The sequence below is a fragment of the Chiloscyllium plagiosum genome, unplaced genomic scaffold (genome assembly GCF_037043375.1).
Source record: "Chiloscyllium plagiosum isolate Xiang-an unplaced genomic scaffold, Cpla_swu_hap1 HiC_scaffold_17, whole genome shotgun sequence".
In the NCBI taxonomy this organism is placed as follows: domain Eukaryota; kingdom Metazoa; phylum Chordata; class Chondrichthyes; order Orectolobiformes; family Hemiscylliidae; genus Chiloscyllium; species Chiloscyllium plagiosum.
The window spans coordinates 31,688,987-31,833,165 of NW_028270155.1; the positions used below are offsets into that span (position 1 = coordinate 31,688,987).

Sequence of the window (144,179 nt, forward strand, 5' to 3'; positions counted from 1 at the left end):
TTTATCTGAAAGAGTGAAGGAAATTTCAGCTTTTGTGATGCTGAATGGATTTTATCAATTTAAAGTCATGCCATCTGGAATGAAAAATATGCCAGCCACATTTCAAAGACTAACCAATAAAGTCATTTCTGGAATACCCATTTGTACATCAATGAGCTGGTGATATTTAGTCACATGTGGAAGGAATAATTAGAGCATCTATTAGAATTATTCAATTGATTTTGGGAAGCAGGCTTGGTGATAAACCTGGCTAAGTGTGAGTGTACATAACCCCAAGTTCCTGGGCCATATCATGGACATGGACAGATGGTCTCAGGATTTGAAAATAAAATGTTATTGGGGAGTTTTCCATACCAGTGATGAAGAGAGAAGTACGATTGCTAGGACTGAATGGTTTTTAATCGGAACTTCGTAATGAATTTTAGCAACACGGTTACTCCACTGACTTGTTGAAGAAGTGCAGAAACTTTCAATTGACAGAGGAATGGCAGAAAGTATTGATAGTCTGAAAGCCATGTTTACCATTACGCCAGTGTTAGACGGATCTAATTACTCAAAGCCACTCAAGGTGGCTATTGATGCGAGTGAATGTGGGTGTTTACTCTTGTGGGAAGATATAAAGACCTATTGGTGTATTTCTTGCAGAAAACTAATAATCACCAGCAGAAATATTCCACAATTGAGAAGGAGACCTTGAGTCTGACATTGGCAGTAATGTGTCTGAGATATATGCCGAACACGACCCCTTAATGTTTCTGGGAAAATTAAAGGTTAAAAATTTCAGACTGATTAGATGGAGATTACTGCAGCCATTCATTTTAAAAATGATACATTTGACAGGATAAGAGAAACGTAATCGCCAAAGTGTGGTCATGACTTAAGAAGGAAAACAGAGACTTTCAGTGGCGTAAAGAAATGGACTGAAATGGACTGTAGTAGTGAATGTTTGCATGCTTAGAGTCAACGTAATGTATATGTATGTATTGTGGTGTACTAATTTCATAAAACTAAAGGCTTTTAGCAATGCAGCCATCTTTGTATATTGATGATTTTTTTTTAAAGAAGGGAGGTGCGACAATCCTATGGTTTTTATTTTGTCCTTTTTTTTTAAAATGAAGAAAGCTAGAGACAGAGGTGTTGATAGTCTGCTTAAGCTAATAGATTAAACAGCTTGTGAGGGCTTGGTTGCTTTTTTTTAAATTTGGAACAATAAAAGCAGCCCGATTGGGAGGGATCAAGCTCCCACAGAAGTAGGATTTTTCGTTATAGTTTTTCAGTGGCAGGTATGGAAGAGGTCTTGAAGCTAAATGAGAAAGCTCTTATTCTTCTTTCTGTTACAGCTAAGAGCTGGGGTACTGTTCCTACAGCTAGAATTGCATGTGACACAATCTATTTTACTGAATTTGCCTTTGCCAAGGGTATGTTTATGAAATATTACTATATTGGAAGAGTTATTTAGTAGTTATATATTATTGTTAAGCATTGCAATACAGTTACAATTAAGCCAATTCTTTTATTTTCGTTCTGTCTGTTTTAATTATAGTGTCTGAATAAAGTATGTTTTCTTTCAAGCTGGCAGCTTGACCAATCAAATTGTGTCCAGAACACAACACCTTACACTTACCTTTAAAATAAGAAAAATGTAGGGTCTAGATTATCTTTGTAATGTATTTTGAAGGAGTTTGCTCTGGTCCATAACGCCAGCAAATGTGTGGAAGGCTCTACCTCAGATTTGTGGAAGCTAAATCATTAAGAACTTAAAAGGAAGTAAATATATTTTTGAAATATCAGAGTTAAGGGCAATGATGAACTGGCACATAAGAGAAGTTAAACTTGAGCAGATCAGACACTATCTTGTTGAATAGCTAAGCAAGCTTGAGGGGCAAATGGCCTATGCCTGCTCCTACTTTTGTGGGCGTAGTTTAAGGGTCTCATGAATATACAGTGACTAAAAATCTGGATACATGAATCCAAAAGGAGCCAATAGCAAGTCTTTCACTCAGGACTACTGATATTCCAGGGGCTGTTGCAGATGGAGTCCCTGGATTCATTCAAGACAGCATGGGATGATAAGAAAGTGGAAGACAGCGGTTTTCCAGGCTGCAGAACATGGCGATCAGCCTTTCCAGCTAATGTTCCCTCTTTCACCAATATTTCACACCATGTAGAGCATTATCCTTCCTCATAAATGTAGCAAAATATCTTATTTTCAAATCAAATGCAAGATCACTTTTGAATTTAATATTTCAACGAACTGGTATGTACAGACATTACACTTAAAGTTAAACCCAACCTTTCAAAGCAGCACCAAGTAAATAATACAAAACAGGATTATAAGTTGGCCTAAACCATCACAAGTTATAAAACACAGGCAAATCTATATTGGTGTAACCCCATGGGCAACTGAACAATAACAAGGAAGCCACAGGTGTTCAGTTATCTGAACTTCACCTTGTGCCAGAATGACAAGCTGAGTGAGCTACCAACTCATCATAAATCCATGGTTCATTCATTCCCAAGCTAAATGCATAATTATGTGTAGAATCTGAAAAACTGCAAATGTCTTTTTGATGTTTATGGTTAATTTCAGACAGACTTGTCAGGAGCTGGTAGTATCCACTTCTTCCTCGGGGGCCAACAGGAACTCCTGGATCTGTTCCCTCACTTGAGCTCTAAAATAAATCACATTTAATGGAAATGGTAATTTATATAATCTACTGCACCATGTGCTATGAGAGCTCCAAATTCAAATTGAGTTACGTATTTAAGTCAAATTACAGATTCACTATTTTGCATTCATGTAGGCAGGCACATTGTAATCTCGTAGATGACCACCAGTAAAGATAATGAATTGGTTGCAGATATTAATCCCTACTTTAACAACTATTAATTGGCATTCTAAAGTAAACTAAATCTCTCAACAATTAATTTCCTACACACATCTCCATGGGTGGTGGTTGATTCACGGTTTTATCTCAGAGACACAGTCATACAGCATGGAAATAGATCCTTCAGTCCAACCAGTCCACGCCAACCATGTTCCCAAAATAAACTATTCCCACCTGCCTGTGCTTGGTCAATATCTCTCCAAACCTTTCCTATTCATGAACTTATCCAAATGTCTTTTAAACAATGAAACTGTACCTGCATCCACCACTTTCTCTGGCAGTTCATTCCACAAGTGAACCACTGTGTGAAATTGTTGTCCCTCATTCTTTTTAAATCTTTCTCCTCTAACCTTGAAAATATGCCCCCTAGTTTTGAACTCCCCTACCCTAGGGAAAAGAACCTGGTCATTCATCTTATCTATGCCATCATGATTTTCTAAACCTCTATAAAGGACATCCTTCAACCTCATACCCTCCAATGAAAAATGTCCCAGCCTACTTTTGGATCTCAAACCCCCCATTCCCAGCAATATCCTGATAAATCTTTTCTGAATTAAGCTTAATATTATCCTTCCTATAACAGGGCAACCAAAACTCCACACAATAATACGAAGAGACCTCATCAACATCCTGTACATGACAGCCCAACTTCTATACTCAAAGGTCTGAGCAATAACTGCCTTCTTAGCCAACCTAATTTCAAAAAATTGTGCACCTGAACCCCCTAGGATTCTACAATACTACCCAGGGCCCTAATACTAATAGAATAAGTCCTGTCCTTGCTTGTATTACAAAAATGTAACACCTCATTTATCCAAATTAAACTTCATCCGCCACTCCTCAGCCCATTGACGAATGGATCAAGATCTCTCTGTAATCTTAGATAAGTTTCTTCAATGTCTACTATACCACCAATTTTGGGTCATCTGCAAACTTGTCTCCTTTATTCTCATCTAAATCATTTACAAAAATGGTAAACAAACGTGGATCCAGTTCTGATCACAGGCCTCCAGTCCAAGAATCAGCTCACTACCACCACCACCACCCGTCTCCTATCATAAAGCCAATTTTGTATCCAATTGGCAAGCTCACCCGAAATTCCATGTTATCTAACTAAACTAGTTAGACTACCATGCAGAACCTTGTCAAAGATTTCACAAATAAACAACGTCTACCACCTACCCTCATCAATTGTTTTGGTTCCTTCATTTTAAAAACTCAATGAAGTTTGCAAGACACTATTTTCCTCGCACAAAGCTATGTATTATAGAAACTTGGCTGAGGGAAGGACAGGACTGGTTACTCAATGTTCCAGGTTTTAGATGTCATAGGAAGGATAGAAAGAGAAGAGGGGATGGTATTTTTGGTTAAGGAAAACATTACTACTGTTATTAGAGAATAAATTTCTGAGGGGTCATCCAATGAAGATATATGGGTTGAAATTAGAAATAAGGAAGGGATGATCCCCTTGATGTTACTATATTATAGGCTCCCCCAATAGTTAGAGGGAAATTGAGAAGCAAATATGCAGAGGGATCTCAAATATATGTAAGAATAATAAGCTTGTAATAGTAAAGGATTTTAATTTTCCAAAATTGACTGAGACTACCATAGTGTTCAAGGTTTGGATGGTGAAGAATTTATTAAATTTGTTCAAGAAAATTTTCTTCAATACGTAAGTATTGAAATATTTCCTTAACCAACAGCAGCCTTTTTTCAGTTGTTCTTCCACTGAGCAATTTCATGTAGCAATTTATTTCTGTTTGGTCCTGGACAAAGCCACATTGCTGGATATTATCCCTTGACTTGGAAAGAACAAGGCTTATAATAGGAGAGCTGATTTTGACTTCATCATGGGGAAAGAAAATTGATATCCTCTCAACATTATAGTTGTTTGCAGCAAAGGGTTTACAGTTTCAAGAGCAATAAATACAATTTAGAGAGGAACTTAAACTTCACTAAAGAAAGTCGCATTTTGTTGATTGGCAGATTGCAATAGGCAAGGGAATCATTATACCAAACCATGCTTACAAAACTTAAATGTGCTCCATTAATCAGACAGCACTTGTAAATAATCTGGAGTGTGCAAAGAATTTAAGAAATAAAATTAAGATGCAAGGTTCAATCAACTTAAGATTGCCAGTCAGGTTGAGTGTGACACATTTGTGCATACTGGATGCTATATGTATTACAGAGGACCTTGTTCTTTGCAAACAGAAAGATCATGTACACACATCGCACCTACTTCAACAAAATAGGCAATAATCATTCTCTGGTTCATTTCACAGGGCAATGATTTGACCAGTCAGTCAATCTTCCTGGAGTAAATGCAAATAAAGCTTGGTAGTAAACAATCCGCTTTCATCTAATACACTTACCGCGGTTAGGGGTTATATAGGTTAGAGCCATTTTTCAATAATTAATCATTTTGACCATATTAAGCAATGAGAAATTAATTTATACTGTCATTCATTAACTACAATTAAGAATTCATGCATCACATGATGGACTCAGCTTATAACCTAACCTTATGTGGAACAGAGAATGCACTTATTTTTGTATCAGAGTAGCCTTTCCCATTGAATCAGCAAGGTAAACATCTTTTTACATTAAATTCTTATCAAATTCCTGACATTGTCAGAGGAAATTTGAAAAGATTTATTGTGGCTAGTTTTAATTCATGTTTTAGTTAGACAGAAAAGTAATCATTGCTAAATACATTATTTGAATTAGAATTAAGTTCTGTAATAGCATGACTAGTTTGTGACCACATTATCCTCTTCTGTCTTTACTTATTCAAAAACCTGTATCAACTGAATGTACCCACTGATTGTTACTATGCACTTATTTATTACATACTGCTAAGTTTCAAATACTGCCTAGTTTCTGATCTTCTGTATTAGTTTTATATTATACAGTTTTAAGGTTTACTATTTGTTAACCAAGATCATTCTTCCAAGTATCAAAGTTGCTAGTAAAATCACATTTCCCAGCAGATGGTCTCTCAAACAAATAGTCGTTGATGAAATGTTTGATTTAATGAAGAACTCTCAGCAATACATGAAGAGCTGAGAGCATTAATCATGAAGATATGAAAGCACATATACTGTCAGAACCCTTGCTGATTTTTTTATATTAAATCTTATCAATTTTGATTTGGAGTTATGAACTAGGAATTGTGAGCTAGAAGTGATTTGTGGACTTTGGGACAACTTGTGGCAAAAGGAAAAGAACAAACAAGCTAGGACTATAAGCTCATTGCATGCTCAGTCTTGAATAAAAGTATTCTAATAAACATTGATCCCAGGAAGTGCATTGTGTTTAAACAGATAGCAGAAGTTGATAATTAACATGGTCAGTACCTGGGAACTGATTCCAGCAAGTCTGGAAGAGACTCTATGTTCTAACAGATGGCAGGTCTTGAATGGTAATTGAGGCCTTGGGAAGAGACAATTAGTCAATTCTGGTTCTATTCGGATAGAAGTTCTTTTTAAAACTATGTTTCTTTGGAAGACAGTTTTGGCTGCTGTAAATGCTTGAAAGCTCCCTGCCTAATGTGATCCACCAGCTTCCGGAAGCTGAAAGAGTAGAAAGCTGAGGTAGAACTATTGCTGTCTTTGCCTGGGTGAACTGAGGTGACCCTGTCCAATGTTTTATAAAAGCGATCAAGGTGTCCACATTTCAGCACATTGTAAAAGCCTAATGAGTAATCTGACCAGTTTTAGTATTTTCTTTTATTCATCTCTTGTGCGTGGATGAAGACTGAAAACAAATGTTTTGGTTTAAAGCATAGACATTAATCAATTTACATTGCTGTTTGTTTTTTCCCTCTGCTAAGTTTATTGCGTATTTAATAAACTATTAAGTCTTTCATTTAAGATACAAAACAGGTGTCTAGAAAGAATTATTCGCAAAGTCTGGGATTGGTATTTGAAAGTCTGATGAAAACTAGTAGAGTAATTACTAGGAGTCTTCAACAATTTAATTGTACTGTGTTGCGAATAGAGGTAGAAAGGCTGATTTGGTTCAGCTGTCCCTCTGTGTCATGACAATACTCATTAATTCACAATAGGATGAAAGAAGGTAGTGTAAAATATTCCATTAACTTAGTGAGAAAGCATAAAAATGACAGAAACAAACCATGGTAAGTGGATGGTTTAATGAATAATTGACCTCTTAGGAAACCAAATCAGGGAAACAGAATTGATGTCACTAAGATGCCTAAAATAAAACAAAGAACTGGAGATGGTAAAGATCTGGAACAAAGTCAGAAGTTGCTGGAGGAACACGGCAGGTCTCGCAGTATCTGTGACAAGAAAGATGGCATTGAGTCCAGTGACCCTTCTCCTAAACTGTTCCAAAGAAGGGTTCCTGGGCTCAAAACATTAATGCTTTCTCTCCACAGGTGATGACAGACTTGATGTATCTCCAGCAATTTCTCTTCTGTTTCACTAAGATGAGTATTACTTTCTTTTAAACAATTAGGAATTGGGCATTTCGCCAAAGTCGGTATGAACTGTTCTAATAAATCAATTAGAATTCAGGATGCCTCTGATCATACACTGAGGGTAGTGGCTGGTAAGAGTTAACAAACCCTAGCTTTTTAATGGTCAAGTGTTCAGAAAGATGACAGAAGGAGAACGTCAGTCAAGAGACAGCACCCAGTCAGCTGAAAGCTGAGAACTAGTTTTCTATTGTGAATCAACTTCTTTTATTAGGTATAATTTATTTATTTGCTTTGATAAATTTAATAAATTCTGTGAAATATATTTGTGCCTGGAAATGATCTTGCAATCAATCACGACTAGTTAACCTTTAGATTAGCTGTCTCAACTCAAATCAATAAACATAATTGACATAGGCCTTACAGTGAAAGTTAAAGTAAACCCAAAGGATCTTACCAATCAGAATCCATTAGCCAATTAACTGGTACTCTTTTCTCATATTATAAAATGTTGTTCCCCATCACATTGGTTTTCTTGCAAATGCCTTGTCGGGTGCAAGATGAAAACCTTCAACAAATGTGTCTTTTTAATGTAATATTTAAGTTATATTTAAGTAAGGGCCTGTGCCCGAAACGTCGAATCTCCTGTTCCCTGGATGCTGCCTGACCTGCTGTGCTGTTCCAGCAATAAAGTTTCAACTTTGATCTCCAGCATCTGCAGACCTCACTTTCTCCTATTTAAGTTATATCCAACCAATGACTCATTTGAATTTTATTGAAAGAATTTCTTTTTATTATGTATCAGATGCAAGCCTATTTCTTTCAGGTTTTGTGAATGAAAGCCCTTATGGAACAACTTACCAGATAGGAGAGTGGCGAAAGACAAGAAGGTTTGAATTGGTTTTGTGATAAGGCAAAATGTAATGAGGTGTCAAATGCTTCCACGTAAGTAGATTTATTAGATGTCAAGAGGGTAGTAGAAACATTAACATTCACTTTGTTTATCCTCTATTACTTTCAGACTATGGACCAATGTAATTAAATCAACTCACTAATGTGATCTCCGCATTTCAGTATTCAATGCAGTTAATGCATGTAAAACAACACTCTAATCATAGAACATGACATTGCTTGCTTACGTCCATCCAAAATGAAGCAAAGGACATGGCAGTGCTTCGTAAATTATTTTTCAGTTTGACCCCATTTTAACTTATCACTGCCTCCTCAATGGATTTGGAATGGCCTAACAAATGTTGGGAGTGCACATCTCATAAGCCAATATATAAATAAAAGTCTTGGCAATTAACATGACCGTACCAATATCAGAATCAAAGTTGATAATGGGTATCATGCAGATTGCTGAACTGTAATTCTTCTATTGAAAATCATTTATTAAATAACCTAGACTGTGCTAAGAGTTACACTGGAAACCAATTTAAGATCATCAGTGGGTATCGTAGTCTGACAAGCAGTCTAAAACTTACATAAGAGGACCCTCTTTTATGTAGACAAAAAGAATTTGTACATACATTTCAACTTCATCATGAATAAAAATGGATCATGATAACTGTCAATCTCTGCTGCATTTCCATTGCAATGCCCTGACCAACAGAGTTTACTTGCCTGGTCTGAGGACTAAGCGTGACATTTAATTGTTCTTGCTGCATCTTCATTCCACTGATATTTCAAACAATCAACTCTCTCCTCTCATGATGTATAAATTGGTGTCCCTTTTTCAAGTTTGCTTGTTGCATTTTAGTCCCAATGAATGCAAGATGAAAAGCTTCAACTTCTCATTTTCTTTCAGCAATATTTAAGCTCTTCTATGTTGGAATTGTTTTAAAATTAGAGGTCACCCTATATGACTGAAATGACAAGATTATGTTTTCTCAGAGTTGTGCATTTTAGAAGACAGTGAAAGCAGGGTTATTGAATACTCTTAGGCAGAGTTAGATTGATTCTTATTTGACAATGGCTATTGGACGTAGTTATAATTATGGAATTCAGAACATAAACAGATCAGCTACAACCTTATTATAAAGTGGAGAAGGCTCGAGGGATCAATTGGCCTACTTCTGTTTTTATTTCACATGTCCGTAAAGCAAGTATATTGAAGGTTAATAAGAATAATATTACTACTAAAAAGGGCCAGATATATAATAATGTATTAAACATACCTTTTTAGAAGACTACCTAAATTTTGATTGACTTACAAAATTTTGAACTCAATTAATAATGTATTAATTACATGTTATCTAAACTGGTTTGGAAATAACTGTTCCAACATATGCTTGAGCATCTTAATTCAGTGTATGTACATTCACCTGCGTTTTCTGCGTTCTGCTTCAGAGAGGACATACTGAGGTAGTAGATCCAGCGATACCTGCAAAATTAACCATAAAACAAAAGTGATCACCTTTTTATTTAGAGCAAAAGTGGTTCGATGCAAGACAGACACTGAAGGTGTTGAGCCCTTCCAAACGAGAAGAAACATGAAACAATGTCCTTGCCACTTCAAAAATATAACAGCTAAGTTACAGACGGAAACATCACTTTCCTAACAACAACCCTCCCACTCCCCCCAGATTATTTTTATGCTTGCTTCTATAACTCTATATGTAGAAAAGTCAGTGTTACAGATTGCAGCTGATCACAATAAATATATGGCTCATTTTAAGATCTATGTTATTCAGTAAAAAGTAGTTGTTTTGTAACTACTGCTTGTCGAGTGGAGTTTCCACATCTCTGTTGATCTTACCTATTTAGCCAATACTGCAGGCAATCAATATAACAATAAGGTAAAAGTGTCAAGTACTTTGTCGACACAATGGACAATTGCTCTGTGCTATATATGGAGACAGTTATAAATGAATTGAGACTATGGCAACTGCATCTTTAAAAAACAAATTTATGTTGCAAGAAAAATTCCTTTTTCGGATACCAAACATCAGTCTACTGAAATTATATATTTGATTGTATATGCATTAGTTAAAAAGGACAATTTAGAGTTCAAGGTCTCTAATTTTAAGGAACAAGAAAGCATTGCTTGTAAAAATTACAGTAAAGAGAACAACATTTGGAGTTTACAATCTGACTCACCATATCTTTGACAGTCAGTCTACAACTGTAGCATAGCATTGAAAGGAGATCTGTGGTTCTATTACTAGTGAAACAATAAAATTTAATTTAAGGGTTACTTAGGTAATCTAATACTTCATGAAATTTACAGACACAGCAAGAAATTGAAAACTGACTTCAAATGAAGAATCCTACAATTCAAAACACTCTACTCCTCCCTTGACAATTTATGTATTCATCATAATAGTGATGTACAATATAATGCTAATTTTGTTACAGTTCATCTAAAATTCTAAACAAGGGCTGTGATTGTGGTGCAACTGTTAAAATACAGATTGGATCTATGGCACTTATTGAGTTCTCATTTTTTGTCATATTCATGCTTTGAAAATCAATGTAAACCAATAACAATGGTCATTTTGTGGTTACTGTCCACATCTAAGCAGCATTTACATAGTTCTGTTAGCAAACTCTTTGTCCACCATTTTGGCCTAGGGGTGCAACCATCCAGGAAGAAAATAAATACTACTAACAGAAGATTTCAGTAACAATTCAAATGATTAGTTTTGAGTAAGTGAGAAAACAAAGGTTGGAATACACAAATAGAACAGTTAGAGTCATAAGAGATGTACATGATGGAAACAGACCCTTCGGTCCAACTCGTCTATTCCGACCAGATATCCCAATTCAAACTAGTCCCATCTACCAGCACCCAGAATATCTCCCTCCAAACCCTTCCTATTCATATACTCATCCAGATCCCTTTTAAATGTTGTAATTGTACCAGCGTCCAAAACTTCCTGTGGTAGCTCATTCCATACATGTACCACCTTCTGCATGAACAGGTTGCCCCTTAGGTCTCTTTTATATCTTTCCCCTCTCACCCTGAACCTATGCCCTCTGGTTCTGGACCCCAGGGAAAAAACTTTGTCTATTTATCCTATCCATAACCCTCATGATTTTATAAACCTCTATAAGGTCACTCCTCAGCCTCCAACGCTCCAGGGAAAACAGCCCCAGCCTATTCAACCTCTCCCTATAGCTCAAATCCTCCAACCCTGACAAAATCATTGTAAATCTTTTCTGAACCCTTTTAAGTTTCACAACATCCTTCTGATAGGAGGGAGACCAGACTTGCACGCAATATTCCAGAATTAGCCCAACCAACATGACCTCCCAACTCCTGTACTCAATACTCTGACCAATAAAGGAAAGTATACCAAACACCTTCTTCACTATCATATCTACCTGCGACTCCACTTTCAAGGAGCTATGAACCTGCACTCCAAGATCTCTTTGTTCAGCAACATTCCCTAGGACCTTACCATTAAGTATATAAGTCCCGCTAAGATTTGCTTTCCCAAAATGCAGCACTTCACATTTATCTAAATTAAACTCTATCTGTCACTTCTCAGCCCATTGGCCCATCTGATCAAGATCCCATTGTATTACACCTCCAATTTTGGTGTAATCTGCAAACTTATTAACTATACCTCTTATGCTCACATCCAAGTCATTTATACAATGACGAAAAAGTCGTGGACCTAATGCTGATCCTTGTGGCACTCCACTGGTCACAGGCCTACAGTCTGAAATACAATCCTCCACCAACATCCTGTGTCTTCTACCATTCCGCCAGTTCTGTATCCAAATGGCTAGTTTTCCCTGTATTCCATGAGATCTAACCTTGCTAACCAGTCTCCCATGGGGAACCTTGTTGAATGCCTTACTGAAATCCATACAGATCACGTCTACTGGTCTGCCCTCACCAATCCTCTTTGTTACTTCTTCAAAACACTCAATCAAGTTTTCCCAAACAAGATTTTTTTAAAGATCAATTTAGATCAACATGAACTCTATTAGCACTTATACCTGTTTGGGTTCTGCTACGATGTTGGTAGTTTAAATTATGATGGTAGAAAACCCTATGTGCCGACTTACAATATGTTTGTGGATGTCCTGTAACGGTGCTCATGGCAATTCAGAGGCTAAACTGTTTTGCAAGAACATCTTGCAAAAGATATAGGCTCATCTTAAATAGAATAAAATGTCCCAAGGTGGTCTTTAGGAAATAAATCAGCAAATGACAGCATCAACAAAAAGAATATTAAGCTAAAGAACATTAGGATAGATAGAAGAACACTTGGTAAAATTTCAAGCTTTGAATTTTTAGCTAAAGGCAGGACAACAAATAATGGATTCAGGATGAACAAGAGACCAAAGAACACAATGTTCTTAAAGAGTTTTATTAAAGATAATAAAAAAATCAGGCAACGAGGACAAGTGGACACAAGGAAAAAACATTTAAATTTAAGGCTTTGATGGACAAAGAGCTAAAATAGATTAGGAAGTAGTGGTCATGATTGAACAGGATTTGGCACAGGCAGCAGAGCAATGGACGAGCTCAAGTTTATGAAACATGGAAGATTGATAGAACGCCAGCCTGGACAACACTAGAAATGGTCAAGGCTTGTGGTAGCAGGAGCAGTTCAGTAAATGGAACTAGACAGCTGTTATGAAAGTGATCTTGGTGACAAAGAGGAGAGGTAATTGGAAGCTCAGCTCAAATAGGACATGTGGATTGCAAAAAGTCCAGTTTTGTCCAGCTAGGGAACAGCTGAATCAGTGAATAGGGAACAGAGACTGTGGGAAGGACTGAAGAAAATAGCTTCAGTCTTCTCAATATCAAACAATGGAAATTTCTGCACATTCTGTACTGAACGATTCTTATCTCCATTCCTGCTATTAAGATTTACATTTATTTTAATAAACTATAAAGATCTAAAGAAACTTAAGGTAAATTGCAGCGTGGTTTCATTAGCTATCATACTTGCACAGGAACAAAATTCAAGAAGCAAAAGCAAGAAAGACTTTCACACTGATCCGATCTTTTCACTTGATGCTATAAGGTTCATAACTTGGTAAAAGTTATATATTGCTCTGCAGCTTTTCTTCCCAAAGTTATTGAATTATTTGTAACAACCTACCTGTCTGTTGAACAGAGTGCTTCAGAGTGCGCACCACAGCATTTCCCTTTCTCTTCGACTCCATCATCACCACAGCAGGATGGTTCAGTAACCTCTTTAACAAGCATCTGGTCAGGAGACTGCTTCAGCGATAGCTTTTCTGATATTAGGGTAGCATGAAATGCTGAAGCTTTCTCTTGAGAAAATAATAAATTCAATGACTTTTAAATAGCTAATTATGAAACTTACACCACCACATAAGTGATATTTCCTAACCTACACAAGTAAATTCAACAATTCATCCACCTTGTGCATTCCTTAATTTTGAACTCATTTGCGTGTGTTGGAAAATCACTAGAAACTTTCAACTCGAAAGGGGTCCAACCCTCTTTCCAGATTAGGAGAAAAGAATCAAATAAAGAAACATTAGGTAATACCTCATAATTGTTACAGTTAATATCTGTACAGAATCCACTGTCAGCATTCTATGACAGGTTATTAACAATGGTGTCATACCTACTTTAGTGTCCATAGCACAAAGACACAGCAGACATTTATCTATTTGCTCAGCACCACAGTTGAAGTCAGATGAAACTGTATTCAGCTTCTCACTGGTCCTAGAAAAAAAATTTGCTTTACTGAGATTATAAAAACTATTATGGCATATATACATCTTTCTTTGTTACCTATAATTTGACATGAATTAGTAATGAAGTATAAACTTTGCAAGGGAAACTCATACTTCAGCCATGTATTGGATTACCTTTTGAGCTCCCATTTAGCTATTGTATTTCTGATCTTAAGCACAGCGTTAAATCTTTGACATCAATGAGGGCTAAAGTCATCCAAGCATAAAAAATTAAACTGGGTGGAGTGTCCAGTCAACTCATCTTCATGCAATGGATAACTTCCAGCTGATGTTGGTACAGGCAGCTACAGATGTAGGCACACTCCTAAATTGAAGCTGTTCCAGCACTGCTACAATTCTGGCAGCTAATTAATATGGAAAATTGACCAGAGCTGATCTATCCAGAAAAAGCATGACAATTCAAGCCATCCAATTAATGCACTATCTACCTAAACTCAATCATTAACAAAGTGATGGAAAATGTAACTAACATGTTATCATCAAGTACAAATATTGATCAATAACCTGCCCACCAATGCTCAGTTTGCATTCTGACAGCAACATTCACTCCAGACTTCATTGCAACCGTGGCTCCAAACAAAGACAGGTCAGGCAGCATCAGAGGAGCAGGACAGTTGGCGTTTTGGGCATAAGGCCTTCATCAGGAATGAAGACAGGGAAGGTGGATGAGAAATAAATAGGGGGGTGGGGGTGAGGGTGAAGGCAGGTGGAAAGGCAATAGGTGGATGCAGATGGGGGGTAATTGTGATAGATCAGTGGGGAGAGTGGAGCAGATAGGTGGGAAGGAAGATGGATAGGTCAAGAGGGAGGTGCCGAGTTGGAGGGTTGGATCTGGAATGAGGTGGGGGTGGGATTGGAAATTAGTGAAGTCGATGTTGATACTGTGTGGTTGAAGTGTCCCAATGCGGAAGATGAGATATTCTTTCTCCAGTTGTTGGGTGACTTTGATTTGACAGTTGGGGTGGCTCAGGACTTGCATGTCTTTGGGAGAGTGGAGTTAGCGGTGAAGTGGTTGGCAGCAGAACAGTGGGATTGTTTGATGTGTGTCCCAAAGATGTTCTCTGAAAATGCTCTGTGAGTTGGCATCCTGTCTCCCCGATGCAGAGGAGACCACATTGAGAGCAACGGATTCAGATAGATAGGGTGTTTGGATGTGCAGGAAAATCTCTACCAGATCTGAAAAGATCCTTTGGGGCCTTGGATGGATGAGAGGGGGGGAAGTTGTGGGCACTTATCATCATTCCTTCTCTATCATGGGGTGAAAACTCTGGAACTCGCTCCTTAACAGTACTACTGTTGTACCTACATCACATGAACTGTAGCAGTGTGACAATCGCTTTGAAGGGAAATTAGGGATGCGATACAAATGTCAGCTTCACCAATGATGCCCACATCCCATTATCATATTTTAAAATATGCTGTGGGAGTGGGCTACATCTTTCTGATACAGTGTTGCGAAACCTTAGAACAACAACAAAAAAGGAAAATCTTGGAATGAAAGGAATAAGGATAGCATACTTCACAGGTAAAAACTTAGTGTGATTTTTAACATGCTTTCGAATTACCTATTTCCTTTTGTTCTACGTTTACACAATTTACTATATGGTCTCAGAAGTTTGGAAATACATTATAATTTACTACAGATATATTTATGCACATCAGAATGTAGCACAATTCTTACCTATAAACAGTGCTTACAGTGGATGGGAAATCACTTTGTAACTTGTTCACAAAACTCTCAGTCAGTCTATGGATGCTAGCTTTATCGTTGGCCTAGCAAAAAAATTGAGCAGATTTTGTCATGAGGATAAGACCTTAGAGAGAATAATCTTTTATTCAAACTCTTATTTTCCTATTAAACTCAACTGAACTATCCGGGCCATGATTCAAAATAATTCAAATGTAGACATAATGGCACAATTCTGAACAGCATGCTGGGACATGCTGAGTGTGTAATCAGTGCAGCATATGGACATTTGGGCTACAAAACAGATCTACTATGTGCAAAAGCAAGAAAGCAATACTGAACTTCATTAAATATCTGGTTAGTTTAAAACTAGCTCATTGCGTTCAGTATTGAACACTATTCTTTGTGAAATCCGAGTATCCTTGAGACAATGGAAGGGAGATTTACCAGTATGGCTCCAGGGTAGGGGATTAAAACCAAAAGGTTAGGTTGATCTCTAGGATGCAAAGATGACTGAGGCAAGATTTCATACAAGGTAATGTAAGATTTTGTAACAATTGGGCAAGATGATGAAAGGTTTAGATCAGAAGGCAAGAAAAAAACTCTTCCTTTTATCTGCTCATACAAAGACTATTTGACACAAATTTGAGGTTTTGAAAAAGAAATGAAGCTTGTTGTAAAGAACTTGTTAAATGCAGAAAAGGGTGATCATCTATAACTGCTTCCTAAAAGGATAATCAAAAGCTAGTGGAGAAAGCAGAAACAAGCAATTTCAAAAGGAAACCAAAAGCCACTTAGAGGTAGTAAACTTGCAAAGCTACAGGCGTAGAGTGGGGAAATGTAACAGCATGAATGGCCTCCTTCTGTGTCATAATGATAATATATCAATTTTCAGTAAAACTATGAGCAAAGAAGGTTGGTATGCAGCTATACGAAGGCAAATGGAATGTTGTCATTTATTAGGCAAAAGTGAGGACTGCAGATGCTGGAGATTAGAGTAAAATTAGAGTGGTGCTGGAAATGCACAGGAGGTCAGGCAGCATCCAAGGAACAGGAACAAGATTCATGATGAAGGGCTCCTGACCATAACGTCAATTTTTCTGTTTCTCGGATGCTGCCTGACCTGCTGTGAGTTTCCAGCACCACTCTAATTTTGACTGTTGTCATTTATTACAAGGTGAACATAAAAGTAGAAACAGGGAAGTTTTGCTACAGTTAAAAAGTATTGCAGACCACATCTGCAATACTGTGTAGAATTTTAATCTCTTTGTTTAAGAAAGGATATGAAAATATGAGAAGCTGTTCAGAGAAAGTTCACCCGAACGACACCTGGGATGGAGGGATCATCTTCTGATGACAGATTGAATTGTGTGGACCATTGAAGTCCATTGGAGTCAAGAGAAATTAAAAGTGATCTTATTGAAACTTACAGGATTCTGAGGATACTTGATATGCTAGATGTTGAAAGGACGCTTCTCCTTGTGGGGGAAGACTACAACTAGAGACACAATCTCAAAATAAGGCATTGCCAAAAGATTGAGGGTCTTTGAACTCTTCTTCAGAGAATGATGGAGGCAAGGACATTGAATATTGTCAAAACAATTTTTTGACTAATAAGAATTAAAAACATATGGAGAAGAGGCCACAATCAAATTGGCCATGATCTTATTAAACAGCAGGCTGGCTCAAAGGGGCAAAATTGCCAACTCTTGCTCCTTATTCACGTGCTCATAAATTAAAGGGTTTCAAATACTCAGTTTAAAACTTTCCCATTAATCTGATAATAGACGATTCCTTCTTATGACTAAGCAAATATTCGAAAATTTCAGTTATCAAATAACTTGCTAACTTGTATGGCAGCAAGTACTACTTGAGATTGAGGTATTACTTGTTATGTCATGAGGTAACCCTCCTGCTTAATTCAAACCAACAACACAGAAAAAATTTATCCCGTGCAGTAATCTGAAAATTTGAGAAGGCAAGAACTATTTAAAGTAAAAATTAATAACTTTATTCTTAAAGTATAACAGAGACTAATTAACGAACAACTATTTACAACTCCTTCCTCTAACATATCTTTACTTTCCCTTCTATAATAGTCCAATAAAGCCCCGATTAAGATTTACTGAAGAATTCAAATTTCAAAACCAGCCAGCTATTGAATCCTCTCTTTATCTTCCTCTGTAGATCTGCCCTCCAGGTCGGCGTTGATGCTTTTCTCTGTGCAAACTCCTTCTCTAGACAGGTACCTCACAGAGTTCTGCCTAGCAGCCTACATCTGTTGGTCTCTTGGTAATTCTCTCTCAACTATTCAAATTTTCCTGGTTTTATTCCCCCAAGCATCAGATTGTGTCAATATACTAAATTCAAATTTGATTGGAGTTTGTTTTTTTGTTAGGGTATAATTTAAACTGATTGGCCTAATTCAAATTTGTCTCTGTCTCCAGGCTACACCAACTGCTGGACCAAAAGCTTACATTATATCTTATTCAGAACACTTAGTTCTGCTAGCTTTTAACTTTCTTAAAGGTACAGTACACCCACATCTTCATAAAATATAGTATAAACAGTAATCACACCCCTCTGCTACTCTAACAAAGATGGCAACTCAATATTTCAAATAGATTTGTTAATAGAGTTAGCTACGATGGTGGGGTATTTAAACAGCAAAAATAAAATGTATGTTGTTAATAACATTAAGAAACTATTTGAAAATTATTTGAATATGAACATATTCCCTTGTCCTTAATTGTACTTGGTATCTTAAACTTTATGGTTAAATTATTCTGAAATTTCTTCTCTTGAATATCACAAAAAACCTACAATACCCTTATACATGGATATTTTGTACGTTTTGCTAAATTTTAAAAAGATAAAACAAACAGGATATTGATTGTACTTAACGGCTACAATCAACTCACCTTTGTATCTAAAGCTGGAGTGAAAATATTTGGAACATCAAAAAGTTTATTGTAGAAAGCAATTTCTTTAGATGAGTATTCCCTCATTGGCCGTACTATCATAATATCTCCATATCGATTATCTGAGAATCCCTATGTTCAGAAGAGAATAATATTTGGAAACAATTTCTTACACAATAGTTTAAAGGCTAATGTCCATATGTCAGTAAATATTTTGCTTAAGTATCAGTTACCATATACTGCTAAATTAATATAATTTCAACAGAAAGTTATGCTAGTACAATTTACCACACGGGTGCTTTAGTTGCTTTCATAGAACTGCAGCTCGGAAAAGAAATGTAATCTCAAAGTTTTGTTGGGTAATGTGTGAGACACTCTCATTTATATCCTCAATTAATGAATTAGACATCCATGGATAAATGGCACGACTTTTCATGAGCACTTCTCAAATCAATGTGTGCATTTGAGTCATTATCTATTTTTAAAGAATCTATTCATTATCAGGTTTATTTTTCACTCAGCACTTTCACAGCTGCTATATTACAACAAACAGCCCAGTAGCAGCAATGCAACAAAAATGATGTATCTGACATGTCAAGAAATAAAAGTAATCCACATACTGAGTAGTGTCTGGACAACTTCAAGACATACATCAAATATAGATTTAAAATAACATTTGTCATATTAAAGAGTTTCCCTATAGAGTCATAAAGCACAGCATCAGACACATTAGTCCAACTAGTCCATGCCAAACATAATCCCAAACTCAACGAGTTCCACCCTCTGCTCCTGGCCCATATCCCTCTAAGCCTTTCCTATTCACGTATCTATCCAAATGTCTACTAAAGCTGAAAAATGTGTTGCTGGAAAAGCGCAGCAGGTCAGGCAGCATCCAAGGAGCAGGAGAATTGACGTTTCGGGCATAAGCCCAAAGATTCCTGAAGAAGGGATTATGCCCGAAACGTCAAATCTCCTGCTCCTTGGATGCTGCCTGACCTGCTGCGCTTTTCCAGCAACACATTTTTCAGCTCTGATCTCCAGCATCTGCAGTCCTCACTTTCTCCTAAATGTCTACCAAAGTCATAGTTACCATTATAAATTCATAATATACAAGTTTTTCAACAGTGTTTTAAAATAAAACTTGGCATTGATTAATTAATCAAAATACTAATCTTTAAATATATACTTTAACATAAATTACTGTTGGCTTTACTCCTTACTGTATCAATAGCAAGGGAGGCTCCACGTCCTAATGAAATATTAGTCAGAAGTTTTACTGCCAGTCGGGTACAGCTGTCTCCCATCATTATTTTTGTGTAACCTTTGATCCTTGCAGTATACAAAAGCAGGTGATGTCTGTTGAAAAAGTTTGTTTAAGAGATGAAAAACCTACAAAGACCAGAAAAAAAACTACCTACATATAAAGTAGCTCGATCAAGATGAACCAATTTTAAAAGTATTCTTATGCAAATGTTGGACAGGAATACGATACTGGAATAAAGCTCACAGTACTGCACTTTAGTAACGGTACCGTTTGATTCTAAGTGCAGGCTGTACAAGCAAAGTAAACATTATAGTTAAACAGCACGGTGTGTATTGATTTTTATAGCCATTGAGCTTTAAATGTAAAACCAGAAAGAAACAGTTGAGTTCTATGTCACAAAAGGTTTCATATACTTTTTCCACACTATGGAAATTATTACACTGATGAAAGCATTTCATAGACCTCCTGACGCTTTGAAAGCTCTTTTTCTATTTTAGGTCACCTGTTAGGAATAATTGAACAAGATGCTAGAACGAGCAACTTAGGCCTTAAAAATGGATTGTCACTGTCTGAACAATTCTGTTCAAAAGTGCACTTGAAGAAAGGCTGAGCCATGAATGGATTTAGCTGAGCAGTGATGTACAAATGACTACTTAATGTATTAGTGCTCAACTGTCCAAATTCTCAAAGGCTGGTCACTTTAGCAGCATATCAGAGATTCTACACCCATGCTACAAATCTTACAGAACGGTCACCAACTTTCAGAAAGAACGGTACAGAGTTAAAAATGGTTATACAAATGGTTATAGAAAGGGTACAAAGGACTGTTACCAGGGTGTTACTATAAATGAGGAATTCAGCTCCAAGGATTAGTGAGAAAGGTTCTCCTGGGAACTGAGAAGGTTAAGAGGTGATCTGGCAGACAGAGAAAAGTTAATCCCTCTGGCAGTGGGTCAATAATCCAAGATCACAAATTTGAAATCACTGGCAAAGATCTAAAAGATGAGACTGTTTCCTCAGTTATAAGGATCTGGAACACTGTACCTGAAAAAATGGTGGAAGCTGTTTCCACAAATAACTTCGAAAGGGAGTTGGTCAGGTATCTGAGGTCATGTAATTTCTATGGCTGGACAAAAAGCAGCATAAAGAAACTAAGCATGATTGCTCTTTCAAACAACTATCAAAGGCAATGACCAGCTAATTGGGCATTTTCTATGCTGTAAGTGTCTATAATTCTATGAAAATCAGAGACAAAACATAAGTATCAAGTTGTCATTGAATAGAGACGAGCACTCATTTCAACTGATTTTATGAAGTATATTTTACTTCATGCTCCTGAAAAATAAGACATCAGCCAATTATTACTGAAATTTTGATTGCAGGTAGAGCATTATCCATCTTCAATGAAATAGGATAATAATGTCTGAAAATCAATGCAAGTACAGATACCAATTTTGGTGATTACTGTTACAAATTATGACCCAATTTTAAAGGCATAATATTAGGTCTACGAAGGAATATCAAAGATGTAGTTTTTACCGTAATGTTTGCAGCAACTCCTCTTTAGCGGTCAGTGTCTTTATTGAACTAAACAGTTCTTTTATTGCCTCAGTTTGTGTCAAGTTAAATGGCCACTTTCCACTGGTGGAAGCTTCTGTGAAGGTGTGCCCAATATTTTCTTTACTAAAAAGGTCACAAATATGGAGTTGAGCAAGTTTTGTTTGAACCTGTTCTTCTGTATCTGTGACATTCAACTGCTCCACAACTGTAGGTGTTTGTTCTATCTGAGTAAGTGACTCTCGCTGCTTTTGTAGGAAACCATCCACTGCCTCTTTGTAATTCTCACCATACTGACTTGCTGGGCCGGAAGAAACACTCTGCAGCATAGAATTAGGCAATTTGAATACCTATAGAACAAAGCAGTCAAGGTAAGAAATAAAAAATTTACATAAATGACAAATTTCACTTGTGATTTTAAAAAACCTCAGGCTGTATTTCTGAAACTTCTGTGAAGTTTGAATTTTGAAGATACTTTGAAAACAAATACCTCCTCCAAATAGACTATATGGTAGGGGAATCCTGAACTCTGGAATATGGCTTCCAGCTGTGTTAAAGTTGCCCTTCTTTCTTCTAGACTCCTACCACACACCGCTCCCTCTGTAGGAGGAACATGAAGCAAGCATTAACAATTTTTCTTTTGTGACAGTATTGCCAATGAATACACATTCACAAACTTTGCTTTGCCTTGTTCATTTTCACCACTGCAACATTGCCTCTCTCAATTCACTATACAATTGCTCTTTGTAATGCAGACAATAGAGAACATGACAAATATGAAAAGATTAGAGGATCACAAAAAAACCTGGGAAGCAAAACAAAACTACAAAGGTACATTTATCAAGAAATTTAAATAGTAAAGCGTTCTACAAACAATGGCTCAGATATTTCGATGAGGATCAGAAACACCATTTCTGACCCTGATGGAGTTTACAGTTACCCTCTTACCTTTAAATGTTTTCTGTGCTGGAGATTCCTGGATGGAGGTATTCTATTATAACATGTCCTGGAATCCACAAAATTAGCAGCACAGAAGATCTTGATAGAAACTTTCCTAGCCCTTTTGTAGCAGTATACCATGTACTAACATTTAAATGACCAGCAGCATAACCAGTCATTTTGACATGTCCTGTAAAAGGGTAATCACACAAGGCAAGTGTGGGGTTATAGTGACAGTAGGGATTTTTTGTGGGGGTGGTGGTAAAAGTGGCCAGGTGAATGACAAGAGGCAGGGAGCCCATGACTGCGACTCTAGGTGGGTTAGATCAGTTAAGGGTGCCACATGGGTGAATGAATGCTTAAGGGGAATCTCGATGGGAAGATTGTGGAATCTGGTTTGGGATGAAGACGTTTGTTCCAACAGGTGGGTATTAGGTTTGGGGCTGGGGTTGTCAGGTTCTGTGAGTAGGGTACCAAGTGCAACATTTTAAAGGTTTTGACATGTCAAGGGTGAGTGTTTGGTTCAGCATGTTTGATGGTGGGACTCTCAGGGGTCAGGGATGGTGTAGTTGAGGGGCTCAATTTAATACTTACCCAGGAGTTACATTTTGCTTTTAATCCTCTAATTCTTCCTGGGTAACTATCAACTTAACTAAGTCAGAAGCCTCCAAAGTTTCTGACCTTAAAAGATTTATGTGAAGAGTTCCAGACACAGGCAAATTCCTGATCAGAATTTTAAATTTCCCAGGCAATTTCAATGGAGTCTGCTCAACCAGGGAATTTGCATGGCCTCAATACACAACTCCAGACGGCACTGCTCCAGTGACTCCCTGGTCATTGTAATATCTGGACCACAAACAAAAGAACAGGACAACCATGCAACACACCAGCTACACTTAAACATGACAACAAAACAATGGAAACGTTGAAGTTACTTTACCACAATACCAACCATGGAGACCAAAAACTTGAACAAGACATTTGAAGAAATCTAAAAGGATGTAAGCTCACACAATACACAAAAGGAAGAGATAGTCAACAAAATAGCAAAACTTAAAATATACCCCCCTAGATTGGACAGCATACTAAAATTAGAGATCATGGATAAGGATTGGATTGTCAGCAACAATCACTGCTGAGTTTGAAGAGCCTTCCGCTTGGAGGCTGGATATCCTGACTTGAGGGGTGCCAGAATCTGCAACCTCAGGCAACTAATTATCTGAGTCATGCAAAATAGTCTAACAGATCCTGGAGAGGTGGACACCCCATGACTACTTCCATTGAGGAGCCTCTGCCTTCTCAATGTTAAATTACAGCTATGTAGCACTTCGGTTCTTCAGCCCTGGTCTAACTTTAGTCCTATTCTCTCTCTCTAATTTCATAAGAACATAAGAAATAGAAACAGGATTAGGCCACTCAGATTTATGAATATGCTCTGAGAATCAATAAGATGATGGATGATCTTATTGTGGTCTTAACTGCTACTTTCTTGCCAGACCTAAAAACCCTTGATTCTGCTTTCAATCAAAACAAAACTAACGAACAACCTTCAAAGACTTAGCCTCCATTGTGCTCTGTGGAAGAGAATTCCTAAGACACACAACTGTCTCAGAGAAGAAATTCCTCATCATTTCTGCTCATTCATCTGAATTTAACACTTTGGAACATTCTCTCCAATCTTGTACTGCTTTGCTAGCCCTTCTTATTCCTTTAAAAAGTTTATCTCTTTGTTCAAGTCTTTTAAGAACAACGCCATCTTTAGATCACCACAGTATAGAATTTTTAAAAAAAACTTTGATGGTTCTTTAATGTCTTATTATGTTTACTATGACTTTTTTGGTTTTGACATTAATCACACTAAATTCACAAGAAAACAATCCCCATCCTTCAATGTTCATTCCCTAACCCTATAAACCCAGACGCTGTACTGAGTAACACAATCTTCATCAATAATTAGTGATCAATAGTTATATTGCATCCAATTTCAACTGAAAAATGAAACAAAGAGCTGAAACTACCCATATGTCCATTATTTAAAATGTCAACGTAGGCAATGATGTACCATCTATATGAACTATCCCAGGACAAAAACGTAACTTCTTTGGAGCCTCACGACATAAACCCTAAAAAGAGAAACAACAGTTTATTAGAATTTTCTGATAAAAAATTTTATTAATAATATAACTTAATTTAAAGCAAACTATGCAGTTTTTTTTAAGAAACTGTACAAAGTTATGGTAATTTCATCTTCCTTTTATCAAAATTCTGAAGTAATAACGTACTACACACAATGACAATAACTGGTTAACTTCATACGGAATCAAATCTCTGAATTAGCTAACTTTAGTTGCAATATTCTATTTGAATCCACAATCAAATCTTAACAGCACCAGCAGGAAATACAGTGCTGTGGCACCTGCTGCTCTACTTGATATACTTTAAAGGCTTAGACAAGGCATACAAGGTACAACTTCAAAATCTGCAGATGACAAAACTTAGTATAGTGAATTGCGTGGAGATTATTGATAGATGTCATGAGGACAAACAAGCCAGAAGAATGAGAAGACATATCTGACACAGGTAATACATTTTTTAGGAAAACCCAGGGAAGGCAATATAATTGTTTCAATTCTAAATGGGCTTCAAGAACAAAGAGGTCAGAGATATTTGTGGTCAAATCATTGAAGATCGCAGGCAAGACTGAGAAAGCAGTTAAAACAGATTTATGGGATCCCAGGCTATACACATGGAAGCACTGAATCCAAAAGCAGGGATGTTATGGCAAAAATTCAGAAACACTAATTAAGCTTTAATTGGAGATTGTATTCAATTCTTAGCAATACACATATGTGAATGCTTCTTGAGGATCCAGAAAGGATTCAAGAAAATGATTGCAGGGATGAGGGACTTATCCCTCATGAACAAAGCAAAACTTCTCCCATTAATGATGCGACAAGAAACAGAACAGACAAATTTAAGATCATTGGTAATTAAAGTCCACAAGTGACATGAGAATTTTTTTTTCACAAAGTGGCTATGATTTAAAATACACTGCACTGCCTGAGGAGGTGCTGAAGGCAGATTCAATCTTGGCTTTTAAAAGAGAATTAGATAAGCACCTGAACATAAAAAATAGTTAAGAGTGCTATGGGGAAAAGTGCAAGAACTAAATTGTTCTAACAGAAGGCCAGCATGGGCTTGCTATTCCCAATAGGCATGTTCTGTGCTGCAACCATTTTATGATTTTAAAATGTAACAAATACTCTAAACTGACAGAAAAATGTTGAGAATACAATCAATCAGTAACATTTACAATGCAGTGCATTCACAATTATGCATTTTACTGAAAGATACAGCACCCTAAACATTAAGAAATTGTTAATGATTTATCTGAGCTCATATAGACCACTGTTGAGAAAGGAAGTTAAATTTGATATTACTTGTAATACAGTACCTCTTGAACCTGGCAAAGCATTGCACTAGAAGTGGGACCACCTGATAACGCCAGTAAGACCTACATAAAAATGATCAAAAAAATTAAGCTCAGAAACATGCCAACTAGAAGTTCAGAAATTTCAGAGAAGTTTCAGGCAATCTAAATTTGAGTCAACAATTTCATGATTGGCAGATTCTAACATATTTTTCAGAAGAAAGTTGAAAAAAAAACAATATAAACTTATGAAATAATTTCACGTAACATCACAGACACCAATAGCAGAGAGATCTGGGTTCGATTCCAGCCTTGGCAACTGGAGTCTGCACATTCACCATTGTCTGCGTGGGTTTCTTTTAGGCACTCCGGTTTCCTCCCACAGTCCAAAGATGTGTGGGTTAGGTTGATTGGCCATTCTATAAATAAATTGCCTCACAGTGCCCAAGAATGTGCAAGCTAGCTGGGTTGGCCATGGTAAAAACCCATGCAGAGTTAGGGGGATGGGGTGGGGTTGGTAGGTGTAAGCAGGATGCTTTTCAAAGGGTCAGTGCAGACTTAATGGGCCAAACAGCCTCTTTCTGAATTGTAGGGATTCTATGATTTCTGGCACTGAAAGATACTATCCACCCCATTGCTTTTGTGTCCTTTTTTGCCAAAACAAATAAAACCGTATTGGTGATGTTTATTAATGCAGCTCCCCTGACAGCCATTACATTTCTAGCTTATCTGAATTCTGATAAAAGGTCACAGAGCTGAAATGTTAACTTTTTCTCCCTCCATAAATGTGACCTAACTTTAATAATTCCAGCATTTTTTAATTACCATTCAGTAACTCCTACTGAAAAGCTCAAGTTTGTGTAAAGCTTATACTGAAAAGAATCAAGTGCAACTTTAATAACCACTATTCTCAATTTAAACGCTAATAGAGTCCTCAAGCTAGGCTGTGTATTAAAATGTTTATGGTATTAAACCCAGAACAAGGGTATTTTCTTAAATAAAATGCAAATTTTAAAGCATTACCTACCTGCTCTCCTGGAAAAATTAAGCGAGTCTTCCCTAGCATGGCACGGAATTTGTGTACAAAATATTCTTTGAAGCAGGATCTGAGAGAAGATACAGATACAGAATCAATATTGGTGGTAAGCTGAAGCATTCTAGATTTTCAACTACTTCTAATACCATTAACAATTATAATTAAATTAAACAAAATGTGCAGTATAGAAATGGAAAATCTACTTGATTTTATTAATGCAAAACATGGGTGTCATTGGTAAAACCAGCATTTAGCCAGAAACAGTTGAGAAGAGGTTTGTGAATTGCCTTCTTGAGTACTGACAACTGCTAGGCCATTTCAATTATTGGAGTCATATATAGGTCAAAGATGGCAGACTTCCTTCCCTAAAAGGATATGGGGAATCAGATGGGTTTTTTTTTTATAATTAAACAGATACTATTAATGGTATTAGTTTTTAAATCTGATTTCATTTAATAAATTAAAACCTCTAGCTGCCGTCGTGGGATTTAAACTGTATGCAAATTATTACTCTAGGTGTCTACATTGATAGTTCAGTAACATGGCCACTATGTTACACTACCCTTTATTCAGGTCTACACTTTCACTAGGTATCTTCTCAAAATCTTTAAAAATTTGAATTCCATAACTTTGTATTCCAGAGGAAGTCATAATTTATGAAACCTTTATTGAAAACTCTTGATATCCTTATGAATTTTCATTTTACCCTTTTCTTAGTTCCAATATGCTTCTTATCATTCAATGTACAGAAGTGCACATTCTACTCAAAATTATGATCTAACCAATGACCATTGTGGGCGGTATGGTGGCACAGTGGTTAGCACTGCTGCCTCGCAGCGCCAGAGACCCGGGTTCAATTCCCGCCTCAGGTGACTGACTGTGTGGAGTTTGCACGTTCTCCCCGTGTCTGCGTGGGTTTCCTCCGGGTGCTCCGGTTTCCTCCGACAATCCAAAGATGTGCAGGTCAGGTGAATTGGCCTTGCTAAATTGCCCGTAGTGTTAGATAAGGGGCAAATGTAGGGGTATGGGTGGGTTGCACTTCGGCGGGTCGGTGTGGACTTGTTGGGCCGTAGGGCCTGTTTCCACACTGTAATCTAATCTAAATCTAAAACCTGTAACAACACAATATAATTATCTTTTTAGAAAATTCAACATTTCTGCTTCTAAAACTCATCCATAAGACCTTGAGAAACCAAAACACAAGTAAGTCATATGTCCCTCAAGTTTTTTTCTTAAATGGCCAAACCATAATCCGAAGATTATGATGTCTAGTTCTAGACTGCCCACATAATAATATAGCTTCTTATTATGTATTATGTCAATCCCTAAACATTTTTGTAGGTTTGGGACCTCCTTCTTCTTAATTCCAGAAAATAGAAGTCTAGTTCACTCACTCTCTTCATTAGATGTCCTCTCATCCCTGAAAATGTTGTTGCAAATCCTCAACAAAGTAAGGGAAACAACCTGCGCATTCCAGATGTTGTTGCCAGGGTTGGAGAGTTTGAGTTATAAGGGAGAGGCTGAATAGATTGAGACTATTTTCCCTGGAGCTAAGGGGTGACCTTACAGAAATTCATAAAATCATGAGGGACATGAATAGCGTAAACAGACAAGATCTTTTCCTCAGGTGAGGGAGGTCAAAACTAAAAGGCATAGGTTTTAGGTGAGAGGGGGAAAGATTTAAAAGGGACCTAAGAGGCCAGCTTTTCATGCAGAGGGTGGTGCTTGTATGCAATGAGCTGCCAGAGGAAGTGGTGGAGGCTGGTACAATGACAACATTTAAAAGACATCTGGATGGGTACATGTGGTGTAAAATTATGTCCCAATACATGTGTGAATCATAATGTAACACATGTATTGGGCCAAGCAGTGGAATGTGGTGAAACGGTTAAAAATTATGTCCCAATACATGTGTGAATCGAACCGGAATGGAGGTGTTGCTTAGTCCCGTGTGAATCTTATTACACACCTCCCCGTGTGAATCTTCTTATCTGTATGTAACCAGAATGGAATGTGTTTTTTTAGCCTTGCTCTGCTGTTCACATGAATGTTTATATCTGGAAAAGAGTATATCAGCTGGAAAAGTCTCCAGTTCGGTGAGTCTGCTCCGGGGTTGCGTTTAACTGCCGAGCGTGGGTTGTTGGCAACCGCTCTACGAGAACTGACGGCTCCCAGTTCCGGTAACACGTAGAGTGAGTATAAACCAGACCCGTTGTAAGTACGAGACCTGGTTGTGGCGACGCTGCGGGGAATAAAACACTTATATTCTAGCAGACTCGCCTCTTGGCTGTTTGTTCTGTGTCAGACTACTTTCCTGCGAGCCTGGTCCTTGACCTTGAGAATTTTTTAAAACATTTTGGCGTAGTCGAGCAGGGTCAATCGCAATTGAGGAGAGATTTTGATACAGAACAATGTTTTGGAAAAAGACTAAGAAACCAGAAGAACAAACTGTGGAGGTCCCGACCGTCCCGGGATGGCATGGATGTGGGCATGTACGTGGCAGTTTGTTTGAGAGAGGATCCCAGTCCTGCCGAAGAACCCCTTGCCTGGGGTACAGCGGAGGATGTGGGCATGTCCAAAAAGCTGAAGCGGAGTTAACAGAATTGAATGGGATTGAACTGAACTGAACTGAGTGGAACTGAAGTGAATCAAATTGAACGGAACAAAATGGAACTGAGCTAAATTGAATTGAAATGGACGGAACTGAATTGAACACAATTGAATTGAACTGAACAGACCTGAACTGAGCTGAATTGAACTACACTGAATTGACTGAACTGAAATTAACTGAAACGAATTGAACTGAATTAAGCATAATGTAACACATGTATTGGGCCAAGCAGTGGAATGTGGTGTAAAATTATGTCCCAATACATGTGTGAATCATAATGTAACACATGTATTGGGCCAAGCAGTGGAATGTGGTGAAACGGTTAAAAATTATGTCCCAATACATGTGTGAATCTAACCGGAATGGAGGTGTTGCTTAGTCCCGTGTGAATCTTATTACACACCTCCCCGTGTGAATCTTCTTATCTGTATGTAACCAGAATGGAATGTGTTTTTTAGCCTTGCTCTGCTGTTCACATGAATGTTTATATCTGGAAAAGAGTATATCAGCTGGAAAAGTCTCCAGTTCGGTGAGTCTGCTCCGGGGTTGCGTTTAACCGCCGAGCGTGGGTTGTTGGCAACCGCTCTACGAGAACTGACGGCTCCCAGTTCCGGTAACATGTAGAGTGAGTATAAGCCAGACCCGTTGTATGAGACCTGGTTGTGGCGACGCTGCGGGGAATAAAATGCCCATATTCTAGCAGACTCGCCTCTTGGTCGTTTGTTCTGTGTCAGACTACTCTCCTACGAACCTGACCTTGAGAATTTTTTAAAACAGTACATGAATAGGAAGGGTTTAGAGGGATATGGGCCAAATGCTGGCAAATGGGACTAGCTCAATTTAGGATATTTGGTCAGCATGGACGAGTTTGAACAAAATGTCTGTTTCCATGCTGTACACCTCTATGACCGTATGTGTCTCAAACTTTATCATTGCAGCAAGGTTTCCCTAATTTCATACTTGTAAAGACTTTTTCCTGCATTTTTAATTATGAAATGGAAAAAGAATTCTTTTAAAAACCAAGGACTGCTGACAGATTACTGCATATTTTGAAAACAAGGAATCTGACACTCATTGTAAGCACCACTTACACAGCTGCTTACTCATATAGTAGTTGAATTGTAGTTTGCAATGAGCTGGAGCTGAGGGGTCTGTACTAATAGAGATTCAGCCAGAAATAAGTAGCTAATTTATCTGAGAACTAGTGACTTGTTCTCCACGACAAAGACTTCTGCCTGCCAACACTATGATTGGTTCTCAGTAGATGAATAGAGTTTAGGGCTGTGAACAGGAGAGGGAGTAGTAGTCAGATCTCCACCAGCTCAGCTCTTCGTTCAAAGTTCAATAACCTCCAATTTCTTACACCGAGATAAATTTGCCATAGTTTTGACCATTCAAAATCTAGTAATATTTCTTTGTAAAGTTATATTTCCACCTGTACTACATACACTACAATATCTTGGAACATTATCAAACTTGGATAGGAGGCTTTCTATCCTAAATTTATTAATTGAAATAGTGAATGTCTGAGGACCCAGCATGGATCCTCGAAGGACATATTCTGCAAATTAGAATACAGTAGCACCTCGACATAAGAACGACCCCGTTCACGTACAAATCGGCTTACGAACAGGATTGTACGTAAGATTTTGCTTCAACGTACGTACGAAATTCAAGGTACGAACGCAAAAAGCCCGTGTGCGACCACGTGGTTTCATTGTTCTGCTTTGCTATGCGCTTGTTGAACGCAAAAACTCTTGGGCCCCGCGTAATCTCATTCAGTTCGTCTTTGGCGCGTGTGCTCTGAACAGCAGTCCAAGCATTCTTACGCTGTTCGAACAATGGGAAAAATTGATTCAGTTCGCGAACTTTTCGGTTTGCGAACCGGGTCCCGGAACGGATTCAGTTTGTAAGTCGAGGTGCTACTGTACTTGTCCATTATCCTTATTGTCTGCCTCCTCCCTCTTACCCAAGTTCCTGACTAGGTAAAGAATTTGCCTCTGATTTCATTACGCTTCCACTATAGCTAACAGTCTGTAATGAAAAACTTTACCAAATATTTTCTGAAAGTCCTTGTAACCAATGCAAGTGACCCTTTAAAAATTCCTACCACTGTCCAATCAGCCTAAACATTTTAAAGTCTTCATACCTTTATTTATACACTCTAGGAATTTCCAACAGCAGACACAAGGTTAGCTGATCCTTCCCTCATTTTTCTTAACTTTTAAGCTTTTTAATTTAGTTTTCATTCTAACTTCTATTTTTATTGTTGATAACATTCATAATCCTTAGTGGAAAAGCAATCAACTGGATTTAAGGCATACATTCAGCATTAGCAAAATAAATGTTGCAACAGGCTAGAGGTGCTGAATGAACTATTCCTCTCCTAATGTTCCTTTGTATTGACAACTGATGTCCCCAAGAAAATTATTGTTATGAAATCTGTAACTGCATACTTTGGGTACTTACTTACAAAATGCATCGCCAACTCGAATGACCAACACTGCAGAATTGTCCTGACACTTCATACATTTCTGTGCAACACTGCAGAAAAATTCATATTGTAAAATAAAGTATTTAGAAATTTCCCACAAACATTTTCTAAACCAATTCAAATCTGGATAAATGGTTCATAATAACAGAGTAAGCTGGTAGTCTGATAGAGACTAAGTGGTAACTGAAGAAAAGGACTTGATTTAACGAACACTTCACAACTGAAAAAAAGTAACGACGTATATGATAAAAAAAACTCAACAAAAATTTAATCGCCACAATCAAAATCAAATACTCTGCAATGATTACCATGTGGTGGGTTTATGAAAGGTTTGGACATTGAACTTTGGGTTAGAACTTTTCCACACAACAATTAATACAAATCAGGGACTCACTCCCCCAAGACTGTGGGCACTAGATGAACTACAGTCTTCAACATAGAGATGGATAGTATTGTTTTAAAGATAAGTTTTTGTCCTTTAAAGTAATGATCTGCTCTGAATATTTAGCAAAAATACCAAAGTAACTTCTTCTAAGCCTATTTATCTAAACTGCTGGACATACAATTGTCAGGTTAGGAATAAAGTATCCAAAAACTGTTCCACTGTTGGATTTGAGGCTAATGTCTTAATTTCCCATCAAGTTATTTTCCTATCAAGTTATTTTCCTTTTATCTCCTTTTTAAGGCGTTTGACAGTAGCACATATCCCACTCTGTTCAGTTGTACGGACATCCTCATTTCCACCAAATGAAAATGGCAGTGCAAAGAAGCATCAAAAAAACTAAAATGCTATCACATGGGCAGCACGGCATCTCCATGGTTAGGCGGAGGTACATACTGCAGATGCTGGAGATTAGAGTCAAGATTATAGTGATGCTGGAAAAGCACAGCAGGTCAGGCAGCATCCAAGGAGCAGGAAAATCAACGTTTCAGGCAAAAGATCTTCATCAGGAATTAGCGGTTAACACTGCTGCTTCAGAGCGCCAGGAACCTGGGATCAATTCCAGCCTCAGGCAACAATCTGTGTAGACTTTGCACATTCGCACCATGTCCTCATGTCCCCCACCCCATGTAGGCCAGGTGCATTGGTTGGGGTAAATATAGATAATAGGGTAGGCAAATGATTCTAGATTATAGTGGTGCTGGAAAAGCACAGCAGTTCAGGCAGCATCCGAGGAGCAGAAAAATCGAGATTTCAGGCAAAAGCCCTTCACCTCTATTTCTGATGAAGGGCTTTTGCCCAAAACATCAATTTTCCTGCTCCTGGGATGCTGCCTGAACTGCTGTGCTTTTCCAGCACCACTCTAATCTAGAATCAGGGTTCCAGCATCTACAGTCCTTGTTTACACTGGGTAGGCAAATGATTTTGGGTTACTCTTTGGAGGGTCGGTCTGGACTTGTTAGGTTGATGGGCCAGTTTCCAGGTTAGCAAGTTACAACTATCATGATAAACTTGAGCCTTTCGAGCTTGATTCAATTTATTTTTTTACTGATAGCAGCATTAATAATCGCAGCATTGAGCTGCAAAACGCTTTTCTTTGCAATGCAGGGCCAAATTTGAAGCTACCCGCTATTTTTACGGTATTTGCATTTCACCTGTCAACTGAGTCTCCTTGGCTTCGCCTGTTTCCATTGTCTTTACCCAAAAAATGTCACTGCGTGTATTTTTTTTAGGTACTCTGTCGTAAAACTACAAACGAAAGCAGGTTAGTTCCGTGTGTGTTTTTTAAAGAAAGATATTCTATTGTAAGATTACAAATGATCGCAGATCAGTTCATCAATCTTTCAACCCTAATTATACCCCTATGGGGGATGAATTGTTTTGTTCCCAACACGTTGAGCAATTATCCGCAGTTTTGGGAATGTCTGTCACTGCTGCAGCGATGGCGAGGTTCCCAAACACACACCACACACACAATAGATATTTGGATACTGTATATATTCGCATACGTGCATATATACACATGCACATTACGGGTCTCGGTTAACAACAAAGCATCTCTATACAAATGAATGAAACCACCCACCCGCTCACTCGCTGGTTGTCTAACCTTGCAGCGAGAGCCGCCGCCCTCAGCAGCGGCTGCTCGGTGTCATCCTGTTCAGCCTCACACATGGCCCCGCTCCGGTTGTCGTCTCGGTCTCGGTTCAAACGGATCCCGCCGGTGCGCGCGGACAACGGCGGCGCTTCGCGCGTGGCCGAGACGCCGGCTGACACCTGCTCTTCTCTCGCACTCACTCACGCGACCGACACGGATCAGGGGAACCCGCTTCTCTTGTTTCTTTCGATCGCCCTGTTTCTTCTCCCTCAGGCAGTTTTCAGTTGAACTTTTCACTCATCAGAACCGTTGCGCCTCACAGGTGCTGTCCCCTCCCTGCATGCGGTCTTTGTTTAATCAATCACACGGCGGCTGGCTGCCCGCATACACACACAGACAGACCGAAGAGGGCAAATGGCGGCGTTTCCGTGGGAACCGACACAGGGGCCTCCGACTGTGGCTGACGTCACACGGCCGTCGCGGTGCGATGACGCGTGCCACGCCGGACGTCGCGGGCAAATGACGGATGTTTAGGTTGTAGAGGGTACGATCATGGCGATGTTTCGGAGTTTGGTCTCCGGCAGTCAGGCGAAACATACGCCGGCAGTGCCGGGGGAAAACTTGGCGGATTCGTACAGCTGTCCCATCTGTCTGGAGGTCTACCACAAGCCGGTGTCTATAGCTAGCTGCGGACATGCGTGAGTTTGAAGCGAGAAGGCGGATTGATTGATGATTGAAAGATCGCTGGAGTGGTTCTGGGTCCGGGGATGAGAGTCCCAGACAATGGCTGTGCTCAGCCCAGGGCAAGTTTAGGGAACCTGATTTTCGCAATACCATTAGCACAAGGATGGCAAGGGAAAGATCGAGCCCCCCCCCCCCCCCCAAACAGCAACTTGCGGGTTTTTTTTTTAAATGGTGGTTTAAAGCGCGCTTGACAGTGGTTTGTTGTGAAGTTCTTCCAAAAGCTCCTTCGATGGCGTCACCTTCAGGGTGACACCGAGTCCGGAGCACAGTCAGAGTTTGATCTGCGTCGCTGGGTCAACACAAGTGTGTCACTCGGCACTCGCAGTTCGCACGAAAAATTTGGGTTTCTTCCGTCTGTCTTATTCCACCCCCTCCAAAAAAAATCTGCAATGGTAAATTTGACTGATCCCTTCAAAAAAACGATGTGACCGAAGTCTTTTGAAGTGTGTGTAATAAATATGGATGAATGTACTTTATTTTCAAACAATTATGTTACCCGTTTCTTTCCTCCAAGTATATTTTCAGGATCGATGAACTTTGACATGATTATGTGCACTAACGTAAACAATATCTCGTAAATACAGAGCTACAATATGCACTTACCTTGTAGATAATACAATGGTAATATAAATAGAATGCACAATGTAAAGCTTACTGCAAAACCTGTGATTGATTAGGAAGAGACAAATAACAGACAAAATCATTTTTATGGTCTCCGGAAACTACTGCAGTGCATTCTATTTTATAAGCAATCTCATTAACTATTTGTCTGAATGCTGCAAGCTCAGCAGATTTTAAACATTAAAAATGTTTCTCAATTTAACCAAACGTTATATACTTTGGTTTTGTACCATACTCACTCAAGAAGGATCAGCTTTAAGATGTGTGTTTGTGTGTATATATATTCATCACATGCTCCAGCTAACTGTCTTCGGTTTCCCCACCCATAGACAAACGTATGCAGATTGAGCTGGCAATGAATTGCAAGAATCGGAGGATTAGGCTGGTAAAAAAGGGTTACTCCCAATCCTTTGTTAATGTTGCAAAACAGCGAAATAGAGCAAAAGTACAGCCAGATCTGTGGCACCCTGAAGCAGGAAGTGCAATCCAAAAAATGTTGATATTAGTTATTCAAAAAGGGGAAATTATTAAACTGGAACATAATCACAATTTTTGTTGACTCAAGTTTTTTTTAGCTTCAGCACTCTGTTTTCAGCTGGCTTAGTCTCCAAACTTAATGATTAATGTTCAACATATTGAAATGTTCTGCAGGTCAGGAATGCTGTGTTGTTTTCTGTTTCATTTAAAATGCTGAGCTTGCATTACTTTGCTGAATCCTTTTATCAAGTCATTAATTTCTCCCTCTCTATCGTTTGTGTAAACAAAGCAAAAGGAATGAAATTTCATTTTTTGTTTGGATATATTGCACAGAATGCAAATGTTCATTGAACCCAAACCGTAATCCTCAAGGCTGTTGTAAAGGTATTATCCCCATAACTGCAAACTTGGATACAAATATACCTTAAAGTTGTTATAGTTTTTGCATCCAGATGGTTAGCTGCATTCCAGAACCGTTTGTGGGACAATTCGGTTTAGTTCTTAAGATTTTTATTAATGCACATAGTAAGAAAATGGCCAATCGTTGGGTAAGAATTTGAGTGTTTTGATTGTCAAGATTGGTGATTGGTTCTGAAAATTCTGCACCTGTCTCTGTCCTCTATGAACCCCATAGCAAAGTCAGTATGTTGACATATAAATTTACCAACAAGTTTACCTACTATTTAATATTTGCAGTGAAGGTACTGCAGAGTTTTAAAAACTATACAATGTATTTCTGTGTGACATTGGTCTGTGCAAAACAAGGATAGCTACGAACTCAAATAGATGAAGTATTCTAAGACCTTATTTACCATGGGTATATTAACTTTGCATGTTGCTCGTGATTGTTCACTTATCATAAATAAGTCTGCCTTTTCCTATTGAGTATTCTCAAGTTTTTTTTCTCTTGTGATTTCCCATACACTGTAGTTACCAAATGACTTGTACACCTGTAAATTTCCTTCAGGTTTTACCTGCTCTCCTTTGCTCAATTCATGAAAATGAGCATAAGGAGACAGTGTAGGGAGGGGTGTGATTTTAACTTTAATAAATCTGTATATATGATTATTGGCAGTATCTCTAGAGTGGTGGGAACTTAACCTGGTATCGGGGAGCAAAGTGATTTGGGCAAGAGATGATCACAGGATAGATCAAATTTGATTATTCTTTTACCACATTGAGCTTTGACTGAAGTGGGAGAAAATGTTGACTACAAAATTGTCAGCAATACTGTGCTATTTTGTGATTTTAATAGAACTTGGATAACCTAATATACATCAAGTGACATGTTTAAATGAATTTTGTAATATAGTTTCTCACACACAGGTATAGCTAAAACCTTGCTGGAAAATCACAGCAGGTCAGGCAGCATCCAAAGAGCAGGAGAATCGATGTTTTGGGCATAAGCCCTTCTTCAGGCTTGTGCCCGAAACGTTGATTCTCCCACTCCTTGGATACTGCCTGACCTGCTGTGCTTTTCCAGCAACACATTTTTCAGCTCTGATCTCCAGCATCTGCAGTCCTCACTTTCTCATAGCTAAAACCTTATCAAGCTTACTTAATCTAGGCATCATTTGGCTAAGTTATTTTAAAAAGATGTTAATTAAAGAATATGAAACTGAATAGGAATAGTATATATCTGCACATATGGAATTAAAATGTAATGTTCATTCCCTGATAGGCTTCTTGCAGTCATTGGTAGTGTCCCTACTGCTGAACTTGGAGGATCATGTTCACATCCCACCTGCTCCAGAGTTGTGTGATAGTAAATCTGAACAGATTGAGTAAAAGTAGTTTTTTTTAGTTCATTCCCTGTGCCTGCAACATAGAAAATGAAAGCAGAGAGTACTGTGAATTGTATAATATGCAGTATTAAAATCACTTTTTCAAAATTGGGAAATGCAAAAACATAATTTAAACAATTTTTTTAATCACTTAGTTATAGAGATATACACAACTTGTCCATGTCGAACAGATATCCTAAATTAACCTAGTCCCATTTGCCAGCATTTGACCCATACCCCTCTAAACCTTTCCTATTCATATATCCATCCAGATGCTTGTTAAAATGTTGTAGTTGTCCAATCTCCTCCACTTTCTCAGCTCATTCCTATATGTGCTACCCTGCACATGAAAACGTTGCCTGTTAGGTCCCGTTTAATTCTTTCCCCTCTCACCTTAAACCAATGCCCTCTAATTTTGAACTCCCCCCACCCTGGGCAAAAGACTTTGTTTATTTACCCTATGCATGCCCCTCATGATTTTATAAACCTCTATAAGGTAGCCCTGTCATCCTGCTCCCACCCCCTCAGTTGAAGCAAAACACTCAGAAACACCGTATAGTTTTACCTCCTTCATCTTTATTCCAGGCCCTGAAGGGAGAGAGAACAATCGCCCCTTTGCACAGAGACATGAGTTCACAGTCTTCTCTGGAACAGCAGTTTCTCAATGAACTATATAGTCATTTTACAGGAATGAGCATCCAGATAAGGCAACATATGTATTGATTGGATGACCATTACAATCGATGAATATCAATAGCAGAGATCAAGCCCTTTTCTGTTGTACAATGAATGTTCTAAACCTTGTTAACTGGATTCATACAATGGATACTTTTCCCTTGTTAGGAGACCTTGCATACTGAATGCTTCCAGTATTGTTAAACGGCTCTCCATAATGATTGCTGTTACACCTTGTTAACCCATTACCCTTGCCTCCAGCAGCCCATTGTTAACTCTACGTTCTTATCTGATCTGAGTCATGCTCAGCTGAACCTCTTATTGCACAATACTCAGAACTTAACTCTTTCCCTGCCTGCTTATACCTTAGACATATTCTCAACCCCTCAGCCTCCAACACTCCAGGGAAAATAGCCCCAGGCTCTTATTTCGATCAATCTACATATATATTAAAAATGTGTGTGGAGTAAAGTTTTTATTTGAGGAAAAAAAAATGTGGCTTATCCCTGTCACTAAATGACCTTCAGTCACTGAACTTGATCAGTGTGAGAAGATGGAATTGTGTACTTTTTGTCCATCTTCAGGGAGGTCAACACATTAAGAATAAAAAAGTTAATTTAAAGTTTTAGGCTGTAATTAAACATATATAGTTTCTTAAATATTTTATAGAAGTATACCAGAAGAGTCTTGATTAACGGTTGCAGTTTTAGCTGTGCTTTGTGTTAAACTGAAACCCAAAATAAATTTCTGTCCAATAGAGGAACTCCAGCTAGTTTTAGTGTTTTATGTAGAAATATTTCACAATTATTTCTTCAGTATGAATTGTGAAGCCATTATCTAATACACTTGCAATTCAATTGGCCAATAAATAAGAAAAATGATAAAATACTGACAGAAAAAGGCCCTCTTCCTTTGGTTACAGCAAACTTACTTCCAACCTCTACCATGCAGAGAAGCCAAGCATGACAAAAAATGGTGTGAATGGGCACAGAAATATAAAGAAAACTAGCTGCCTTTCTTTTATCCGACTTTACTTTACACTTTTATTCTCACAAAATGTATGAATTTCCAGGTGCACAAGTATTGTTTTCCAATGCTTTCTAAAATTATGGCCATGGAGTCACGGAGAGATATGGAGTAGAAAAATGCCTTTTGGCCCATTGAGTCTGTGACAGTCAAAACAACCACTTAACTATTCCAAACACATTTTCCAGCACTTGCCCTGTAGCCTTGAATGCCTTGGCATCACAAGTGCACATTTTTTTTAAGTGTTAGGAGGGTTTCTGCTTCTCCCATACTTACAGGCGTTGAGTTCCAGATTCCTACCACCCTCAGGGTGACTCTGTCTTTCCTCATTTCTCCTCTAAACCTTCTGCCTCTTACATTAAATGTATGCCTTAAGTTATTGTCTATTTGCTTTTTTTAATTATGATAGTTTAGTGAATAGTGATTACTTAGCATTAAAAGGCATTGATTTGGAAGTTCCCAGATTCGACTGATTTCCGTCTGATTGGGAAAGGATCTACTGCAACTGGCATCAGTTATTGAGATTAGGTTGGATCTGATTTTAATGATCCATATTGGAATTTTGTTTGTGTATTATTGGAATTGTGCACACATTACATGAAGATTGTATCAAGCTAAACTTCTCAAGGCTGCATCCACAACATGCCCCACTTCGATGCCTAATATTATTTTTTGCTTAGTCTGTTTTTATCCAAATAGATGTCTAAAAAGTGCTTTGGACTTTTTGATTATACTGATGGCAAGATATAAATAGTGGTTGTCATTGTTGTATGATGCTGCCTGTGTTTGCACATGGTTCTTTCAGACAGCTGCCTGCACCAGTAAAAGCATTGTATTAATGCAGTGCGATCATTCTTTCGTCCACCAGATAACATCATTTACTAAATATGTAAGCTAAAATTTCTGAATTCCTCCATGTTTTTGGTTTTCCAATTGACTGGAATCTTTTTAGATTCTGTGGCATACTTGAATATTATAACCAACAAATTCAATATTTCCGCAGCCTCTTCTTTTAAGACCATAGGATTCAGGCTTTCAAGTCCAGAGAACTAATCACGATTTCAGATCCATTTGTTTTCTCATTACTTTTGTCATCCTGTTTGTTTTCAGTTCATCACTGCCTTTTGAATGCTAATACTTGCATAGTCACATGTAATGTTGGCCCTTTTTTTTATAAATCTTTCATAACAAGCTCATCAGATAGCAGGTAAACCTGTGGAGGAAAATAGTAGGTATTTTGAAGAAAATGCTGCAACTGGCTTACTGAATATATCATTCAGGGGGCATACTATTGAGAAATGTAGATCGAATGTTTTTATTACTTTCATATATCTGCAGCCCTTTTATGTATTCTCTCATAATCTCAGTTGTGATTTTGAGAGATTCTGGACATGACCTTAAATGTCAGGTTGTTGCAGTTAACATGCTGCATTAGTACTACTTAACTGAGGATAATATTATCACTGAATTTCTGTCTATACCTAAGCTAATAAAATATCATTCAGCACATTTTTAAATATATTCAAACAACTTCTTATGCTCAAAGTTCAGGGTTACAGAGAAATGAGCAACCAATGGCTGTATAGCAAGTTATAGATGTACTGCAGGGAAAGGTCTATTCTCCTGTGTTCTAGCAACATGTTTTAGATCTATCATAAAAAGAATGCTGACAGTTTTACATTCCAGTCAATTTAAGGGAATCTCAATTAAAGGAATCGTACCAGCCAATACTGTTGAGCATTCCTCTGAGCAGTGAAATTAATGACTTATTAAACTGTTAGCTAGGTTAGTTGAGAGCTAAATATTGATCAGGGTAATGGGAGAACTTCCTTGCTCTTCCTTTCATCATGCGTTGGGCAGTGGGGCTTTGGTTAAATATCTCATTCAGAAAGCAACACATCTAACAGTGCAGTCCTCTTTCAGTACTGCTGAGTTGTCAGCCCAGATTATATATTCAAGACTCAGAAGTGAGACTTGACCATATGATCCTCTGATTCAAAACCAATGCTCACACCCTAATTTCAGAGTAATATTAAATAATGGGTTTAGTGTTCTCAGAAAAGTCACCATAAACTCAGTGTAAGAAGTCCCAATTTGGTAAGAATTGGAATTCTAATGCTTTTTGCTGTCAGTACTTGTGCCTTTTGTTTCAGCCAAATAGTTAATTTATTCTGCCTGTACCTTAAACTAATATCACATAATTAATGTAAAACAAACAAAGATCTAGAAGCTAAGTTCATTAAAAGGGTTTTTACAAATAAATTAAGGACAAAAGGGTAACTAGGGAGAGATTAGGGCCCCTCAAAGACCAGCAAGGCGGCCTTTGTGTGGAGCCACAGAAATTGGGGGAGATACTAAATGAATATTTTGCATCAGTATTTACTGTGGAAAAGGATATGGAAGATATAGACTGTAGGGAAATAGATAGTGACATCTTGCAAAATGTCCAGATTACAGAGGAGGAAGTGCTTGATGTCTTGGAACGGTTAAAGGTGGAAACATCCCCAGGACCTGATCAGGTGTACCCGGGAACTCTGTGGGAAGCTAGAGAAGTGATTGCTGGGCCTCTTGCTGAGATATTTGTATCATCGATAGTCACAGGTGAGGTGCCGGAAGACTGGAGGTTGGCTAACGTGCTGCCACTGTTTAAGAAGGGCGGTAAAGTCAAGCCAGGGAACAATAGACCGTTGAGGCTGACCTCGGTTGTGGGCAAGTTGTTGGAGGGAATCCTGAGGGACAGGATGTACATGTATTTGGAAAAGCAAGGACTGATTCAGGATAGTCAACATGGCTTTGTGTGTGAGAAATCATGTCTCACAAACTTGATTGAGTTATTTGAAGAAGTAACAAAGAAGATTGATGAGGGCAGAGCAGTAGATGTGATCTATATGGACTTCAGTAAGGCATTTGACAAGGTTCCCCATGGGAGACTGATTAGTAAGGTTAGCTCTCATGGAATACAGAGAGAACTAGCCATTTGGATACAGAACTGGCTCAAAGGTAGAAGACAGAGGGTGGTGGTGGAGGGTTGTTTTTCAGACTGGAGGCCTGTGACCAGTGGAGTGCCACAAGGATTGGTGCTGGGTCCTCTACTTTTTGTCACTTACATAAATGATTTGGATGCGAGCATAAGAGGTACAATTAGTAAGTTTGCAGATGACACCAAAATTGGAGGTGTAGTGGACAGCGAAGAGGGTTACCTCAGATTACAACAGGATCTTGACCAGATGGGCCAATGGGCTGAGAAGTGGCAGATGGAGTTTAATTCAGATAAATGCGAGGTGCTGCATTTTGGGAAAGCAAATCTTAGCAGGACTTATACACTTAATGGTAAGGTCCTAGGGAGTGTTGCTGAACAAAGAGACCTTGGAATGCAGGTTCATAGCTTCTTGAAAGTGGAGTCGCAGGTAGATAGGATAGTGAAGAAGGCGTTTGATATGCTTTCCTTTATTGGTCAGAGTATTGAGTACATGAGTTGGGAGGTCATGTTGCAGCTGTACAGGACATTGGTTAGGCCACTGTTGGAATATTGCGTGCAATTCTGGTCCCCTTCCTATTGGAAAGATGTTGTGAAACTTGAAAGGGTTCAGAAAAGATTTACAAGGATGTTGCCAGGGTTGGAGGATTTGAGCTACACGGAGAGGCTGAAGAGGTTGGGGCTGTTTTCCCTAGAGTGTCGGAGGCTGAGGGGTGACCTTATAGAGGTTTACAAAATTATGAGGGGCATGGATAGGATAAATAGACAAAGTCTTTTCCCTGGGGTGGGGGAGTCCAGAACTCGAAGGCATAGGTTTAGGGTGAGAGGGTAAAGATATAAAAGATATCTAAGGGGCAACTATTTCACACAGAGGGGTACATGTATGGAATGAGCTGCCAGAGGATGTGGTGGAGACTGGTACAATTGCAACATTTAAGAGGTATTTGGATGGGTATATGAATAGGAAGGGTTTGGAGGGATATGGGCCGGGTGCTGGCAGGTGGGACTAGATTGGGTTGGGATATCTTGTCGGCATGGACGGGTTGGACCGAAGGGTCTGTTTCCATGCTGTACATATCTATGACTCTATGACTATGACTCTAAACAGCTTCAATTAATTATTTGAATGAAACAAGAATGTAAAATTATAACAGAACAAGCATGGTATTGCAATAGCAGTATGTGTGATTTTCTGGAAACCGTTGCAATTCTATACAACTATATCTGCAATAAGTGTCTGCACGTTAAGCTGAGTCTAAGGTGCAGGAATTGTGAGATTTTGGATGTGCTGGCATTAACAAGGTTTGATCTCCGAGGCAGCAAGTCTCCTTGGAAAACAGGGAAGCTGTACAGGTCTGGTTAATGATCAAGATGAGAGGCTATGAGTCAGGCATGTCAGGAGTCACCATATGCAGTGTAGGAGCAGACTTAACCTTTCCCCTTATACAAGAGGTTTGAGATTCTTGCAGCTGTAATACATGATGCCACTAAGCAATAAAGTGCACACAGCACTGACTGACTAATTGAAACTGTTTTCTTCAGCCATAACCTGGACTTCCAAAGACTGCATTTCTGACCTGTGCCAAAGAAAATTTTATTTTGTGCTGGAAAAGAGCTTGGAGTGTAAATCTAGTTGTTGTAATCTATTTAGGAACCAATTACAGAAGTTGAACAAGGAATCCAGTTCTGCTTTGGAAATTTTAGGAACAGGGATCCAAATTAATAAGCAGAATCTCAAAGGTAATAATCTCTGGGTTACTAATTAAACCGCGCGCAAATTGCATAGGGTCAAACAAATCAATAACTTGCATATGTGGTTCAAAGAGACTGAGAGTTTGATTAATGGGGTATTTGCTATGAGTCAGAGATATGGAACTTTAAACAAAACTTGGTTGGGGGTGATTTCAGGCAATAGAAAATATATGAATCTAGAGAGAAAAGCCAAGCCACAAGGCCATGCAACAACTTGGATGTAGGTGCTTTGCTGCACAAAGCATTTGTGACAGGACAGAAAAAAATTAACTGTAGTTTTAGTCATTGTTGTGTTGATCTAATAGCAGTTTCAGAGATAAAGTTTTCCAGTGACCTAGTTTAAGAAATATATATTCAAGTGTGCTTGACATGTTGAAAAGGCAGACAAATAGAAAGGAAGTGGGGTAGTTACAGTGCCCTGATAATGGGGGATGACCTGAACAGTAATGAGAAAAGTTTGCTACTCAGGTCATTGGGTAATAGAATCACTTTGGTCAGAAATAAGAAATAGCAAGCGTCAGAAAATGCGAGTGGAAATAGCTTATAGGTATTCAATCAGTATCCGTATTATTGGATAATGTATTCATAAATAAGAGCTTGTAAAAAGTTAAAGCAGTGCAATAATCTGTATATGGACTGGGCAGATAAATCGGCAAAGCTAGTTTGGATGAGATCATAAAATGTATCTGAAATAGTTTCCTAGAACAGTGTGCCATAGCACCAACCAGGGGAGAAGCTATTTTAGGTCTTTCCTGTGCAAGGTTAATTAGTAATCTCATAGTAAGAGATCCTTTGGGAAATGTGATCATGAAATGATAGAATTTCATATTGAGTTTGAAAATAGTGTATGTCAGTCTGAAATTAGAACATTTAATTTAAATAGAGTCAATTACATAGGTATGAGAGGCTATTGAGTTAAGATAGATTGGAAAATTAGTTTTAAGAATGTGATTTCAGATCTGCGATGGTGGACATTTGAAAAACAACATTATTATGAACATTGTACTTTCGTCAGGAGATTACAAGCTTCATGGAAAAATGAACCACTCCTATCAAGCTAAAGAAGATTAAGGACAAAATTGGATTAAAAAGAGAGGCTTAAAATGCTAAGAAGTGTAAGTCTGAGGATCGTCAATAGTAGAAGTCTGAAGAGGATAATCAAAAATGTGGTAAAGTTGGGGAAGAAAGGGCAAATTAGTAAAATGTATAAAACAGATTGTAAGAGCTTCTACAAGCATGTGTACATGATGGGAGAAGAGAAAGGAAAGGGTAGTCTTTCAAAAGCTGAGGCAGAAAAAAATTATAATATAAAATAAGCATTTGACAGTGATATTAAGCATTTTGTTTTGTCAATCTGGAGATCATGACAGAACGTGACCACATAGCTGGATTTTTGACACTCATGAGCGCATCTGCAATTGAGTGAAAATGAAATCAAATGGAATTTAAAGAATCCCTACAGTGCAGGAAGAAGCCATTCAGCTCACTGAGTCAGCACCAAACCTCAGAAGAGAATCCCACCGTATCCCTGTAATCTGCATTTACCCTGGCTAATCCTCATAATCTGCACATCCCTGGACACTACGGGCAATTTAGCATGGCCAATACACCTAACCTGCACATCTTTGGGCTTGGACTTGGAATTGAAATTGCTAATATTATTTTAAAGTAAATGTTTGTAATTGATGTTGCTACAGTGGACTCTGAGTTCAGATATTCACTACAGTTTATCAGCTAATGGGATGTAATAACATTTCATCTTGGAAAACAATTTCTCTGGGAAGGCCGAAGCCAAGAAATGTTATGATGGTAGTTAATACTATGCTATTATAAATTCATCAATAATTAATGTTTGAGCATTCAGCTAGCATTTGGTGTATTGCTATAGGAAGGATGTTAAACTAAAATGGTACAGAAAAGATTTGCAAGGATATTGACAGGACTGTAGGGATTGAGTTATGAGGAGAGGTTGGATAGGCTTGGACTTTCTTCCCTGAAGCTTCAGAGGCCGAGGAGGAGTGGCCTGGTAGAGGTTATAAAAATCATGAGGGACAAAGCTAAGATTAATAGCTAAGGTCTTTTCCTGTGGTTGGGGAGTCCAAAACTAGAGGGCATAGGTTTAAGGTGGAAGGGGAAAGATTTAGAAGGGACTTAAAGGGCAACTTTTTCTCACACAGGATGGGTACATGAATAGGAAATGTTTAGAGAGATATGGGTCAAACACAGGCAAATGGTACTTATTCAGTTCAGGATACCTGGTCAACATGGATGAATTGAGCTGAAGGGTCTGTTTCCATGCTGTGTGACTCTGTGATTCTATTCATGCTGACAGTTCATGAGTATTACTCAAATCATTGGTTACTGCAGCAAACCCAAGCATGATATCAGAACTGGAACAAATTGGGCTTTTTTCAGGACATCATTTAATTACATTTTAAAAAGAGGCTGCACATTTTCAATTAAGCTACTTATCTGTTCATTTATCAGATTCATGCCTAATGTCAATCTTTAGGAATTAATAAACTTTTAAAGAACCTAGATTTATAGAAATAAATCAAATATTTATGAAATCTACATGTGAATAATTAGTTATCCTGTCCCCTCCATTTTTTTGTCTGAAGCTATCAGTTCTTTTCTCAGGTATAGCTCTGAGACTCCAGACATAGGGTGCTGGATAGCAGTCATGAATCCTTAACGATATTTTAGTTCCTAATTCAGGGAAGCTGAACTGTTGTTTATGTCTCATTCTATCCTGACTGGCATCAAGTAACTATATGACTTAGCTACCCTATATGAATTGGTGAGGCCATTAAGCTATTGGAGCAGTTTGACCTTACAGTAGAAATTAGTGCAGCTTGATATTTTTAAATACTTTCTATTGTAGCAAATTTATGAATTCATCAGAATACATAACTTCTCTCTGTTTCCAGTTGTATAAGGTATTCTGCAAGAGCTAGATTTTATAACTAACTGTCAGCTGCCCACTTCTATTTGAATGGAATTTGCTTTGAATACATACCCAATTGTATTTCACAACCGCTTGACTTGTTCAGGAGCCAGTCATGCATAAGAACCCAATTATGGAGTTCATAAGACCATAAGACCATAAGACATAGGAGCGGAAGTAAGGCCATTCGGCCCATCGAGTCCACTCTGCCATTCAGTCATGGCTGATGGGCATTTCAATATCACTTACCCGCATTCTCCCCATAGTCCTTAATTCCTTGTGACATCAAGAATTTATCAATTTCTGCCTTGAAGACATTTAGCGTCCCAGCCTCCACTGCACTCTGCGGCAATGAATTCCACAGGCCCACCACTCTCTGGCTGAAGAAATGTCTCCGCATTTCTGTTCTGAATTTACCCCCTCTAATTCTAAGGCTGTGTCCACGGGTCCTAGTCTCCTCGCCTAACGGAAACAATTTCCTAGCGTCCACCCTCTCCAAGCCATGTATTATCTTGTAAGTTTCTATTAGATCTCCCCTTAATCTTCTAAACTCCAATGAATACAATCCCAGGATCCTCAGCCGTTCCTCGTATGTTAGACCTACCATTCCAGGGATCATCTGTGTGAATCTCCGCTGGACACGTTCCAGTGCCAAGTATGTCCTTCCTGAGGTGTGGGGACCAAAACTGGACACAGTACTCCAAATGGGGCCTAACCAGAGCTTTATAAAGTCTCAGTAGCACAACAGTGCTTTTATATTCCAACCCCCTTGAGATAATTGACAACATTGCATTCGCTTTCTTAATCACGGACTCAACCTGCATGTTTACCTTTAGAGAATCCTCAACTAGCACTCCCAGATCCCTTTGTACTTTGGCTTTACGAATTTTCTCACCGTTTAGAAAGTAATCCATGCTTGTATTCTTTTTCCCAAAGTGCAAGACCTCGCATTTGCTCACATTGAATTCCATCAACCATTTCCTGGACCACTCCTCCAAACTGTCTAGATCCTTTGCAGCCTCCCCACTTCCTCAGTACTACCTGCCTGTCCACCTAACTTTGTATCGTCAGCAAACTTCGCTAGAATGCCCCCAGTCCCTTCATCCAGATCATTAATATACAATGTGAACAGCTGCGGCCCCAACACTGAACCCTGCGGGACACCGCTTGTCACCGGCTGCCATTCCGAAAAAGAACCTTTTATCCCAACTCTCTGCCTCCTGTCAGACAGCCAATCCTCTATCCATATCAGTAGCTCACCTTGAACACCATGGGCCCTCACCTTGCTCAGCAGCCTCCCATGTGGCACCTTATCAAAGGCCTTTTGGAAGTCTAGGTAGACCACATCCACTGGGTTTCCCCGGTCTAACCTACTTGTCACCTCTTCAAAGAACTCCAACAGGTTTGTCAGGCACAACCTCCCCTTACTAAATCCATGTTGACTTGTTCTAATCCGACCCTGCTCTTCCAAGAATTTAGAAACCTCATCCTTAATGATGGATTCTAGAATTTTACCAACAACCGAGGTTAGGCTAATTGGCCTATAATTTTCCATCTTTTGCCTTGATCCTTTCTTGAACAAGGGGGTTACAACAGCGATCTTCCAATCATCTGGGACTTTCCCTGACTCCAGTGACTTTTGAAAGATCTCAACCAACGCCTCCGCTATTTCCTCAGCCACCTCCCTCAGAACTCTAGGATGTAACCCATCAGGGCCAGGAGATTTATCAATTTTAAGACCTTTTAGCTTTTCTAGCACTTTCTCTTTTGTAATGGCAACCATACTCAACTCAGCCCCCTGACTCCCTTTAATTGTTGGGATATTACTCATGTCTTCCACTGTGAAGACTGACGCAAAGTACTTATTAAGTTCAAAGTTTGTGAGAAGATTTGTAGCTCGGGTGCTCGTTGCTGTGGTTCTGTTCGCCGAGCTGGAAGTTTTTGTTGCAAACGTTTCGTCCCCTGTCTAGGTGACATCCTCAGTGCTTGGGAGCCTCCTGTGAAGCGCTTCTGTGGTGTTTCCTCCGGCATTTATAGTGGCCTGTCCTTGCCGCTTCCGGTTGTCAGTTTCAGCTGTCCGCTGTAGTGGCTGGTATATTGGGTCCAGGTCGATGTGTTTGTTGATTGACAAACTCCATCAACAAGATTATGCTTTCACCGTGTATTTCTAGGGGAGAAGATGGCATTTGGTTTAATGCACAGATATCTAATGCTGTTCATGTATCCTTTCGTTAAAGTTTGCTTTTGGTTTGCATCATAAGATCTAAATGGCAACTTGTATTATTGCTAAGCAAACTGAGTCCAATGTAGTTTGTCATTTGCATAAATGGTTTTGGTGAGAATGTAGGAAGCATGTTTGGGAAGTTTGCAGATGACACCAAAGTTGGTGGTATAGGAGACAATGAGGAAGGTTATTTAAGATTGCAAAGACATCTTGGGCCAATGGACCAAGGATTGGTAAATGGAGTATATTTGAGATAAGTGTGAGGTATTGCATTTTGGTAAGACAAACAAGGCAGGATTTACACAGTTAATAGTAGGGCCTTGTGGAGTGTGGTAGAACAGAGACACCTTGGGGTTCAGGTACATATTTCATTGAAATGTGTACCATAGGTAGACAGAGTGGTAAAGAATGCATTTGGCATGCTTACATTCATTGCTAAGACCACTGCATTTAGGATGGAAATGTGTTGCTGGAAAAGCGCAGCAGGTCAGGCAGCATCTAGGGAACTGGAGAATCGGCATTTCGGGCATTAGCCCTTCTTCATGAATGAGGAAAGTTGGTCCAGCAGGCTAAGATAAAAGATAGGGAGGAGGGACTTGGGGGAGGGGCGTCGGAAATGTGATAGGTGGAAAGAGGTCAAGGTGAGGGTGATAGGTCAGACTGGGGTGGGGGCGGAGAGATCGGGAAGAAGATTGCAGGTTAGGAAGGCGGTGCTGAATTTGATGGATTTGACTGAGACAGGCTGGGGGGAGGGGAAATGAGGAAACTGGTGAATTCAGAGTTCATCACTTGTGGTTGGAGGGTTCCTAGCTGGAAGATGAGGCGTTCTTCCTCCAACCGTCGTTTCGCTGTGGTCTGACGATGGAGGAGTCCAAAGACCTGCATATCCTTGGTGGAGTGGGAGGGGGAATTGAAATGTTGAGCTACAGGGTGGTTGGGTTAGTTGGTCCGGGTGTCCCAGAGGTGTTCTCTGAAACGCTCCGCAAGTAGGCGGCCTGTCTCCCCAATATAGAGGAGGCCACATCGGGTGCAAAGGATGCAATAGATGATATGTGTGGAGGTACAGGTGAATCTGTGGCGGATATGGAAGTTTCCTTTGGGGCCTTGGAGGGAGGTGAGGGGGGAGGTGTGGGCGCAAGTCTTGCACCTCCTGCGGTTGCAGGGGAAGGTGCCGGGAGTGGAGGTTGGGTTGGTGGGGGGGGTGTGGATCTGACGAGGGAGTCACGGAGGGAGTGGTCTTTACGGAATGCTGATGGGGGAGGGGAGGGAAATATATCCTTGGTGGTGGGGTCAGACCACAGCGTATGCAGGTCTTTGGACTCCTCCATCGTCAGACCACAGCGTATGCAGGTCTTTGGACTCCTCCATCGTCAGACCACAGCGTACCTCCTCCTACTGCCCCCTTGACCATGACCCCACCCCCCCCACCACTAAACCATCATCTCCCAGACCGTCCATAACCTCATCACCTTGGGGTATCTCCCATCCACCGCCTCCAACCTCATAGTCCCAGAACCCCGCACCTCCCGCTTCTACCTCCTGCCCAAAATCCACAAACCTGACTGCCCCGGCCGACCCATTGTCTCCGCCTGCTCCTGCCCCACCGAACTCATCTCCGCATACCTTGACACCGTCCTGTCCCCCTTAGTCCAAGAACTAAGGCACGGTGGGCGGCACGGTGGCACAGTGGTTAGCACTGCTGCCTCACAGCGCCAGAGACCCGGGTTCAATTCCCGCCTCAGGCGACCGACTGTGTGGAGTTTGCACGTTCTCCCTGTGTCTGCGTGGGTTTCCTCCCACGCTCCAAAAATGTGCAGGTCAGGTGAATTGGCCACGCTAAATTGCCTGTAGTGTTAGGTGCAGGGGTAAATGTAGGGGAATGGGTCTGGGTGGGTGCGCTTCGGCGGGTCGGTGTGGACTTGTTGGGCCGAAGGGCCTGTTTCCACACTGTAAGTAATCTAATCTAATCTAATCTAAACTCCCCACCTACCTTCAGGACACCACCCATGCCCTCCACCTGCTCCATGATTTTCGCTTCCCCGGTCCCCAACGCCTTATTTTCACCATGGACATCCAGTCCCTGTACACCTCCATCCCCCATCACGAAGGACTCAAAGCCCTCCGCTTCTTTCTTTCCTGCCGTATCGACCAGTACCCTTCCACAGACACCCTCCTTCGACTGATTGAACTGGTCCTCACCCTGAACAACTTCTCTTTCCAATCCTCCCACTTCCTCCAAACAAAAGGAGTAGCCATGGGCACCCGCATGGGCCCCAGCTATGCCTGCCTCTTCGTAGGATATGTGGAACAATCCATCTTCCGCAACTACACTGGCCCCACACCCCACCTTTTCCTCCGCTACATCGATGACTGTATCGGCGCCGCCTCGTGCTCCCACGAGGAGGTTGAACAGTTCATCCACTTCACCAACACCTTCCACCCCGACCTCAAATTCACCTGGACAGTCTCAGATTCCTCCCTCCCCTTCCTCGACCTTTCTATTTCTATCTCAGGCGACCGAATCAACACGGACATCTACTACAAACCGACCGACTCCCACAGCTACCTGGACTACACCTCCTCCCATCCTGCCCCCTGTAAAAACGCCATCCCATTCTCCCAATTCCTTCGACTCCGCCGCATTTGCTCCCAGGAGGACCAGTTCCAAAAACGCACATCCCAAATGGCCTCCTTCTTCAAGGACCGCAATTTCCCCCCCGACGTGGTCGACGATGCCCTCCACCGCATCTCTTCCACTTCCCGATCCTCCGCCCTTGAACCCCACCCCTCCAACCGCCACCAGGACAGAACCCACCTACCACCCCACTAACCTCCATGCATCATCCGCCGCCATTTCCGCCACCTCCAAACGGACCCCACCACCAAGGATATATTTCCCTCCCCTCCCCCATCAGCATTCCGTAAAGACCACTCCCTCCGTGACTCCCTCGTCAGATCCACACCCCCCCACCAATCCAACCTCCACTCCCGGCACCTTCCCCTGCAACCGCAGGAGGTGCAAGACTTGCGCCCACACCTCCCCCCTCACCTCCCTCCAAGGCCCCAAAGGAAACTTCCATATCCGCCACAGATTCACCTGTACCTCCACACATATCATCTATTGCATCCTTTGCACCCGATGTGGCCTCCTCTATATTTGGGAGACAGGCCGCCTACTTGCGGAGCGTTTCAGAGAACACCTCTGGGACACCCGGACCAACCAACCCAACCACCCTGTAGCTCAACATTTCAATTCCCCCTCCCACTCCACCAAGGATATGCAGGTCTTTGGACTCCTCCATCGTCAGACCACAGCGAAACGACGGTTGGAGGAAGAACGCCTCATCTTCCGGCTAGGAACCCTCCAACCACAAGGGATGAACTCTGATTTCACCAGTTTCCTCATTTCCCCTCCCCCCAGCCTGTCTCAGTCAAATCCATCAAATTCAGCACCGCCTTCCTAACCTGCAATCTTCTTCCCGACCTCTCCGCCCCCACCCCAGTCTGACCTATCACCCTCACCTTGACCTCTTTCCACCTATCACATTTCCGACGCCCCTCCCCCAAGTCCCTCCTCCCTATCTTTTATCTTAGCCTGCTGGACCAACTTTCCTCATTCCTGAAGAAGGGCTAATGCCCGAAACGTCGATTCTCCAGTTCCCTAGATGCTGCCTGACCTGCTGCGCTTTTCCAGCAACACATTTCCATCTCTGATCTCCAGCATCTGCAGACCTCACTTTCTCCACTGCATTTAGGAGTTGGGCTGTCATGTTGCGGTTGTACAGGACATTGGTGAGACACTTTTGGATTACCCTGTCAGCCTACGATTCCACCTTCTAGAAACTATGAACCTGCACCCCAAGAACTCTTTGTTCAGCAACATTGTAAAGGACCCTACAATAAGTGTATAAGTCCTGCCCTGATTTGACCTATCAAAATACAACACCTCAGATTCATCTAAATAAAACTCCATCTGCCACTTCTCGGCCCAACAGCCCATCTGATCAGGGTCCCGTGTATTCTGGGATAATCTTCACTGTCTAATACACCACCAATTTTGGTGTCATCTGCAAACTTACTAACCATTCCTCCTAGATTCACATCCAAATCATTTATATAAATGACAAAAAGCAGTGGACTCTGCACCTGATCATTGCAACACGCCACTGGTCACAGGCCTCCTGTTCAAAAAAACAACCCTCCACCACTACCCTCTGTCTTCAGTTTTGTATCCAGATGACCAGCTTTCCCTGGATTCCATGTGATCTAACCTTGCTAAAGCGTCTACTACGTGGAACCCTCTCGAATGCCTTGCTGAAGTCCATGTAGACAATGTCCAGTGCCATGCCTTCATCAGTCGTCTTTGTCACTTCTTCAAAAAACTCAGTCAAGTTAGTGAGACACGATTTCCCATGCACAAAGCCATGTTGACTATCCCTAATGGGGATGGAGCTGTTTTTGTCAGGTGTGCTCAGGAGGGTTTCCTTACTCGGTAGACAGACTGACGAGGGGAGAGGCCATTTTGGATTTGGTGCTCGGCAATGAGTCAGGACAGGTGTCAGATCTCACAGTGGGAGAGCACTTTGGTGACAGTGATCACAACTGCCTCACATTTAGCATAGCCTTGGAGAGTGAAAGTAGCAGTTACCGAGGGAAGATATTTAATTGGGGAAAAGGAAATTATGACGCTATCAGACAAGAGTCGGGAAGTACTGGCTGGGAGCAATTGTTCCACAGAAAGGGCACAGCAGACATGTGGAGACTATTTAAGGAGCAGTTGTTGTGAGTGATGCACAAATTTGTTCCTCTGAGGCAGGTAAGAAGGGGTAAAATTAAGGAACCTTGGATGACAAGAGCAGAGGAACTCCTCGTCAAAAGGAAGAAGGCAGCTTACGTAAGGTGGAGGAGGCAAGGATCTAGCACAGCTTTAGAAGATTACAGGCTAGCTAGAAAGGAGCTCAGTAATGGACTAAGGAGAGCCAGGAGGGGGCACGAAAAAGGCTTAGCAAGAAGGATTGGGGAGAACCCAAAGGTATTTTACTCAAATGTGAGGAATAAGAGAATGATCAGGGAGAAGGTAGGGCCGATCAGGGATAGCGGAGGGAACTTGTGCGAGGAGTCTGAGCAGATAGGGGAAGCCTTAAATGAGTTTTTTGCTTTGGTTTTCACCAAGGAAAGGGAACTTGTTGTAAATGAAAACTTAGAGATACAGTCTTGACCAGCTCAAGATTGACAAAGTTGATGTGCTAGGAAGTTTGGAAAACATTAAGATTGATAAGTCCCCAGGGCCAGACCAGATTTATCCTAGGCTGTTCCGAGAAGCGAGAAAGGAGGTTGCTAAGCCGCTGGCGAGGGTATTTGCCTCCTCACTCTCCACAGGAGTCGCACTAGAGGATTGGAAGGAGACGAATGTTGTTCCTCTTTTCAAGAAGGGTAATAGGGAAATTCCTGGCAGTTACAGACCAGTCAGTCTTACGTCTGTGATCAGCAAAGTTTTGGAAAGAATTCTGAGGGATAGGATTTATGACTATTTGGCAAAGCATAATGTGATTGAAGGCAGTAGCATGGCTTTGTGAGGGGCAGGTCATGCCTCACAAATCTTATTGAGTTCTTTGAGGAGGTGTCAAGACAGGTCGACGACAGTTGAGCAGTGGATGTGGTGAATGTGGACCTCAGCATGGCATTTGATAGGGTTCCCCATGGTAGGCTCATTCATAAAGTCAGGAAGTATGGGATACAGGGAGATTTGGCTATCTGGATTCAGAATTGGCTGGCTGACAGAAGGTAGAGAGTGGTTGTAGGTGGAAAGTATTCTGCCTGGAGGACAGTGTTGAGTGGGGTCCTTGGGCCTCTGCTCTTTGTAGTTTTTATAAATGACTTAGATAAAGAGGTTGAGGGGTGGGTTAGTAAATTTGCAATGACACAAAGGTTGGAGATGTCGTCGATAATATAGAGGGCTATTGCAGGCTGCAGCGCGACAGACAGGATGCAGAGCTGGGCTGAGAAATGGCAGATGGAGTTCAACCTGGATAAATGTGAAGTGATGCATTTTGGAAGGTCGAACTCGAATGCTGAATAAAAGATTAAAGACAGGATTCTTGGCAGTGTGGCGGAACAGAGGGATCTGGGTGTGCAAGTACATAGATCCCTCAAAGTTGACACCCAAGTGGATAGGGTTGTTAAGAAAGCATATGGTGTTTTGGCTTTCATTAACAGGAGGATCGAGCTTAAGAGCCGCGAGGTTTTGCTGCAGCTCTACAAGTCCCTGGTGGGACCACACTTGGAATATTGTGTCCAGTTCTGGTCGCCCTACTATTGGAAAGATAGGCTTTGGAGAGGGTGCAAAGAAGGTTTACCAGGATGCTGCCTGGACTGAAGGGCTCGCCTTATGAAGAAAGGTTGAATAAGCTTGGACTTTTCTCTCTGGAGAGAAGGAGGAAGAGAGGACACCTGATCGAGGTGTACAAAATAATGAGAGGAATAGATAGAGTCAATAGCCAGAGACTTTTCCCCAGGGCAGGATTGACTGGTACGAGAAGTCATAGTTTGAAGATATTAGGAGGAAGGTATAAAGGAGACATCAGAGGTAGGTTCTTTACGTAGAGAGTTGTGAATGCTTGGAATGCATTGCCAGCTGTGGTGGTGGAAGCAAAGTCATTGGGGACATTTAAGCTACTGCACATGGATAGCAGTGAGTTGAGGGGTGCATAGGTTACGTTACTATATTTTACATTAGGATTATATCTTAGCACAACATCATGGGCCAAAGGGCCTGTTCTGTGCTGTACTTTTCTATGTTCTAATTAGTCCTTGCCTTTCCAAATGCATGTAGCCCCTGTCCTTCAGAATCCCTCCAACAAATTACCCACCACTGACATCAAGCTCACTGTTCTGTAGTTCCCTGGCTTTTCCTTACTACCTTTCTAAATAATGGCACCACATTAGCCACCTTCCTGTCTTCCAGCACCTCACCTGTGGCTATCGATGATATAAATATCTCAGCAAGGGACCCAACAATCTCTTCCTTAGCTTCCCATAAAGTTCTGAGATACACCCGATCAGCTGGGGATTTATCCACCTTTGTGTTCAGCACCACCATCTTTCTAATATGGACATTTTTCAAAATATCACAATTTATTTATTCAAATTCTCTTGCTTTCATATCCTTCTTTACAGTAAATGCCAAAGCGAAATACTCATTTATGTATCACACCCATCTCCTGCAGTTCCATGTTTAGCCAACCTTGTTGATCTTTAAAGGACCCTATTCTGTCGTTAGTTACTCTTTTGCACTTGAGGTATTTGTAAAATCTCTTTGGATTCTCCTTAACCTTATTTGCCAAAGCTATCTCATGTTTCCTTTATTTGCCCTCCTGATTTCTCTCTTGAGTATACCTCTACTGCCCTTATAGTCCTTGAGGGATTCACTCAATTCTTGCTGTCTGTACTGTCATTTACCTCCTTTTTCTTGACCACAGCCTCAATTTCTCCAGTCATCCAGCATTCCCTACACCTATTATCCTTGCCCTTCATAGGAACATACTGTCTCTGGACTCTCATCTCATTTTTGAAGACCTCCCACTTGCTGACCGTCCATTTACTTGTGAATAATCTCTCCCAATCAACTTTTGAAAGTTCTTGCCTAGTATCATCAAAGTTGGCCTTACTCCAATTTAGAACTTTAACTTTTGGATCAGGTCAATCCTTTTCCACAACTATTTTAAAACTGACTTGGAGGTGCCAGTGTTGGACTGGGGTGGACAAAGTTAAAACTCATAAAACACCAGGTTATAGACCAACAGGACTATAACCTGGTGTTCTGTGAATTTCACCTTTATTTTAAAACTAATAAAATTATGATCACTGGCACTAAAGTTCTCCCCCACTGACACCTGTCTCTTGCCCTGCCTTATTTCCCAAGAGGAGGTCAAGTTTTGCTCCTTCTCTTGTAGGTACATTCACATTCTGAATTTTCTTGTACATGCTGCACAAAATTTCCAAGCCCTCAACACTATGGCAGTCCCAGTCTATGTTTGGAAAGTTAAAATCCCCTTTTATTACAATCGTATCATTCTTAAAGGTATCTGAGATCTCCTTACAAATTTGCTTCTCCATTTCCCGCAGACTACTGGGAGGAACTATAGTACAATCCCAATGTATTATTTCTCAGTTCCACCTAGATAACTTCACTAGATGTACTCGTAGGAGTATCCTCTATAAGTACAGCCATAATGTTATCCCTAACCAAAAACCCTACTCCCCCTCCTCTCTTGCCCCCCACTTTCTATCCTTCCCATAGCATCTATACCCTGGAACATTAAGCTACCAGTCCTGCCCTTCCCTCAACCACGTTTCTGTAATAGCTATGATATCCCAGTTCCATATTCCCTGTTATGTTATCAATGCATCTGCTTTACCTGTTAAGCCTCTTGCATTGAAATAAATACGTTTGATTTATTAGTCTTACCTCGTTCTCTGCCTTGCTGTTGCTTGTTTTGACTGTTTGATTTGCTCCTCTCAGTAGCATGTGGCACTGGGAGTAATCCAGATCTGACTACCCTTGAAGACCTACTTTTTAACCTCCTTCCTAATTTCCTAAATTCACTTTTCAGAACCTCTTCCCGTTCTCTTCCTATGTTGTTGTTACTGGTGTGTACAATGACCTCCTGCTGGTCAATCACCCCTTTGAGAATACTCTGCACCTGCTCTGAGACATCCTTGACCCATGGCACCATGGAGGCCACATGCCATTCTGATGTCTTGCTGTCAGCTGCAGAAACATTTATCAATGCCCCTGACTAGACAACCTGGCATACCTGCTGTCAGGCACGCATACTCAAAACCTCTAATTAGGCTTGTTCAATTTCTCATTAATCTGAGAAAACATCACAATCCCTCACACCAATAGGATTGGTATCTGTTCAATATGTTGATAACTTAATTATTGTTTGAACCCCTATGGTTTGATAGACAAGTAAAAGTTAAAAATTAACTTCAGGTTATTGCTAACCATTGAAGATTATTCACAAATGTCTGGAAGGTAATCTTCCAGAGAAGGACCACAACAATCATTGATCCTGAAAACCAGTCATTTATCAGTTATTGCCAGTCTCTTAGTAAATAATATACAGGCCTTGTCAAGGGAATCATTGTTAATTTTGAACTTTTAAGTGTTTCCTTTTTGATTTCTTTGCGGGGTGAATAAGTCATCAAACATCAGCTTGAGTTCATTCAGAACAGAGCTTTAAAGGAAGTGGAAGAAAAAAGACTGGGGCACAGTTGAAAAATTATTATACTTTTTCCAACATACCATCAAAATAAATATTCCAGAGCTTGTCTCATCATGTGACCCCTACTGAACATTGAACAAAACTAAACTGTAGAACTTAGAATATTGGATGGCTAGCTGTAAAATAACAAGACCTATTGGAAATAGAACCAGATGAACCATTCAGTCTATTATGCTAGCTCCATCAATCAAACAAATCATAGCTGAACATCTACCTCCATGTTGTTTTCCTCTCATCCCCATATCCCTTGACATCCTTAGCATCCAGTAATCTACTGATTTTGTCTTAATTGGCCTCAATAGGTTTTTACAACCCTTTGGAATAGAGAATTCCAAAGATTTACCACACTGCGGATGAAGAAATTCTTCATCTCCTAAAATGGCTGGCCCCTTGTTTTGAGACTATTCCCTGGTTCTAGACTCCACCATTCCATCCACATTTACATGGTCAAAGCTTGTAAGAATTCTGAGAGTTTCAATCAGATCATCTCTCATTCTTTGAAACTCTAGAAAATGCAGGCCCAATTTTTTCAATCTATCCTAATAAGACAATTCCACTCCTTCAATGATTAGTCTGATGAACCCCTCCTATTATTCCTCAGATTAGGGGGCTGAAATTATACACCATTCTCCAAGTAGAGTTGCAGCAAGGCACTGTATAATTGCAACAATATATCTTTCTCCTGTATTCAAATCACCTTATTGATGAAGGCTAACATATCATTTGAGGGCCAACATCATCCCTGTGCCTAAGAAGGCTCGTGCAGCATGTCTCAATGACTACCGCCCAGTGGCCCTAACTTCGGTGGTCATGAAGTGCTTTGAAAGGCAGGTCATGGCATTAATCAACTCCAGCCTCCCCATTACTCTTGACCCACTCCAATTTGCCTATCGGACCAACAGATCCACGTCAGATGCCATTTCATTTGCCCTTCACTCCTCCCAAAAACATCTTGACACTAAGAACAGCTACATAAGAATCCTACTCACTGACTTCAGTTCAGCCTTCAACACTATTATCCCTTCGAGACTGATTACTAAATTTAGTGATCTCAAACTAAGCCCCACTCTCTGCAACTGGATCCTCAGTTTCCTGACACACAGGTCACAATCAGTGAAGATTGGGGACAATATTTTCATCGTCACTAACACTCAACACTGGAGCCCCCCCAGGGTAGCGTACTCAGCCCCCTACTGTACTCACTGTATACCTATGACTGCAATGCCAAATACCAGACTAACGCCATTTACAAGTTCGCTGATGACACCACCATAGTTGGTCGAATCTCAGATGGCGACGAAACAGACGACAGACGGGAGGTGGAAGACCTGGAAACATGCTGCACTGAGAACAACCTAGCTCTCAATGCCAGCAAAACCAAGGAACTCATTATTGACTTTCGGCAGGATGTTACTCATGCCCCCAACACATTACCAGCACACAGGTGGAACGAGTGGAGAATGTCAAGCTCCTGGGAGTGGTCATCCACAACAAGCTTGCTTGGACTGTTCATGTGGGCGCACTGGTTACAAAGGCCCAACAACGTCTCTTCTTCCTCAGACACCAGAGGGATGATGGTGAATACTCTTGCCAACTTTTATAGGTGCGCCATCGAGAGCATTCTGTCTGAATGTTTCACTACCTGGTATGGCAACTGTGCCATTCAAGATTGGAGACAGTTACAGAGAGTAGTGAATTCGGCCCGGACGTCACAAAGGCCAACCTCCCATCTATAGAATCCAGGCCCGCTGTCAAGGAAAGGCTGCCAGCATTCTCAAAGATCCATCAGTGTTTCTCTACAACCTCTACCATCGGGGAGAAGGTACATAAACCTGAACACATGCACCAGCAGGTTTCAAAACAGTATCCAACCTACTAAGTGGACTCTCAAACTCTTAACACTCGCCTGTACCTGTGTTTTTGTTTTAGCCGCTGATTACCTATTATTTACTTATCTATCCTACTTAACGCTGTGATCTGCCTGTATTGATCGCAAGACAAAGCTTTTCACTGTGCCTTGGTTCACGTGACAATAAATTCAATTCAATTCACTTTGCCACCCTAATAGCTTGATGCACCTGCATGAAGGCTCTTACTAACTCATGAACAAGATTGCCAAGCTGCTGAGCCTTGAATCATTTAATAAATATATTGCATTTGTTCCAATGAAGTTAGTAACCTCTCACTTATTCACATTATATTTCATCTGCCATGTTCTTGCTTGTTCACTTAGCCTGTCCAAATCCCCTCAGCCTCCTTGCATCCTCCTCATAACTCTCATTACCACCTAGTTTTTGTGTTATAAGCAATTTTAAATATTTTACTTAACCTGTAAAGATCTGAATTGCAATACCTCTGAAATAGGGGACTTTTGGTTCAGAGATCAGGACATTACCACCACAGAACAAGGGCCTTCAGTGATCAGCAAATTCACAAATATGAATCAGATTGTGAGCAGCTGTGGTCCAATTGCTGATTAATCTGCCTTCCTGAAAATGACTCAGTTTTTCTTGCTGTCAATTTTCTGTCTCTTACCAGTGCATTACAGTATATTGCCACCAAATTCATATTCTGTGACTTTGTTCACCAACCTCCTGTCTGGGACTTTCTTAAAAGCCTTTTGAAAATTAAAATGCACCATAAAGCTGTACAGGACTTTGGTTAGGCCACAGTTGGAGTACTGTGTGCAGTTCTGGTCGCCTCACTTTAGGAAAGATGTGGAAGCTTTGGAGAGGGTGCAGAGAAGATTTACCAGGATGTTGCCTGGAATGGAGAGGAAGTCGTACGAGGATAGGTTGAGAGTTCTCGGCCTTTTCTCGTTGGAACGGCGAAGGATGAGGGGTGACTTGATAGAGGTTTATAAGATGATCAGAGGAATAGATAGAGTAGACAGTCAGAAACTTTTTCCCCGGGTACAACAGAGTGTTACAAGAGGACATAAATTTAAGGTGAAGGGTGGAAGGTATAGGGGAGATGTCAGGGGTGGGTTCTTTACCCAGAGAGTGGTGGGGGCATGGAATGCGCTGCCCGTGGGAGTGGTAGAGTCGGAATCATTGGCGACCTTTAAGCGGCATTTGGATAGGTACATGGATGTGTACTTAATCTAGGTTAGAAGTTCGGCACAACATCGTGGGCCGAAGGGCCTGTTCTGTGCTGTATTGTTCTATGTTCTATGTTCTAAAGGATGGGATTCTGAAGGGAGAATACAGACAGTTAGGCAGGAACTTAAAAAGGAGGTCCTCTAGGGTCGTAATTACCCTTTTGTCCTTAATATATTTGTAAAAACCCTTTGGATTCTCCTTAATTCTATTTGCCAAAGCTATCTCATGTCCCCTTTTTGCCCTCCTGATTTCCCTCTTAAGTATACTCCTACTTCCTTTATACTCTTCTAAGGATTCACTCGATCTATCCTGTCTATACCTGACATATGCTTCCTTCCTTTTCTTAACCAAACCCTCAATTTCTTTAGTCATCCAGCATTCTGTCTACCTACCAGCCTTCCCTTTCACCCTGACAGGAATATGCTTTCTCTGGATTCTTGTTATCTCATTGCTGAAGGCTTCTCATTTTCCAGCTGTCCCTTTACCTGCGAACATCTGCCTCCAATCAGGTTTTGAAAGTTCTTGCCTAATCCCGTCAAAATTGGCCTTTTTCCAATTTAGAACTTGAACTTTTAGATCTGGTCTATCCTTTTCCATTACGATTTTAAATCAAATAGAATTATGATCACTGGCCCCAAAGTGCTCCCCCATAACACCGCAAGTCACCTGCCCTGCCTTATTTCCCAAGAGTAGATCAAGTTTTGTACCTTGTCTAGTAGGTAAATCCACATACTGAATCAGAAAATTGTCTTGTACGCACTTAATAAATTCCTCACCATCTAAACCTTTAACGCTATGGCAGTCCCAGTCGATGTTTGGAAGTTAAAATTCCCTACCATAACTACCCATACAGATAGCTGAGATCTCCTTACAAGTTTGTTTCTCAATTTTCCTCTGACTATTGGGGGGTCTATAATACAATCCCAATAAGGTGATCATCCCTTTCTTATTTCTCAGTTCCACCCAAATAACTTTCCTGGATGTATTTCTGTGAATATCCTCCCTCAGCACAGCTGTAATGCTATCCCTTATCAAAAACGCCACTCCCCCTCCTCTCTTGCCTCCCTTTCTATCCTTCCTGTAGCATTTGTATCCTGGAACATTAAGCTGCCAGTCCTGCCCATCCCTGAGACATGGGTGGCACGGTGGCACAGTGGTTAGCACTGCTGCCTCACAGCGCCAGAGACCCGGGTTCAATTCCCGCCTCAGGCGACTGACTGTGTGGAGTTTGCACGTTCTCCCCGTGTCTGCGTGGGTTTCCTCCGGGTGCTCCGGTTTCCTCCCACAGTCCAAAGATGTGCAGGGTCAGGTGAATTGGCCATACTAAATTGCCCGTAGTGTTAGGTAAGGGGTAAATGTAGGGATATGGGTGGGTTTCGCTTCGGCGGGTCGGTGTGGACTTGTTGGGCCGAAGGGCCTGTTTTCACACTGTAATCTAATCTAAATCTAATCTAATCTAATCTATGTTTCTGTAATATCCCAGTCCCATGTTCCTAACCATGCCCTGAGTTCATCTGCCTTCCCTGTTCAGCCGCTTCCATTAAAATTAATGCAGTTTAATTTATTAGTCCTACCTTGTCCCTGCCTGCCCTGACTATTTGACTCACTTCTGTTCTCAGCTATTCCTGTCTCAGATCTATCTCTTTCCTCACTATCTCCCTGGGTTCCAACCCCCCCCACCTTACTAGTTTACATCCTCCCACCCAGTTCTAGCAAATTTCCCTGCCAGTATATTAGTCCCTTTCCAATTTTGGTGCAATCCGTCCTTCTTGTATAGGTCACTTCTACCCCAAAAGAGATTCCAATGATCCAAAAATGTGAATCCTTCTCCCATACACCAGCTCCTCAGCCATGCATGCATCTGCTCTATCCTCCTATTCCTGCCCTCATTAGCTCGTAGCATTAGGAGTAATCCAGATATCACTACCCTTGAGGATCTCCTTTTTAAATTTCTGTCTAACTCTCTGTAATCTCCCTGGGAAGGCAGAGGTTTTGGGTGAGAGGGGAAAGATATAAAAGGGACATTAGGTACTACTTTTTTTATGCAGATTAGATTTTTTTAGATTTTTAGATTAGATTACATTACAGTGTGGAAACAGGCCCTTCGGCCCAACAAGTCCACACCGCCCCGCCGAAGCACAACCCACCCATACCCTACATTTACCCCTTACCTAACACTACGGGCAATTTAGCACGGCCAATGCGCCTGACCTGCACATCTTTGGATTGTGGGAGGAAACAGGAGCACCCGGAGGAAACCCACGCAGACACGGGGAGAATGTGCAAACTCCACACAGTCAGTCGCCTGAGGCGGGAATTGAACTGTGGCGCTGTGTCTCTGGCGCTGTGAGACAGCAGTGCTAACCTCTGTGCCACCGTGCCGCCCACATGAGCTGCCAGAGGAAGTGTTGGGCTGGTACAATTACAACATTTAAAAGGCATCTGAATGGGTATATGAATAGGAAGGGTTTAGAGGGATATGAGCCAAGTGCTGGCAAATGGGACTAGATTAGGTTAGGATATCTGGTCGGCATGGACGAGTTGGATTGAAGGGTCTGTTTCCACGCTGTACATCTCTATGACTCCATATCAACTGGCTCACGTTTATCTGTGCTACAAGCAACATTCTCAACAAAACTTCAACACATTTGTCAAACTCAATTTCCCTTTTAAAAACCCATGTTGACTCCACCCAGTCATATTATTATTTATTTTGTGTCCAGTTATCGCATCCTTTAAAATCAATTCAAACATTTTCTCTACTACAGACACCAAACTGGCAAGTCTTTAGTTCTCTGGTTTCTCTCTCCTTCCCAATACAGTGCAGTGACATTTGCTATTTATCAGTCTGCAGGAATGTTTTATAAATTCTCAAGGATCGGGTTCGCAGGGGAGTAGTCTGACACAGACCAGGAGAAAAGAACTGAGAGACGAGTTTGCTAGAATATAAGTATTTTATTCCCCGCAGTGTCGCCTCAACCAGGTCTCGTACTTACAACGGGTCTGGTTTATACTCACTCTACATGTTACCGGAACTGGGAGCCGTCAGTTCTCGTAGAGCGGTTGCCAACAACCCACGCTCGGCGGTTAAACGTAACCTGGAGCAGACTCTACCGAACTGGGGACTTTCCCAGCTTATATACTCTTTCGAGATCTAAACATTCATGCGAACAACAGGGCAAGACTCTTTACGAGTTTCAGCTGGAACCAATTAAGCTTGCAACATCCTGTTTGACAGTGTCTGTTCCTTATCAAGGCTGGTAGCATAAACACCATAAGCAACACATTCCATTCCGGCAACATATTCATGCGAACAACAGGGCAAGACTAAGCAACACCTTCCATTCCGGTAACATATTCATGATAAGATTCACACATGTATTGGGACATAATTTTAACCCTTTCACCACATTCCACTGATTGGCCCAATACATGTGTTACATCATGCCCATATATATTTTTTCCAACAAGCGTCTACGTACACGCCAAATATACAAGCAAGTCAGGATATTACAGCATGTTAAGATCACCAGCACTCCTACCAGGATCGATAAGGGTGGGAATAGGAACTTCCCCGCAGTGGAGGACATACCACTCAACATATCCCACCAATGATGAGCTGACTCTACTTCCATTACATGGGCAGCGTGTACTACCTCCTGTCCATGTATAAAGGTAGACACTGTAACCTTGGTGACATTGGTTTGATGCTTTCATAATATCTGCTTAAGCTCCTCGGATCGGTCCAATGCTTGCTTAAACCGATCCAGGGAAATGTTCCAAGGATTCATCAGCACTTTCCACTGCACCTTGGTAAAGTGGTGAGCACTGCTATAATTGGTTAACAGATAGGTCTGATTCTGCCATTGCCACTGATAGACATTTGAGAGGCATCCCGAGAACGGTACTGTGGGAAGCGTAGGATGTGGGTTATTGGTAGCCACACAGAGCGTGTGTGGCCCAATCTGCCACATCATGTCCCTTGGAGTTTCAACAGTCCATTCGCACAGGGCCGTTCCCTTAGTCAAGCAAGGGTCCCGATATCTGTTCATCAGTAGGCAAGTTTTTCCCTGATCAGTCTGTTCACAAGCGGACAGATCATAGGTAATATTGGTATCTGGGCTAAACCACTGCCCCCTTGTCTTCAGAAAATAATATCCAGAAGATGTAATCACTGGTAATACATAATATCGACAGACCGTAACAGTGTGGGTTACATTCATGGTAACAAAGTATCCTCTACACATAGTTGCGTTACACCATGTTCTTTCTGGATGGGTTATCATCCACAATTTCTCAGATACATTCCATATTCCCCTCCACGCTTGTACATTGGGGGATGTTACCACACGCAAAAATCGTTCTTTCTGTATTTGTGCGTGCAACATTTGAATATGACAGGCAGTCCAATTTAACTGAGCTGTAATGTTCTCAAACAGTTCCTGGGTGGCACCCCAGACATCTAGTTCCCATTGCAGGGATTGTATCAATATTTTAGCTGTTTCTCCTTGAGTCATCATTACGGATGGCATCCATCTTCCAATAGTGTGTAGTCCTTGTGAGGTGGCTTGTCCCGTGTTAGATAATTTAGTACGGGTTACCTCAGAGTCAATAGCGTTTGAGATACCCATAACAGTTCCTGCACCTCCCAGTAGAGTGTCATACCATGCACGCCGCCTCCTCTTATGTTGGCATTCTGGGATAGCCGGCAGCCGCACCTGCCAGTGAACATCAGTGTGCAGTACTGCCTGGGCCATCTGCTGACAAGTTGACATAATGGGAGCCAACTGTGTGCGGTGCGCGTCAGAGACGTTAGGGCGCACCAAGATCAGCCATAACATTCGAGTCCGGTTTTGAATAACTGTTCCATTGCTGATCCAGATGTCCTCATCTCCAGTCGTGATGTTCCATCGTGTCCCGTTTGAGCTTTCACATTCACGAGCGGTTATATTCCAATGACACATATTCACCGTTGCATTCAACATCAATGTACAGTTAGGGGTTATCAAAGTTACATTTCTCCCCTTATAACATCGTACACAAGTATACATTTGACAATCACTCGTGAGATCTAAAATTGTACACCATTGATTTGCCGCGCACTTAAAATCATCTTGCTGTCGTTCCTCACTACTAATTTTCCAACCTACATTTTGTTTCGATAAGGGTACCAACGACTGAGCTGGCACACTCCTCCAGACTGATTCCCCAGGATACATAATGGTGACCAGACTGTCTTTTCCTTGGGCTATGATCTCTGCCGGTTTGGGGGGACCAGTTGTCTGGCGTACCCATACCTTGGCACCCTTAGTGTCAGTAGACCCAAATCCCCCCGTCCCACGCTCAGTAACCTTAACGGGAGCTCCCGTCTCTTCCACCGTTGTAAGGTTACATGGTTTAATAACTAATTGTGCTATTCTGTCTCCCTTCTGTATCACATAAGGTTCAGATGTGATGTTGACCAGGACTACTCCCAATTCTCCTTGGTAGTCCGCGTCAATTACTCCTGCCATTACATCAATCCCCTTTAGTGACAATCCCGATCGCGGGAGGATATGCCCATAGGTTCCAGGGGGACAAATCAATCCTAATCCGGTCTTAATCACCGTAGGTTTTTGTTGGACCAAAGTCTGTGTAGTTAACGCTCGTAAGTCCAGTCCAGCCGAAGCCGGTGTGGCCCTTACGGGAATATTAGTTTCCTTAGCAAATTTCCACATTTTAATAGGCTGTGCCTTTGGGGTATCACACACCCGTATCATCCGATTCAAGGGCGTCACCCCGTTTCCCAATGGGCGGTTATTAATTTGCTTTACTACCCGAATCAATTGTTTCTTCCAACCTGTTAAATTATTACATCCTCCTGCCTTTCGCAGGGAGGATTTTAGAAGCCCGTTCATTCGTTCAATAAGTCCCGCAGCTTGCGGATGGTAGGGCACGTGATAAATCCACTCCACATGGTTATCATGACACCACTGCTTCACCATCCCTCCTGTGAAATGGGAGCCATTGTCACTCTGGACCTGTATGGGCAATCCATAAAATTGTTCGATCAAATCTAAACACCGTAAGGTAGCCTGTTGGTTGTTATGTCGACAGGGATGGGCTACCAAAACCCCAGACATAGTGTCCACAGCTGTACATATATGGTTACATCCTTGTGAGGAAGGTAATGGGCCCACAAAGTCCATTTGCCAGCTCTGTCCCGGTCCCTCTCCTCGGTGTATATGTCCCATCATATGTTGGGGCACTCCCTGCCGTTGATGCTGACACTGCTCGCATTGATTTACTGCAGTCTTGACATCATCTACCATAAGATCTATTCCCCGATCTCGAGCCCACTGCAAGGTTCCTTGCACTCCCCAGTGTCCGGCCTTAAGGTGTGCCCATCTAGCCAAGTCCACTGAGGTGCCCCTTTGTACACTCATGGCTCGGACAATGCCGTCTACATATCGGTTATGTAAAGCTTCCGCATCATTTCGGGATGAATGAGCGTCTACATGGGTAATATATATATCTAGATGTCGAGCCTTCTCCCATATATCTTCCCATAATTGTTTACCCCATACCTCCCTATTCTGAATCATCCACTGATTGGCCTGCCAAGTTGGCATCCATTGGGTCATGCCATTAACCACTGACCAGGAGTCAGAAAACAAATAAACTCCCATGACCCCCGCTTGCATGACCACCATATGTACTGCTTTTAATTCTGCCCACTGACTACTTTTCCCCTCGCCTAGTTCTTCTAGGGTTATACCTTGTTTCGGATTAAAAGCGGCAGCTTTCCATCTACGTTGTCCTGCCTTCCATTGGGCTGACCCATCTACAAACCAAGCCGTGGTTTGTTCATCCAGGGTCAGTTCATCATACCGTTTGCCCATCTTGACGGGTGATTCTTTATACTCAATCACCTCAAACCGCTTTTCCCCTTCCTCAGGGGCCTCCGCCACTTGCTCATGCAGGACTGACACTCCCTTTTGTCCAGTCCGCACTCTTTCTGACACGTACCATTTCCATTTGATAATGCTGCTCTCTTGGGCGGTTCCTATCCTGTGGGTAGTGGGGTCACTGAGTACCCACGGGAGGATAGGAATAGCTGTTCTCATGATCACTTCATGTCCAATAGTTAGAGCTTCAGTTTCCACCAAGCTCCAGTAACATGATAACAATTGTTTCTCAAAGGGGGTGTATCGTTCCCCTGCCGGGGGCAATTTCCGGGACCAAAATCCCAATTCCGCAGGAGGCTGAGCCCGCGGTAATTCATGCATAATTGCCTCCCCCTGTTCATTCCGTATGGGATTCCCTTCCCCATCTAACATTACTTCCCGCTGCACCGGGGGGCGTCTCTGGACTTGTTTTCTCCTAACTACTGGTTTAGCCTGGAGTACGGGTGGGTCATCTTCATACTGATCATCTGAATCTCCCCAAATGTTTCCATCCCAATGATCGATATCCCACCGATCCCCGTTATTTAACTGGGCTACAAACGCCCGTACTTGTACTGGGTCCGGGGTTCGAGGGACCTTCCTTTTCTCTTTCCGTTTCTTAGCAGACAGATACATAATAGTTCGTCCTGCTAGTTCAGTTAATGTTGTCAATTCAGCCTTTAACTTCATAATTTCCTGCCTCAACATAGAGGCATCTCCCGAACTGAGTCCCTGCTCATGTTTCAGGAGGGCTAATTCTGCTTCAGCTTTTTGGCGCTTGTCTGACTGTTGTCTACAAGCCGCCGCACATGCCCACATCCTCCGCTGTACCCCAGGCAAGGGGTTCTTCGGCAGGACTGAGATCTTCTCAAGGGTGGACAGCAGCGACACTGGGGTTCCTACGCCCTCGGCTTCCCAGTTTTCCGGTCGCCCCCCACCATTTGCCCACATCCTCCGCTGTACCCCAGGCAAGGGGTTCTTCGGCAGGACTGGGATCCTCTCAAGGGTGGACAGCAGCGACACTGGGGTTCCTACGCCCTCGGCTTCCCAGTTTTCCGGTCGCCCCCCCACCATTTGCCCACATCCTCTGCTGTACCCCAGGCAAGGGGTTCTTCGGCAGGACTGGGATCCTCTCAAGGGTGGACAGCAGCGACACTGGGGTTCCTACGCCCTCGGCTTCCCAGTTTTCCGGTCGCCCCCCACCATTTGCCCACATCCTCCGCTGTACCCCAGGCAAGGGGTTCTTCGGCAGGACTGGGATCCTCTCAAGGGTGGACAGCAGCGACACTGGGGTTCCTACGCCCTCGGCTTCCCAGTTTTCCGGTCGCCCCCCCACCATTTGCCCACATCCTCTGCTGTACCCCAGGCAAGGGGTTCTTCGGCAGGACTGGGATCCTCTCAAGGGTGGACAGCAGCGACACTGGGGTTCCTACGCCCTCGGCTTCCCAGTTTTCCGGTCGCCCCCCACCATTTGCCCACATCCTCCGCTGTACCCCAGGCAAGGGGTTCTTCGGCAGGACTGGGATCCTCTCAAGGGTGGACAGCAGCGACACTGGGGTTCCTACGCCCTCGGCTTCCCAGTTTTCCGGTCGCCCCCCACCATTCCTCAAACAAACTGCCACGTCATGCCACGGTCCCTGCCATCCCGGGACGGTTGGGACCTCCACAGTTTGTTCTTCTGGTTTCTTAGTCCTTTTCCCAAACATTGTTCTGTATCAAAATCTCTCCCCAATTGCGATTGATCCTGCCGACTACGCCAAAATGTTTTATAAATTCTCAAGGATCGGGTTCGCAGGAGAGTAGTCTGACACAGACCAGGAGAAAAGAACTGAGAGACGAGTTTGCTAGAATATAAGTATTTTATTCCCCGCAGTGTCGCCTCAACCAGGTCTCGTACTTACAACGGGTCTGGTTTATACTCACTCTACATGTTACCGGAACTGGGAGCCGTCAGTTCTCGTAGAGCGGTTGCCAACAACCCACGCTCGGCGGTTAAACGTAACCCGGAGCAGACTCTACCGAACTGGGGACTTTCCCAGCTTATATACTCTTTCGAGATCTAAACATTCATGCGAACAACAGGGCAAGACTCTTTACGAGTTTCAGCTGGAACCAATTAAGCTTGCAACATCCTGTTTGACAGTGTCTGTTCCTTATCAAGGCTGGTAGCATAAACACCATAAGCAACACATTCCATTCCGGCAACATATTCATGCGAACAACAGGGCAAGACTAAGCAACACCTTCCATTCCGGTAACATATTCATGATAAGATTCACACATGTATTGGGACATAATTTTACCCCTTTCACCACAAGGAAGCTTTTCAGAAAATATTTTGAAAGATAACCCCCAAAGTAGATGTTTTGAAAACCACCTGCTCAGTAACCTAGAATGTAGCTCATCAAGTCCAGGGATTCAACCCAATTAATTTTTTTAAGTATTGCCTCTTTATTAATTCCAATTTATTTTAGTTCCTCATTTCCACAAGTCCCTCAAGTTCCCTAGTATTTCTGGGAGATTTTCTGTATTTTACTCCATGAAGGCAGACCCTTAGTAATTGTTTAGTTTCTCTGCCATTTCCCAATTCTCCATTATTAATGCACCTGTCTCAGCCTGTAATAGACCTACATATGCCCTTACTAAATTTTTTTCTAGTTTTCTTGTTCCCTCACTTCTTAAATAATGAAATATGTAAAATCTTGAGGAGACTAGGTAGGGTGGATGCCAAGAAATGTTTCCTCTTATGCAGCAGACTAAAACTAAGGAGATAGTTTAAGACTGGAGAGGTCTCCCTTTTCAGATGAGATAAGATAAAACATTTTCTCTCTGAAGATTGTTAGTCTGGAATTCGCTTCCCAGAAGTTTAAAATTTATATTTTAAGTTATGCTAAATTTATTCAAAGCTGAGTCAGCTAGATATTTGATAGACAAGGTACTCATTGGATAGATAACTGGAGCTAAGACCACAACAGGTCAGCTGTGATCACATTGAATGTTGGAGAGGCTTGAAGAGTATAGAATTTCGGAGCAGAATTCAGCCATTCGAGCCTCCTCTGCCATTCAGTAAGATCATAGCTGATCTGTTGTATTTGAATGCTACACTCTGATCTATTCCAATAACCTTTGATCAATTTCTTGGTTCATGGAATATTGGCATCCTTGGCTAGACCAGTGTTTATTAGCTGTCCCTAATTGCTCTGGAGATGATGATGGTGAGTTGCCTTCTTGAATCATTGCAGTTTTTAGGGTGCAGGGACAGTCACAATACTGTTACAAAAGGATTTGCAGGATTTTGACTTGGGGACAATGAATGAATTTCGATTTAGTTCCAAGGCTAGAAGGTCCATGGCTTAGTCAGAAACTTGCAACTGGTGGGATTACTGTGCTTCATTGCCTTTTGTCCTTCTGAGTGGTGGAGCTCGAGGATTTGGAAGGCTCTTGGAAAGGAGCCCTGCTGAGTCACTGCAGTGTGTCTTGTAGATGTTATACATTGCTGTCATGATGCAATGGTATTGAAGGGAGTCAATGTTGATGGTCATGGATGAGGTGCTAATCTAACAGGCTGTTTTGTCGTGGACAGTGAAAAATCTCTTGGACATTGTTGGAGCTGAACCTATTGAGGCAGATGGAAAATATTCCATCACACTCCAGTCTTGTACCTTGTAGATGGTGGTCGGGCTTTCGGGAGACAGGAGGTGATTTACTCTCTGCAGAATGCCTAGCATCCAACCCATTGTTGTACCCACAGTATTTGTATGGCTCGACCATTCAGTTTCTGTTTAGTGGTAAGCCCCCAAAATGGTGATAATGGGAATATCATTGTCGAAGTGCCATTGAGTGTCAAGGAACTATGGTGAGATTCTCTCTTGTTGAATAAGGTCACTGCCTGACACTTGATTGGCACAATTGTTACTTACCACTTCTCAGCCAAAATGTGGTACTGTTCAGATCTTACTGCATATGGACACAGGCTGCTTTAGTATCTGAGGAGTCTAAAATGTCACTGAAAATTGTGCAATCATCAGCAAACAACTCCACTTCTGAAGTTATGATCTTTTAATGTATTTCCCAATCTCCATAGCCTATCTGTCTCTCATACCATTATAGTTTTCTTTGTTCCGATTTCAGATACTCATTTCAGAATGAACTTTATCTGAGTTTCCAACTTAAAGCTTTTATCATATTATGGTGGCTGTTTCCTAATTGTTCATTTATGGCAAGATTATTAATTAAACCTTTCTCATTCCCAAGTAGTAAATCTAAATTAACCCAATCACTGGTTGATTGTTCAACAGACTGCTCCAGAAATCCATCTCGTACATTCTTTAGGGACTCGTCCTCCACTATATTAGTGCAAATTAGGCTTATTCAGTCTATGTATAAATTGAAGCCACACATTAATACTGCATTAACCATGTTACAAGAAGCTCTAATTTCCTGATTCATACTGTACCTAACATTACTGGGACATTTTGTTTTTTGTTTCTTAGCTCTACCTAAACTGTTCTACATACCGATCCTTCAATCAAAGATTCTCTTATATCGTTCTACTGTTCTTGCCCTTTATTAACAGTATCACTATTTGTTTTCTCCCTGTGTCTAACCTTCCTAAATGGTGAATATCCCTGAATATTTAGTTTCTAATCCTGGTCATCCTATAACCACACTTCCATAATGGCATTTAAATCATACTCATTTTCCTCAATTTGTACCATCAAATCATCTACCTCGCCATCCTCTGCCAATCTAATTTGAGCCCTCCCAAACAGAAGTAGCTAATAACCATGGGGACTTGTTGGTCCCAAACCTGCAAAGATTCAACCTGTTTATTTAGTACAGTCTCACATGCCCCGGGACTGATCAGTGCCCCAGAAATCCAATGCCATCCTCCTGCATCACTTCTTCAAAGGGCTGAATGGCCTACTCCTGTACCAATTTTCTATGTTACCCACTCAAGCTTCACTGTCAAGCCACATAGTAGTGTACGAATAGTTGCATGATGTAATGAAGTTTCCTGAAGAAGGGCTTATGCCCGAAACGTCGATTCTCCTGCTCCTTGGATGCATGCCTGACCTGCTGCGCTTTTCCAGCAACACATTTTTCAGCTCTGATGTAATGAAGTTGTTGGATAACCATGGCCATCAATTAATGTACAACAGACTTGTAAGTGACTTGAGTGAAACCTAAGGGACTTGACCTCCACTACCCTACATGAAAGTCTTCTATTAATTGACTGCTCTTTCTGTGAAGAGCAATTTCCTAATACCAGTTCTGGATTTGACTTTAAACCTTCTAAAATTGATATTTGACTTCTGGGTATTGTTATTCATAACCAAGGAGAAAATGGAAAATTGAACGATCTGGGCCAAGTGTTCCTGGGATGCAGAAGAAGTGTCTTTGCGTATTGGATGTAACTAAGCCAGAGAATGAATAGCAGTTAGCCCTCTGCCTTATCTTAATATTCCTCTCCAAAGTAAGGGAATTAAAGTAAATTTTTGTTTCAAAGTCTTAAGAAATTTATCTCAGTTTGACATTGCAAGAATTGCAAACCCTTTTAGACTTACCTGTGAGTGTCTCAGGTTGAATGATCAATCTCTTAGGCACTGCTGCTGGTAACCAAGAGGAATGCACTTTTGTCTGCTCGGTTCATATTTGTGCACCTCTGTGGTCTGGATTCTCAATAACAGGTTTGTATTTATGTAGCACCTTTCACAATTTAAAACATTCCAAGGAACTTTATTACACAAATTTTTGCACTAAGCCGCATAAGGAGATATTGGGAAAGATGGACATGGTGAGTGTTTTAAAAGAGGACGTAGAGAAGTCTAAGTTGGGAATTCATGAGCATAGGCCAATTTCAGCTACAGGTATCCTCCCAAATGTGGTGTACCTTAAATTGAGAATACTGAAATTATCAAATGAGTAGTCAAATGTGGAGTTAGCAAGTAAATGTATGATGATTTCTGCAATAGGAGAGACTGAGGTTAGTGATTTTGTGGAAGTAGAAAAAAATGCTTATGATGCAGATATGCAGTCAGAAGTTCATTACAAAATCAACTATGTCACTAAAATTGCAAGCCATTTCCTTTAAATGAGGATGGTTTCCAGGTGCAGAGTTGAGCTGGTGGCTAAGGAACAGAGTTTGCAATATGAATCAAAGATAATAGCTTTGGTGGTTCTTGATGTAGGGTTTGCAAACTGACAGTTTAAAGATAATAGAGGTGTTGAGGCAGGTGGTGTACATTTGGTAACATGCTGTGATTTATGAATTGTTGGTAAGTGGCAGCATATAGACGAGCAATAAGATGGAGGAGAAAGTGAGGACTGCAGATGCTGGAGATCAGAGCTGAAAATGTGTTGCTGGAAAAGCACAGCAGGTCAGGCAGCATCCAAGGAACAGGAGAATCGACGTTTTGGGCATAAGCCCTTCTTCAGGAATCAGATGGAGCAATAAGATGGAGCCAACATACATATGAAAGTGTAACCTCAGAGCAGCAGTATGCCATAAGGCTTCTCTAGCCTGCTCTGCCATTGAATAAAATCATGGCTGAGCTGATGGGGACCTCGGTTCCATATTCCAACCAATCACCAATTGTTAAGAATCTATCTGCCTGTATCTTGTACGTATTCATGATCCTGCTTCCATCACTCTAGGAAAGGGAGTTCCAAACGTTTGTGGCATTAGAGAAAATATTCCTTCTCATTTCTGTCTTAAATGGAAGATCCCTTATTTGTAAACTCTATGCCTAGTTCTAAGCTCTCTCACAAAGGGAAACCTACCTTCAGAACCACCCTGTCAAGCCTACCCAGGAACTTGTATGTTTCAATAAAAGCACCACTTATTCTTTAAACAACTTTCCAAAACCATACATTTGGCCAGCTTTTTATGCTGCCCCCACCCTCAATAAAAGCTTAGAGCTTTTTGTTTTCTCCTCAGTTTCAAGTACTTTGAGATTTCTTTTCCCTACATTAAAGATGCCATATAAGTGCAAATTATTGTTGAGATTCTGTTGAATTTATTATTTTTTGGTATTTCTAAGTAGCAGTCTTCTGAAAGAGAACTGTCAATATCTGGCCTGTTGTTTCAGAAGCATTGTTCTGGAAACTACTACATTGCAGTTATTGACTTGAATGACTAATCATTTTTGCTTTTGTACAGCTGAGTCCTGTAAGTTGGGATGTTGTAAGCTTATGTTGTATAAAGCCCAAAGAAAACTCACGTCAGCAATGTGTTTCTATCCTCATGCCAAGAAACACTTTAACCAAAGGCTTAACCAAATGAATGGGATCAGACTCTGAGTTTATGTTATTTAAACATTTTTTAAAACACTATTAAACATTACCTTCATATCATTTGAAAAAAACACAATGCTAGAAAGATTCAGGAAGTCTGGCATCACCTATGGAGAAACAACATTAAAGTTTCATGTCAGTTGCCTTTCAATGGAAGTTCAAAGGCCTTAACTCTATTTATGTCTTTATAGATGCAATAGGACCTGCTGAGAACTGTCATTGCAATGGAATAGCATCATTATTATCTGGCTCTTGAATCACACCTGAGTATTTCCAACATTTTATGTTTTCCTTTTTGGATTTCCAGCACTTACAGTACTTTTTTTTGCATTTAGTCTTGATAGGTTTTCTCTCTCTCTAATTGCCATGTGTTATGATCCCAGTAGAAGCTACTTCCTGGGGGCAATCTGGCTTGATATATTTTCATATATTCCATTAATCAACATGGTGGTTAGTCACTGAAACATAATGGTAGAAGAGGTTTATTAATAAAATAATTTATTTTCCAAAACTAGCTTGTTTTCAAGCTATCTAAATATAGAAGATACTTACTGAGATCTAAAACACAAAGCAAAATAAGTTTTCAACCTGTTTCCCAACACTGTCCATTACAGAGATTCAAGTGCAGAGTAGTAACACCCCTATCTCAATTCCTTAGGGTTCCATATAACTGACTCATGACGGTTTCATTGCTGCAGACTGCGGAGACAATTCAAAATCTGTCAACTCGACCCTTTCACAAATCTGAGAACCTAAATTTTCTTCACTGTAATAACCTGCAGATTTCTAGCCAAACTATCCTGGCTTTGAAGTTTCACAAACTAAACCCCTTCACTTGTTAAATGTCTTGTTAATTGAATCCTTTTAGGATAAATTTAACTTAGTTCTGGTGTCATCTGAACTGAACTAAATACTTGCTGAAATCTAGATTCTTCTGGAAAAAAAACAAAGCTAATAGTCTTGCATGCTTACCCTACTTATGGTAAACACAACAGTATAAGCATCATTCTGTTAATACCACAGGCTTTTACAGTCACTTGTCTTCTGAGAATCAGCTGGATTTAATCACTATTCCTAGAGGACATTTTTTTAAACAAAATGAAAACCCTGCAAAGAAATAATGCCTCTGTTTTGATGTTGAAATTCAAAATCATGATATTAATACATGTATATTATGTATGTTTCATCACACAAGAATATTGATATTTGTTAAAGTGAAATGTAATGACCTTAGAGATGCCAGTCTTAGCCATATAGCATTGAAAGTTTTGTGGAAGAGCTTGTGCTTTCCTCCATAGAGAGAGAACATTCGCCTGAACCAGTATCAAAGTATCTAAAATAAGAGGTAACAGGCAAAACATAAAGCAAAGTCAGTTCAAGATTAAATCTACAGGCAAATGGAGGAGAACTCATAACGAATTTACTGTTTGATGGCTTTTTAAAAGAAGTCACGTGGCATGAAGTAGTTCCAAGCAGGGTAACCCTCTATGTCATTCCATGGGATATTCCCTAGATGATTATTGGTGCAAGACAAACAAATAAATTCAAGTTTGATCATTGCTATCTCTGCAAATACCAACTTTATGTTGGACTGTAACTAGAGATATCATTGCAGTTCTTAATTTGCTTCTTGAATTACCTCTGTGAATGCAATTATTACCTGTTAGGTGCAATAGTGCTGTGACGAAAGGTGTGAGATTGAAAATACATAACATATATTTACATGAAAGAGATTTTAAGATAGTGACATTTGAGTGTTAGTTACTTACGTGAAGGGGCTTCCTTGAAAAAATCGATGTCTTGACAGTCTTTATCGAACAGTGCCCTAATCCAGTATCTCTTGGAGAGGAGGAAGCTCCTGCAGTGTGAATAAAAAAAATGGTTTGTACTGAGGTGATTTATGACAGATGGGCCTTCCTTGTTTTTGATTCAGGATAAGGAAGAATTTATTTGAACTTAGGAAACCCCCGAGGTTGAAAGTTTTTAGAACAGTTCAGAGGAAATACGATTGGGGTCAGTTTAAGTATAGTGTGATTTTTTTTTCAGAGCCATTAAGGAAATAAGTTATCTCAATAGAAAAGTTTAGTTTGTGCAACTTCCAGACCATGAATGTTTGGTTAGAAATCTGCAGGTTATTAACTGCTGCAAAAGTATCAATTCTCAGCTTTGTGAGTATTCATTTAAGAAGACTTCACAGTTCACAGGACAGAAACGGGGGCAAATATGTACGATTGAATTTAGCATTTTGACTTAGAAATATAATCTCATTGGATTTAAATTGCTGTAAAGTGATGGTGCTGGGGAATAGGTTGAAACTTTGTTTTGGTGGCAGCTTTAAGATTTTTGTGCATTTTACTTCAAGGTGGCTCTTTTATGTTAAAGAAACTCTGCCACCTTGTGTGATAATATGGCATGATCTATCAAGCCAGATTTCATTCTGGGATTTGATTTAAATTAGATTAGATTACATAGTGTGGAAACAGGCCCTTCGGCCCAACAAGTCCACACCGACCCACCGAAGCGCAACCCACCCAGACCAATTCCCCTACATTTACCTCTTCACCTAACACTACGGGCAATTTAGCATGGCCAATTCACCTAACCTGCACATTTTTGGATTGTGGGAGGAAACCGGAGCACCCGGAGGAAACCCACGCAGACCCGGGGAGAATGTGCAAACTCCACACAGAGAGTCGCCAGAGGCGGGAATTGAACCCGGGTGTCTGGCACTGTGAGGCAGCAGTGCTAACCACTGTGCCATCGTGCCACCCACATTTGTCCAGTAGTAACATCAAATATAATCATAACAATACCTGATAGCATCTTGACAGCTAATGTTGATTAGATTACACTTCCCATGGACCATCTAGAGTGTTTTCTTTTATGCTGTCCTACTGGAAACATAACATACTATGAATGGCATACTTCTGAAGTGCCATCCAACATTATTGTTGTGCATTTTATAATTTAGATCCATACAGAGATGACGCTACTGTTCTATTTGTGTAATAGGTTTGTAGTTTTTTATTCATACTGCGTTTAAAATATCTATTTCATACTTTTATCGCTGACTTTCAGCTCTTTCTACAACATTGTTTACTACTCCCTGAGGTCAGACACAAATTTAGTAAATTAAGCGCATTGAAAATCAATAATAAACAGGCTCACATAATCAAACGTAGAAAATTGAACACATAATTATGTACAATCAGGCATTCTGCTATCACCTTAGTGAATTTTGAGAAGATTTGTAGCTCAGGTTGAGGTTCTGGATGTAGGTTTGCTCGCTGAGCTGGAAGGTTCTCTACAGATGTTTCATCACCCTACTAGGTAACATCTTCAGTGGGCCTCTGGGCAAAACACTGTTCATGATTCCTGCTTTCTATTTATATATTTGGGTTTCTTTGGGTTGGTGATGTCATTTCCTGTGGTGATGTCATTTCCTGTTCTTTTCCTCAGGGGTGGTAGATGGGGTCTAACTTGGTGTTTGTTGATAGAGTTCTGTTTGGAATGCCATGCTTCTAGGAATTCTTGTGCGTGTCTATTTGGCCAAACAGAGACATGTACGAGAATTCCTAGAAGCATTGCATTCCAACCGGAACTCTATCAACAATCACATTGAGTTAGACCCCATCTACCACCCCCTGAGAAAAATAACAGGAAATGACCTCACCAACTCAAAGAAACCTAAACATATAAATAGAAAGCGGGGATCATGAACAGCACTTGGCCTGGAAGCCTACTGAAGATGTTACCTAGTAGGTGATGAAACGTCTGGAAATGACCCTTTCAGCTCAGTGAGCAAACCTACATCCAGAACCTATCTTAGTGGTGCTTTGATGATCTGTTGTGATAATCTTTGGAAATTTGAGCTTCCACAGGCATTAATTATTTAGCAAATTGTAGTCTGGTCACTTGTCTAGAGCATTGCACATGAGATTCCTAATGACTGGGATACAAACCAGCTTTTGTGCAGGTGGCTCAGCAGTTTCTCTTTCCCATATCAATCCTAGTCCCCTAAAAACAACATAACTTAAAAGGTCAGTAATAAGAAAGAAAATAAAAAGAAATAACTGCTCTGAAATAGATTCACCTTTACATCTGTACATTTCCATAACTGAACCATAACAAACAAGTATACAGGCTTTTGTACAAGAACAGCATTTCCCTGTGACTCAAAGAACTTAGGTTTAAGCTCCACTCCAGACATTTAAGCAGAAAAGTCTCCACTGACACTTCAGTGCAACATTTCTTTCCTCCAAAACTCGGTGTCCTGATACTGACACTTACTGACACTGACATTGACATAGCCAACATGTCAGCACAGGATCACAAACATGTTTTAAGCTGATGATATTGTCTTGACATCTCAGCCAAAATCTTTCCAGTATATGGAAGCCACATTTGTATCATTATTAAGGTCAGTATTTGTTATCCATCCCTGATAATTTCAGAGAAGGAGGCGGTGAATACAACAGAGTTGGGTATTAGACTACTTATAGAGTGCAGTTAAGAATCAATCATATTGCTATGGTTGCCCAGCCATGTATAGGCCAGAACCAGCAAACTCTGACCTGTCAAAATGGGTTCACCATTTCCACGAGTTCGGACTGTGGCCAAACGCAGCCAACTCTATTTTCTCTGCTTTCAGTGGAGTGGACTTGTGGGGAAAGGAGCCCTTTGGGGCTTAGAAGTAAGCACAAGTGGTGCATCTTAGTGGCTTTCCTCTCCACTATGTCCATGCATTCAATTGTATACAAATTAATGCAGATGGAGGAATCACCACTTCTGTTTGACATGATGACAATTCTTGCCTCATATTGGCAAGACTGGCTAGAGTTGGCAAATTGCTCTTAAGTGGTAGTTAAGTAGTTGTTGATTGACCATTTAAGGATCTTAAACAGAGGTAGGGCAGGAAGGTCACCAATGGGTTTTCCACCTGGAACCTAGTTGCAACAGTAAGATTTGAATCTGGATCCCCAGAACATTACCCGGGTCTCTGGGTCCAGCGATAATACTACTAGGTATTAGGCCATTGCCTCCTCTCACTTAATTTGGAATGACAAGCTGATTTGTTTTGGTGATCACAAAGGTACCTGATGGTTATAAAAACCTATCTTTTCACTAATGTATACAGGAAAAGAAATCTGCCCTGTTTGCTGGTTCTGGCCTATACATAGCTGCCCAACCACAGCAATGTGATTGATTCTTAACTGCACTTCAAGCAGTCTGAAATGCAAATCTGTTGTATTCACACCTCCTTCTCCGAAATTATCAGAGATGGATAACAAATACTGGTCTTAATAATGATACGAATGTGGTGCATTAATTTTAAAAAAGCTATTAGGGGCTTATTGAGTAGTTAATTGTTTATTCATTAATGATCATTTATTAGCTTGGTAATTAAGTCCTTCTTGATTTTTTTTTCTGATATAATTCTTCCTTATATCAAGAATGTGTTTTGAGATTGAGTACCGTGCAAACTGCTTACTAATGATGAACCACTCTCTCTCAGGTTTTGTGGGGAATGTTTGCAACCCTGCCTCCAAGTGGTATCACCTCTCTGCCCACTTTGCCGCATGCCATTTGATCCAAAGAAAGTGGAAAAGGCCTCTAATGTGGAGAAACAGCTCTCTTCCTATAAGGCTCCCTGTCGAGGATGCAATAAAAAGGTACATTAAAGCACACTACTTATTTAGTACATTAAACTGTTTTCTAAAGTGATATCCATGAATGATATCCATATGTATTTATTATATGTTGAGATTCTAAAACAGTTTATTGTCATGTTGTATAGAAAATAATCCTCTGATTTACTTACAAAATTGAAATCATCCATTATTTCGGGCACTTTTAGCAATTGTTGACATGTCAATAAAATTATTTTCTGTTGATCAAGGAACTATTGGGTCTAACAACATCATCATTCTGTTGCTTTGTTGCATTGTGCATTTAGTGTACTAGTCTTATGTTTCATTTATTGTATGATGTTGTGATGGTGGAAATCCTCTGCTTTTCAAAGGCTTTAAAGTTGTTCTTTTCTCCCTCATTTGATGCCTAACTCAGTTTTTACTTACGATTTTCAGCTTTTTAGGAGTTTTTACATGCAATGAAGCTATGTAGCACAGGGAAGTGAAATTAAACATGCTTTGTAAGTAGAAATGAGAAATTCACAGTTACCAAATTGCGATATGGGAAATTTTATGACTAATGTTTGAGGAGTCACACTAACTACATATGCAGACATACGGATGGAGGGCTAGGGGAGAGCTGTTTACAAAAATGCTTGATGGTGAAGAAAGGCCATGGGTTATATTCAACTTCCAGAATGATGATCATCTATTGAGCAATATTTTGGTGGAAAGTGGTGCTCGTTAATGCTTGAATTCTAGCCAAATGTAATGTAGGATGGTTAAACCATATTTACGTCATGTTTGCCTGAGTTTTCATGTATTGGACTTTAAGAAGTTAATAAATGATTCAGAGTCGAAGAGATAAACATTTTGCTGGGGACAAGGACATTAAAGATAGGTACGAGAGCAATAGTACAGATCATAAGCAACAGAAGTATGAAAGACCATACGCTTGATGGATGGGAGTTTGGAAGTACACTGTTATGTGATTTGGTGAATATTTTAACCTAAGATAAGCAATGAAGTTGTCAGGTTGGAAAATGTAAGGGATTGTGTGTTAAAGGGGATAAGGAACTGGTCAGAGATGGTTTTGGCCATAACAAAGACTGCCATCTGGAAACCATGTAAGGTGGAAAGGTTAAAAGGTGACCAAAAATATGTGGACAAGAAAAGATGGTTTAGAGCAGATCATGAAATGAGAGGAGTAAGGATGAGGTGAGTTGTGATGAAGATTTAAGTCCCCAAGGTGAGGAGCCTTTTTGTAGAGAGGCCGAGGGAGAATATCTTGGGAGCAACTTTGGATAGAGCTCGGGGTGAGTATAAATCATGGAAAATGAGTTACATTAAGGATGAACCAGAGTGAGATGCTTAATGAAGAAGATCAGAAGAATATTGAGACCAAATAATGCCAAGGTGATTTATGTGGTATAGATAGTGGAACACATGGACAAGCTATTGGGCAAAGTGTCACCATCTGTCTGCTTCATCAGAAGATTCTTGTCTCCACTACCATGTTGTTGCGCTATCAGCTGATTAATTATCGATTCATTACATTTGGATCAGGGCTGTTTTATCTTGTAGAAGGGTACATGTTGTCACAGCATGAAGCCTTCATGCCACTGTATCATTCCATGCCATCCATTAGACATCTATCTCATGAAAACAGCCTTGCGATGCATTTTCTTTATTCACTAATGGAATGTGGGTGCCTCTGGCTAGGCCAGTATTTATTGACCATCCCTAATCACCCAGAGGGCAGTTTAGAGTCAACCACATTGCTCTGGATCTGGAGTCACATGTAGAGCAGACCAGGTAAGAATGACAGACCTCCTCCTGTATCAGATATTAATGAACCAGGTGTTTTTTTTTGATGAACAACAGTGTTTTCATTGTAATTATTAGACCTTTAAATTCAAATGCTTTATTGAATTCAAATTCCACTCTCAGTTGTGACAGGATTTAAACATAGGTCAAGAACCATATCTAATTCCTGAATCAACCTTGTAAATATAATGAAGAGAGTACATTTTGAAGAAGTACCTGATATCAGAGATATCATTAGTGTCTACTGTCCAAGAAGTGGATATGGTGCATTTCTTGTGAAATTCACTGGACTTTATTATTTAAAATAGGAGACACATAGATGGATAATTATTAGAACAGGAGTATTCTCTGCCGTAATAGCTGCTAACTTCTTTGAGAAGCCTCCTACCAGCAGATGCACTAGGCATCTGAGCTTAGCCATATTAGTAACTGTTTGCTATGCCTTAACTGCCATCTTAAGCTTCAAGAAAATTGTTTAATGTACATTATTCTGTGGAATCCTTTGAAGATGGCAACTGTTAACCCAGGTCCCGTGAGAACAACATCCTAAGAATGTATCGCCAGATTAAACACTGTAAAGGACAGAGGCTCCAAGAGGCCGCTGCAACAGTAAATGCCGTGTGGATATGGCCGTTCCTAGTGGGGCCTTCACCTAGGCTGCTTCAATAATGACTTTGAAAGATGAGCTGGATCCAGGCCAGGAATTCCAATGACTGGCCTGGGACTCCCTTCAGTAGCTTTAGTGTCAGACTGGGTCTCCTTGTGAAGGGGGAGCGGGGCGATAAGACCATAAGACATAGGAGCGGAAGTAAGGCCATTCGGCCCATCGAGTCCACTCCGCCATTCAATCATGGCTGATGGGCATTTCAACTCCACTTACCCGCATTCTCCCCGTAGCCCTTAATTCCTTGTGACATCAAGAATTTATCAATTTCTGCCTTGAAGACATTTAGCGTCCCAGCCTCCACTGCACTCTGCGGCAATGAATTCCACAGGCCCACCACTCTCTGGCTGAAGAAATGTCTCCGCATTTCTGTTCTGAATTTACCCCCTCTAATTCTAAGGCTGTGTCCACGGGTCCTTGTCTCCTCGCCTAACGGAAACAATTTCCTAGCATCCACCCTCTCCAAGCCATGTATTATCTTGTAAGTTTCTGTTAAATCTCCCCTTAATCTTCTAAACTCCAATGAATACAATCCCAGGATCCTCAGCCGTTCCTCATATGTTAAACCTACCATTCCAGGGATCATCCGTGTGAATCTCCGCTGGACACGCTCCAGTACCAGTATGTCCTTTCTGAGGTGTGGGGTCCAAAACTGGACACAGTACTCCAAATGGGGCCTAACCAGAGCTTTATAAAGTCTCAGTAGCACAACGGTGCTTTTATATTCTAACCCTCTTGAGATAATTGACAACATTGCATTCGGTTTCTTAATCACGGACTCAACCTGCATGTTTACCTTTAGAGAATCCTCAACTAGCACTCCCAGATGTGTGGGTCCTTGAACTTAGAGCCATGAAATGGACTAATTATTTTATTATACAGTTATGGAAGGACGGTCATTCTGAACTTTGTACTTATTTATGTTTCTAAATTATTACTGTGATTTTGTCATTTTGAAGGTCTGTACTGCTGGACTTCTTATTTCTTTACTTTTCCCCCTAAGAATTTGTACTCCAGAATCTGTACCTAGGGACCTTTTGTACCTAAGAAGGTGCCGTAAGTGACGACTTGTAAAATTTTCACTGTCCCCATGTGAGTGCCTGTGATAATAAAGCTAATTCATTATCCACAACAAAAGTTGATGTACGAATGGGCAATTGTATTTGGAGTTGGATTCTAATTTAAGCTTACAATGTGCTTTATGAAGCTCAGAATAGTGCATTATCTGATTGTTATTGCTCAAGAATGGTCTTTTTTGTTATCAGAACAGCAATAGGTTTCTCTCCATCTTTCAGGTAGGTAGAGAAAGCACTAGGAGAGATGATAAATTTTGTGATTTGTTTAATAATTAACTGAATTTTTGCCAGGGTCTTCTACCTATGGCCACATAGTGAAATTGTCTTTTGGTTGCTGTCCTCCGGTACGGATGGATGTGTTATCAAGCCTCTTGTTGTTTGTTATGTAGTTGAATTTCAGTTAAGTGGCAGATGTAATTGAGTGGAACCTATATGCAGTCAAAATTTGAAGAATTTTGGTTCAAGGCAGCAGCTCACCACCACTTTCTCAACGGCAACAAGAGACGGGCAATAAAGTGCTGGCTAACTAGTGATGGCTATGTCCCATGAGTGAATAAAACATAACACGTTTCAACTGAGGGACATGTTCTGTCGAATTTTCATCCAAATCTTAATGAGGAGCCACTGTCCAATCCATAATGCCTAATGAATGTGAAAAAATATGAATTATTTGAAATTTTTCAGATGCATGAAATATAAAATGTGTCTTCACTAGGTGACTCTGGTAAAAATGCGAGCTCATATTTCCTCCTGCAATAAAGTTCAGGAGCAGATGGATAACTGCCCAAAGTTTGTTCCAGTTGTTCCTACCACACAGCCCATTCCCAGGTAAGGAACCTGCATGTAACCGAGACACAGATTTTTGAAAATGACCCATTAAAGTTTACAAAGTTGCGTAATACCCCAGGTCAGTTTAGAAGAACTGTATTTGATGATAAAATCTCGAGCATCAGTGATCACTGTAATTCATTTATCGTATTAGTTTTGAGCCATAATATTACATTTGTTTTTCAAGTATTTGTCAGGTGGTACAGAACTTGATTATTCCTGGAAAGAAAATGTTTCTTGGAATCTCTATCTCGCAGTCATCTGGACAATTCACAAGAATACCTCTTCAAGAGGAAACCACCATTTATTATGCATGAGGGGAGAGCACTAATAGGTTAACAAGTGGACTCAGTCAGCACTGTCCTCCTCATGCACATGCACACGCACACATACTGCACATGTTTCAACCCCCTCAAACTATGCCACTTGCCACCCTCTGGTTCATTTCTCAAAAAAATGCCTCATCCAATCTGAATCAACCGGCCTTGTTTAAAATGTAAACAAAGCTTGGCTGTTAACTGTTAGTCATCAATAACTAGTGTATTTTCCTTGCCAACACCTATACCAATCAGAGTCTACTTGCCAATGAATCAATACTCTCCTCTCATACAGTATAAATCTTGTTTCCTTTAACGCCCATTGTCTTGATGAATTCAAGATCAAAAGCTTTGACAAAGTGTGTCCTTTTTTTCAGCAGTATTCAGGTTTTGTACTACCAAGCAACTACTTTTCAGTAAATGGATGATAAACATGCATACCAGATTACAGGTAATTGTGATGAAAGAAGAAAGAACTACAGTTGCACTCAAAGTTATTAGATAATTTAATCTCAAATAGAATTTGAAGTAATTAGATTTCAAAATCCATCACAGTAATTTGGTGTGAACTTGAATGGGTAGATGAACTAATGGTTTAATCTTGCCTTGAATGTGATGGTGTAATTTTCTACAAATAGTCCACTTGGAGAATCCACTAACATAAAACAACTGTACATGCTTCTTCTTTATCCTACTGATAGATTCTAAATCATGTGTTGCAGCTGGTACAAAGCAACAAAGACATTTGTCACAGGAACTAAGATGTTACCTGTCAGCCCTTGTGACCAACAACTGAGAACAATTAAATTCTGCTTTTAGCTAATGTAATCATTACAGCTATTCCAATTGGATTATTCCAAAACATTTTTAAAAATTCTTCTTGCTGTCCTTGTTGATTTTCCATTAGAGTGAGCATTACGAAAATAATTTGCCTTTTCATACTTTTTTTAACATATCAAAATATCCCAAAGTTCCAGCAGACCTAATAATCTAGTCCTAAGATGTGATGGGAAATCCTTGAGAGCGAGAATTGAAAATAAAGTTGCTGCCAAATGTTGAGGTACCTTTTTAGAGGGAAAGATGTATAATATTTAAATTGAAGAAATTTGTGAAGAACTTGCCAGAGGTTAGTTAGGAAACATAAAATTAAACTTATCATTTCTTTACATGATGAATATTGCATTGTGTTTATATTATGCTTGGTTTGAAGTCAGTCAAATCAGTTATTCTTGAAACAGCTATTCTTTGCTAGAGGTATTGTATTTTCTCCTTGCTTTATCTATCCTGACAAGGTACAAGACAAAGCCAGTCATTATTCTCAACCTAGTAATTCAAAGAGTTGGCTGTTCATAGAGTGGTCCTACAGCCCACCATATCTGTGCAAACCAACAAACGCCAAACTATACTAATCCCATTTACCTGCACTTGGTTCACAGCTCTAGCATTTTAAATACTCATGCAGATGCTTCTTAAATGTTGTGAGAGAACCTGCCTGTATCACCCTCTCAAGCATGTTCCATGTATGTACTACCCTCTGAGTGAAAAAATATTTTCTCAAATCTCCTCTGAAACACTTGCTTGTCACTTTAAACTTTAAGCCATATGCCCTTAGGCACATCTGTCACACGAAAGAGAATCTCATGATATATTCTATCCAAATCGCTCATAATTTTGAAAACGTCAATCAAATTCTGTCCTCAACCTCCCCTGCTTCAAGGAAAACAAACCCAACTTGCTCATAACTGAGACTTTTCATCCCAGGCAACATCCCAGTGAATTGCCTCTGCAGTGCAATCACGTCCTTCCAATAGTGTGGCAACCAGAATTGCACGCAGTATTCCATCTGTGACCTAACTAATGTTTTGCAAAATTGTAACAATATTTTCTTGCTCGTATATTCTACAACCCGGATAATGAAGGCAAGTATCTGAAATGCCGTTTTCACCATTCTACCTACTTGTGGTGACACATTCAGAGATCCGTGGACTTGTACACTAAGGTCGCTTTTGTTCATCAGTATCCCCTAGGGACCGGCAATTCATTGTCGATATAATTCCCTTACTAGACCTCCCAAAATGCATCATCTTACACTTATTGAGATTACATTTCACCTGCCATTGCTCATAGAGTCATAGAGATGTACAGCATGGAAACAGACCCTTCCGTCCAACCCGTCCATGCCGACCAGATATCCCAACCTGCCAGTGCCCATATTCCTCCAAACCCTTCCTATTCATATGCCCATCCAAATGCCTCTTAAATGTTGCAATTGTACCAGCCTCCACCACTTCCTCTGGCAACTCATTCCATATCGGTACCACACTCTGTGTGAAATAGTTGCCCCTTAGGTCTCTTTTATATCTTTCCCCTCTCACCCTAAACCTATGCCCTCTAGTTCTGGACTCCCCGGCCTCAGGGAAAAGACTTTGCCTATTTATCCTATTCATGCCCCTCATAATTTTGTAAACCTCTATAAGGTCACCCCTCAGCCTTCGACGCTCCAGGGAAAACAGCCCCAGCCTGTTCAGTCTCTCCCTATAGCTCAAATCCTTCAACCCTGGCAACATCCTTGTAAATCTTTCCTGAACCCTTTCAAGTTTCACAACATCTTTCCGATAGGAAGGAGGCCAGAACTGCTCACAATATTCCAACAGTGGCCTAACTGATGTCCTGTACAGCTGCAACATGACTTCCCAACTCCTGTACTCAATACTCTGACCAATAAAAGATAGCATACCAAACACCTTCTTCACTATCCTATCTACCTGCGACTCCACTTTCAAGGAGCTATGAACCTGCACTCCAAGGTCTTTTTGTTTTGCAACACTCCCTAGGACTTTACGTTCAGTGTATAAGTCCTGCTAATATTTGCTATCCCAAAATGCAGCACCTCGCATTTTTCGGAATTAAACCCCATCTGCCATTTCTCAGCCCATTGGCCCACATGGTCAAGATCCTGTTGTAATCTGAGGTAACCCTCTTCGCTGTCCACTACACCTCCAATTTTGGTATTATATGCAAGCTTACTAACTGTACCTCTTATGCTCACATACAAATCATTTATGTAATGACAAAAAGTAGAGGACCCAGCACCGATCCTTGTGACACTCCACTGGTCACAGGCCTCCAGTCTGAAAAACAACCCTCCACCACCACCCTCTGTCTTCTACCTTTGAGCCAGTTTTGTATCCAAATGGCTAGTCCTCCCTGTATCCCATGAGATCTAACCTTGCTAATCAGTCTCCCACGAGGAATCTTGTTGAATGCCTTACTGAAGTCCATTTAGAACACATCTCCTGCTCTGCCCTCATCAATCCTCTTTTGTTACTTCATCAAATCATGTGAGACATGATTTCCCACGCACAAAGCCATGTTGACTATCCCCAATCAGTCCTTGCCTTTCCAAATACATGTACATCCTGTCCCTCAGGATTCTCTCTAACAACTTGCCCACCACCGAGGTCAGGCTCACTGCTCTGTAGTTCCCTGGCTTGTCCTCACCACTCTTCTTAAACAGTGGCACCACGTTTGCCAACCTCCAGTCTTCCGGCACCTCACATGTGACTATCGATGATACAAATATCTCCGCACGAGGCCCAGCAATCACTTCTCTAGCTTCCTACAGAGTTCTCGGGTACACCTGATCAGGTCCTGGGGATTTATCCACCTTTACCCGTTTCAAGACATCCAGCACTTCCTCCTCTGTAATCTGGACATTTTGCAAGATGTCACCATCTATTTCCCTACAACCTATATCTTCCATATCCTTTTCCACAGTAAATACTGATGCAAAGTATTCATTTAGTATCTCCCCCATTTTCAGCGGCTCCACACAAAGGCCGCCTTGCTGATCTTTGAGGGGCCCTATTCTCTCCCTAGTTACCCTTTTGTCCTTAATATATTTGTAAAAACCCTTTGGATTCTCCTTCATTCTATTTGCCAAAGCTATCTCATGTCCCCTTTTTGCCCTCCTGATTTCCCTTTTGAGTATACTTCCTTTATACTCTTCTAAGGATTCACTCGATCTATCCTGTCTATACCTTACATATGCTTCCTTCTTTTTCTTAACCAAACCCTCAATTTCTTTAGTCATCCAGCATTCCCTATACCTACCAGCCTTTCCTTTCACCCTGACAGGAATATACTTTTTCTGGATTCTTGTTATCTCATTTCTGAAGGCTTCCCATTTTCCACCCGTTCCCTTTACCTGCGAACATCTGCCTCCAATCAGCTTTTGAAAGTTCTTGCCTAGTACCGTCAAAATTGGCATTTTTCCAATTTAGAACTTCAACTTTTAGATCTGGTCTATCCTTTTCCATCACTATTTTAAACCTAATAAAATTATGGTTGCTGGCCCCAAAGTGCTCCCCCACTGACACCTCAGTCACCTGCCCTGCTTTATTTCACAAGAGTAGGTCAGGTTTTGCACCTTGTCTAGTAGGTACATCCACAGACTGAATCAGAAAATTGTCTTGTGCGCACTTAATTCCTCTCCAACTAAACCTTTAACACTATGGCAGTCCCAGTCGATGTTTGGAAAGTTAAAGTCCCCTACCATAACTACCCTATTATTCTTACAGATAGCTGAGATCTCCTTACAAGTTTGTTTCCCAATTTTCCTCTGACTATTGGGGGATCTATAATACAATCCCAATAATGTGATCATCCCTTTCTTACTTCTCAGTTCCACCCAAATAACTTCCCTGGATGTATTTCTGTGAATATCCTCCCTCAGCACAGCTGTAATACTATCCCTTATAAAAACGCCACTCCCCCTCCCCTCTTGCCTCCCTTTCTATCCTTCCTGTAGCATTTGTACCCTGGAACATTAAGCTGCCAGTCCTGCTCATCCCTGAGCCACATTTCTGTAATTGCTATGATATCCCAGTCCCATGTTCCTAACCATGCCCTGAGTTCATCTGCCTTCCCTGTTAGGCCCCTTGCATTGAAATAAATGCAGTTTAATTTATTAGTCCTTCCTTGTCCCTGCCTACCCTGACTGTTTGTTTGACTCACTTGTGTTCTCAACTGTACCAGTCTCAGATTGATCTCTTTCCTCACTATCTTCCTGGGTCTCAACCCCCACCTTACTAGTTTAAATCCTCCCAAGTAGTTCTAACAACTTTTCCTGCCAGTATATTAGTCCCCTTCCAATTTAGGTCCAATCCATCCTACTTGTACAGGCCACTTCTACCCCAAAAGAGATTCCAATGATCCAAAAATGTGAATCCTTCTCCCATACATAAGCTCCTCAGCCATGCATTCATCTGCTCTATCCTCCTATTCCTGCCCTCACTAGCTCGTAGCACTGGGAGTAATCCAGATATTATTACTCTCGAGGACCGCCTTTTTAAATTTCTGCCTAACTCTCTGTAATCTCCCTTCAGAATCTCAACCTTTTCCCTTCCTATGTCATTGGTTCCAATGTGGACAATGACCTCTTGCTGGCCCCTCTCCCCCTGTGAGAACATTCTGCACCCTCTCTGAGACATCCTTGATCCTGGTACCAGGGAAGCAACGCACCATTCTGCTTTTTCACTGCTGGCCACAGAAACGTCTGTCTGTACCTCTGACTACAGAATCCCCTAAGACAATTGATCTCTTGGAAGCCGATGTACCCCTCGTTGCATTAGAGCCAGTCTCGATACCAGAAACTTGGCTGTTCGTGCTACATTCCCCTGAGAATCCATCACATTTTCCAAAACAGCATACCTGTTTGAAATGGGTATATCCACAAAAGACTCCTACCTCTCTTACCTTTCCTCGAGTTAACCCATCTATGTGACTGTATCTGAGACTTTACCCCCTTCCTATAACTGCCATCCATCACGTACTGTTGCTGTTGCAAATTCCTCATTGCTTCTAACTGTCTCTCCAACCAATCCATTCGATCTGATAAGATTCACATCAAACAGCATTTATGGCAGATATAATCCACAGTAACCCTTAAACTCTCTTTAAACTCCCACATCTGACAAGAAGTACATATTACTGTACTAAAAGCCATTTTTGCTCCTTCACAATCTACAAACCCAGAAAATAACACCATTTTATTCCTCTACAAAACACTGCCCCAGGTTAAATTAATAGTTCTGGCTTATATTTTAAGTTTAATCAAGAGACATAGCTCCAAAAACATATAATCAAGAAAGAACCCACTCTACTCACTACTGCAGTCTTTCTGTTGGACACACTTAAAACAACGATTGATATCTGATTCTGTGCTGTGAACTTCACCCAAACAGGTTCCTCCAAGATCAGTTGTGAATTTCACTGTTTGTTAATTTTCCCAGATGCACTCCGATGTCCAGCGACACATGAATTCAAAACAGCAAAGGCAGTATCTGTGCAGGTTGTCTCTCTCTCTCTCTCTCTCTCTCTCACTCTCTCTCTCTCCTGGACTGACCTCCTTTGTCTGTTCTTCTCCCTTTTAAAACTGCTGTTGTTTTGAATTTTTTTTTCCAAAGTTCCAAAACAATGCTACAGCATATGAAACAGTAATTGCTGCTCCTGGAATTCGAGGAAATCACCTCCAGCACCTAAAATACCTCAAAAAAGGAGCAGCTGTTGCAGCCAGAAATTTTTCCCATCCTCCATCTTGGATGCTCTGCCAACTTAGCAGCTGATCAATACCACACTAGCCCAAGACCATTTTTCTCATTATCAACAACTCCACCAATTTTCATTTCATCTGCAAACTTAGTAATTACACCTACTACATTTACTTCCAAGTCATTAATGTACATAACAACAGCAAGAGTCCCAGCACCAGTTCCTATGGTACACCACTGGTTTCAAGCTTCCAATTACAAAAACAGCCCTCCATCATCACTCTTTGCCTCCTATTTGCAAGCCAATTTTGGATCCAGTTTGCCAATATGTTTTAGATCCCATGGATTTTTACCTTTGAACGAGCTTTCATGTGAGACCTTGTGAAAGGTCTTACTTACTGAAGTCATGTAAACCTCATCAACTGCACTACCCCCATTAATATATTTGTCACCTTTTCAAAAAAACGTAATTAAATTAGTCAGACAATATCTCCCTCTAACAAATCCATTCTGACTATCCCTGATCAGTCTTCCCTTTCCAAGTATTGATTCATCCTGTCCTTCAGAATTTTTTCAAATAATTTCCTTACCAACTAATGTCAGACTAAGTGATTGATAATTACTTGGCCTATACCTGCCAGCCTTCTTGAACAAAGGAATCACATTAGCTATCCTCCAGTCATCTAGCACTTTGTCTGTGGCCTGTATTAAATATATCTCCTTCCTTGCTTTGTTACTTTGCTAAAGATTTATAATATATAAAAGCAAATTTTATTTTCCTTCAGCAATATTCCAAACCGTTCCACATTCATCTGCCCATACTGTGGAGCACGAAATCTTGACCAACAGGAATTAGTCAAACATTGCATGGAAAATCATCGTAATGATCCCAATAAAGTGGTAAGTGCCTGATTTCTGATTTCATATTCATACCAAAATGAACTGTAGGGTTTTCCAGTATATCTATAATAAAAAGTATTGTGCAAAGGGTGTAGTTTCTGTTCACAAGCAGTACTTGTGTTGCAATTTTAATTATTATTTTATATCAGTTGATTATTGTAAGCTACTATGTCCGTATTTTCATTTGAATTTGCTATCAGTTGTTGGGTAAAAGTACTGAACTCTAGATGGCTCTGTTGAAATAAGGTTCCACAGTGTAGTGATTGTAATGAAGTCAGCCAGCTGGACATCATAGAATATGAGTTTCCTGATTGGGACTTTTAATTTTGGTCCATTCACGGAGCCCTGGCTGACAAAAACAGGACATGTCAGCGATACTGCCACTCTGATGCCTCACTGTGTATGAGGCAGTGCCATAGTCAAGGACTGCTCATGTATAAATAAAGGGTGACTTAGTGACAGAATACAGGCCTTTGTTGAGTTATTTCATGCAGTCTCTTTAATTGGTTTTGAATTTTAATAACCCGATATATTCATCAACTGATAATAGGATGATGCCACGCTAACTGAACATTATTTTGTTAACATTGGCTCCCTTTGTTAGGAATTCCAATTTTTTAAAATGCTATATATTTTCTAAAACCTTATAAATGAAAGGTGAACCAAAATTGTAGCCATTTCCTGTTGTTCCCTTAATATGTCTTAATTTATTCGAATAAAATTTGTATTTGCAAAAACCTCTCCTATTTCAATAAAAGAAAACTTTGAAGGGCCAGGGAAGAGATGCCAATGCATATTTTCATGGTCGGTTGTTGAAAACAAGAGAAGTGGTTTTAAGAAAATGTGTTTGAGGCATGTTATATAGCTTATACTTTGTGAGTGTCACTTTCAATACAGCAAACCCAACAAAATTGACAAACAACTTTTGAAAACAGAAGAAGAAAACAGACTGGTATTTATTACTTCATCTTCTACATACTTGATTTGGGGTTTTTTTTAATCACTTATTTGAATAGGTATGCCCAATTTGTGTGGCAATGCCATGGGGAGATCCAAGCTACAAGAGTGCCAACTTTCTTCAGCATCTGCTTCACAGGCACAAGTTCTCCTATGATACATTTGTGGTGAGTGTGAGCTCTTCAGAAAATAAAGAAATATTTGGTGTACTATAGTAGCTCAATTTGTAAGTTCACTGTCCAATGAATAAATTCATTGACCGATAGAGATCAGAATATCCCACTCTGGCAGGTGCATGAATATATGGATGCCATGTGAGGAAAACTGGATTGAATTAATTTCCACTTGGATGATACATCTCAACTCCGCATTTCCAAACTATCCTCAGTTCCCTTAATTCCCTCAGTGCCCAAAAATCTGTTTGGCATACACTCAATAATTGAGCGGCAACAGCTATATGATGTAGAGAATTATAAAGATGCATAGCTCTTTGTTTAGAAATTTATCCTTCATCCTAAATGACCAGCTCCTTATTTTGAGATTGTATGACACCCTCTTCTGTATTACCCTGTCAGTGAAGCATCATCTTCATAGATGTTATGTCAATTTTAATTAGACCACCCCTTACCTATCTAACTTGTAAGTTGTATACTTACAGACCTGCTGAGTATATCTAGCACATTTGGCTCCTGTTATTATTTTCTACAATTAGGTATTGGCAATATGCTACACTATCTTAGAAAACATTAGGATTTTATAAATTATTATTGAGTAATTGTTCAACAAAAACTGTGCTGATTTATTCCATTCCAAATAAGATCAAAGAGTTAAATTTAGATTGACTACAACTACTTAACTTGATTATTTCTGCTCTTCATTATTTCAGTAAAAAAAGTTTTACAATTTTCCTATACTGTAAATCATGGACAATAGATACCATTATATGTTTATATACAGTTGGTGTTATGGACCCTATCATTTTAAAAGTGCAGATACGTTATACTGTAAATCATTAATCACTGTCCATTTCCAACTAATGCTTTACAACACAGCATTTGTGCTGTATTATAACAAGAAATTATATCATTTTATACTGTATGTTCAATTGATAGCTTCACATGACTTTTTTTATTAGCCTTAGCAAAGCACAAGTGAGACTTTCTTAAGTATAAACTAAGTTAGTAATAACAATACAACCATTGAAGAATTCTATTTATTCTGTGGAATTTCATGTTTTTTGAAAATGAAGAAAACAGTGGTCATTTGTTGATTTTATCCTTATGAGACAAAAAGACAATTATTGTTAACAATTTTACTTCGCGTAATTCAATTTTTAGATTTACATAAATGAATTAAAATATTGGGAGCTGTGAACACAAAGGTCAACTCCACTATAATTGAGAGTGTTTTGTTGTCTAAAGTGTGGGTTATCCTACCTTTTCATGCAATGACTTTCATCATCTAGTGAATTAAGGCAAAGAATAAAACCAAGCATGCAATTGTCTGAGTAGAAAGTATTTTATTTAACAAAGTCTATATTTTACTGGATTGGAATAATTTGCCATTTTAATATTCTATTATTTGTTGCAGGATTACAACATTGATGAAGATGCGGCATTACATGCAGCAATAGCACTTTCTCTCACAGAGAAATGAAGCAACTGCCTGCATAGAGATCTAAGCAGACATCCTTTGTACACGTCACCTTCTCTCACCTGACGAAGAGAGTGGCAATTTCCCAACATTCTGTAGGGTACTGTCATCCTCTGCACAAGTCACCTTCTCTCATCTGGGCAAAAATAGTGTCCTCGTCCCAATATTCAGTAAGGTGCTGTCATCCTTGGCACAGGCCATTTTTCTCTGTGCAAAGCGAGTGGCAATTTCTTAGCATTCTGACAGATACCATCACCTTCTGCATAGGCCACCTTCTCGATCTGGGAATAGATAGTGCTCAATTCTTAGTTTTCAATCGGGTGCTATCAACCTCTGTATAAGTTCACTTCTCGCACCTAGGCACAGGTCACATTCACTTCTTTGCATTCAAGAGGGTTCTGGTAACTCAGCTAATCAAGTAACCAGTTGGGTAATAAGTTTATTTTTAATCATTAGTGTGTACCTATACCTTTTGTTCAGTTTAAATTTGTTCCTACATTTTTCTGTGTTACAAATGTTGTACATTGTGGGGGTGTCTGTGTGAAAGAATTGTTTGATTTACGGTTGGTGTTTTTAATGTTTGAGGTCATTTTGCATTACAAGAAATGAAAGCATATTTAAAAAAAAATACAGGAAAGATTGGAAAACTAGAGAATCACGTGAAGAAACCTTTCACCAGTGCTATGTATCATTTATGTTGTTGCTAATCAGAGCTCGAATTTAACAGTTAGCAGATGGTAAATTTAGTGAGAGATGTTGTAAACAGAGAGTTGGCAGAGTGGCTTGGATTTCATAGCTGTAGTTATAACTAAATTGTTGACATTCACTGTCAATATAATTGTGAAACCATCAGCAACTACTGGTGTTGTCACGTTTGTTGTTAAATGTGGGAAATCCAGAAGCTGCTCTCACCCCTGATTTCCTCAGTGTTTCACAAGGCACACTGTTGAAGTCCCTGTTGGAGAGAAATCTTCAGAGCCCACTTCAGAAATTATGTGAACTTACTATTTGTGCTTTTGGTCCTGCTGTATTAAGCACTGCTAAAGTTATACCTTGCTGAATAAGTTGTAATTGGGTTTAATAATGGCATACTCAGTTCATAATTACTTCTGAACACCTTCTCTCACCTGAAAAATACTCATTTATGGAAATGTTCAATTTATCCATTATGTAAGTCTGGACATGTAAAGTAATTGTCATTTTTAAAGTTTATATTTCAGTTTCCAGCTTCATCTCATGTGTATAATCTTAATCTTTATCATGTAATTGGTAAAATGATTGGAAAATAAGGGATAATTGCTGGTCATTACTTCTTAGTTTGCTGTCTGTGAGAATTTCTCACTGTGATATCCTACATGGTGTCATCACTGCTTCTGATTGTTGGAAGTATCTTCAAGCTATCGGTGGAAGGAGCGTAATGTGATGAGAAGGCAGATCCAGCCATATAAACCACTAGGGACATTCTTTTGCTACCAGTTACAAAGTCCAGGCCAGTGTGTGTTGCATATGCATATATCTGACTCTATATATATATATATATATATATATATATATAGCCATCTACTCTGAATAAATTATTTTCAGTTTTATATTTAGCCTATTGAATATAATCTATTGATAATATAATGGGGCGATAAAAATTGATGATTTAACTCTGACCTATACTGGCCTGAGTATGAATCACTAGATGCTCGAACTTTAGTTTTTCTTTAGAATATTGTTTGTCTTGTCTCATTCTTTGAGGTAACTCATTATTAATTCTCCACCCCGGAAGAATTATATACTTTACAACATTCTAATTGGCTCAATAAGGTGCAGGTCATGCATTCCAATAACATTCACAGGAATTGCTTTAAAATGGGATAGGCTAGGTACTCGTGGCTATTTAAGTACTGGATGGGTAAAAAGTGCTGGCTTTCCCAATAATACTTACATATCCTGAACAGTAAAATAAAAATGCACTGATAAATAATATGCTTCTTCACAAATAAAAACAAAGTGTTGTAGAGGTTCAATGGGCTTGACAGCATCAGTGGAGAGAGCAATAGAGCTAACATATTGAATCCACTGTTTTTCTTCAGAGCTTAATAGGCTGGAAAGTGATGGTTATCATGTTGTTGACTAAAGGGGAGGATGAGTGAGGGTCACAGATAATGAGGGTGCCTAGAGAAAAAAACAAAAGGAGTGCTAATAGTTGTAAAGGAGAGAACTAGATACAAAATAGTTGTAAATAGTCAAAAATAGGTTGGCCTTGCTGAAAACAAACCCATGCAAACAAGACACTGATGGGAGGAGGTGGATAATCAAAACGGAGGAAGGGTTCATGTACTGAAGTTGGTGAACTCAATGTTGAGTCCTGAATCTGTAAAATACTATGGTGGATAATGAGGTATTATTCTCCAGCTTGTGTTGAGTTTCACTGAACCACTACGGATCTACAATAGAAAGGTTAGCATAAGAATAAGAGAGTATTAAAATGGCAAGCAATTGGAAGATTGGGATCAACAGAGCAGAGTACTGTATATTGTGCAAAGCATTCACAAATACAGAAGAGCCTGCACTGTGAGCAGCAATTTAACCTGTTTTTTTCATATTACTCTCAAGGGGTCATGCAGGTCTACTTACTATTTGGCCCTAAGGTCTGTTGTAGCTCTCCATTGATATTTAAGGATAATTATTTCTGTTGATATGCTCTCAGTTCTCAGAAAACTGATGGTGTAAAACTATTGAGCTCTTTGAAATTACATGCCAAAGATGCAAATTGGTGTTTTGGTAATTACACGTGCCGTTGTATTTGACACCACGTGACATTATGGGCTGATTAGCAAATACGTTTTGTCTTATTTTCAGAGCATTGGACAGCGAAATGCTACATGCACTGTACATATTGTTGAAACTTTCAACATGCCTGAAAATATAAGAGGATTTTAATCAACTAAATCAGCATATCTCTTTCACTGAAAAGATATGGGGGCAACATTGAACAGGATCTGAAAATGAACAGAAGGATTGCAATGCATGAATTACGCCGTGGTTGTTGCTTCCAGTGCAGGCCACGTGCAAACTCTGTGCTGTCTGTGCACTTAAATAATTACAGTGTGCAGCCAACGCTAAGCATATTATTAAGTGGTTGTATGCCTGAGCAGAGGATTCAAAATTGTGAGAGGATAGCATGAGTAAAAGTTAGCCTATCCTACTTAAGCCCAGTGTGCACTTAATGTCATAGAATTCCTATGATGAGGAAAGAGACCATTCAGTCCATCCGTTCTGTACCAACCTGCTGAAAGATACCCCCCACCTTTCCCTGTAACCCTGCATTTACCGTGGCTAACCCACCTAACCTGCACATCTATGGGGTTTGGGAGGAAACCCTCGCAGACACATGGAGAAAGTCTGTGTAGTTTGCACAATCACCCAAGGCTGGAATCAAACCCTGGTGCTGTGCGGCAGCAGTCCTGACCACTGAGCCACTGTGCCACCCTTCCTTAAAAGGAGGTGCATTTGGCTGAAGCATTTGCTGGAATTTGTTTAACAAATTATTTTTTACATGGGGAACACTCAACATTGGCACATAGTGACTTAATGTGGGTTCCAAGACTTGCCCATGATGAACAGGGGGCATTAGTGGAGAAGTGGAAAGATGTGAATTTTTGATAGGACTCCAAAAGCTCTCAAGATAAACTTTGCAAAGGTAATGAGCCCAGATTGCTGTGGAGGTCTATGCCAGGAGTCAATAATCTAGCAGCACAACGAACATTAATGACATCAGACCCTGGATGTATTCAAATACTAGACCAGAGCACAGAGGAGCTGATGTCTGGTAATCCGTCCTTCAACTCATTGCTAAGATGCCACCCCAGTGGTGTGGCAGTTCTTCTGTGTAGGCCAGTTTTGTTTGTCCTATCTCATAACTTTCATCCTCACATCCTTGTCACCCCATCAATGTCCTTGTTGTTGATGGTCAATCAGCCAAGCAGAGTGCTATGATCCAAAGCTAGAATAGATATGGCCAAACTGCTGAAGCTCTTGCTGCCAATGGAAATACCTTGCACCAAGCATGCTGCAGCCACTGAGGTAAAACTGTGTCAGAGTACTAGGACAGAGAAAGGTGCAAGAAAAGTCAGCACCTAATGCGCAAGGGAAATTAGCCTGGTATAGTTTAATTTATAAATTTAGCTTGGAATGTTTATCTTGCATTACACCAAGGCAGGCACTGTGATGTGATGCTCATGGTTAAAGGGAACATTAGATACAAGACTAGTGAATGGGAAATTGGGCTGGTGATTACTGGTATCACAGACCAGTGAAAGTGTCATGGTCACCATTTTTCTCTTGCTCCACAACCATCTCACTGGTGTTCATTTTACCTGTGGCATGGGTTATATTCTAATGATGGTAAGATTGTGCTCCATGTAACATGTTGCTGAGTATTGTTGATCTCCCCCCAAAGAGATCCAAGCTCTGGTAGCATTGGGTTGAATTTTCCTGCTCGAGATGTTGAGCTTGGAGGTGAGGTATCCCAGAGGTTAATCTTATGGACGGTGAGAACCAGGAATGGATGACCACCCCATTGAAGTGAGCAACAAATTGAGTTGTTCACATGTATAATTTTCCAGGTATTCAGGCATTCTCCAGATGGTGGCGCAGTTCCCCTCCCTGGACCCGAGGGGTTGCTCAACAAAGGAGACTAACCTGAACCAGGCCAGGGGCTATCAACGAATCATGCCCCAAAGAGTGGACCACCTACTGGTGCTTGAAGTGGACAGTGCTAATTGCCACTAGCAATTTTAACCTAGGCCACCCTCCACGTTGAAACATTCCTGCAGGACCTGGCTCTGCTGCTAGGATTGCCATGACTACAAAAGTTGTGGCTCTTCTGTTTGGGCTAGTGAATCAGAAATTAATGCAGTCCATAAGTTGATGGTAGTGGAGTCATGTGAGAAGATTGTATTGTTGGATGCTGTGCCAATCTCTGGCCTCCATTTGGTCCCAAATCACATTCCCAAAGTTCATGGGAAAATCCTAAACAGGGTTCCAGTATAGCAAGGTGTATTTATGATATTTCATGCATGCATGATATTTGTTGTGGAATAACTCTTGTCATACAGTAGCGAAACCTTGGTTATAAAGACTCAAAGACTGATGGCAGAGTGGACTTCTGCAGAATGAAGCCAACAAAGCCTGAATTTTACAAATGCTGGGAGTACTGCTCATTCATGGGAAGAACCTATCATTCCTAAACAGCCTGACCATTGAACAAGGTCTCCCCACAGCAATAAAGTTGTCCAAGCAGCCTTGAGGAATGAAGGATTGACTTCTATCCTTCACTCGATGGAAGTCTAGATCTGTAGATGAAAGAAACATAGATCCCAGAGAGAGTTAAATCAGGCTGTTGCACGCAGGGATCGGGGAATTGAAAGGTGTGCTGGTGTGGGGTTACAGTACGGATTTTATTTGCTAGCTTTAATACCTTGTTTGGTGGGGTAAGGGATGAGAGAATGTTTTTTACATTCAACAAATACTCTTTAAACGATCAATCTCTTCCTGCTTTTTAAACCAGTTGTGTTCCAAACTTGTTCTTGCCCATCATGGATCCATACCAGCTGTATTTTTGCTGCATAATATTTGAATCAAATAGTTTGTTAGCAAACTCAAATGTGCATTAATTTCTTTTCTAAGACTAGCAATCTATAATTTTAGAGTTTCTTGAATTTGTCACCGCAGAAGTCAGTAAGGCAAGTGGAGAGTATTCTATCACATGCTTGACTTTTGCCTTGTAGATAGTGGACAGGCTTTGAGGAGTCAGGAAGTGAGTTACGCACCACAGAATTCCCAGTCTCTGATTTGCTCTTGTGGCTACTATTTATGACTGGTCCAGTTAAGTTTCTGCTATATAGTTAAACCCCCAGCACTCAGCGTTGATGATAGGAGACAATGGCTACTGGGAGGTTCCACAAATGCCAATTGATGTGTTAATACAATTCAGTGATGTTAATGAGGTTGAGACAGTTAAATTCTGTTTTCTTGGAGAGGGTCATTACCTGGTACCTAGCACAAACATACCTGCCACTTATCAGCCCAAGCCTGAATGTCTTGCAGAGGTTAATGTGTTCCCCAGTTGCATCAACTTATTCACATTTATAAACTGTTGTAGTATTCCTTATAGAACTTCAGTCTTTGTATCTCAAACTTTTGGACAAGAAATTTGAATAGTGTGTTGCTATCATAGAACTTTGAAAAGAACAGCACAGAACAGGCCCTTCGGTCCACAATATTCACTGAGGATTATTCCTAATGTAAAATAAAATAACCTAACCTATGCACCCCTCAATTCACTGTCCATGTGCATGTCCAGCAGTCGCTTAAATGTCCCCCAATGACTCTGCTTCCACCACCACTGCGGCAATGCATTACATGCATTCACAACTCTCTGCGTAAAGAACCTACCTCTGACGTCTCCTCTATACCTTCCTCCTAATATCTTAAAACAATGACCCCTAATCCCAGTCAGTCCTGCCCTGGGGAAAAGTCTCTGGCTATTGAGGCTCTGTCCAAGCCTCTCATTACCTTGTATACCTCGATCAGGTCACCTCTCTTCATGTTTATCTCCAGCGAGAAAAGTCTGAGCTTAATCAACCTCTCTTCTTAAGACAAGCCCTCCAGTCCAGGCAGCATCCTGGTAAACCTTCTTTGCACCCTCTCCAAAGCCTCCGTATTTTTCCTATAATAGGGCAACCAGAACTGGACACAATATTCCAAGTGTAGTCTCACCAGGGGTCTTGTAGAGCTGAAGCAAAACCTTGCAGCTCTTAAACTCGATCCCCCCGTTAATGAAAGCCAAAACACCATATGCTTTCTTAACAACCCTATCCACTTAGGTGGCAACTTTGAGGGATCTTTGCACTTGAAACCAAGATCCCTCTGTTCCTCCACACTGCTAAGAATCAGGTCTTTAATCCTACAATCAGCATTCAAGTTCCACCTTCCAACATGCATCACTTCGTATTTATCCAGGTTGAACTCCATCTGCAATTTCTCAGCCCAGCTCTGCATCCTGTCTATATCACGCTACAGCCTGCAATAGCCCTCGATACTATCAATGGCACCTCCAACCTTTGTGTCATCAGCAAATTTACTAACCCACCCCTCAGCCCCCTCATCCAAGTCATCTATAAAATGACTATCATTGTTACTGGGAATATTACTTCTGTGACAATCATATTTCTGTGATGTTCTGGTGATTGTACTTCCTGGAGTGAGCCAGTGACCTATGTATATTTGACCCACTTGCACATTTTTCCATCACAAATTAAGCATCTTTCTTTCAAAACTTTGTTTACTGCTATTGAACTTTTTGAACCAGTAGTGGATAAATCTTCACTGTCTTCACGCATTGCATTAAAATATGTATCACCATTTTTGTTGCCTTTTTGTGAATGATCTGATATTAACCGTCAAAGAAAAATGCAGCTTTGACTGTATATTAACTGTTGCAATTCACGTACTAGGACACACCAATTCCTTTGTACCTCTGAGTTCTGCGATCTCTTACCACATAAGTAATATTCTGCTTTTCTGATCTTGCCAAGTGGACAAGTTCACATTTTCTTATTTTATATTTAATATGCCAAATCTTTGCAACTCTGTCAACCTATCTGTATTACTTTGCAGAGATTTACAACTTACTTCTCTGTCTATCTTGGTGTCTTTAGCAAATTTAGCAACCATATATTTGGTCACTTCATCCAAGTAATTGAAGAAATTGTAAATATTTGAAGCCCCAGAACTGAACTTTGTGGAAATCCACTTGACACCTCTTGCTAATCTGAAAATTATACAATTATGCCTCCTCTCCATTTCCTATTAGCTAACAAATTCTCTGACCACCCCAAACCTGAGCTCTTATTTTGTACAGGAGAAACTGAGGACTGCAGATGCTGGAGATCAGAGCTGAAAAATGTGTTCCTGGAAAAGCGCAGCAGGTCAGGCAGCATCCAAGGAGCAGGAGAATCGACGTTTCGGGCATAAGTCCTTCTTCAGGAAGAAGGGCTTATGCCCGAAACGTCAATTCTCCTGCTCCTTGGATGCTGCCTGACCTGCTGTGCTTTTCCAGGAACACATTTTTCAGCTTTTATTTTGTACAGCGGTACATTGTCAAATGCCCTCTGGAAATTGAAGAGCAGCAAATCCACAAGCTCCCTTTTATCCACACTGCATATTACTTCCTCAAGAATTCCAGTAACTTGGTCAAACATGTTTTCTCTTTCACAAACTGTGTTGACTTTGATTAGATTGAGATTTTCTCCCATTGCTTTTCTTTAAATTTTGCCCATCTTCTGACCTTCGATTCATCTTTGTCAAATTATATACTTGTACTTTCAATTTGATTTGTTTTTTTATGTTCGTTTGTTAGCTACAGATGGCGCATCTTTTGAACACCTGCCTTTATCAATAGAATGCATCTTTTTTGAGTAATTTGCAAAATCCTGTTAAATATCTGCCATTGTATTTCTACTCATCTACCTTTTAGCTGTGTTTTCCAGTTCAATTTAGCCAGTTTTGTCTTCACGTATAGATACTTCCCATATTTAAGTTAATTTTGCTAGATCCACTCTCCTCCTATTCAAATTGTACTTGGAAACTCAATTAGATTTTGATCATTTGCTAATTGGGGCGGGGTGGGGGGGGTGAGTATGGAGGAGTGGAGGCTTCAAATTAATTAATGCTGTTTCATTGCACTTTATCAAACCTAGTTCAGTCTGCCCTCCATTTGGTTCTAGAATGTGCCATTCTAAGATACTGTCCCTAAAACACCCATGATCTCATCCTTTACCTGTTTCATTCATTCAATATAAAATCACCCAAAATGATCACCTTACCATGCTCACAAGTCCCCATTATTTCTTAGTGTATTCCACATCTGACGGTCTGCTTATTGTTAGCCTATAAATGACTCCTCAAGTGAATTATTACTTTCACTATTTCTCGACTCTAGCCAAAAGGATTCCACGGAATTAAGGTAATCTCGGCCTATTGTATCAGCAGTATCCTTTAATTAATAAACCTGCCCATCCACCTTTATGTTAGCTTCCTCTACTTCCTAAATGTGATGTACCCTGGATTATTCAGGTCCTAGTCTCTTCGTCCTTACAGCATTTTTCTGTGATGGCTATCAGATCTCATGTTTATTTGTAGTTGTCTTGTCAGTTTGTCTCTTTTGTTATGAATGCTATGTATATTCAAATACATCTCATCCTTTACCTGTTTCATTCATTCAATATAAAATCACCCAAAATGATCACCTTACCTTTAGTTCTGTTGTTTAACTTTTTTTTGAACTTCCAGCCTCATCTAGTGATGCACATTTAAGTTTGTTCTTTTTATTCCTTCCCGCCCACTCTGATCATTATTTCTCTTACTGCTACCTTGCTCTCTTGTCTCATCTATTTAATAATCATGCCTCCCTAAACATTTTTGTTACTATTCGTTCCTCCAATGTAGTTGTTACAGGCAAGGCCAACATTTATTGCTCAATCATAACTATCCAGAATGCAATTTACAGTCAGCCACATTGTTGTGGATCTGAAGACACACAGGCCAGACTAGACATGGATAGGAGATTTCCTTTTCGAAATGACATTAGTGAACCAATGAGTTTTTAAGACAATCGACAGTGGTTACATGGCCATTAGGGGGGCTTTTATTGCAAATGTGTAATAATGTATGTAGATTAATAGTGTACATAATGTATGTAGATCCTTTTACTATTTAAAAATCAGGAACCATTTATTTAAAGAATGGGCTTAGTTGGTGAGCTTGAGAAAAAAAAGGAAGTTGTCAACTTCCAGTTCTCTCTCAAATTTTCCAAATGCAAGTTGGTTTTATTTCACATCGATACAGAAAGGAAAAGATAACAAAGCAATTACTGTAATTTGTTTAGATAGCTTGAGTATTTCACATTTACTTGTCAATAGAGGCACATCTATATGGATAGCAACTGTTTTAGCCAACTTCATATTTAATGTCACTGCACAGATATGACACTAAACCATGTGGGCTTCCAGGCACAGCAGAGATGAATGATTGTGTCTATCCTTTTTCAAAATTGGGCTTGTGCCTGAAAGACCCTGCACACTTCAAGACTTCTTAGTGATTTTATGCTGCTTTATAGAATAAACTAGAGTTGCCATTGATGTCATGTCCTGGTGCCATCATTGGTGAAAGTAAACTCCACAAAGAGTTGGGTTTTTGCATGATTGCACAACATGTGCATTTAAATTAACAAACCAGTATCTCCCCAGAATGTAATCACTATTTTTCCTTTATGCCTCAATGCCTATGTTCTATCATGTCAGATCTGGTTTTGTTTTGGGTTTTATTTTGTAGCATCTACATTTTGTTCTTTTTTTTTAAGAATTTCAGTTTCTTCCCATTCTACAGTTTATTTCCTACCAATAGAGCATATATACTATAGACCCCTGCCCACTCGTGCATAGTAAGGCACTTTTTCTGGAAAAAATGCTTAAGGTTCCCTACTCTTGCACAAGCGCAGTAACTGTTTATAGCCACTTGAGTGCAGGAAAGCTTTACTGTAAAATTAGAATGAGGTTGCAAGATGAGCATTAAATCTTAGTGACTGAGAAAGTCTAGTAGAGTTGACACTCTAAATGTCTGAACTGCATTCTAAGTGTGACTATGTTGGTTGCAGTTGCTTTATTGAGTCTTGATTTTACTTTTTTTAATTACACAGATACTTTTTTAAGGAATATAAAACCCAAAAGTGAATTAACGGAGTTAAGATGCAAATCAGCCATGATCTATTTGAGTGGCTGACCAGGCTCCAAGAGGTGATTAGTTACTCCTGGGTTGTTTTATTTTGTGATTTCAGTTCCTGAATTTATCTAGTCTAGATCCTAGTAGATTCTGTTTCTTTACCACCGATCAGAAAAAATATTGTACTGGTAAGGAAACCTCATGTATTAAATTCGAGCTCTGAAAACATTCTTACATTTGATTATATTTCTTTGTACTTGTTTTACATTTGTTCAAGCTTGAAGTCAAGCTGATCCATTCCTTGTAATCTCTGCTTTCTGATGGATCTATGGGGACTTCCAAATATCTTAAAATAATATGATTCTTCTATGTTTAAGAGGGAGCATAAATGGCCATTTAGGTACACAAGTCAGATAAATCACTAAGGCAGGATCCTTCCACATTAACAACTGGCTGAACCAAAAAAAAACTGAAGCTTAGTACTGAATTAATATATATTTTTAAAGCAACACACTCATCAAGCTATTTCTACAGGGTAGTAACTGGAAGAGCAACTAAAACACTTAACAAAAAAACATTGAGTGCGATTTGCTTTGGTTTGAGACATCTTCATTTTATCTCTAAGGTTCAAATAGAAATGACCTAAAGGGAAAAAGGTCCATCCTCTTTTATCAGTTTTGCAAGTCACAGGTTAATTGAGATCTATCATTTTCAGTGCATCTACCTAAATATGAATTAACGAAAATGTCATTTGGCTCAAAAGGCTCGGTTTTGGATAGCCAGGATGTAATGGAAATTCCAGTTGCTATAAATCTCAGAAATGTTTTTCCAGTATTTAAGGGTATTACATTTTAGGAAGAGGTTAACTAGTGCTTAGTAGTGTGAGGAATACAGCAATCTGTAATAAGTATGTGCTTGAATAGGTGGAACCAAAAATCTATTTATGTAGATAAGTATTTAATACCCAAATTCTAATTCAAAAGTTAGATTTTGGTTTTCAGTACAGTGAGTACAGAAAATGTGACTTTAGTTTGTACTGCCAATAGAATAAAAAGAAAACCATTGAATTCTCTTTCAGTGTTACATCCTCCACCTTACTGAGCACAAAGAAAACTTCCAGTTTGTTATTTTATAAAAGTGATTTTGATGTAGCAAAATAACTGTGTGAATGAGATTTACTTAATAAATGTGTGAGATCAGTGTTTCAAATTGTTTGGACAACTAGTAGAATTTTCTGGTGACTTGCAATTTATATTTCCAAGATAAGAACATACATAAGTTATTTTTCTTCTAAATCAGTATGTAAATTAATTTATTATTTTATTTAAACTTTTAAATTCTTATTTAACTTCCTTACAACATTATACTTTATGCTTGTAGCTCACTAGCAAAAATCAAAACATAGAATATTAGTTACCAGTAACTTTGCTAGCTGCTAGTCTTAATTTGAACACTGTAAGATATTGTATCTGAATTGAAATTGTAATGTAGGTTTTAAAACAAAAGGTTTTCCTCATTGTTCTGGTCATGCAATTACTCACGCAGTTCTGAATTTTAAATTGGCACCAATTGATAATTTAAATTTCTGATGCCTTTGCATCTAATGGAAGTCAAGTTATAATACATAGGCATGTATAAAGTATCATCTGGGACTAGCTAATGACAATAATTAAGTTTGCCTGATGCCTGAGTTCATGGAGGCAATGCTACTGAGCTAGTGTTTTGGTGTGGTTTCTTTACTTATTCCAGTTCAGTTACAACCCTGCACCTGCAGAGGTGAGAGATACAGATTCCACATTCTTCCATCAAGCTGCAAAAAATGACTGTAGAAAACTTATGCTATAATACAAACCTTGTCTAATTTTCTAATATTTTTAATGTACTACAGTGCACATTTTCAAACTAGTTTTTTAGAAATTGTTTGTTGCTGTGTGAAGTTAGTGTGTACATTTGGATATTTTGTAAATAAAATTTTGCTTGTTCAGCAACTAAAGGCTATTCGTTTCATATTTCTTCTTAATTCCAACATCAGTTGATCAAATTTGGTGTCAGAATTAAACAACTGTTTCTCTCATGGGAAAACTCAGACATTCCGAGTTCATTTTTAATACTAATTGGCAGTTTATCTTTGAGCTGGTGAACAAATTAAGCCAAAATAATTGGCCTGAGGAGACGTGATGCATATTGGGATTCCACAGCCATCTTTACACACTGATCTTTGTGGAAATTGCCTGGGCGGTTTCAACTTCAGATGGGTGGTTCCCCTGTTTTTGGGGTCCTCTGAGTGTCGTAGACCATAACCAAATAGTTACCAAAAAAAATCACTCAGACTGAGTCCCCCAACTACCTCCCAAACTGATTACTCTTAACTGCCTGAGCACCTGACTGTGGCCCCTCCAATCAGACCCAACCCAACTACCTCTGCCGACCTTGCTAACCCCCAACTGTCCTTCTGAGCAGACGTGACGGTCAACCTCCTGGTTACTCCGGTTTCCTCCCACTGTTCAAAGGCGTGTGGAATAGGTTGATTGGCCATGATAAATTGCTTTTGCCTGAAACGTCGATTTCGAAGCTCCTTGGATGCTGCCTGAACTGCTGTGCTCTTCCAGCACCACTAATCCAGAACATGATAAATTGCCCACAGTATCCAGGGATGTGTAGGCTAGGTGGATCAGCCATGGATTTGTGTGGTAAGGGGATGGGGGAATGTGGTTCAGGGTGAGATGCTCTTTGGAGGTTCGGTGCAGACTCGATAGGTCAAATACACTCTACCTGCACAGTAGGGGTTCTATGATTCACCACCCGATTATCTTCCTAACTCAGTCCAGCAAGTCTTCCAGATCCATCCTGTCTGTCTTCATACTTACCTCAGCCACTCAGTTACCTTATGATCTACTTACCCCACCACCCTATCCATTCTCTCATTTTTTTCCTATTCACTGCTAACATTCATGGTGTGTGTTTAAACTTACAATATGGCAACTATAAGAAAAGAGGGGAGGGGGTGTTATACCTTTCTTTGACTGCGACAATATGTCCCAATTGACACTGCACTTCACATTTTTAGAAAAAACAGGCTCAGGAGACCCAGCAAGAAATGCAAAGGAAGGTCTGAGAGTTTTTTTGATTGCTGCTCCATGCAAGATCTGAGCTACAATAGATACATCTGTAACCACCAAGATGTATAAATAACAACAACTTGCATCAAGGTCCTTAAATTCAACACCAAGATACATAAAGAGATAATAGGGCAGATGGCAAAATAAACCTTGATCAAAGGGGTAAGTTTTAGAGAGCAGAGAAAGAATAAAAGTTTTAGAGATGGTGTTCTAGAGCCTCAGCAGTTCAACGCACAACTTCAAATGATGAAGCCATTAAAACTAAAGATGTGCTAAAGGCCAGATGTCCTAGAAAGATATCAGGCTGGAGGAGCTGCAAAAGAGGGAAAGGAAAAAAAAAGGGGAAGGATTTGACAACATGAATGAGAATTTGATATCAATGCAATGCTGTACTGGAAGCCAACGTAGGTCTTTGAGCACTGGATGTGATGGATGAACATGATAGGATACCGGGAACAGAGCTTTAGATGAGTAGGATCTTTTTGCAAATTATATTGCCAAGGAGCAGCATGTTAATCTTTTTAAAATGTGAACCAAGGAAAGGGTTTCCAGAGGTAGCTGAAGAACCAAGAGACGACATTGCAATTGATGGCCGTTTACACTGGTGTTCATAATACCTAAACTGGTCTTCTAATCATCAGCTTTGGATAGCTAGTTATTAGAGAAAAGAAACCTGACATTTGAAGTTACCTTTTCGAACTAAATATAATAAAATATATTGTCATGTGTTTATAATTACAAGTTCTAAACAAATGATATGGCTGTAAAGTCTAAATATGATTGTAAAGATTACATTCTATTTATTGAATATCTATGTGAGTGCAAGTATCCACCATTTTAATTACATCTTTTAATTTGGATACCATTCAAAATTAGCAAGAAGTAGTGTAATTTTCTATGTAAACACAAAATACTACGAATGCTGAAAGTTTGAAACAAACAGAATGTCAGTGGCTATGATAGTGTCTGTGAAGAAAACAGTCAACGTGTTGAGTCTGATATGACTTCTTCAAAACTGTAGACTTGAAACATTAACTCTGTTTCTCTCTCCAAAGAATCTGCCAGAACTGTCGAATTTCTAATTAATTTTAAGTGTATTTTGTGTAGTTCTATTTGGATTACTCTGCATGGAATATCATTTTTTCTATCATTGATTCTGGTTCCTTTCAAATTGTTGGCTTGTGTCTTTAATCCAATTGCCATAATTCTATAAAAAAGCTTATGTAAGTTAAAATGTTTCATTCAATAATTGATTCTCCAAATCTGAAAAGTTGAGTTCCCTACAATTTGTTTTATAGCAAGCATATTTCTTAAAGGAATTTATTGAGTGCCTATTATTGAGATTAATGATTTTCTAGGAAAAAAAGTGAAGATCCCTGTGACATCTCCATACATCTGGAAGTATGTAGATTAATATGGAAAAAGTGTACAAATAAAGCAAACAAGTTAAAGACTTTATAGCTTTCACTGGAGATCATTATGATATTGAAATATCCTGACCACTTTTATAACTTAAAATATTTGGGTTTTTTTGCACATGGTAACAGTAGAGTCTGCTGAAGCTTATCTTCTTTGATGCAGAATGGAATGAGACCAACAATTAGTCATTCTACCAGGGTAAAGTTCAAACCTTGCCTCTGAGGTGAAGGAAATGTGTTATCATGGGCAAAATACTTTTTGGGATAGTATAAATCTGATGTAGTATTATCCAGCTAGATCATCCCTCACCATAATCAAGTCATTATAATTAAGTATTCCCAAAGCAATATTGCTTATTTTGTCAACGAAAATAGCACAGTGATTTTGATTACTTCCCATCAGTAATGGCATTTAAAAAGAATTTGCATTTTAAAAACCACTTCCCTATTTTATTGACATATGCAGCAACTGATCGGTGCATTGAGAAAATCTCATCAAAAGCAAGAAGACAAATTCCGTTAATCTGCTTGAGCTTTTAGTAGAGTTGTAACTGTTGCCGAATACTCTGAGAGTTTCCACAAAGAAAAAAGTGCCATGGATCTTTTATAGACACCTGACAAAGCAGATAGTGAATTGAACTGATCGGGGAGGGACCTGCCTCACTAAATGGTTGAAACCAGACCAACCCACGGCCAGAAAGTGGTGCAGCCAAAACTTGTATGAGCATAAACAAAATTGCCAGAGAAATTCAGCACATCAGGCAGCAGCTGTGGAGAGAAAACAGAGCTAACGTTTCCAGTCCAGTGGCTCTTCAGAACTGTTCTGATGATGAGTCACTGAACTTGAAATGTTAACTCTGTTTTCTCCCCACAGATGCTGCCATACTTGCTGAGTTTCTCCAGTGATTCCTGTTTTTGTTTCAGATCTTGAGCATCTGCAGTTCTTTGGATGACTTGTATAAGCATAACCCTGATTGGTTGCTTTCCTACAGGACCTGTAAGTTGACTTCACTGGAATTTTCTACAATGCCAGTACAATAGAATTCAAACTCCACTGGAGAGAAGTACCATTAGCTTTCTCCTTCTTAATATCAGATGGAGCAAGTCAGTTTGGGTGACAACTAGTATCTGTGATGCTTGTAATCTTGGCAAGAAACAAGGATGCACTATTCACTCAGCACTCCTGGCTGAAGACAGTTGCTCTTTCTTCAACCTAGCCTTTTACACTAATGTGTTTGTAGAGCCGACACCACTGGTTAGTTTAATTGTTCACCATCATTCATAAGTTGATGTTATAGGATTGCAAAGCTTTAATCTGACCTGTTGCTTGTGAAATCACTTTGCTTTCTTTATTTAGTATGTTCCCGTATTGTAGCTTTAGGTTTGAGCATAAGAGTACTGCTTCAGAGTTTTTGTGGACATTAAGTTTATGGAGGATAAAATATGGAAGACCAGCCAAAAGTGCATTGGAATAGTCATCATCAGCTGAGGGAGAGTGGTAGGTGGTATTCAGCAGGAAGTTTACTTGCCAATGTTTGATCTGTGCTGTGAGACTTTATAGTATCCAGAGTAAATGTTGAGTTGGGGGTGATGGTGGGATAGTGGTGATCTCATAGGACCATGGAAGCTGATAGAATTTAAAATCAATTAATAAATTGCTAGTCTCAAGAATGGTAACTGTTAAACTATCACTGATTGTCAGAAAACCCCCAGATGGTTCACTTGTATACTGTAAACAAGGAAGTCTACTGTCTGTACCTCATCTAGCTAAATGTGACACCAGATCCACACCAGTGTGGTTGACTCTTAATTGTGCTCTGAAATGCTACAGTAAACCATTTAGTTCTAGGGTAATTAGAGGTGGACAACAAATGATAGTCTGGCCAGTGGTGCTCGCATCCCTGCAAACGTACAAATCCTTGCAAATCCTGGAACTCTCTAAATAATTAAAATATAAAGTAGAACTATTCTGTCCTAAGAGTATATCACTGTGCCACTACTACTGGTTAGTGTGTCCCCAGCACATATGCAGCAATGGTGATGGAGGACTCGGGGTCATTGAAAGTAACTGTAAGATTCAATGAGCACGGCTATGTCTGTCAGTTGCTTAATTTAAAAAAAACTAAAAGAACTGTGGGTGCTAGAAATCAGAAACAAAAACAGAAGTTGCTGGAAAATCTCAGCTGATCTGGCAGCATCTATGGAGAGAAATCAGAGATAATGTTTCAGGTCTGGTGACCCTTCATCAGAATTGATGTAGCAAGGAAAAAGTTTTTTTTTATGCAAAGTTTGGGATGGGGGGTAAGGCGTAAATGATAGGTGAAGATAGGCCCAAGGAACGAGGAGAAAAGTTGGACAGATATCAGACCTGAAGAACAGTTGCTTTATTAGTCTGTGGGACAGAGAACTCGTTCCATTTTTGTATCAGACCTGAGTAAGGAGGACATTACACGAGTGCATTTTTCTTGTTTCTGGTGCCAAGGTAGATGCTAGTTGGTCAAAAGACCATAAATTTTCGGAGCAGAAGTAGGCCATTCAACCTATTGATTGGCAGAGCAGATTCAATATGATGACTGATTGGATGACCCTCAACTCCACTTTCTTGCCTTTTCCCAATAACTCTTGATTCCCCTACTGATTAAAAATCTACTTCAGCCTTAAATATACTGAATGACCCAGTCATGATTGCCTCTGTTGCAAAGAATTCCACAGATTCACTATGTTCTAAGAGAAAAAAATTTTGATCTCTATTTTAAATGGGATATCCCTTTCTCTGAGGTGATGCAGTCTAGTCCCAACCTCTTAGTGTCTACCCTGTCAAGTCCCTAATAATCTTACATGTTTCAATAAAATTGCCTCTGATTCTGCTAAACTCCAATGAGTACAAACCCAACTACTCAGCGAAGAAGATTGCTCCATATGTGGAATTAACCTGACGAACCTTCTCTGGTCTGCTTCCAATACTAGAACATCAGTTCTCTTGATAAGGGAACTAAAACTATTCACTGAATTCTAGCTATGGTCTGAATCGTGACTTGGATAATTTCACAAGACATCCCCTTATTTATACTCAATTGCCTTTGAAATAAAGATAAATATTCCATTTGTCTTCCTGCTGAACCTGGATACTAATTTTATGAGTCCTGCACTTTAATCTCCAAATCCCTCTGCTGCAGTTGCCTGCAATCTTTTTCCATTTAAGTGATATTCAGCTTTTCTATTCTTCCAGCTGAATGGCATACCCTCACAGTTTCCTACATTATATTCTGAAGATTGGCTGTTTGACAGAAGGCAGAGAATGGGGATAAAGTGATCTTTTTCAGCTTGACAGTCCGTGACTAGCGGAGTTCTGCAGGGGTCAGTATTGGAATTACAATAATTCACATTATACATTAACGATATGGACGAAGGAGCTGAGGGCATTGTTGTGAAGTTTTCAGAAGAGACAAAGATAGGTAGAGGGACAGGCACTGTTGAAGATGTAAGGAGGCTATAGAAGAATTTATATGGACTAGGAGAGTAGGCAAAGAAGTGGAAAATGGAATATAATGTGATAAAGTGTGAGGTTATGCACTTTGGTAGGAAGAATGGAAGCATAGGCTATTTTCGAAATGGGAAAAGGCTTCGAAAATCTGAAGCACAAAGAAACGTGGGAGTCCTAGTTCAGGATTTTCTTAATGTAAAATGTAGGATCCGTTGGTGGTTTAGAAGTTAAATATAGTGTTTCATTTCAGGAGGGCTAGAATGCAAGAGCTGATATTGTATAAGGCCCTGGTCAGATGGCATTAGAATATTGTGTGTGGTTTTCAGGCCTCTCTCTAAGGAAGGAACATACTGACATTAGGAGAGGTCCAGAAGAGGTTTACAAGAATGATCCTGGAGGTGTTTTTTTTCCATTAGCAGAAGAGACTAGAAAACACAGCCTCAAACTCAAAGGATGGCCGTTTAGAACTGAGGTTAGGAAGCATTCCTTCAGACAGAGAGTGGTGAATCTGTGGAACTCATTACTGCAGACAGTTTTTAGATTAGATTAGATTAGATTAGATTACTTACAGTGTGGAAACAGGCCCTTCGGCCCAACAAGTCCACACCGACCCGCCGAAGCGCATCCCACCCAGACCCATTCCCCTACATTTACCCCTGCACCTTACACTACGGGCAATTTTAGCATGGCCAATTCACCTGACCTGCACATTTTTGGACTGTGGGAGGAAACCGGAGCACCCGGAGGAAACCCACGCAGACACGGGGAGAATCTGCAAACTCCACACAGTCAGTCGCCTGAGGCGGGAATTGAACACAGTTGTGGAGGCCAAGTCATTGAATGTCTCCTAGACAGAGATAGATAGGTTCTAGATTAGTAAGGGTATCAAGGGTTACAGGGAGAAGGCGGGAGAATGGAGTTGAGAAGCATATCAGCCATGATTGAATGACAGAGCAAATTCGTGCTGACTGGCCTAATTCTGTTTCCATACAGAGTCATAGAGATGCACAGCATGGTAACAGACCCTTCAGTCAAACTTGTTGATGCTGACCAGATGTCCTAAATAAATCTAGTCTCAGTTGCCAGCAATTGGCCCATGTCCTTCTAAATCCTTCCTATTCATTTACCATATATTTTAAATGTTGTCATTGTACCAGCCTCCATCACTTCCTCTGGTAGCTCGTTCCATACACACACCACCTTCTGCGTGAAAATATTACCCCTTAGGACCCTTTTAAATCTTTCTCCTCTCATCTTAAATCCATGCACTCTAGTTTTAGACCCTTTCCACCTGGCCCCACCCCAATCCCAGGGATACCTTGTGTATTTACCCTATCCATGCCCCTCATGATTTTATAAATCGCTATAAGGTCACCCGTCAGCCTTCAATGCTCCAAGGAAAAATAGCCTCAGCCTATTCTGTGTTTCCGTATAGCTCAAACCCTCCAACCCTGGCAACATCCTTGTAAATCTTCTGTGAACCCTTTCAAGTTTCACAACATCCTTCCTATAGCAGGGAGACCAGTATTCTAAAAATGACCTAACTAATTTCCTGTACAGCCACAACATGACCTCTGTCCTATGATTTATGTATCATAACTGGGCTCCAGACCACAAGTGAATGGTGGAATGTGTATGTGTGTTCGGGGGGTTATCAGCAGCATGTGCTGATGATTCCAAGCAGGCTCTCTCCTCATAATATTGGGTCCTTCCATCAGGCACTAAGAGTCTTCGAATAAGGGATCCTCAGTTAGATCTAGCAAAAATAACACACAGGTTTACTTGGACTGCTCCCTATATTGTACATCCACTACTGGATTCATTGGCAGCAGGTTGAGGGAGAGAAGTTGTACAGAATCTAAATTCGTCCAATATAATTTGTTTCACTCCTCAATTTACAAGATGGATGAAAGCTTCATATTTATCACATTATAAAATAATCCCACACTACATCTTTACCAATAATTTTTAAGTCAGACAATGTATTAGAATTTTTCGACCGCCCCTTCATTCTGAGAGTTTGGGGCTGTAGTAAATATGCAAAACACTCCAACAATCACACGATAACAGCCCAAAGTTTTCTATGGGCTATGTAACATTTTATGGTATAAGCTAAGTAATAAGCTATTTCCTGGATGGCAAAGAAAATATTTAGTATATAATGGTATCGCAGGTGAGGGAAATAGTTAAAATTGATTATACTGGGTAGATTTATTTTGAAGAGATTTGATTTTCATGTGTGACCTGCTGTAAACCTGAATTTACAGATCTGCCATAGGCCTTGACCATTTCAGTATTTCACCAGTCTAGCTTAATGTCAGAACAATGTGACCTAACTCCATGAAGCTGAAATTTCTTTCTTTGTTCTTTCACATAATGTAGTTGTCACTAGCATATCCTTGAACTGAGCAGCCTCCTGGAAAAAGCTGAGGTTGCTGTTCTCCTACTTCCTCAGTAGAGGGGACAACTAGTGATGGTTTAATTTGAGGGTCCCCTTGCCTCAGGTGAGGCGCAGATTAAGGAGAATCCCTCATGATAACTTCAGCCAGTGCAGGCATTGAACCCATGATGTATCATGAACCAATCAAACTTTAGCAAGAATAGTATAAGGGAGTTAAATCAGATTAAGGAAATAGTAATAAGTTAAAATTAAAAGTGCTTTACTGCACTAACCATTTTTAACCAAAGAAATTTTAAACACAATTTTAGTGATAGTTGTGTTTGATGTAATAGCAATTTGAGAGATGTAGTTTTATGTTGATCTAGCTTAAAAAATAAATATTAATTTAGCCAATTGAGCTAACTGACGCCGCTTGTTAGACCATTTCAGAGGGGCACCAAAGAGTCAGCAACATAGCTGTGAGTCTGAGTCACATGTAGACTATACCAGTTAAGCATCAGAAATCTTCTTCGTACTGAATTCTCCAGTCACTTTCAGTTTGTTGATACGGTCCTCGTTATTTTTGGCTCTGGAAAATCATTTACAGCAGTATCAAATTAACTGTTACCTATTGCTTTTTAGTTAATTTGGTTCTGTACAATTTTCGAAATGCAAATTAACTCAATGTAGTTTATACATGATCATTCATTACGAAGTTCATCTGCCCAGCAGAGCAAAATACTGAAAGGATCATTGATAATCCTGCGACATATTAACACACACACGCTGTGTGGGGTGTACAGTATTCATTCGCTTGGTAGGACACAGCGATCTGCATGTGGACCCTGCCTTGTTGGCTGTGAGCACGAAGAGAGCGTTAAGAGAAGCCAAATTGTAATGAGAGTTAGGGGTTTCCACTTCAGAGTTGCTGACGCACTGCGAGAGCACGGTGAGGAAATACTGCACACAGCGTGCGATTTTCTAACAATAATGCTTACATCAGGAACGAAGTGGAAACATTTAGTTGAAGGTATCTGCTGAAATGCTGACATGCATTCGTAAAACAATTCCTTCATGGAATCTTGTACTATATGTGAAATACTAACGTATTGTTGAAATACTTCCATTACAAGTCAGATAAATGTCTACAGGACGATGTCACGCTGGAAAGGGCAATTCAGATTTGCAGAAAGTTTTTAAAAAATGTTTAAATAGCATTGGAAATTAATTTGTTACCAGTAACTGACTAACGTTGTTTTTGATGAGAACTTTGTCACAGCTTTTGAGAGACATTTTATGCTCTTTGACCTGTGATGTTATTCCTATGTTTGTGCAATGTGAATTCCTGGTCTGGTCCATTTCACTGAAGGAATTGTCCAGAATTCAGGCTGTCAGCCTCCAGTTCAGGGATGCACCTGTTCTGGGGGTGGGAGATCAGCCTGAGCCAGGCTCCTCCCCTCATTACAGACACGGTCCCTAATTGGATTGACGGGAGGTCTATGTTAATGAAGGTTAGCCCCACACGCCGCTCCCCTTCGTGCACCTGACTCTCCGATATTTTCCACAAGTGGGCTTAGGTTTCCCGTTCCACTTGTTCTCCCACTGGTCTTCTATGTCACTTTTATTCCCTCCATCTGGAAAGCTCAGCTAACGGATTTCAGATTCCAAAGAGCTGGAGACTGAATGCTGTCTTTACAGGAAGAAAAGCAGCAGAAGCAGTAGTTATGCCCCGTTCTTTCCTCATTAAGAAGCATTGCAGCACCAAAAAGCCCAACTACAGCCAGCTGGAAATTCAGAATGGTAATGAAGTTTTGAAACGTTTTAAACAATTGCTTTTGGTTGTTCGAGCAAGCTTTTAGAGTTTGTCGCCGTGTAATTGACTTGTAACTTGCACGAGTTAGTTCTGTTGAAATTGCCTTTTTGTTTATTTTTAAGAAAGGCTTGTAAATAATTGTAGTGCCTGATATTTATCTGAACTGTCACGGTGTGACTACGTGAATGACAAGCTTCTGCATTTTCCTTCCCCCGTTAAAACCGAAGAAAGGTTTTGTATTCAGTGAAGCTGTTCAGCAAATAGAGTTTGCAGAAGCGCGGCTTGTACAATAAAGAGAATCCCAGCAGGTGCAGAGCCTCACACGAGGTTTGCATTCTTATTCACATGCTGGCTTCTCCAGTTCAGGAGTTGTATTGTCTTCAAATAGGCAGCGTGCTTGTTTAGGCTATTCTAAGTATTTTGTCCTCCCTACTGACTGTGTGGCATGAGCTGATTTTTAATAAAACTACATTTTCTTTCTGAAGTAGTGTAGTTTATTTTTAAACACTTGTTTCCTGTTCCAAGCCAGACTTCCTCTTTCAACTTGGGAACCACCAAGGGATGCTTTACTCGTTTAGTGATTTATGTGAAACGAGTAATTTACGGTTATATTTTTTAAAAAATTTAATTATACAAGGTCAATTTTCATTATCTGGAAGACATTGTTAATTGCTTTTCAGATAAGATATTTCAGTAACTTTAGCAGTTAAAGGATAATGTTAAATTTAGAGAAATTAGCTGTGTGATATACATTATCAATACATTCCCCAATTTGATGTAGGGAAATAATCCAGTGAGGAATTGACAGATCTGTTCCTTCGCATAAATGAAAGCTTGGATCACAGCAACCTGCAACGTAATCATTTTAATTATGCACTTTTTAAACTAAATTCAAAAATGCTCCATTTTACGTGAGAAAGTGAGGACTGCAGATGCTGGAGATTAGTCGATAGTGTGGTGCTGGAAAAACACAGTAGGTCAGGCAGCATCTGAGGAGCAGGAGAATTGATGTTTTGGGCATAAGCCCTTCATCAGGAATCCGAAATCTGAAATTGGCTTATGCCCAAAACATCGTTTCTCCTGCTCCTCAGATGCTGCCAGACCTGCTGTATTTTTGCAGCACCACACTCTCAACCCCCATCATTCTGCTTGAGGCACAGTTAGCTTGACACCTTGTATGCTTCAATTTTTGCTTGTTAAAACACATCATTTAATATTTTTTTGTTTTAAAACAAACTTAAATGAGTGAAATAATTATCATCAGATTTTGTTTCGTTTGGTATTTTTTCCAATTCCTCACATTCAAGTTTTCTCCTGCCCAGTGTAATTTGCTTTCTTTTGAAGGATCCTTTTAGGAATAGCACCCACCCAATTACTTCCCCAGAAATATATTTTCTGTGCAGATGACTACATACTCTCTCAAATTATATCTCCATCTTTCTAAAGAAAAATTTAACTTGCTGAACTTGGACATACCATAATTCCACCTCTAAGATTTGTAGAATGTGCAAAGTGCAAATCAATGCTGTGCACAATATCCACCCCAGTTCAGTATTGATTTATTTTGAGGCCTGTATAGTCGTTAACCTTGCATGATAGAAAAAGATTTTCCACTGAATTTTTTGATGTTGCGGTGCAACATTAGCTATAGCAGGTCGTTCTTCCCTTTCAGTGACACAATCTATCTTCTACAAAAGTTTTTCTTTTTGATTCAAAACTAGCACTTTGCATAGCTGCAAGATCAATAACATATCATTTCTAATTTAAAGAACTCCATCTTATGTTTATATATAACAATGTAACTTTCTGAATTGTTAAAACAGATACCATTACGGTTGTGAGCAATCTGAACTACAACCAATGTATACATGTGTAAGCTCAGCAAAACAAAAACTGTATTAAGTGGGGTTTTTTATCAGAGAAAAAACAAATAATTTTAACCCAATAAACAGAAACATTCTCCTGCATAATATTTTCTTGTAGAACTGGTGAAATGACAGATCTGAAAATTCAATTTGTGTAAGTTAAGAAATGTTTGCTTTTATTTAACTGGGATTTAATTTGTGATATGCAGTTGGAATATTGTAAACGAACAAAACTGTTTAGAGGTGAATCTTCAATAAATAGCACTTCTAGACATATTAGGTTAAAAGTGACTTGCACGTTTTGAAGTTTTGTTTTGCTTTCTTTTCAGCAACAGCCTTTTCACCTTATATGTATAAGGGTTTGGCATTTCCACTGATGCCCCAGGTTGAAGTGCTCACTCCCATCATTTGTGACCCACCAAAACTGTGGGACAGAGCTCCTATTAGTCTCCGGGTGTGTCTGCCCCCTCCTCCAGATGCCAATGTTGGAACAGAAACAATATTCAGTAGCCAACCAAGCCTGGAGATCAGTGTTAAGGAATGCACGGCTGTCAGAGGCAGCAGCACCCCACTAAGAGATACAGTGAATGACCTTAACCTGTCCCTTTCTACAAAAGCCAAAAGAAGAACCACAAACAATGGTGCATTAAAAGGAGACAGCAACACTGAGGAAAAAACCCTTGAAGTTGAAAGCACTGCTGAAGCAATCCAGGAGAAATTTGAGTGTTTTCACTGTCGCAAGGTGTACAATACTTTATCTGGGCTATCTAAACACAGACAGCTTCATTGTGAATCACAGACTAGAAAATACTTTAACTGCAAGTATTGTGATAAGGAATATGTCAGCCTGGGTGCACTAAAGATGCACATAAGGACACACACACTGCCCTGTGTCTGTAAAATCTGTGGTAAAGCCTTCTCAAGACCATGGCTGTTACAGGGACACATCAGAACACATACAGGTAAGTACAAATCAAACCCTAGGATTAAGAAAATGTGATAAATAACCATCTTCCCACTACTGATCATTGTTCCATGTTCTACTTCTAGAAAATTAATGTGAATGAGGATGATGACCGGATTGGACTCAGCTACAATGTGCTCTTTTATTCCCTTTCCTAATATGTAGTGCATGTTGGCAGACAAAACTACATAAGCTCATATGTAGGTAGAAGTGCCACTTTGACAGGAACTGAAGGTAACCAGTACGGGTGGATGGGGGCAACTTGTGTATTCATGGATGTTTCTTAATTGGGCAAAGTGCAGGTTCTCATATCTATTAATTACCATCTTTAAAGCAATGGTCCTGGAAGATTTTTACATTAATGTGAACGAAGTTCTCAATTTTAGATGTCTTATCAGAGAATGTCATATACACAGTGTAAACTGAGTGCTTTCCTAAATTAGGAAAACTGACCTGTTGTTTTCAATTCCTAGCTAAAGGTTAAGTCGAATGCAGACTTTGGCTTTGAAAATCTATTCCTTGAGATAGAACTAGAAATCTAGAATGCCCTTCCATTAATGTTTCAAATATCCAAAAATTGCAATAAAGGAATAAACCAACAAGAAACACAATTATGTTTTGTCTTTTCCATCCTTGAAAAGCATGGAACTGTTATAGTTCAGAATGATTGGTTGGAATGAGGAAAGACTATTATTTATTCATATAGCATATTGTGTGGAAACTCAATCCAAGAATAATTCTGTCGAAGATTGTTCATACAGTCAGCCACCTCCTTAATAGTGCTCAGTCTTTGCCTAGTTCACTGTACAGGTATTGATTTCTGTCTCTAAACAATCCCAAACAAAGCTCGAATATCCTAACTTGAGGTCTTCTCTAGGAATTTGGCAGCTTGTTAAATAACTGAACTAAATCCACAAACTGAATCTCTGCGGGCATACCAAACAAAAAGGTGAGATCAAAGCCCTAATTGCTAGCAAGACAGCACAAACTTTGAGGTGGCATTTTCAAAGTCAGCCCAGTAGCTAAGCTTTTAAACCAACCTATTCTGACATGTTGAGACATTTTTCAGCACAGGTAGTACTTGAACATGGAGATTCTGACCCAGAGCCAGGGACACTACCACTGTCATAAGAGCCTTGGAGTTAAGCTGCATGTTTATTATAACTTATTTGCAGTCAGTAGTTGGTTGAATATTAAAGGTGCAGGAATCTTTCAGTATTAGTTTAAGTGGTCAATATAAATTTTCATTGTTCCAATTAAGCAGTGAATTAAATTTCCCCCATTTGGGGGAATCCCAAAATGCGTGACGTGAATGATGAAATGACAATCAGGTACATTTTAAAAACTGAGTATCAAATAATTTAAAGTGAACTAATAACACAACTGTATAAAAGTGAACTACTCATAAGACTTGATTCTAGTTTGAGTTTTAAATAATTCACTAAACCAGCTTATGAAACAATATTAGTGCAGAAATGAAGTGTGCAGAATGAGGGTGCAATTATTTCCTTACTTAAATATTTCCCAACTTAAGATTTAATTAGGAGCTCCTTGTTATCAGAGGATAGGAATTTAAGAAGGACATATTCATAGAATCCCTACAGGGCGGAAAAGTTCCTTTCGGTCCACACCAAACTTCCCACCTAAACCCAAGCCCACTCCCTACAACCTCATGTTTACCATCAATAACCCACTTAGCCTACACATCTTTGAACACCACAGGCAATTTAGCATGGCCAATCGACCTAACCTGCATACAGCCATAGAGATGTACAGCATGGAAACAGACCCTTCAGTCCAACCCATCCATGCCAACCAGATATCCCAACCCAATCTAGTCCCACCTGCCAGCGCCTGGCCCATATCCCTCCAAACCTTTATTCATATACCCATTGAAAACCCAAGCAGACATGAGAATGTGCAAACTCCACACAGTTGCCTGACGCTGGAATCGAACCTGGGTTCCTGACAGAGGCAGCAGCGGTAACCACTGAGCCATTGTGCTGCCCATTCATTCTTAAATGTGATTGTGAACTGGAATAACTAAAGTTCTAGATGTAAGTGTTTTTCCTTCATTTCTATTTATTAATTATTTATTGATTGGTACAAATGATAAATAAATCAAAGTACAGTGAAAAGCTTTGTTTATGAGCGGTAAAGGTAGATCTTGGGAAGCAAGGATGTACAGATCAAAAGATTTAGATGGAAGAATACAGAAAACATCGCAGAGTGTACAAGAGAGATGAACGATACCAACATCAGCATTATTTGAGGCTAGAGAGTCCATTCAATAGTTTTAACAATGGCTGCGAAGAAGCTGTCCCTGAATCTATTGATGCATGTCTTCAGGCTTCTGTATCTTCTGCCTGATGAAGAGATTGTAGAAGAGCATTTGAAGCTGATGGCGTGGAGATGAGAAAATCCTTGTTGCTTGTAAAGTAGATGAAGTGGCAATTTAGTATCCTGTCTTTACTTACTTACTTTACTTACTTAAAATAAATCGTGCATCCTCTTTAGTGAGTGATTGTGGCATCTTCATACTCTGATGCTCCATTTTTATTCTTGCTCCATTGCAGGGGAGAAACCTTTTGCCTGTCCTCATTGTAGCAGGGCTTTTGCAGATCGCTCAAACCTCCGAGCCCACCTGCAGACACACTCTGATGTGAAGAGATACCAGTGCAAGAGCTGTTCAAAGACCTTCTCCAGAATGTCTCTTCTTTCCAAACATGGGGAGGCTGGTTGCTGTCTTACATCTTGACAAAGATTTTTGATTCTTCGATCAAAAAGACGACCTATTTTGTAACAAGCTGAAGGCATAACTATTATATGTTGTGCCTGTTTTTAGCATTAAAAGAATGAAAGTACATATGAAATACTTACTGGCTCGCCAAGCTCAAAATAGTTCATGCTGACTCAAGCTTGCAGTTGGCATTTTGCACTAGTATAAATCTGAACTAAGTTAGTTGTGATAAAATTTTCTTGTCAACTGTGTGAAAATATAACTTGGTTATATTGGATATTTCATAGTAACCTAATATTAAAAGCAAATACATGTACTCGGTGAAAGTTGAAATGTGCTTTCCCACTCTTTCTTAGATAAAGATGACATGGTGTTTTGCAAAATTGAAAAGGTAAACTTGAAAGGAGAATATGATTTCTGTAAAATTGAAATGATACTGAAAGGAATGTGTGGTCCAGGCAGGAGAATAAAGCATTATTCTTTCAAACTTTGTCAATAGTCATGAGGACTGCCCCACCCTTTTCTCTTACCTGCCCCTGAAGTCTGTGGAAAAAGAAAATGGCCTGAAGGTGTTTCATTCCTCCTGCCAGCCAAATTCAAATGTTTGTGCCACTCACCAATAATTCCTCCACTGTCAATAAACATGAATATGTTTAGTCAAAACTGGGAATTGAATTCAATTTCTGATTATTGCAAGTTTTTTTAAAAATCTGTGGAACAGATATCAAACTTGCTTTCAAAACTTGCCTTTTTTTGTCTCACTGCACTCCAATCTCTGCTGCTTCCAATTTAGTGTTTTTTGAGTTAACAAACTGTTTATACTGCATGTGGGAGAATTTTTTGTTTTTTTTTCTTTCACCTTTACTCTCTTAAAGATGAACATGTAAAGACATTTTAATTGTATCTCTAGTGCAACCAAGGTGCTGGTTCCATTATCCATGCCCAGTATCATGAGTCAATTTAGCAAGTTTTGAGAAGATTTGTGGCTCAGGTTCTGGATGTAGGTTTGCTCAGTGAGCCTCCAAACAAAGCACTTCTGATGATTCCTGCTTTCCATTTATATGTTTGGGTTTCTTTGGGTTGGTGATGTCATTTCCAGTTCTTTTTTCTCAAAGGGTGGTAAATGGGGTCTAACTCTGTGTTTGTTGATTTGAATTCTGGTTGGAATGCCATCCTTCTAGGAATTCTCGTGCGTGTCTCTGTTTGGCTTGTCCTAGGATGGATATGGATATGTTTATGAACATCAACTAGCCACAATATGACATGACCCCCTCTCACTAGTATCCTTACAGATGAGGAAGGACAATACATCCATCCTAGGACAAGCCAAACAGATATGCATGAGAATTCCGAGAAGCATTGAGTTCCGGTTGGAATGCTATCAACAAACACATTGAGTTAGACCCCATCTACCACCCCTTGAGAAAAGGAACAGGAAATGACATCACCATAGGAAATGACATCACCACAAGAAAAGACATCACCAACCCAAAGAAACCCAAACGTATAAATGGAAAGCAGAAATCATCACAGCGCTTGGGTCCGAAGGCTCACTGAAGATGTCACCTAGTATGGTGACAAAACATCTGAAAATGAACCTTCCAGCTCAGCGAGCAAACCTACATTCAATATAACTTCCCTAAAGTACAAGAAGTGATTTCTTGTCTTTAGTTTTATATGACAGTATTAAGTAACAGGCTTTGGAACGTAGGAATATAATTGGAATCAAACTTGTAGGCTTGGACACTCTTTGCTCATGTAATTATAATGACTGCAACTTTGCAGTTTAGATCCTATTTTCAATTATGCTGCAACAATTAATTGTGCAACCATCATAATTTCTAAGAAATTGATTTATTCCAATGTGACAAATACTTAGTGACTCAGAGACCATCAGTGTAGGATTCCAAAACTTGTGAATATTTTGAATTTCATCAGTTTGTTTATTTGAAAATAACAAATATTATACAAGTCAGGTAAATATTATGGCAGTTGTCTGTTTATTTTTCTTGAATGCTGTTGGTATCAATTCATTCTTGCAGGTTTGATGAAAGCCTCAAATTAGCTGCTTATGTATTTTTAAAGTATGCTAACAAACTGACACATTAATATTATAATGAGTTATTAAGATGCCTCATTAAACTGGGGTAGCTTGTCAACCTTATTTTCCCATAAAAATGTTTATCCAGTGACTAATCTCCATGAACCTGCACAAAAAGGGACTAAATAAAAGATTCTGGGTAATCCAAGAAGGAGGATGGGAAAAATTTCTGGCTGGCTAGAAGGTTGGGTGAGCAAGTTTGCGGATGATACGAAAGTCAGTGGAGTTGTTGACAGTGAGGAAGGATGTGGCAGGTTACAGCGGGATATAGATAAGCTGCAGAACTGGACAGAAAGGTGGCAAATGGAGTTCAATGTAGCTAAGTGTGAGGTGATTCACTTTGGTAAGAGTAACAAAAAGATGGGGTACTGGGCTAATGGTCGGATACTTGGTAGTGTGGATGAGCAGAGGGATCTTGGTGTCCATGTACACAGATCTTTGAAAGTTGCCACCCAGGTAAATAGTGCGGTGAAGAAGGCATATGGCATATTGGCTTTTATTGGTAGAGGAATTGAGTTCCGAAGTCCTGAGGTCATGTTGCAGTTGTATAAGACTCTGGTATGGCCCGCATCTGGAGTATTGTGTGCAGTTTTGGTCGCCATACTATAGGAAGGATGTGGAGGCACTGGAACGGGTGCAGAGGTGGTTTACCAGGATGTTGCCTGGTATGGTAGGAAGATCGTATGAGGAAAGGCTGAGGCACTTGGGGTTGTTTTCATTGGAGAAAAGAAGGTTTAGGGGTGACTTGATAGAGGTGTACAAGATGATTAGGGGTTTAGATAGGGTTGACCGTGAGAACCTTTTTCCACGTATGGAGTCAGCTATTACGAGGGGGCATAGCTTTAAATTAAGGGGTGGTAGGTATAGGACAGATGTTAGGGGTAGGTTCTTTACTCAGCGAGTCGTGAGTTCATGGAATGCCCTGCCAGTAGCAGTGGTGGACTCTCCCTCTTTATGGGCATTTAAGCGGGCATTGGATAGGCATATGGAGGATAGTGGGCTAGTGTAGGTTAGGTGGGCTTGGATCGGTGCAACATAGAGGGCCAAAGGGCCTGTACTGCGCTGTATTATTCTATGTTCTATGTAACAGGCTGCTCCTTTTTTTTTTGAGGTATTTTAGTTGGTGGAGGTGATTTCCTCAAATTCCAGGAGCAGCATTTACTGTTTTATATGCTGTTGCATTGTTTTGGAACTTTGGAGAAAAAAAATGTCAAAATAACAGCACTTTTAAAAGGGAGAGGAACAGACAAAGGAAGCACTGTGTGATGTCCATGCAGGAGAGAGAGAGAGAGAGAGAGAAAGAAACCCACATTGCTAACTGACAGAGCAGAGCCCCTGCACAGTTACTGCCTTTGTTGTTTGAACTCCTGTATTGCTGGATATCGGAGTGTGTTTGGGAAAATTAACAAACGGTGAAATTCACAACTGATTTTGGAGGAACCTATTTGGGACAGAAACAGATAAGTGAATGTTTTAAGCGTGGCCTTAGTATGTCTGCAGTAGTGAGTAGAGTGGGTTCTTTCTTGATGAAATGTTTACTGAGATATGTTTCTTGATTAAACTTAAAATATAAGCCATAAGTATGTACATGTATTTGGAGCAGTGTTTTGTAGAGGAATAAGACAGTGCTATTTTCTGGGTCTGTAGACCAAAAAAAGCAAAAATGGCCTTTAATAGAGTGATATGCTCTACTTGTCGGATGTGGGAGTTCAGGGAGAGTTTACGGGTTACTGAAAATTCTATCTGCAATAAATGTCATTGTTTGCGAACCCTATCAGATCGAATGGATCGATTGGAGAGGCAGTTAGAGGCAATGAGGAATTTACAAGAACAAGGGGATGTGATGGATGGCAGTTATAGGAAGGGAAAAAAATTGCAGATAGTCACATTAGATGGGTTAACTCCAGGAAAGGTAAAAGAGGCAGGCAGGTGGTGCAGGAGTCTTCTATGGCTATCCCCATTTCAAACAAGTATGCAGTTTTGGAAAATGTAGTGAGTGATGGATTCTCAGGGGAATGTAGCATGAACAGCCACGTTTCTGGTATTGAGACTGGCTCTAATGCAATGAGGGGTACATTGTGTTCCAACAGATCGATTGTGTTACGGGACTCTTTAGTTTGAGGTATAGACAGATGTTTCTGTGTCCGGCAGCGAAAAATCAGAATAGTTTCCCTGATGCTAGGATCAAGGATGTCTTAGAGAGGGTGCAGAATGTTCTCAAGGGGGAGAGGGGCCAGCAGGAGGTCATTGTACCAATTGGAACCAACAACATAGGAAGGGAAAAGGTTGAGATTCTGAAGGGAGATTACAGAGAGTTAGGCAGGAATTTAAAAAGAAGGTCTTCAAGAGTAATAATATCTGGATTAATCCTGGTGCTGCGAACTAGTGAGGGCTGGAATAGGAGGATAAAGCAGATGAATGTGTGGCTGTGGGGCATGGGAGAAGGATTCACATTTTTGGATCATTGGAAGCTGTGGGGTAGACGTGACCTATACAAGAAGGACAGATTGCACCTGAATTGGAAGGGGAGTAATACACAGGCAGGTAGATTTGCTAGAGCTGCTCGAGAGGATTTAAACTAGTAAGGTGGGACACCGGGAGGTAGTGTGGAAATAGATCAATCTGAGACTGGTACAGTTGAGAAAAGAAGCAAGTCAAGCAGGCAGGGACAAAGCAGAGAACAAGGTAGGATTGATAAACTGCATTTATTTCGATGTAAGAGGCCTAACAGGGAAGGCAGATGAATTCAGGGCATGTTTAGGAACATGGGACTGGGATATCATAGCAATTCCAGAAACGTGGCTCAGGGGTGGACAGGACTGGCAGCTTATTGTTCCAGGATACAAATGCTACAGGAAAGACAGAAAAGAAGGTAAGAGGAGGGGGAGTGGTGTGTTTGATAAGTGATAACATCACAGCTGTACCGAGGGTGGATATTCCCTGAAATACATCCAGGGATGTCATTCGGGTGGAACTGAGAAATAAGAAAGGGATGATCACCTTATTGGGATTGTATTATAGACCCCCTAATTGTCAGAGGGAAATTGAGAAGCAAACTTGTAAGGAGATCTCTGCTATCTGTAAGAAGAATAGGCTCGTTATAGTAGGGGATTTTAACTTTCCAAACATAGACTGGGACTGCCATAGTGTTAAAGGTTTAGATGGTGAGGAATTTGTTAAGTGTGTACAAGAAAGTTTTCTGATTCAGTATGTGGATGTACCTACTAGAGAAGGTGCAAAACTTGACCTACTCTTGGGAAATAAGGCAGGGCAGGTGACTGAGGTGTCAATAGGGGAGCACTTTGGGGCCAGTGACTATAATTCTATTAGTTTTAAACTAGTGATGGAAAAGGATAGACCAGATCTAAAAGTTGAAGTTCTAAATTGAAGAAAGGCCAATTTTGATGGTATCAGGCAAGAACTTTCAAAAGCTGATTGGGGGCAGATGTTCACACGTAAAGGGATGGCTGGAAAAGGGGAAGCCTTCAGAAATGAGATAATGGGAGTCCAGAGAAAGTATATTCCTATTAGGGTGAAAAGAAAGTCTGGTAAATATAGGGAATGGTGGATGACTAAAGAAATTGAGGGTTTGGTTAAGAAAAAGAAGGAAGCATATGTTAGGTATAGACAGAATAGATTGAGTGCATCCTTAGAAGAGTATAAAGACAGTAAGAGTACACTTCAGAGGGAAATCAGGAGGGCAAAAAGGGGACAGGAGATAGTTTTGGCAAACAGAATAAAGAAGACTCCAAAGGGAGTCTTTTACAAGTACATTAAGGACAAAAGGGTAACTGGGGAGAGAATAGGGCCCCTCAAAGATAGCAAGCTGGCCTTTGTGTGGAGCTGTAGGAGATGGGGGAGATATTAAACGAGTACTTTGCTTCAGTATTTACTGTGGAGAAGGACATGGAAGATATAGAATGTAGGGAAATAGATGGTGACATCTTGAAAAATGTCAACATTACACAGGAGGAAGTGCTGGACATCTTGAAACATATAAAAGTGGATAAATCCCCAGGACCGGATGAGGTGTATCCTAGAACTCTGGGAAGCTAGAGAAGTAATTGCTGGGTCTCTTACTGAGATATTTGTATCATCGATAGTCACAGGTGTGGTGCTGGATGACTGGAGGTTGCCTAACGTGGTGCCACTGTTTAAGAAGGGTAGTAAGGACAAGCCAGGAAACTATAGACAGTGAGCCTGACCTCGGTGGTGGGCAAGTTGTTGGAAGGAATCCTGAGGGACAGGATGTACATGTATTTGGAAAGGCAAGGACTGATTAGGGATAGTCAACATGGCTTTGTGCATGGGAATCATGTCTCAGTAAGTTGATTGAATTTGTTGAAGTAACAAAGAGCATTGATGAGGGCAGAGTGGTAGATGTGATCTATATGGACTTCAGTACGACATTCAACAAGGTTCCACATGGGAGACTGGTGGGCAAGGTTAGATCTCATAGAATACAGGGAGAACTAGCCATTTGGATACAGAATTGGCTCAAAGGTAGAAGCTGAAAATGTGTTGCTGGAAAAGCGCAGCAGGTCAGGCAGCATCCAAGGAGCAGGAGCATCAACGTTTCGAGCATGAGCCCTTCTTCAGGAATGAGGAAAGTGTGTCCAGCAGGCTAAGATAAAAGGTAGGGAGGAGGGACTTGGAAGAGGGACGTTGGAAATGCAATAGGTGGAAGGAGGTTAAGGTGAGGGTGATAGGCCAGAGTGGGGGTGGGGGCGGAGAGGTCAGGAAGAAGATTATAGCTTAGGAAATTGGTGCTGAGTTTGAGGGTTGGGACTGCGACAAGTTGGGGGGAGGGGAAATGAAGAAACTGGAGAAATCTGAGTTCATCCCTTGTGTTTGGAGGGTCCCTAGGCTCTTCCTCCAGCTGTCGTGTTGCTATGGTCTGGCGATGGAGGAGTCCAAGGACTTGCATGTCCTTGGTGGAGTGGGAGGGGGAGTTGAAGTGTTGAGCCACAAGCTAGTTGGGTTGGTTGGTCTGGGTGTCCCAGAGGTGTTCTCTGAAACGTTCCGCAAGTAGGCGGCCTGTCTCCCCAATATAGAGGAAACCACATTGGGTGCAGCGGATGCAGTAAATAATGTGTGTGGAGGTGCAGGTGAATTTGTGGCGGATATGGAAGGATCCCTTGGGGCCTTGAAGGGAAGTAAGGGGGGAGGTGTGGGCGCAAGTTTTGCATTTCTTGCAATTGCAGGGGAAGGTTAGGTTGGAGGTTAGGTTGGTGGGGGGTGTGGACCTGACGAGGGAGTCACGGAAGGAGTGGTTTTTTCGGAACGCTGATAGGGGAGGGAAATATATCCCTGCTGGTGGGGTCCGTTTGGAGGTGGCGGAAATGACGACGGATGATACGATGTATATGGAGGTTGGTGGGGTGGTAGGTGAGGACCAGTGGGGTTCTGGCCTGGTGGCGATTGGAGGGGCGGGGCTCAAGGGCGGAGGAGCGGGAAGTGGAGGAGATGCGGTGGAGAGCATCGTCGATCATGTCTGGGGGGAAATTGCGGTCTTTGAAGAAGGAGGCCATCTGGGTTGTATGGTATTGGAACTGGTCCTCCTGCGAGCAGATGTGGCGGAGATGAAGGAATTGGGAATATGGGATGGCGTTTTTACAGGGGGCAGGGTGGGAGGTGGTGTAGTCGAGGTAGCTGTGGGAGTCGGTCGGTTTATAGTAAATGTTCGTGTTGATTCAGTCGCCCGAGATAGAAATGGAAAGGTCTAGGAAGGGGAGGAAGGAGTTTGAGACGGTCCGGGTAAATTTGAGATCGGGGTGGAAGGTGTTGGTAAAGTGGATGAACTGTTCAACCTTGAACCTTGAACTCCTGCTCCTTGGATGCTGCCTGACCTGCTGCTCTTTTCCAGCAACACATTTTCAGCTCTGATCTCCAGCATCTGCAGTCCTCACTTTCTCCTCAAAGGTAGAAGACAGAGAGTGGTGGTGGAGGGTTGTTTTTCAGTCTGGAGGCCTGTGACCAGTGGAGTGCCACAAGGATTGATGCTGGATCCACTACTTTTCATCATTTATATAAATGATTTGGATGTGAGCATAAGAGGTACAGGTAGTAAGTTTGCATATGACACCAAAATTGGAGTTGTAGTGGACAGCAAAGAAGGTTACAACAGGATCTTGATCAGATGGCCAATGGGCTGAGAAGTGGCAGATGAAGTTTAATTTAGATAAATGCGAGGTGCTGCAGTTTGGGAAAGCAAATCTTAGCAGAACTTAAACACTTAATGATAAGGCCCTGGGGAGTGTTGCTGAACAAAGAGACCTTGGAGTGCAGGTTCATAGCTCCTTGAAAGTGGAGTCGCAGGTAGATAGGATAGTGAAGAAGGCATTTGGTATGCTTTCCTTTATTGTTCATAGTATTGCGCAGAGGAGTTGGGAGGTCATGTTGCAGCCGTACAGGACATTGGTTAGGTCACTTTTGGAATATTGCATGCAATTCTGGTCTCCTTCCTATTGGAAAGATGTTGTGAAACTTGAAAAGGTTCAGAAAAGATTTACAAGGATGTTGCCCGGGTTGGAGGATTTGAGCTATAGGGAGAGTTTGAATAGGATGGGGCTGTTTTCCCTGGAGCATTGAAGGCTGAGGGGTGACCTTATAGAGGTTTATAAAATCATGAGGGGCATGGATAGGATAAACAGACAAAGTCCTTTCTCTGGGGTGGGGGAGTCCAGAACTGGAGGGCATAGGTTTAGAGTGAGAGGGGAAAAATATGAAAGAGACCTCAGGGACAACATTTTCACGCAGAGGTTAGGGGTGTATGGAATGAGCCGCCAGAGGAAGTGTTGGAGGCTGGTACAATTGCAATATTTAAAACACATTAGGATGGGTATATGAATAGGAAGTGTTTGGGGGGATATTGGCCAGCTGCTGGCAGGTGGGACTAGATTGGGTTGGGAATACTGGTCGGCATGGACGAGTTGGACCGAAGGATCTGCTTCCATGCTGTACATCTCTATGGCTCTATTAACATGGCTGCTTTTGGTGCATGGCCCTGAAGTATGCAAATCACTTTGTGCACTGTATTCTGTCTTCTAATTAGAGTTCTAACTTGATCTTTTTTGATATGAATGACCTAGGAACTAGTACCATATAAATGTTGGAATTGTCCCAATCCCTGACCAATGGGAGCTGGTATAAAGTTAGTGGCTGCTATATTGTTGAGTTAAGATATGTGTATGTGTACCTGCAGGGATACAGCTGAACCACCTGAACATGGCTGATGCCCTTTTCTTTGAAGAACACTATTATAAACTTTTCATTAAAAAAAACATGGAATTGGTTTCTCCAGAGGTGAAGTAGGTACCATTTCTCTTTTTCCATCTCAATGAGATGGCAGTTAGGCAACAGATGCCTTCTATCCCATGCAGATGAGTTGTCCCTCCTATTAAATGTACATAGTCTGTTGGGTTCTCTGTTATAGGCCCTGAAAATCTTTGGCTGTGATCAAAAGAAGATGGCTGGCATTATGCCCTTTTGTGGTACTGTTTGGAGTGTGTGGGTTAATGAGAGAGGAGATTATTTCCATGAGCCAGGAGGCATTCATCTGACTCTTCCCTCCCCCACCACCCCCACTCAGGTTGCTGCTGGAAATCTCCCCCTCTAGGATGATACAAGCATCTCCTCGTACTCTTGTGAAATGGTTTCTGTGTCTTTAGTCCCCTTCTGTATAGAAGGAGTCTTAATAAAAGAAAGGCCTAATCTTTCAGGTACAAATTCCTGCCTTGGCCCAGCTGCCCTCTGCTTCTCACTCCATTCTCTCTGGGAGACTGATGTACCTTATCTGATTGAGCGTACTTGACTCTGACCTTGGCTGTTAAGGGAAGTAGGATTCCCAGCATACATTGTTCTGTGCTCTGCACCATCTGTATAACTGGATCTGTAAGAGGTAAACAGAGGCTACTTCATTTTCAGGACCAAAGAAGAACTCTCAGTAAAGCAGGGCAAGTAGTATATCCATATTCTGGCTTATGTCCCGGTTATCGTTATAGTTGGCCTGCTAGCCTGTTCCAGAGGATAGTTAAAAATCAACCACATTGTGGGTCTGCAGTCACATGTATACCAGACCAGATAAGGATGTCAGATTTTGTTCCCTAGATGACATTAGTGAACCAGATGGGTTTTTGAGGAATGGCTACGTGATCACCAATATGCTAGCTTATAATTCCAGGTTTTTTTAAAATCAAACTTCATGATCTGCCAAGATAGGATTTGAATTAATGTTCCTAAGAATTAGCTTGGGTCTGCTGAATTAGTAGTAACATTACTGATATGTCATTGCCTCCTCTTTCTAACTATAAAAAAATTGTCCTTCCTCAATATATTGTGTTGATGGCAGTGAAAAGTAAAATCCAGTCAACAAAGGAAAAAATAGTTTTGTTTTAAATTCCTCTGTCACCAGAATTCTGCTTTCTTCCTAAAGTCACTGATTTTTTGGTTCCTGTAGAACTGTGCAGAGCTGAGTATCCAGCAATTTGGCCCAACTGGGAATTATTCATGAATGAGATGTTGTTTAATGATCAGCATCACGCTGAACAAGATTCTATGCTCAAGTCAAGATCCAGTCTGCTATCTACAGGCTCTAATCACTTATCTAGCACATGTGTATATTCATGTTATTGAGGCCCGTAACAAAGAATGGCTCAGCATGCTGAACATAATACAATGGAAACAGATTCTGTTGAAGAAGGGAAGGGGAGGTGCATGATGTGCATTGACTTTAATTAATTTTAAAAAACCCTCAAAGCTATTACTCAACTATCAGTGGTGGCACTAAGATCATTGTGCTCCTAACTACAATGTTTCACTTGCCAATTGGAATTATAAGATCAAAATACAAGCTTTATGTTGGTTGGAGTTTGTTGAGTGGTGTAGTGACCATATTGACCATGGACTTTCAAACAAACTGTCCACACTGTGGTGTATTTTAACCTCTGAAGTTTTCTCTTAAGCAAGCTGCACAGTATCTCTGAAGCCCAACAACATCAATGATATCAAACAGGCTGAACAGCCAACCAATTTTGCCGTCTCTCCACAGATGCTGCCAGATTTTCCAGCAATTTCTGTTTTTGTTTCTGATTTCCAGCATCCACAGACTTTTTTTAAAGTAGGAGTTATATTGAATACTAATCACGTACAACAAACCAGAAATAACAAACTGATTTTGTTGTTTAGTTTTTATGATTTTATATAAATTAAAATAAAATATTGTAGCATATAGAGTCATAGAGATATACAGCGTGGCAACAGACCCTTTGGTTCAACTCGTCCATGCCGACCACAGATATCCCAATGCAATCTAGTCCCACCTGCCAGCACCTGGCCCATATCCCTCCAAACCCTTCCTGTTCATATAGCCATCCAGTTGCCTTTTAAATGTTGCAATTGTACTAGCCTCCATCACATCCTCTGACAGCCCATTCCACACACACACCACCTTCTGCGTGAAATCTGAAACATTTAAAAAGTTTTTCAAAGATTCATAAATTTCGATCTTCAAGCGGAGAAATTTCACATTTTGCAAATTTAAATTAGTTGTTTAGGTCAAAGACAGTAATTACATACCATTACAAGGCCATTTGCGTCTGATTCAATACGGTGCAATGTTTTTACAGTTTATTTACAGTGAGACCAATGAGGGTTCCCATTGAAACAGCGACTTCTGATTTTCCTCTGCAACAGGAACACTTCAACAGTGTTCCATATCCAGGAGCAGAAAATCACTAGCAATAGCCTCTGAACTTTGCATTTATCTTGCATTCGCAAATTTCTGAAGTGATGTCAGTTTCTTAGTAATTATGCAGAATATTGATAATTTTGCTATCATTACTACCATCCAAACAGTTGGTAAGGGTGTTGTGATGAGAGGTTACCCTTGCTACCTCTCTCTCTAAAGCATTTCTCCCCAAAGTTTCCTATTGAATGAAGTTAATGAGAGTACTTCAATTTCTCTGGGAATTCAGGCATGTGTTCCTGACATGAAAGGCTGGGTTTGTGCTGTGTGTTGAAGGGATTGGCATGTCATGAATTAACTTTCTGTCCATAACTAAGGGCCTATAATGCTAAACTGACTGTAAATTCGAACTTTAACAGTTTCCTTCAGGATTTCCTCCCATTATTTCAATGAAGTTGTGGCATGAAATCCTTCCCTTTTTGATGTGGTGAGATTAGTGGCAAGTGACTTAATTGGACATGAGCAAAAATATAACATTCTTGACGTCAAGAAAACCTCACCCAATTTTGTCCTCAACCTTAAATAGCTAGTTCAGAATCTCACCCTGAGTGGCTATAAGCTCATTTGCATCTCATTAATATCCCAAACTGTCTTATTAATGTCACACTTCCAATTCCTACTCTCTATCAATAACCTAGATGTACACAAATGCCATGGGTGAAACAAAGTGGGTACCTGGTGACTTGTCTCTTCAGTGTCCATTAGGGATAGTCAACATGACTTTGTACGTGGGAAATCATGTCTCACAAACTTGATTGAGGTTTTTGAAGAAGTAACAAAGAGAATTTATGAGGGTAAAGTGGTGGACGTGACCTATATGGACTTCAGTTAGGCTTTCAACAAGGTTCCCCATGGGAGACTGGTTAGCAAAGTTAGATTTCATGGAATACAGGGAGAACTAGCCATTTGGATACAGAACTGGCTCAAAGGTAGAAGAGGGTGCTGGTGGAGGGTTGTTTTTCAGATTGTAGACCTGAGACCAGTGGAGTGCTACAAAGATCGGTGCTGGGTCCACTACTTTTTGTAATTTATATAAATTATTTGAATGGGAGCATAAGAAGTATTGTTAGCAAGTTTGCAGGTAACACCAAAATTGGAGGTGAAATGGACAATGAAGGTTTCTTGGATTACAATGGGATCTTGATCAGATGGGCCAATTGGCTGAGAAGTGGTAGATGGAGTTTAATTTAGATAAATGCGAGGTGCTGCAGTTTGGGAAAGCAAATCTTAGCAGGACTTATACACTTAATGGTAAGGTCCTGGGGAATGTTGCTGAACAAAGAGACCTTGGTGTTCAGGTTCATAGCTCCTTGAGTCGCAGGTAGGTAAGGTAGTAAAGAAAGCATTTGGTATGCTTTCCTTTATTGGTCAGAGTATTGAATACAGGGCTTGGGAGGTCATGTCATGGCTGTACAGGACATTGGTTAGGCCACTTTTGAAATATTGCATACAATTCTATCGGAAGGATATTGTGAAACTTGAAAGGTTTCAGAAAAGAATTACAAGCATGTTGCCAGGTTTGGAGGATTTGAGCTATAAGGACAGGCTGAATAGGCTGGGCCTGTTTTCCCTGACAGCGTCGAAGGCTGAGGGGTGACCTTATAGAGGTTTATAAAATCATTAGTGGCATGGATGAGATAAACAGACAAAGTCTTTTCCCTGGGGTGTGGGAGTCCAGAACTGGAGGGCATAGGTTTAGCATGAGAGGGGAAAGATATAAAAGAGACCTAAGGGACAACTTGTTTTCACGCAGAGGGTGGTACGTGTATGGAATGAGCTGTCAGAGGAAGTGGTGCGGGCTGGTACAATTGCAACACTTAAAAGGCATCTGGATGGGTATATGAATGGAAAAGATTTGATGGGATATGGGTCAAGTGCTGGCAGGTGGGACTAGATTAGTTTGAGATATCTGATCAGCACGTTTCAGTTAGATCGAAGGGTCTGTTTCTGTGTTGTACATCCTATAACTCATGGAATGCCTGTGCCAGACATCTTACTTCTCTTCATATGGAGCTATTTCTTCTTTATGAGGTACTTCCGTAGTCATTGGACACACTCTTCCTTGACTCTTCATCCATGAAAATTAGCATTTGCAAAGCACTAACCTCACAATCTCATCATATCTGCTCTTGAACTAAACTAGCTATCACTTTAGGTCTTTAACTTGGAGCTGAGGGAGAACTGGAACTTGCATGCTTCTACCAGGATTCCTGATGAAGAGCTTATGCTCGAAACATCGATTCTCCTGCTCCTTGGATGCTGCCTGATCAGCTGTGTTTTTCCAGCACCACATTTTTTGACTCCAGTCACTTCATACTTAGGTATAGCCAGTCATCTCATATATCCATTTAAAACATTTTGCGCTGATGTGGTATCACGCATTTTGTAGGTCTTAGTTTGCTTTTTAGTCCATAATGTTTGTAGCTTTGGCTTACAGACAGGCCAAACACAGGCTGGCTGCTTTATTAGTGCAGTAATGCTTACTACAAACTTACAGGCAGCCAGTGACAGTGGACAACACTGAAGAGTAAATTTATCAGTCAGAGATGGGATGGTCCTATCATTGTTTTGCACCATGCTTTATCAATATCATAGGTGCAGTATGTGCCAGCAACTTAGGCAGCAAATGCAAACACTGCACATACTTGAAGGATGTGAATTTTTAATGGGATGAGGGTTGACTACAATCGGTCAGGAGTTACCGCATTGGTAATTCAAAGGGGACATCCGGTTACAATCCAGGGAGTTGGCCCAATTCAATCAGGAACTCGGACCAATTTGAGTCCAGGGTCCTATGCCCTTCGAGTCTGGAGATTGGGTCATGTTCCGTTTTCCAAACCCAGTGCCAGCAGTCATGAAGTATCAGTTGGAGTGCTGCTGAGACATTGGTGCAGACCTCAGAGGCTGATGTATTATCAGAGTCACAGAAATAGCAGCTTGAAGGGAAATATGAAGAATGGGTGAGTCCTGCAAGTCAGCCACGCAAACATAAAGTGGGAACCTTGCCATGTCAAATCGAAAATCAACTCTGCAATAACTTAAAATTTTGAAACTTTGCTGAGGGCAATTGCAGGAATTGTGCCTCCACTGATTAAGCAATGCCACCCATCCGCTTTCAATTTTCACTTCATCTGGATGTTAGTAACTGTCAAAGATTGCAAAGAACAATTTATAGCCCCATTCAATCATAAACATTAGGTAGTGATGCTTATTTAGTGAGCTGGGGCTAGCCAAATGCCCTCCTTCTGCAGCATAACACATCTGTGATTCTGATTACATTGTGCACACTTATTACCTCGTTGTCATGTAACCTCAGCAAGCCTGACTTTAATAAGGAAATTAAAAGCAGAACCTAAACTTCCATTTCACAATGACATTCCACACCAAATACTGGAAGACAACGCAATGCAGCTGCCATGCCCTCACACTGCAAGGACACGGCCTGTGATGTGGGGTGGGTGGGGGTCTTCATGGTGGCTTACTAATGGAAATCCACTCCCAGTGGTGTCTAGATATTTTGTCCACCGTGCAACTGGATAAGGTGAATTAGCCCAAGGCTCCATATTGAGGCATTACAATTAGCCCCTTAGAAAACTTCTATGTCACTCTGTGTGAGGGAATCACAGTTAGCTTGACGGTTAAGGATGTGAGAACTTGTGTTCCTTCAATAATATTGCAACATCTCTTTGACTTTCCCTTCTTGAATAGGATTAGAAAAAGCCACTAAAAACGGTCCCATGTAACCAGGATGGAGTATAAGAAAAGATTAAAGTAATTTAGAGTTTAGAAGACTAAAGAGGGCCACTACCGTGAGGCAACTTAAGTATTAAAAAGTAGAAAACTAAAAACACAATTGCTGGGTAAGTTAGGTCAGTATATTAACAGGACAGAAATTTAAATCACGAAGGTTACAACTTTTTTGTTAAGAATGAACTTCTGTAAAATCTATGACATTTCCAATTAGATACAATTTGTTTATTGCTAACTGTTGATTAACATCCATATTTGTGTCTCTGCTGACATAAGGAAAATTAACTGATAATGTGAAAGAATCATGGATAAGATAGCAGCAATCTTTAGTGACCGAGTATCTTCCATTATTAGGGCTTTAGTATGTTTCATTTGTGCTACAAATTAAGATTGAAAAAATGCATCCTACAATTTCAAGAAATTTTAAGCTTAATAGATCATGTAAGTATATCCAGCAATAATGAGCTATTACATCAGCACAAGTGAATTCAGGTTTCACTGGGGATTTTACTCAAATGCATTGAGCACTGGTAATTGTTACATTCTAATTGCACAATTCTTTTATCCACTTATTCCTTTTACTAATGAATGGATATCAATCACCAAATGACATATCACCTGATAATAAGATAAATACAATGGTGTTGAGTCTACAGACTACAGACAGGAGGTGGAAGACCTGGAAAAATGGTGCACTGAGAACAACCTAGCTCTCAATGCCAGCAAAACCAAGGAACCCATTATTGACGTTTGGTGGGATGTTACTCATGCCCCCCCAACACATTAACAGCACAGAGGTGGAATGAATGGAGTATGTCAAGCTCCTGGGAGTGGTCATGCACAACAAGTTTTCTTGGACTTTTCATTTGGACGCACTGGTTACAGAGGCTAAACAATGTCTCTTCTTCCTCAAGCAGCTGAGGAAATTCAGCATGACAGTGAATACCTTTGCCAACTTTTATAGGCGCGCCAGAGAGCATTCTGTCTGGATGTATCACTACCTGGTATGGCAACTGTACAATTCAAGATTGGAGATGGTTACAGAGAGTTGTGAACTCGGCCCGGACAATCACAAAGGCCAACCTCCCATCTATAGAATCCATCTACCAGGCCCGCTGTCAAGGAAAGGCCACCAGCATTCTCAAAGATCCATCCCACCCTGGTAATGTTTTTCTACAAACTCTACCATCAGGGAGAAGGTACAGCAGCCTAAACACACGCACCAGCCAGTTTCGAAACAGTTTCTCCCCTACTGTTGTTAGAATATTAAATGGACTCACAGATTCTTAACATTTGCCTGTACCTGTGTTTTTGTTTTAGCCGCTGTTTACCTATTATTTACTATCTATGCTACTTAACTGTGTGATCTGCCTGTATTGATCACAAGATAAAGCTTTTCACTGTGCCTCGGTACACGTGGCAATAAATTCAATTCAGAAGAAATACATTTGCAAAGATTACACAAATATCATGAACAAAGGTTGAGATTCCAATAATATTTCAATGAATGAATAGGAGTTTGAGTTAAAAGAATGTTAAAACTGAAGAAGAATAAGTTGTTTACTAATTTCTATGTAATGCATCTGCTTTATAAAAAATCCCTTCAGATTCCTGGTGCACTGACTCCCACATCTAGCTTTGTTCTGTTGAGTCAAGCAAAATTTTGAATATTCAATTATTAAATTCGCTGTAAAGTCCAGGAAAGTAGCAGGAGAACCCACTGAAGGAAATAACCATAATTTGGCCACTATTGATAGACAATTATGAATAACAAGCTAGTACTGTACCTTTACAATAAAGGTTACCTCAACATTTTATCCTTTCAAAATTATATTTAAATTGCAAATCTCAAGTTTAGCTTTCAATGAACGTACATATTTCTTGAAAGCTTAAACATTCTGCCAAACTACCCAGTAAATTTTTAAACAAACAACTACGCAAACATATAAGTACCACCTTAAGGTTAAAGACTTGGTCAATTTTATGAATTACTATTATCGATAAATAATCTAGGAGTACTCAACCAGAGTCTGAGAGAAGGTTTCAAAGGCTATAACAATTCAATTCATTATATATATAGCAGCAATTACACTCAAATCAGCATAGCCCCCGGGGCCAATGAGATACATGAGGTCACGACAGCAACTGGAAGATATCGGCAGCAACAGCGTGACCTGTGAAAATGTGAGCTGTTCTAAATTGGTGCATCCTAGTGAAAAAACACATCTGGCAACAGACAGTAGCATGTAGGGATGTTTCTAACAGTTCATCTGGTATAGTCAGAGTCTGATTTCAAGACAAGCCACAGGCATTTGACTGGGTTGAATGGCCGTATCTCTTATATACCTGGAGCAGTTTAGCCTGGGTGAAGTGTTTATTCGATGGGTAAGGGTCCTTTACAGTTATCCTCTGGCAGTGGTTCTCACCAATGGTATAAGGTCTGATCATGTTAACATTGGTAGGGACAGTCGACAAGACTGTCCCCTCTCACCTTTGCTCTTCACATTGGTGACTGAACCGCTGGCAGAGGCCATTCGTGGGGACCCTAATATAGCTGCCCCAAAGGTAGGGTCGAAGGTGCATTAGATCACATTATATGCGGAAGATGTTCTCATTTTCCTTTCGAAACCGGCAGTTTTGGGCGCCGGTTACTTCATTTGGCTTTTTCTCAGGTTAGAAGATCAATTTTTCAAAATTGGAGGCTATGCCTATGGGGGAGGGTCTTGAGGAATACCGGATGTTGAAGGTGGGTTCCCCTTTAAGTGGGCACAGTGAGGCTTTCTTTATGTGGGCCTCTCTGTTACCCCAAGTTTTGATCAGTTGCTCAAGACTAATTTTGTTCATTTGTTTGAATTGCTCTTATTAAAATGAATGTTCTTCCTTGCTTATTATACCCTCTGCGGATTCTTCCCTTGCTTTTTCCTAGACAAATGTTTTGGAAATTAAATGGCTGATTTAATTTTTTTATTTGGTGGCATAAGCGGGCCCTTATCAAGCTTATGAAATTGCAAATGCCCCAGGGGTTGGAAGGAGTGGATCTCTCGGCTGTCAGAAGGTATCAATTGAACTCCCTTTTATCTTTTGTGAGTGATTGGGCCTGTGAGGACTTGCGTCAATATGGTTGGACATTGAGGCCTCCCAGGCAAAGTGTCCTCTTATTAGCCTGTTGTTTCTGACAAAATGAGGGTAGTTGCGGAACATTGTCACAATCCAATAATTATTAATAGTGTACAGGCGTGAAGGGCAATGAGACAGATGGAAGGTAATATATGTAAAACATCTTTACATCCTCGAATAGTTGGTATGCAAGGTTTCTGGCCAGAGACGATGGATACTGAGTTTAAGTCCAGAGTCAATAGGGGAGTCTCTTGTTTGGGTGACCTGTTTGAAGATGAAACGTTAAATGTCATTTGATCAAGTAACTCAGAAATATGGATTATCGAGTAGGAACCTCTTCCATTTTTTTCAGATCAGAGATTTTATCTAAAAAGAGACCATGTTTTTGACTGAGGGTTATAGATCTGATACGGAAAAGAGGGTGCTTCAGTCTAAGAGCACTCTTTCAGTGAGTACTCTCTATCAGGTTCCTTGGGTGACCTCAAGCAATTACAGGAGGTCAGAGAGAGAGAGTTAGGGGTGGAGATCACTCCGGAAGCTTGGAAAGACATTTGTGAAATGCGAGGAGGGTTTCGATATATAATAGGACCAATGTTATGCAGTTAAAGATTCTTCATAGGGCTCATCTGGCCCCAGATTGTCTTGTGAAATTTAAGCAGGGTGC

General features: G+C 40.3%; 5 protein-coding genes across 11 annotated transcripts; 2 read left to right on the forward strand and 3 right to left on the reverse strand.

Annotated features, from left to right (window-relative positions):
• Nucleotides 1-2,221: 2,221 nt before the first annotated feature.
• ctu2 (cytosolic thiouridylase subunit 2 homolog (S. pombe)) lies at nt 2,222-34,478 on the reverse strand. 6 transcript variants are annotated; one of them, XM_043706746.2, is made up of 15 exons: nt 34,016-34,459; nt 31,940-32,014; nt 26,851-26,929; nt 25,848-25,907; nt 24,456-24,516; nt 21,945-22,054; nt 21,437-21,804; nt 19,854-19,989; nt 18,634-18,765; nt 15,707-15,798; nt 13,893-13,993; nt 13,398-13,572; nt 10,432-10,495; nt 9,657-9,715; nt 2,222-2,672 (listed from the first exon to the last, which is right to left on the reverse strand). In XM_043706746.2, the coding sequence occupies exons 1-15, from the start codon at nt 34,078-34,080 to the stop codon at nt 2,600-2,602; spliced, it is 1,650 nt and encodes a 549-aa protein (XP_043562681.2). In that variant the 5' UTR covers nt 34,081-34,459; the 3' UTR covers nt 2,222-2,599. The 6 variants fall into 6 exon arrangements, with proteins under 6 accessions (XP_043562681.2, XP_043562680.2, XP_087851913.1 ...); XM_043706745.2 differs by having other exon boundaries at nt 33,992-34,459; XM_087995787.1 differs by lacking the exon at nt 2,222-2,672 and adding an exon at nt 6,161-6,326 and having other exon boundaries at nt 33,992-34,478.
• Nucleotides 34,479-34,523: 45 nt separating this feature from the next.
• Nucleotides 34,524-102,652, forward strand: rnf166 (ring finger protein 166). Its single transcript, XM_043706749.2, has 6 exons — nt 34,524-34,701; nt 81,359-81,515; nt 85,756-85,868; nt 93,522-93,636; nt 94,653-94,760; nt 96,184-102,652. The coding sequence occupies exons 1-6, from the start codon at nt 34,556-34,558 to the stop codon at nt 96,247-96,249; spliced, it is 705 nt and encodes a 234-aa protein (XP_043562684.1). The 5' UTR covers nt 34,524-34,555; the 3' UTR covers nt 96,250-102,652.
• Nucleotides 64,546-67,787, reverse strand: LOC148147308 (uncharacterized). The gene is given in 1 exon segment (XM_087995786.1): nt 64,546-67,787. A coding segment is annotated over 1 exon segment (2,685 nt). The 5' UTR covers nt 67,744-67,787; the 3' UTR covers nt 64,546-65,058.
• Nucleotides 67,905-69,621, reverse strand: LOC148147309 (uncharacterized). The gene is made up of 2 exons (XM_087996123.1): nt 68,041-69,621; nt 67,905-67,925 (listed from the first exon to the last, which is right to left on the reverse strand). Exons 1-2 carry the CDS (start codon nt 69,619-69,621, stop codon nt 67,905-67,907), a joined length of 1,602 nt encoding a protein of 533 aa, XP_087852249.1.
• A 14,820-nt stretch (nt 102,653-117,472) lies between the features above and the next one.
• Nucleotides 117,473-126,971, forward strand: snai3 (snail family zinc finger 3). Of its 2 annotated transcripts, XR_006314099.2 has the most exons (4): nt 117,473-119,220; nt 121,428-122,060; nt 122,149-122,296; nt 124,639-124,770. XR_006314099.2 is itself a non-coding variant. In XM_043706750.2 (3 exons), exons 1-3 carry the CDS (start codon nt 119,145-119,147, stop codon nt 124,818-124,820), a joined length of 891 nt encoding a protein of 296 aa, XP_043562685.1. In that variant the 5' UTR covers nt 117,486-119,144; the 3' UTR covers nt 124,821-126,971. The 2 variants fall into 2 exon arrangements, 1 of the variants encoding a protein (XP_043562685.1); XM_043706750.2 differs by lacking the exon at nt 122,149-122,296 and having other exon boundaries at nt 117,486-119,220; nt 124,639-126,971.
• The last annotated feature ends 17,208 nt before the right edge of the window (nt 126,972-144,179 follow it).

What these genes read in the sequence shown, in the direction of transcription:
- ctu2 (XM_087995787.1), bottom strand. Translation starts at nt 34,080, where the DNA reads ATGTGTGAGGCTGAACAGGATGACACCGAGCAGCCGCTGCTGAGGGCG. An exon ending in TGGGATAGTTCATATAGATG is followed by an intron (nt 22,055 to 24,455) that starts GTACATCATTGC and finishes TTCCTCCTACAG; the next exon opens with AGGGAGCGGTGTGTGGTAGG. An exon ending in TGCTATGGACACTAAAGTAG is followed by an intron (nt 13,573 to 13,892) that starts GTATGACACCAT and finishes TATTTTCTCAAG; the next exon opens with AGAAAGCTTCAGCATTTCAT.
- rnf166 (XM_043706749.2), top strand. Translation starts at nt 34,556, where the DNA reads ATGGCGATGTTTCGGAGTTTGGTCTCCGGCAGTCAGGCGAAACATACG. An exon ending in ACCACACAGCCCATTCCCAG is followed by an intron (nt 85,869 to 93,521) that starts GTAAGGAACCTG and finishes ATTTTCCTTCAG; the next exon opens with CAATATTCCAAACCGTTCCA. An exon ending in TCTCCTATGATACATTTGTG is followed by an intron (nt 94,761 to 96,183) that starts GTGAGTGTGAGC and finishes TATTTGTTGCAG; the next exon opens with GATTACAACATTGATGAAGA.
- LOC148147309 (XM_087996123.1), bottom strand. Translation starts at nt 69,621, where the DNA reads ATGGTGGGGGGGCGACCGGAAAACTGGGAAGCCGAGGGCGTAGGAACC. An exon ending in GCATTGTCCGAGCCATGAGT is followed by an intron (nt 67,926 to 68,040) that starts GTACAAAGGGGC and finishes ATCTTATGGTAG; the next exon opens with ATGATGTCAAGACTGCAGTA.
- snai3 (XM_043706750.2), top strand. Translation starts at nt 119,145, where the DNA reads ATGCCCCGTTCTTTCCTCATTAAGAAGCATTGCAGCACCAAAAAGCCC. An exon ending in CCAGCTGGAAATTCAGAATG is followed by an intron (nt 119,221 to 121,427) that starts GTAATGAAGTTT and finishes CTTTCTTTTCAG; the next exon opens with CAACAGCCTTTTCACCTTAT. An exon ending in ACACATCAGAACACATACAG is followed by an intron (nt 122,061 to 124,638) that starts GTAAGTACAAAT and finishes GCTCCATTGCAG; the next exon opens with GGGAGAAACCTTTTGCCTGT.